The sequence below is a fragment of the Brachionichthys hirsutus genome, chromosome 3 (assembly GCF_040956055.1).
Source record: "Brachionichthys hirsutus isolate HB-005 chromosome 3, CSIRO-AGI_Bhir_v1, whole genome shotgun sequence".
NCBI lineage: Eukaryota > Metazoa > Chordata > Actinopteri > Lophiiformes > Brachionichthyidae > Brachionichthys > Brachionichthys hirsutus.
The window spans coordinates 4,754,139-4,866,679 of NC_090899.1; the positions used below are offsets into that span (position 1 = coordinate 4,754,139).

Consider the following 112,541-nt stretch of genomic DNA (forward strand, 5'->3'; position numbering starts at 1 on the left):
AAGGCATAATTTTGTCCTGCCAAATGCACTTCAATATCTTTACTTGCGCTTGCACGTACGTACACGCACACACATAAACATCTCTGTTGTATACAGTTAATATGCTTTACTACAGAGTGAATCCATGCAACAGGTCTGTAAAGTCTTACTGCGAGGACATTATGAGGATGTGACCTCCCATCCTCCACATCCTATGACTTAGTATCTTTTCATGTGTCACCCTCATGTACTGTCATTACACAAACCGCATACCCTGGGTGAATAACGCAGCCCATGACTTTATTTCATCATACTTTGAAGTGTCATCTGCTATGAAATGTCTACTATTGGGACTTCTGCTTTGTCGTTTGGCTCGTCCTGTCCGGGGTCGCCACAGCAAAATCAACTTTCTCCACTTCACCATCAGAGCCACTGTCTCTAAACCACGGGGACAATAAATGAAACGTCAAAGAAGAAGAACTATGTATTTTTTCTGTCTGTCAGTTATTATTAAAATTTTCACGCAGCTTCAGTCGCTCGACAGTCTGATCTCTCTGTTGGTGTATTTTGATGCTTCACTTTACCACATACTTGTGGGGTCAGGTGTGACCTGCAGACAGGAAAAGCTTGTCTTTGCTTAAGTGTGACTAAAGTATCTTAAAATGAATGTCTTTCCCGTTAACATTACAGTGCACTGACTCACGATGACGCCAACAGCTCGTCATGCACGGTATCCTTCAGTTGGGACAGCACGGATCTGCCTTTTGCAGTGTGTTGTGTAACCTGCCTGATTCATGTCTGTGAACAACAGGGAGTGGTCAGCAGGGTCTTTGATAGCCTATTGTCCCCCAAGGAATGTTTCTAGTCCCCCCCCCAGTAATACTGGGACAGCAAATCATCACTTTCCAGTCTGTCTGACTGGTAGTGGTGGTGGTGGGGGGGTGTAACAACACACTACAAACAGTGAAGTGAAGGTAGGAAATTTTGGAGCAGGCAGGGAGAAGGCAGCTCAAGGCCCAGCATAGAGGTGAGACAAAAAACAAAACAACACTGTCGGAATCAGAGCCAGACTGCCTGGAATGCAGCCAAACGGTGGAATGAACAGTTCCTCGCCCCCCCCTCCCTCTCTGCAGACCTGCACTTCTCTTTCCCCCGTTCTCTTTTTTCATGCTACATGTTTTCACCAGTTTTCACTCCGTCTGCGCACTGCACTTTTATTTCCCTTCATGTCTTTCTTTCCCATCCACCCTTATGTTTCAGCACTCTGAGTCAATATCCTGATATTGGATAATTATTAATTTGGATAGAGACATAGTCTCTCTCGCTCTCTCTCTGCATGCACAATTAGTAATCCTAAGATTTTCACACTGTTTTATGACACATCTTGACCATTTGGGCTCAGATATCATGTCATATATAATGAACACATCTTCCCCCAGATGGTATACACATGAAGGTGTGTATAAATGAAGGTGACAGCAGTGCACACAATGTGACATTTTATTTTATTCTAGGCATACTTTAGGCAGGACAAAAACCTACAGGAAAAATCTCTCTGCTACCAATCTGACTTCTTTTGAAAACCGTCGCGAGATTGCAGTCCCTACGTCCCCCAGCGGGTGTCAGGAAATACAATTGCAATAGAAAAAAAAATATTTGCAAACAAGACCATTTTTATCTATCAATATAATACTAATTGGTTTTCAAATCCCACTCCGGGTATGAGATGGGGCAGGGGAAGCAGGGCAAACCTAGGGCACACAGTTTTTGTGTCTGTTGGGAATGACTATGAATCACATCAAAAATCAAGAAGATTTTCCCAGAATTTAAAATAAAAGAATGTGGAAAGAGGAAAGTCCTATAAACAGAGACATAAACCACAGCCGAGGAGAATGGATGGAGGATTCACAAGGGACAAAAATTGCAAGAGCAAGTTGGAGTGTTTTAGATGTTGCAAGGGAGAATGTGAGGTGGTTGCAGGAGAGACAGAAAGAGAATTATAAATAATAAAGGAGAGTTGGAAACTCCTCATATACTCGTGATGTCGGCGTGTAAGTGCACAAAAAGATACACGCAGACATCCTAAGCACAAACCCATCTTAATGCCCCCCCCCCCCCCCCCCCCCCCACACACACACACATAAAAGACATCCCAAAAAATAGATCCCAGCTAGAAATATTGAACTGCCCAAAGCATCAAATAATGATGCACATGAACTCTGTCTCCCACTGGCTGAAGAAAAGCTTATCACATCATTAGAGAGCATCTTATGAGCAGCTCCAAGGCTTCTTTCCTCCTCCTCTTTGCCCGCCCCCCTTCTCTTTTTCTACTTCCTCTGTCCAGCAACCTTCACCTCTTTTTCTTTACTTACATTTTTCCTCTCCTTCCTATGTGAAATCCATTGCAGTGTAGCTGTCAGATTCTAAATGCCATGTCCCATGGCTGCATATGCTAACATGTGGTTCCAAATAACACATGAAATAACACACACTGGCAGCTCAGCAGAGGACAAAGTTACCGGTAATATATTTGGACAGCAGTGGGCTGCAATGAAGTAATGATATTTGGGAAAGGAAAAAGACTTATCACTTTAACTGTCTGAATTACATTGTGTTTTACAACCTTTAGAAGGACTTTATAAACAGGAATTTCAATTCATCAAGTCAGAACATCTTCAGCGTTCCAGGACAAGACAGCATAAAAGCTATAATTTATTATTCTTGAGGCGCACACCTTATATTACAGCCAGAAACCGTTGAGGATTGTGTGGATCATGGAAATAATACTAAACAGGGGCTGCATAATGTTTTCTTCAGTGCGGCGGCGTCACCCTACATGGAAAACATGAAACGGGCTGACAGGAACATGAACAGAGTTGTTTGAGTCATGTGCTGCAAGGCGGTTTCATGCTGCTGAAGATGCTTTGTTGGAAGACATTTGTGTTAAAGGGCGGGGAGAGGCGGTTGTCTTTGTCTTTACGTTATGAATGAGATTAGTGCCATGAATGTCTTCCCTCTGTGGTTGACCTTGTCTCACATTGACGGTCATTATCATAGATCACAATGTTGTCACAACTGCGTTGTATATAAAGCGAAATGTGTGTGTCTGTGTGTGTGACCGGGTAGCAACCAATCATTACTTTCAATATTGTGTATGTTCTCTGTTAATCTAAGAACTCAGAGAAGAATGAATTAAAATCTGATTTTCCAGAGATCGAGTTAATGTCCTAAACTGTCTTGTATTATTTGATCGACAGTCTAAATCCAATATCATTTTCATTTCACTGTTTTGTATGGAAGTAAAAGCAGCAAAGTCTCCTCAGCTCAGAGTGATTTGACCATCGGAACGCTGCACTTGCAGATTCATTTTCTCCCCGTCAAACTTTGCAGCTCTAGTGTGTGTGTGTGTGTGTGTTATTTCTCTGTGTTTGTGTGTGTAGCTCATTTTATACATCTTTCTTTTGCTATTGAAAACTGTGCAGAAAGAATGAGAATCAAATATGAGTCATACCTGCAAGGGACAACAGCTGGCGGAGGATGGCTACACCTACACCAATCAATAATTTCTGCAATGACACCACGAGACAAGACAGACTGGGAAAAGCATCATAGGGGACATTCAGACTTACAAAGGCCTGACGCAATGATTTGATTCCTGCCTGAGAGCAGATATCTGAGATAACTATAAGTACGTTGCACAATAAATGGAATCACGTTCATTCATCTGGATGGAATAGGAATGTCACATTTCCCCTGTTAACTTGTTGTTATTGTCTGCTTGATGAGGCACACATTTAACTCTACCTTGAATGAAGAGTTAAATGACCCTTTACTGCTTTATCTTTTATCACGTTTCGATAAGCATCGGCTGTCAGGAGGTGATTTACCTTACTTGCATCCTCTACCTCACCCTGTTCTCCAAACCGGGACAGACGGCCACAGCCACAGGTCCAGCCAGACTTTTGCCTGGGCTGATGAAAGTCTTTTCATGAGGTGCATTTGTATTATTACTTTGTTGTTACACGTAGACCATAATAGTGGGATAAAATTAACAGGAGAAAATTAAATCATTAATCATAGTTATTTATGTGACAATTAATCATCAGCTAAAATGTTCTAATCATGAAAGCCTTAGACTTGGAAAGTGCTGGGCGGAAGGAGGGAGGTGCTAAGAGCCATTGGGGGGTTGGGGGTGGGGGGGTGGGAGTGGGTGGGGGGTGGAAGACATAATAGTTAGTCTACGATTAGACATATCAGAGGGGAGCCATCCTTTTCATCTCCAACCAGATTCACGGTGGGAGCCCTGAGTGGAGCTGACCGCTGCAGCAGCCCATAGCCTCATTTCCTCTATTCCTGCGGGAACTGAACAGAGAGAGGGAACACACATCTATATATAAACTCACAGTGCAGGGATTGGCTGGATTACACATGAGATGCTAAATCTGGCAAGCCACGCCTCCCCTTTATAGACTTTGCTAAACCACCCCAAAGTCTCAACGTCTTCTTCTTTTTCTTCTCGTCTCTTTTTAATCATGACACCAAGGGATTGGATCATCTGCCTCCTCTTTCAGTTCTGGAGTTGCGATTTGAATTTCACACAGCATTGTCTCCACACCTCTCCCACACATGACTCAACTGCTCTCTGACTCTCCTTCCCATCACTCCCCTCCCATCTGCTCATTTTCTCATTGTTCTCGTCCGTCCATCTGTTGTGCTGTCTTCCTTTCTTACTTCTTCACCCCACACATGTCAGCAAAGCATCAGCGATTACACAGACACTCTTCACTGGCCAAACTGCTCCCTGCACCATTTTCTTGGCAAGCACTTTCAGGAACAGCAAACATAAATGTGTGTGTGGAACAGATGTGAGACACAGAGGGTGAAGGTGATGGTGGAGATGAACAAATCAAATAAAGGAGACAAATGTTTTTTTTTTCTCTCTCTCTCTCTAGGGAAGATGTGATGAGGGGGAATATATAGAGCAAAACACAAACACAGAGCGGACGGATGGAGGGGGCGATGGGATTCAGAGAGCAAGATTCAGGCTCGGAGATGACTAAAGGGGCGGATCGGTACAGAGAGACGACAGAGAAAGAGGTGGAGACTCAGTGCCAGCTTGGGTGTGAAGGAAAACCCTTGTCTCCCCCCCCCCCCAGGTTTGTTCAATGTTGGTCTTTGGGTGTGCATTTTGACAATTGGTGCGAGGACGGGTGACTGAGATGGAGATGGGAGAGGCAAACTGCTGCAGCACATTGTTAGGCTGAGTGCACACAGGAGAGGGAGACAGAGGAGAGAGAGAGAGAGAGAGAGTCCCCCATTTTAGCTCAACAATATTACAGCAGTGCAGAGACATCCACAACAATGGCAACGTGGCATGATCAGCGTTGTGCTATTGATCGTGTAGTGGCAACCCAATACACATTCACTATATCAAATGGTTGATTTAACCACTCATTGCAGGGGTGCATGCGGTTGTTCTACAAATCACCCAGTCATCAGTGTCCGTTCATGTAGCTCAGGTAAATGAGATAATGGCTGCAAATTGAATTGGATATCACAGGTAACATGTTTAGTGATATTGGCACTACAAAAAGACACAATACTGCTGATAATACATCACAATTTTGTTTGATCTAAACCCATTTTCCTCAGGCATACTGAATTACTAACCACATCTCTTCTAAGACACTGCACCGGAGCGAGGGAGGAGGAGGGGGGGAGGGAGAGAGAAAGAGAGGGATGGAGGTAGGGAGAGAGAGAGCGTATGTGTGTGTGTGTGTGTGTGTGTGAGTGATCAAGTGGGTGCAGGAGGGAGAGAGGAAAAGAGAGAGGACAGGAGAGCAAGAAAAAGAAGCTAGCGCCGAGAGAGAGCCGCAGGAGGAAGAGAGAGAATGCACGCTGTCTGGGCAACACTTCCACGCTTGTATCCAGGGCCTTTGTGAATACAACATGGGATGCATCGGCTCCAGGACACTGAGTAAGCACCGCTTCTCTTCCCCTTTGCATTGCGGGCTAGAGGTGGGTTAGGGGACGGGTGGGAGGATGTGGTTCTTTCAGGAGGAAGGGTTTGTGTGGAGACTGTGGACAGGCTCTGAATATATGTGTGTATGCTGTTTGCTTGTGTCACAGGGCTTGCATACACACTATACAGGCGTGATGTCAGAGACAATATGTGTTAAAATGTGTTACGGTGTGTGTGGTATCATCCCCCACCTCCACTCTCCCTTCCCTCCCTGCTACATCCCCTGATTTATGATGCTGTTTGGCAGTATGTATATGTGTGTGAGTAGGAGGCAGAGAGGGATGGAGAAGAGAGAGAGAGAGAGGTGGGAGAGAGAAAGGCTCTCATGGTGGTTATTTATGGGACAGTATGGGCTGGAGAAAGATATGAAAAAGAGAGAAAAGGGATGATATTATTGTCAAGGGCGTTTGTACACTTAGTTGTTATTTGCACAAATAATAGGAATAGAGAGAGATAAAGGAAAAAAGCAGAGGAGAGAAGATGGATGGGTGGCGATATGGAGAGGGGGAAAAGGGAAAGGCAAATATGTCCAGACGGGGTGGAGTGGGATTGATGAGCGTTCTCAGCTCAGGACCCTCCTGGATGAGCCCATAGGCATCAGGACAGGAGCCGAGGAGAGGAAGTCAAGGAGGGGTTGCAGAAATATTCATTCTTGGTAAACACTTATCTCTACGTTCATGGTTCAGATATATTTCAATGTAGCTTCAGCTGCTGCACCTATAGGTTAAAACAGAAACCCAGGCTTCCAGTGGCGTCAGACATTAATCAACAACTCAGCACATGAGGCTCTCGCGCATATTCACGGCGTCAGTCTGAGCACATATTCTACGTCACTGAAGAGTGCGTAACCTTTGCAGGCGTTGTGAATGTCACAGCTAGGTTGCAGACAGGATCTCCTCTGTGCTCGTCCAACATGTACCTCCCCCCCCCCCCCCCCACACACACACACATACACTTTTCCAAGTAAATGTATATTCTTGATGAAGAGAATTATAAAAATACCTTGAAAAAAAAGAGTGCCGCATGACACAGTTAGGAAAGCAGCTGTGAACTGAATACAGTAGAACGAGTGTGACACTGTCCAGACTCCAGACTATACGGTATCTGACAGATTGCAGAGCAGGAGAGGAGGTTTTGGATATTCTGTCAATACTTGGATCAAGACCGGAGCCTTGGTGATGGCAATAATGCGATTGAGGCATACATGAGGCTTTGGAAAGGTGTGAAGTTGCTCTAACTGTGAGCGACCTCAATACTGATCCTCAGCTTTATAAATCAAGTTTAGGAATTGATTACTTTTATTACGTGGTGTGGTGTCCCCACCCTTCACCCGTAGCCAGCGGAGATCGGCTCTAGCAGATCCGTGACCCGCGAGGTGGATGAGTGACTGTAAATTAGATGATTGCCATCGTGTCGTCTGCAAGACAATGGATGGAGGGCTGCTATAGTAATTTTCTAACAAGGTCCGGTGATGAAAAGCTTTGATAAAGGAGAATAAGAACACTGTTGTCAGTCTCACGTAGCAACCGCTGCACTTCTCCTTAATTTCTCTCTACGTTTTTTGATTTCTTATTTAGACACTCATGTGTAAACAGAGCAGCAGCGTGCACGAGTCTGCGATTCTTTTGTATGCAACAGAATCAGCATCATTCTTGTTGCTGTGGAGAAGCAGTCATGTTTATCCTGGGTGAGTAAGGCTATAGTGCATTCTATTGATTGGGCCTCATAACTGTAGTCCAGAGTACCAGGCAGAAATCAACAGGAAGGGCAGCAGGATCGGATCTGTCTCCTCAGTCTTGATGGGTCTGTCTGCTCGCTGGTAATAACATCTCTCCCAACTCCATCATATCTGGAAGCTTATTCTGTCATCAGGCTATGATACATGTCATTTTTTTTTCTTCTACAGGAAACGACGCAATTTGCGTGATTTTAGAGTTGTATTTAATACGACACTGATGAAACTAAAGCGACACGTTAATAGATGCGCTGTGGTGCCTTCGGGTTGCAAAAGAAGAAGAAAAAAACTAACGCAAAAGTAAAATGAACAAAATATATCTTTAATAACAGAGGTAGCAGATGGTCACACAAAAAGAACTGCAGGCAGCTAGAAGTCCGGGCAAATCACCGCAGCATCAGTAAATCAAACCCACCGACACCGAGACACAACAGGTGAAGAAAATGCATGACATGCAGATAGACTTGCAAAAAACTAAAATCCCAACCCATGACCAGTATTAATAGAAACCTTTTATCTCCAGCAGAGCTTGAGCCAAAATCACTCTTAGCATTAATGTCAGACACTGTTGGAGGTCCATTAGATACGCACTTGATATAAAAGATGTTTGGACACCGCTGCTGGAAGGGACATATAACTTAAGTATAGTGTGTGGCTGCATGGCTCAGTTGCGAAAATGAATTCCTTATCATAGCAGCAGTCACTCTATGCTGTATATTAACCATTATGCTGGATTATATTTTAAAGTGAGACTGTTAAAGGTACTTACCCCAACCATTTTAACCCCCCCCCCCCTCTGTATCCCAAATGCCCCTCCTCATCTTCTGGGTCAGGATGTGGGCAGACAGTGATGGACATGTCGATGCATCCATCACTGCTTCACAGAGCAAAGGCCTTGAGGAGCACGTGTCGTGAGGTGCACATTCTTCTTCACCTCATCAGTGACCCGTAATCCTATATGAACGAATCGGACAGGGAGCGAAGCCTACAGCTTCCAAACAGCGCAAGTAATTCTGTTACAGAATTGTAATTGTGCTAAAAGCTACATATCAGGACCCTTTTTCTGTAACCAGTTACCAGGCTATGCTTCCCAACAAAAGGGCCATGACATTAATCACTGTGTAATTTAGGTTATTATGTGCAGTTTGAAGGCATTTGCCATGAGTCACACTGCAGTGAGGAAATTATATCTATGAATGTAGGACATTACAACCACTCTCATCCGTTTGTGCGTCGACTCTCTGCAGACTCCTTCTCTTGCTACACTTTCCCCAAGTTAGTTTTGGTAAAGTGTTTCTGCTGACACACCACTTATTCAATCGGCACTAATAGCTGTGTGTGTGTCTGTGTGTGTTTGTGTGTGTAGGTGTGTGTGTTTGTTTGTAGTGCCTGCACACATTTATTCCGGTACTTACTGAAATTATTTCATATTGCAAGGGCTGGAAGCTGGAATTAAATGTAATGGTTGTTACAGACTTTTTTGTTTGTTGTTTGAGCCATTTGTATGTAAAATAGGTAAAGCTCCTGTAAAGCAACAATATGTAACATTTGAACATGAAGGAAGGGAGATTCTGATCATTTTGGTATTTATGGTTGGTGCAATAAATGTGTATTATGTTTAAACGTGTGCAGGGCCTTGTGCATGATTGTGTTCTTGCTGCTATATTTGCAGCCAGTGGGTCCATGTGGGTGTGAAAACAGCAGAGGCCTGACTCCTGCCTCAGCACATTGTCCCATCGGTCTTTCTTTGATACCGCGTTACAGAGAGGGATACCCTGGATTTAAAAAAAACAAAACAAAAGAAAAAACGCCCCCACTGCACCATTCCCTCAGTTAACCGATACTGCATCCCAGCATATGCCAGTTCAAAGTCTGCCTGTCAACTGGCAAATCTGGCCTGGCTTCAGTTTCAGTGGGGAAAGCCTTGTACACATGAATGCATTCAAGGTGAATGTCTCTTTGATGTAGTACCTCAGAGGCACGGTGGGATGTGATGAGCCCTACCTGTGTGAGATTGTATCAGCAGTGTGTGTATGCTTATACTCCAATGGAGCACATATGATGTCTTTACCTACAGATTGGTGTGTGTGTGTGTGTGTGTGTCTATGTTCTACTGTGTGTTATAATGGCTTGCATGTACTGGATGCTAGGTTATAAGCACGGATCATTGCTGGAATGGAATTTGTTTTAATGTGTGTGTGTGTGCGTGTATGTGTGAACCAGTGCTGATTGTGTCGGTGTTATCTGCAGCTACTAACGACTCAGCACCGATAAAGAAAAAAGGCTGCGCTCTCAAAGACGGAAAGTGTTTGAAAAGTAAGAGCGAAAAGCAAAGATTTCCTGGAGAGAACTTCTGCGTGTTCTCCTCTGGCCCTGCAGGTTTTCTACTCTTCATCTAAAGGCAATCTGTTAACAGAATGGTTTTTTTTAAGCAAACCATTTGGATGGTATGTAATGATCACATTTTATGGCAATGATCGTATTTATGATACAGCTGCACATGTGACTACAGTGCATCCGGGAAAGTTTCGGACGCTGCTGTCAGTGCAGCAATGACTGCTGTAACCTATTAACATTAACCCTGAGATCTTCCTAATCAGATTAATGAGGCATCTCACAAGGTCAGAGAGGACAGACTTCGATGGTTTGGACATGTCCAGAGGAGAGACAGGGACTATATCGGTAGAAGGATGCTGAGGATGGAGGTACCAGGGAACAGGACTAGAGGACGACCCAGGAGAAGATACATGGACGTAGTGAGGGAGGACATGAGAGTGGCTGGTGTTGGGGGAGGACAATGCAAAGGACAAGGTGAAGTGGAGAAAGCTGATTTGCTGTAACGACCCCTCACGGGACAAGCTGAAAGTACAGTAGTTAATAGTCCCACATGCCAATGTTCTAGATAAGTGAATGACACTGTGTTGTCAGAACTCCTGCTTGTGTGTGGATTACGATCCATCTGGGTTCTGTGTTCTTGCTGAATTCATGCGCCCGGTAACTCAGCATCCGCACATGTAGCTGCAAGAAGGCTGCCATCTATACTGGTTCCACATCACGGCAAACAGTCCCACTGCAGCTGCCATGGCAAACACACACAGAGTCCCATGGTTCTTTTTGCCATTGCTTTCCATCCCTGCTGCAGGGTATTGGAAGTAGGAAAGACGGATGAAGCTCAACTGCGTCCCATCGTCCCGCTATAGTCAAAGCTGGAGTTGACAGTGCAGCCGTTGCAGATCTTTGGGTGTTTGTTTCGCACGGCGGCACTGCTGCCCCCCCCCCTCTCTATCTCCCTAGCCTCCTTCACTTACTCCTCCTCACTTCTCCTCCTCTACTGAGCTATGCCTGACTCCCCTATGACCGCAGGGGGGGTTATCCAGTGCTGCACCACTGCGTATGCGGAGGGAGGGGGGGCAAAGAAAAGCTGGATCAGAGCTCTGGTTATGTGCTCTGTGTTTTTTTCCTCCAGGAGGGATCCTGCTCGGCTTCGCAAGAACAGAGGCCGAGAGGAGAATAAAACCACTAAGATGCTGGGCGACGACGACTGACCCATCAGAGATACTCTGAGAAGCGTAAAAGCCTCTCATGAATCACAGCATGATACGAACAAACTATGTATATCCAAACGCTTGTGGCTCACAATTAGCATATGCTTTGATGAAGCTCGTAAACACTCAGAAATATACATACATCTGCAAAGGAACACACACACACACAGTACTTAAGGATTCTGGTCCACTGCTGTGTAAAGGCTGGAGGGCTTCCCAATGGTAGTTTATACTGCCGCGGTCCAGAGGACTCCTGAGTCATACTGTGTTTCATATCAAGAGAGAGTGACTGCTAATCTCCTAATTGGCCAAATGATGCTGAGGGGCAGAGAGGGGAGAGATGGAGAGAACCAAAGAGATAGGGCGGAACAGAGGAAGAGGGGGAGCAGCGATGCGTGTCCCCGTGCCTCGTCCTCCATGCTGCTATATAGGCACGCCGGGCGTGGGTGTGCAGGTCCTGTGTGATCAGTTTGTGTTTGCAGGGCAGGGTTTTAACCCAGATGGGGACGCTCCTCCACAAAGGCAGAGAATGAGGAGTCTCTGTCTAACTGCTTTAAACCAATATGCAACGATCTCACACTTAAACCAAAAATCCACCGTGCTTGACTCATCTTTTTAAGGTCACGCAGAGTTCATTTCAAACAGCGAAATGGATATAAATGTTTGAATGCTACTGTCTCCATTCTTATGTATGCAAACTGCCATTTTCTTCTCCAGAAAGTTTTCTTCACCCACACATTTTTATCACGGCTTAATAAAAAATAGAAATGTTGTTTGATTTGCAGCAGAGAATGGGGGTGTTATCAACAGCTGCTGTTTGTGCTTAAATGTGGTTCATAATTACAGTAGATTATGTCGCCAAAGACAAGGAAGGAAGAAATACCTCCAGTCTAAATCGTGATGTTACGTTTCAATGTCTCACCCTGATCCAATCACAATCATTCACACCAGTGGGTGTTTATTTTCACCGCAGGGGTCACGGATGGAACTATGAATTCTCTAATAAGTGGACAACCATTCCAAATCCTAACTCTTTAAACATCAACTCAGCTTTATCATATATATTATTTTTTATTATCCAAAAATATCCAACACCTTTGGCAAAAACATAAAAATGATATACCATATCCTAACATTAATAAAGCACAATATTGCATACTATGAAGTGAAATCAAAGCTTCACAGTGTTCTGTATTTCTGTGATCTCCACACCTGAGCAGAAACACCTGTACGCTATTCTCCAGGCTATGTAGTACTTCCTGTGATAAAATAAAATGCATGGAGTGTCTAGTAAAGGTAAATATATTTTGGTGATGTACAAGCAAGCAGCTATTTTTACTAACAGTAACTGTTTGTACCTTCCATAATGATATCCAGGGGTATTTAGGGAAAGGCAAAGTGGGTTGAGGGAAACTGGGCCGACCGGACGAGAGTTAAATCACTCCTGGAAGTTGAAATGTAATTCAAGCTTATATACTTTTAATACATAATGATTGTTACAGAATTATACTCAAAAAATTGACAACAGGAGATCACTGAGAACATCCCAATTAATTGATGAAATTAAACAAGGCGATCCTGATTTGTAGCTGCTTCCTCGTATGAGTCAGCTTCTGGAATAAAACATGTCCCTCATCTGCTGCCCCATCAGTGATCTGATGACCAGATGAGGCTGGGAGAAAAGGGTAATATCCGAGAGCCCAGTAGAGCCAGGCTGGAGCTGATGTTTGTGAATCAGTGGGTCAGTGGGTCATCGACACCACTGGACACGCAGACAGCCAACAACTCTTTGTTTCTCCTGAGTCGTCTCCTGCGACTGCCAAAAACGGAGCTGTGAAAAATTTGATTGACTCAGCAACACACACACACACACACACACACACACACACACACACACAAAGTTGATGTAGGAGTGAGCCCCTAAGAGACTCCCCCATGCAGACCCTCTGATACAGAGCGCAGCCACCTCGAGACCAAAGCTGTGTTTAAACCCCATTACCAGCAGAGTCTCGCTAATTAAACCAGTGTTCTAATTAGGAACTGGGCAGCCAAGAAAGAGGACGAATAATAATGTTCATTCATCCGACAAAGTGTGTGCATGTCAGATGACTCCCCTCTACAGTGTGCTGGATGTATGATCTGTCACTCACTCTTCATGTCACTGCAGCAGGAACTGGAATGCAGGTGTGGTTTACGTGTAGTGGAATTTCAGTAGAGTCAGAGAAGCTCTATTCAATCGACTGATAAAAGAGATAAGCGCTGATGTTGGTGGAGGGAAGCTTGCATTTGGTTGAGTTTCCCAAATATCCTGCAGGGCATGATGCTGATGGAGAAATGATAGATGGTTCAATGATGGGTCTGCAGTAAAGCAGGAGGACTGATGTCAATAGAATTAGTCTGATTTCATTCACTTATACAAAAATGGGACGATGATCTTGATTTGTGTGGAGAGAGGGGAAAGAACATGTTTGCTAGCCGTCTTCATTTCTTTCAGACCGCTGGGGTTTGGAGTACTTTGGACTCCACAGAGAAAAATATACTCTATGAAACAAACAAACAAACAGATAAGTAATGCCAGTGGAAATAAAAACATGATTAACATAAAACAAAAACAAAAACTCGAATGAGTTTTAAAAACCTTTTGGTGCAAACTTGAATAAAAACAGCTGCTCAGAATTAGAGTAACTGATTATTTGTTTTGGTGTTTTGACTAAATGTTCATGCTCCACCTCTGTTTTAATGTTTAATGTGTTTACTCTACTGTCATGGCTATATTCTTATTATTACTAAGGTACCCTATGAAACGTCCTTTGGACGGTGAGAATAAATGTATTTTACATTTCCTTTGGTGATGGGAATTGTGAATTTAGTAAAATTATGTTTGAATTAATAGAATGATTATGAAATAAGAACATATGAGAAAAGATTTCCCATTTTAAACTTAAGAAATAATTTAAATCAAGGCTCTTTTAGCGATTTGAATGAGGATTAAATGCAAATAGTAAATCTGTATTTTCCTCCTCTCTCCACTTTTTCCTTCTCTCTCCCTTTACTCTGTTCCCAGCGGGGGATGGCGTGCCAGTCCAGAAGGACGGGGAGCAGGTAAGTCTTCAGCGATCCCTCCGGCGTGACTTCCTCCCACAATGGACTGTTGTGTCTCCGCCCGAGGAACCAACATGGACGGCTCATTTCAAACCTGCAGCCGTGTGATGAGCTGCATCAGCTCGCCAGTGCTCCGTGGTGCCTTCTAGGTGCCTGCGGCTATACTAGCAGATTAGTAAAGAAGCACACACCATCACATCAATGCCACAACTCTGCCATATGCAACAGGGGGTGGCGTGGTCGGATGACTGAACCGTCGCTGGTTGAGTTGGATCATTGCTGTTGCTTGATGTCTGTCTGACTCAGTCATAGCTCAGTGCTGGTTCAAAGCAGAACAGAGGCATCACTTTTGCTTTCTCCAACATAAACACCATCGTTATATCCTCCTTTCCTCCTCCCCCCCCCCTCTTCTCCCGCTGCTGTTGTACAGATCCCATCAAAACTGATCCCTCCGAGAGAGGATGCAAGCGAGGAAACCATTTTGGACTAAAACGCGGCGAACTCTGCTTTCTCACTAAATGCACTGCTGACCGATCCCATAATTTATTTATACATTGTGCCCTAAAACACCCTTTAGTCCCACAAACACACACACACACACACACACACACACACACATCAGCATTGTCAGGGCTATTGGAAGGAACATCGGAAAAGCTGCTTCAAGGAGCTCAGCTCAGGCGCTCAAGTGCGTTAAATCTCCCGTCACACCTATTTCTGAAGAGATAGAAGACGAAAGAGAGAGAGATGAACACAGAATCAAAGAGCGGGCATAGAATAGAATTACAAGAAAAAAGGTGTGACAAAGAGGCTGGGAAGAGGCAGATATCGATTAATAAAAACTGGATAAGTGCTGCATCAGGCTGATGGGGATGCTGAACGCAACCCTGATCCTCGCCCCCTCATTATGTCACTCAGCTGTACCTGTTTACGTTCAACATTACAGCATTACATTCAACATCATTCAAACGTTGTGCTTAAATGCAATTTCAAGCAATATCCCCTAATAAGTATTTAGAATTTATGCTATTTTACAGTCACATGTAGAAAAAATTCAAAGGAACTTATTTGGCACATTTTATGGCTTTCAATTCTTCATTAAAAAGGTACTTAAATTCTATATGGATTAAATAAACATACGCAAACAAATAAAGCATTAAAATGCGACTCACATTTTAATACAATACAGATGATAATTTAACACGATTAATACTTTTTGTTTAAATCCTTTAAGTCGGTTACATTTCTTTGATATACTTCAGTGAACTTTTGAAAGCAGGATTTACTACCTTATTGTGTTGTATTTATATTTGTCTCAAGTATTTGCACACCAGCAGCCGACTACAATCAGACTGCTATCAGTTCTATCTGCAATGTGAGAGGTTTAGATTTGAAGATGTCATGTACAATATAACCAGAAGGGCAGTCAGTGGAGTGCACAGCAAGAAGGTCATGGGTTCAAATCCCAGCAATACCAACAGGGCCTTTCTGTGTAGGGTTTGCATATTCTCCCCGTGTCTGAATGGGGTTTTCTCCGGGTACTCCAGTCCCCCCCCCCCCCGTCATTGGATAAAAAACATGTGTTAGGTTACGTTGGCCCATCGCTGTGGCGTGCTCAGCACTAATGCTCCACTCTCGCCTCATCATTTCATTGTACAATTTACATAATGACAAATAAAGATTCTTCTTCTTTGTATTTGGACTCACTCCACATTTTAATGGGTACCTCTTTGCTACACGCACAACCCTGCTAAAGGACATCAAACACACTTCCACTGTCTTTCATTGTGTTTGACAGCACCTGTAAGCAGAGAGGAGACTCCTTCATCTGTAGCGTATACACTCTTCTATACATAACGAAGCAAATATACTGATCCCCTGTTCAACCCCCTCCCTCCTCCCTGTCATCCTGGTCCTCGACTCTTGCCTTCGTCGTTCCTGGAAAATCCTCTGTACCTGTCTCCTCTTCTCCCTCTCCCATCTCCTTAATTTCATTCTCTTCCTCTGCATGTCTCATGTGCAACCCCCCCCCCCCCCTTTCTATTTGTCTTCTCCCATTTCCCCTCCCATGCATGTCAATCCTCTCTTACTCTTGCCCCATCCCTTTCTCCTCCTATTTCTCTTCCTCAGCATGGACGTTCAGAATTTTCATGGGAAGGAATCAATGTAAGTGTTGTGACACCATTCCTTCATCTACTACCTTTCTTTCTCCGTTTGTTCCGCTCACCTGTTTTGATTTAACTCACCCTTTAGCGTTCAGCTTCCCCCCACCTCTGCTTTCAATTTCAGTTTGTTGTAGTGATTCACAGTAGCGAGCACAATCAGAATCGCGTATTGGTGCAGAATGAGATTAAACAATGTGGACTTTTCTTTTCTTTTGTATTAACCCGACATCTCCCTCACCTCTCTTCCCCACTCACCCCTCTCTAACACATGCTGTCCCGATTGTGTCCTGTCACACTTTCCATACTATCCTTGCCGCCATTGCCCCCCCCCCCCCCTCCCCCCCTCCTCCATCTCTCTCTTGTCTTTCCCTCTAGCTGTCTATGGAAGACACCACGTCGATCCTGCCTCGGCTCAAGAGGAACTCAAATGCCTATGGCATCGGGGCTCTGGCTAAGTCTTCTCTGTCAGGTGTGTCAGGTGTGTGTCTGTGCTGTAAACTGGTAAACCGACCCCATGCTGGCTCCGTCACTCAGCAGGTGCTGGAGTCAGCATGGTACCTGAAATGGGTTCCCCCTATATCACTTCCTCTCCACGCTGTGATGACACTCATCAATGACACATCGATGAGTCATTGATGTGATTAATTCAAGCTGAAGCAACGCACGCACACAAACAGAGCACGCAGCTTTTTGTTCTAAGGAAAGGTGAGTGTGAAGTGTAGTTTTTGTTCTAAGTGGTTGTGAAGTTGTGCTGTCCTGAAGTATGTTTCTGGATGTTTCGAACTGTGTTGTGTTAAATAGAGTTAAGTGCAGTGTAGTGAAGTGCATTCTTGTAGTGCAGTGGTTTTGGTACAGTCCGGTTGTTTTGGTGCAGTGCAGTTTATAATTTGAGTGCAGTGAAATGTTTTGCAGTGCGGCTACATGCTGCACAGTGTGGTGTGATGCTGGCATGTCTTCTCGTTTACTCCTATAATTTATTCACAATTCTCACCTCCATGTGCCACCATCAGAGAGACGCTAACATTCAGGGATGTACAGTGTGTGTCATCATGTGTGGGTCACATGGACTATGGAGCACAGCCATTATGCAGATATCAGTTTGTTTTTCGCTTGGTAGCAGTCGAAATTAATTTAATCTTCAAAAAGATGTGTTTTGCAAAAGACAAGCTCCCAGACAGACTCAGAGGAGAAGGAAAACCGTTTTCTGCTTACCTATTGTCGCTTAGAAGAGGTTTGAAACATATTTTGTCCACAAGCCAACCGCTCATTGCTCGTGCCATCTCACCCCAGTTAACCTGTTCCATCCCATGATGCACGTTTGTCAGACAAAACACATCCCTTGCCTCCTCTCCTCCCTTCCTCCCTTTTGCCCGCAGAGGCAACGGCCTGGGTCTCATTAAACACATGAACGTGACCACCGCACCCCTCGTCATTTAGCTTTTCTCTTAATCCACGGTTATGAAGACACGCATTAAACTACAGACATTAGAGTAGCAGGAGTAGACGGATAAAGGTTGTCTTTACTGATCGTTGTTAAAGGTGATCATTTGAGCTAATATTCATTTTAAGTGCTGTGCCCCAGAGGTTATCAATCTATCTATCTATCTATCTATCTATCTATCTATCTATCTATCTATCTATCTATCTATCTATATATCTGTCTGTCTGTCTATCTATCTATCTATCTATCTATCTATCTATCTATCTATCTATCTATCTATCTATCTGTCTGTCTGTCTGTCTGTAAAATCCTAGACTCCCAGTTGTCAAAGCACTTTGTCAGTCTAATCCTGTGATTCATCCTTCATCATTCATCGCAGCCTCCACCACCAAACAGAAATGCACACTTGATAACATTTCTATCTTTGTGTCTCTCTCCTTTCTTTCTGTTTGTTCATCCTCCCTTCTTCATCTTTGCTCATACGGTTCATCCTGCTCCTCTCTTCCTCTCTAATCACCCCATATCAACGTCGACCCCCTTCCATATTCCTCCCATCTTTTCACTTCGCCTCCCTCTGCTTCGCCTTTCCTCCACCTGTAGGGGTGACCCGCACCATGAAGGAGAGAGTGACCAAGCCCACAGCCATGGCCCAGGGTCGTGTTGCTCACATGATCGAATGGCAGAACTGGGGCATGCAGACAGTGGGAGCCGGTGGCCCCCGCATCACAACCCAGGAGCGGGAAAAGGAGCGGCGGCTGGAGAACGATGCCTATAGTGACCTCAGTGACGGGGAGAAGGAGGCCCGTTTTGCTGCAGGTTGGCAATAGGAGCACAGAGCAGGGCTGGCACCCGCTGTCATCAGCAGAATGATGACCCATCAGCTCAGTCTGGGACTTACGCCAGTCGTTCAGCCAATAACGAATAAAGCAGGTTCTCACGGTCATCCTGACCTGCACTTTTACGTCTTATCCCAGGTATTCTGCAGCAGTTTGCAATCTCGCAGGCGACACTCCTAGCCTGGTCATCGATGGATGAAGAGAGCCCACGGTCAGGCTCCAACCAGGGCAGTGTGGCTCACCTGAGCGAGGTCAACCAAGAGAGCATCACCAGTCGAGGTAAAGCAGCACAAAGCACCACAAATATATACTCTAGTCTAGGGCGTAATACCAAACCTAACAGGCTTTACATGAAGGCGAGTAAAGCAAGGAGGCCCAAAGCCCCCACGGGAATATTATTTTAAACAATTAACATGCAACACAAAAAGAGTAAATTCACTCACAGATTTTTTTCATGCAGCAGAATGATTTCTGTCACTGTTATTACATTACATTTGATGTTTATTGCTGACTTTTTTATGGTTAATCTAATGATAATTGAATCTTCTTTATGCACCATTTAATACAGAACAAAAAAAATTATTTTATAACCTAATCATGCATTTTGATTTTGATCCTCTACTTGTAGAATGACTAAAATGATAAAATCAAGTAGGCAATACAATATACAATTTACAAATGAAGTTTAGCAGACAGAAAATCAGCGACTCGTCCAGGGTGTACCCAACTACTCACCCATAACCAGCTACATAACCCATGAGCCGTATTTTGGATAAGCGGCTGAAGACGAGATGATTACGATCAATGCAATATATTAACTGTAAGTCAATGTTCTTTCCCGCCACTGGAGTACATACCGTCTCTCCGAAAGTGAATTATGTATGTTATAATAGTGCACATTTAATTTACATTGTGAAAATCAATTAACATGACATGTATGACGAGAATCAAGCCAGCTTGCTGCAGGCTATATAGCAGCACGCCACTCCATAATGAGATCATACTGTTCCCCTCTCTCCAGGCTGGAGGGCTAGCTCATTATTAATTTCACATTTCCCTACTTGCACTGTTGGTAGGTAAATCCACTGCACCTGTAAAAATAGCATAGTTACTCCACAGCAATGTCTTCCCTGTGCAGACCCCCCCTACCTCCCATGAACTTAGAGGATATGATGATGCTTAGAATGATTGCTTTCATGTTGAGAGATAAGCCTCCTTAAGGAAATGATGCTTCAGTAATGCATCGGATTAACTTATAGTTTTTTATGAACTAATGTTTTAGAACAGATACAAAACTAACTGACTAACTTTATGCATTTCCTTTTGCACTATGCAATTCAGCAGCGTTAATAGCGAGGCAGTATTCAAATCGAATTCAATACATCAAGGAGAGTTTCTCTCATAATGTTTCAGTTACAGTTAATATACAGATTTCATTATTTATTTTGCTTTATTTAACTCCAAGCCAAATTATTCAGCAGCCCACCAGCAGTCAAACTGATATAATGCTTCAAATGTTCAATGTTATGTTGGCGATTCAGATCTTGTAAATCTTTGAATTGAAACAGTTGAGCAAAAGAAAATGAAAAAATAAAGCAAGAGAAGAACGACAGTAAAAGAAAAAAAGTCAAGACTTTTCTCATGAAGATGAATCAGTCTGTTGTGCCTTTTTTCCAGATCAGATATTGCACCACTCTTCAGCAGAGGTGTGGCCACACACGTATGTCTCCCAGGGCCACTACTGCCTCTCCTCCTCTGATGCCTGGGAGCCAATCAACGCCGATCCCTCTGGTGTGGCGTCTCCCGCTGCTGGCTCCTATGTCATGGGCTCTGATGGGTACGATGGGCAGGCTCACTTCTTGGCGCAGCAGCAGCAACAGCAACAGCAGCAGTTCACTTTGCAGCAGCATAGTCAACTCCAACAGCTGCAACAGATCCAGCAGATGCAGCACTACCAGCAACAGCAGCTCCTGCAGTATCAACAGCAACAGGTGGAGTCTGGGGGGGGGGGTAGAGAAAATCAATCACTCAGCTCAACTCTTGAACTCAGAAATAATTTGACAAAAGAAAGAAGAAACTTCCCTTTATTAAATCTGTGTGGGGAAATTATTTTTCCGCTTTTACCCACAAAAGACTCTTTGCTTTCTCATTTTTATCTCTTTTTTTATTAGTTTTGTTAAGTTTGCCTTGATTTTCTTCCAATAGCTGTGATAAAGCCATTTCTATGTCATTTTCTAACCGCTTATTCCGCTATCGGGCCACGGGCCAAGCTGGAGCCAATCCCAGCAGTCAATGGGCGAGAGGCAGGGGACACCCTGGACAAGCCGCCAGTTTGTCGCAGGGCAACACAGAGACAGACAACCAGCCACACACACACTCACACCTACGGGCAATTTAGTGCCACCAATCAGCCTAGGCTGCATGTCTTTGGAGGTGGGAGGAAGCCGGAGAACCCGGAGAGAACCCACGCAGACACGGGGAGAACATGCAAACTCCTCACAGAATGGCCACAAGTCGGAGACGAACCTGCGCCCATCTCGCTGTGAGGCAACAGTGCTTACCACTGCGTCACCGAGCCGCCTGCTGTGATAAAGCGGCAAATAAAAAACATGAAATCATACACATGTAAAATAAATTATGCACACAAATATTTGCCATATATTCATTGATGTCTTATGATATATTTCCACAGTGTAAAGTGAGGCTGCGTGTGTTTTGCCAGCTCTGACTCCTCTTCCTCACCCTGTCCATAGTCGCTAGAGCACAGACTGCACAGTACCAACCACTCTTTGCAAGCGACGCCAAACAGCACCATCCACAGTCTGGTCCATTCCGCTCACCCACCATTGGTAGATCTATGGAACACGGGGCAGATGGAGGCCTATCAGGCGGAGGCTGGTGGCTACATCGGTGTGTCAGCGGTGGTGGAGCCGAGCCTCTGCGTGCCCCCTGGAGACGAGATGGTGGGAACAGAACACTCCCCACTACTGGAGCAGCAGGAGGAGGAGGTCAAGGTGAGGTCAATGTAGGCAGGCTTAGATGATGTAAAACTACATCTTCAGTGCAAAGTGCTGAGTAGGTGAAGTAACATAACACACTGGTCAGCTTTATTTTCATTATCTATGAATCACACACTATTTTATTACCTCTACCGAAGAGGTTATGCTTTCGCCTGTGCTTGTTTGTTGGTCTGTTAGCAAGATCTCTCGAAAATGTCTGGATGGATCTTGATCAGTCGATGCTGGGAATCTTACCAGGAACAGTTGATTACATTTTGGTGATGATCCAATAGAGATCCTGGATTCTGGTTCACTTTGCAGTCACTTTTGCATTGCAGTCATGGAGCTTCAAAATTTGTTCCTCAATATTATTATTATTATTATTATTTTAATTATTCTGGAAATTAAAAATAATCGACATGCAATTATATAATCTTGAGGGAATTATTAAAAGTCTTGCCTGTGTGTTTAAAATCAATTAATTGGACAATAATTAAAATCTCACAATGAAGTCATCAATAGAGCAAAAGTCAGGATGTACAAATTTAAGTCTTTGCAAACTGAACATTTTGGGTTTGCTTCTGCACATGGTCTGAATAATGACTGAAGTGATGCGTGAATTAAACGCCTCTAATCGGATTCAAATTTCTGCGTTTGAATTTGTCTTCCTGCCACCATCAGGAGGAAGAGATGACACTGTGTATGGAGCCAGAGTCTGCCACGTTGACTCCGCCCACGCAACAAGGGGATGCCTCCGGTGGCAGTAGCCCGGGGCAACCACCAGCAGAGCCAATCACAGAGCGAAAGGCCTCCGATGTTACCTCCGGTCTTGTTCAGACACTAGAGGAGCAGGAAGAAGAGGGAACCACCGCTTCCAATGCAAACAACTGAACTCCCGGCTGTCAAGACTCCTTCTTACAAACTGACCTGGAATCAGCAAGGAATGAGCATAATAATACAATATATATCTATTAATATGTTCCTTTCAGGTATCAAAACCACAACTCTTTGGCTGCAAGGTGAATTCTTCGAAACGGTGAGCAAACAAATTTAGAAGTGGACTCCCAATGAGACAGTAGCCGATGCAACGAAGGACACCGATTTCTTTGAAAGCCTTACATCCCAAAGGAAACTGAAGAGTGAGGATGGAGAAACTGAAGAGGAAGAGGAGGAAGAGGAGGAGCATCACATGGCACATTTCTGTTAAGGAAATGATACCAAGTTGAGATGAAGGGGGGGGGGGAAACATGCATGCTTTTTATGAAGACAAACAACAACTCGACCCCATCTTTGTCTTATAATAATAATTATAATGGTAATAATTATAATGACAATAATGGAAATCTATCACAACAAAAACAATATAATAAGAATAATTTTATAACAATGCAAAGAATAAGACAAGAGAACAAACCGATGTATAGGTATATGATAAGATAAAACCGTTTTCTTCTGGGAGAACTACCGTACTCTGTTTACAGCTGTTACTCAACAAATTAGCGTTAAATCAAGTTACTTTCCCCGCCGCATCGAACACACGCCGCAAACTTGCCGATGCCGACCCAAACAATTTTTACTTGTTATTGAAGTAGCCTCAGAAATGTCGGCATTTGATTAAAATGCATATTGACCCTCTGAAATAGATTCTTCTCTGCCGTTGTGGAGCAGGATGCACCACCCAGGGACAGGCCCATCCTGCTGACTGCACACACTCAACTCTGCACAGATAAGGATTGTACTGTATGATAGCGTGCTTCCTACTCTGTCTCTCTGTATGCATGATTCTTCAAAGCACTATGGAGTACCTGTAACATACAGCACTGTATACTTTGCACTGAACCGCAGTAACCCTGGTTGTAGGCCACGGGGGGGTACCGACGGTGAGGCGAATAATAATAGAGCTGCGTAAGCGAGTCTCATTTGCACTGATGCGATCCAACAGACTGGGGGGGGGTTGCCTTCTGGACAGTCGACGCTAACCCAGTTTCCATTTTGAACGCTTGCAGCAGCACCAACAACCAAAACCGAGCCACTAACAACATGCACCCTTCGCTGCTTTCGCAGTAGACGTAGTCGTGATAGGTCGAGGTTGTTGCTAACCGCTATTTGAATGTGCCCGGAGAGCGATGGCAGTACATGAGTGTTGTTTTTGATGTCTCCTCACGGTCCACATGGGAATTAGAATCAAGTCATTTCTTAATGAAAACAACAACAACAATAAACAAGAAAGTCTTTCAAACTCGTGGGAAGGAGCTGCTGTAAAAAGATTCAGTGCTTGCTTACCTACTTCACCATTGCACACGCACACGCACACACACACACACACACACACACACACACACACACACACACAAATATCTAAATTGTAACCAGCAATAGGCAAGCAAAACACTGGCTCCCCAACCGAGCAGTGCCAGCTCTGTCGAATAGATGTAAATAGTCAAAGAGTATAAGAATCGCCGCTCACTCACAGTAACAACTGTTCTACTACAGTATGATTTCTTTATTTTTCTACACCTCTCTGTCCCACTTGGGATTGCTCTCAAGCTCACACTTAAGGCCTACATTTAGTTTTTTCCTCACGCGTATCGCCGCAGATACAAGGAAAAACGGATGCTTGTGTTGTAAATAAGAGCTGATCACTCAACCTTGGAGTGAGTTTTGTCCAACGAGTCCGCCAGTGGGGAAGCAGAGAACAGTGGTAGGTAGTTCTGTGTCCAATCAGCCAATCAGGGAATAGAACAGAAGACGAGGCCTGCAGACGACGGCCCGATAGATCAGTGTCTTCCTGTGAAGCAGCTGCCCGGCGTGTGATAGCGATTGCTGATGTTTGAGGAAGCATTTGTTTGTTGAAGTGCTTTTTTTTCTGTCCCCGGAGGAAGAATAAACGTCTTCCAGCGGGGAGGGTTTAGTCAAAGGAGAAGATGGTGGACTCTTTGTTGAACTTTACAACAACCCCAGCATTGTCATCCTTTCTCTGCTGGGGAGCTCCTAACGTTCTCGCTATGGGGATTGGGTGAGAAACTTTTCAAGATAGAAAATGGTTCATTGACTTGAATGAATTTATTTGCTGATTGCTTCTTTATGCAATGCTGGGGACAATGTTTATTTTTCTACTGACTTCTTGAAATCCCTTCCAGTAAGCGTTGGAATAGGTGTCATGATTGTAAAGCTGCGATTCAGTCTGGTTTTGAGCACTTTTGCACCAACAAAAACACGCCATGACACCTTGTTGAGGTATTAAAGGCAGATAGTTTTGCAGCTCTCGCTTTTTATTCTTTCATTTCACTCCAAGAACCCATGTTTCACGACGAATAAAAAAAACAAGAGGGCTCAAAACTGCAAGCAGAATGTCTTTACATGATGGCACATATTCATTTATTTATTTAAACGATTACTTGGTGGGGAGGAACGACGTGATCTGTACGTTAATGTCGGTACTAACCCTTGTGGGAACGGCACCTTTTTTCTTTATGAGTCTGTTGGATTTAAAGACATTATGTTTTTTTTTTTTCCTGTATCAAGATCTTAATGAATGAACTAATAACAAGAAACCAAATATATTTCTGTGGATGTTAAGGTTTACTGATCACAACCTGTCAACTGACTGATTTTACAAATGAGTTCTTTTTTTTTTTTGTACTGCCATCTTCCATGAGTTACAGTAATTTGTCTGCAGACATGATGCTCAACATCTGCTTCTGGTCCTCTGCGCTTCTCCTTCTCTCTCTTTGTATCTGCTCTGTGTATTCGTGTCTGTCTTATGTCTTGCTGTGTACAGTAAGTTGTCTGCTGTCTTGTTGGAAGAATCACTGCCTGGGAAAAAAAACTTTTCCACATTAACCAAAGGGGATTTGAGGCAATCAGACATGCATATAACATTTGGAAATGTGTGCAAGAAAAGCAGCTGCTGTAAAAAAAGAAAAAAGAAAAGGTTTGATGGCTTCTGTAAAACAAATCTGTATAAATTTGGCTTTAATTATTTAAACTGAGGCAGTGTGACTGATACCAGTGCACACTCATGACACTCACACCTATGCATGCTTGTTGGGCGGTTGTCACAGGATGGCTCTTCCACTTGGTCCCTCCTCTCTCTCCTCTTTTGTCGACAGCGCTCTATCTCTTCCCGTTTCTCCTTCTTTCCCTTCTTTTTCCTGCACGGCAGAACCTCCTATAACTCCCTCCAGCTCCTTTAACTGTCTCCTCTTCTTCTCCTCTGGTGGAGAAACAGCAAATAAACAAATCAACAAATGGCGTTTATTGCGGTTACGTGTGGATATCTTTTCAAGGGGTACTTTGATTCTCACTCGTTCTCTCTCAAGCATGACCATTCCACAGGCGTGGCCTCGGCTGGCCACGATAAACGGCCACTCCGGGAAGAAATCTTTTGGATCTTTCAATGCACCTCATGAAAAATGGGAGCAAAAAACTAAAGTGTTGCGTTTATTTTTATGTTCAGCGTGAGAGAGCTGCAAGCGTGTAGTTTTTGTAATCATCTTTTATTGTTGTAAATAATTCTAATAATCTATCAGACAACATGAATATGTATTGTCTTTAAAAATTACAGACTGGTATTAATGATTTGAAATGATAAAAGTTTACATTTAAAATATATCTAAATCTGTAAACTTTAAAAACGTTAAGGACAAAAATCATTAAGGCCAAAAATCATTAAGTGATGCCTTATTTCATTGTCATACAATTCTCATTGCTGTCAGTTTCTGTCTGATAAAATGAACTTAATAGATTAACTGATGTAAGGCTACAACATTTCAAATATGTGCACGAATGTTGAACAGTCAGGTCTGAACTTTTGTCAGTCTGCAATTCAGACGACACACGAAGGCACCTGAGATTATCAATGACAAAGTGAGACTGCTGTAAGAGTAGAAAAATATCCTGTTCTAAAGTTTCCAGAAGTTTGTGTGTGCACCAGCTGGCGCTGCTCGCTGAGAGCTGAATGTCTGTGGAGGCTGCAGGTCGAACCCGACGTCACCGCCCAGACAGCGGATCTGTCTCTGAGCCAAAATGTGCCAAACGTAAAAAGAAGCTAAAAGTCTTTTCTATTAAATCCAGACTATATTGGCTCATCTGAGTCCTCGCTGTCCCGCTCCTCCTGAAGGGATGACAGTGCGAGGACAGGGCTGGAGGGCGACACCGGCGAGGTGGGGGGTGAGGATGAGGTAGGGGCAGAGGTTGAGGGGGATGCTGCCTCCTGTGAAGCGCCATCAGCTCCTCCTGTCGAGGCCGAGCTGCAGCTCTCCCCGCCGCTGGGGGACGGGGAATCAGTTTCACATCGGGGAACTCCTCGGGAAGATGAAGCCTTCCCTCGAGAATCATCCTTGGACTCCTTCCTCACCGGCTCCCCCTCCTCCCACAAGTCATTGTCCCGAGTGGGTGAGGAAGGTATAGATGATGGAGGCTGGTGCTTCTTTGTTTTCCTGCTCGCATCTCTGAAGCTGGCCAGAGGGGGACGAAGCCTCACCCCACTGCGAGTTGAGCCCTCTATAGCTTTCTGTAACTGTTAGAAGGGGGGTGGGGGGGGATAAATTAGGGACAGTCTGTGGAATAACTCCACGAATGAATGCGTAAAACATGAAGCAACAGAACAACAGCTCATCACATAAGCACAGCAGCTGTACCTCTTTCAGCGCCACGACGCCCACCAGCTTTCCAATACTGGTGACATAAGCGTGGCTGAGACCCAGCAGAGAGAACAGAGTGTGGGTCTAACAAATGAAGGGAAGGACATGTTAAACGTACTGTGCTGTGACAGTATTCCGTTTGCATGGCTGCTCTGTTGCGTGTAAACAATTTCTATGCAAGAGAGAGAGCGAGCATGGCTTTGCTCCACGGCATGAAATTCAATATTCAGAAGTCAAAACCTGATGGTTTGCATGGAGAGAGAGAACACGGCGCAGTGAGCTGTGTGGTAAAATACCCAGTCCTCTGTGATAATCCATCCAAGACAATAAATTACCGCAGATAACACAAGAAATGTAGCAAACAGATATCCTCACGGTCCGGTTCGGACTGATAATCAGGAGATTCTGGCAGCAATATCAGAAAGACAATGACTGACTGGAGATTACACGCTCCTGGACTGTGAGGCAGCTGCAGGAATTGGTACCAATCTTAACAAAACAGTATCTCAATCCATGCAACGTAAAAAAAATTAAATGGTTGAAGAGCTGAAAAGTAGAAAAAGTGAATTAGAAAAGGTCAACGAGATGAAAAAACCTCCAGAATGGATCAAATATTCGTATTTATTATGGCTGTTTCTCAGCCTATATGTCAGATTTCTTTATGAAATTAATAAATGTGTGTGATGTAAATAAATAGGTAAATAACGTGTATGACTGGTGATTGCTCCATGACACCACCTGAACGCTGCCTCACAAGATCACATGTTATTCATGACTATAACTTAGCATTCTCCCCCCCAATGTCAAACATTTAATTTAATATCTGCGGCTAGAACTTTGAGATGGTAACTGTGCATGACTTATAACAGCACAATGAGTGTCTGCACACAATCCCTGCATGCGATGGCGTGTTGTGCTGCTGTGGCCACCTTGTGCAGGGACGTTCTTTCCACCAGTTGAAATGGAGAGGGGTCGATGCGTATCTGCTCCATATCGACTGCTCTATCCAACTCTTCCTCTTCCCAGGCCTTTATCTGCGTCAGCCAATCACAAAGCAGAGGCACGAACTCAGAGAGTACCGTGTTTCTAATTGTTCCTCTGGGTGGTTTGCTGACAGCGCTGAATTAATAAGGTACGCTACCTCCTCTGGGGACATGGTGTCTGTCAACGGAGGGGCTGGGGTCTCCTGAACAAAGAGGGGGGGGGGTTAGGCGCAGAAGCATGGACTGTCAGTCCGTTTGGAAAGCTATACGGATGATGAGAGGATGATCCGTGGTGGTTTTATGTCACCCCCCACTGCACACGTCAACACCCTTATGTACGCATCATGTCATGCCCCTCCCATCGCTTTAGAGTGACGGACTGCAGTGAACCTCGATCTGAGCTGCCAACTCGACGGCAGATCAGCGAAGCGCCCTGAAATGTCCGGGTCAAAGTGATGGACATACTAGTTTGATGCTGGTTTTGTACCTGAGCTTCAGCTTGGCCTGATGAGGATGAGGAGGAGAAGAGTCTCTGAAACGTCCGTCTGACAGATGCCAGGCTGCGCTTGTCTGAGGACGTGATATGGCAACGCATGTAAGAGGAGAGAGGAAGTGACGTGTGGATGGGTGGACGTGTGTGAATGAGCAGCGGGATGACGTGCTACCTGAGCCCGTGTGGTTGCTGGGCGACTCCTGAGGTTTTGGGGATGGCACCGGTCCGTTACACTCTTCATGGGCTGGCGCCGTCTGTAGGAAAAACACGACTGTTAAACGAGTCCTACATCTTTCATGTTAATCCACAAGCTTTACTGCAATTGCTTGTTTCTTCCACCTTGTCTGCATCCTCCTCTCCAGCCTCCTCATCGACGAAGGTGAAGGACTCCCAGCTCACTTTGGAGCTCTGACCTCTTTCAAAGACCCGCCTCTCTGGCGAGAGCCACCAATCAAAGACAGCCTGAAGTTCTGTCCGCTCAATGGAGCCCAGAAGTATCATAGATTCTGCAGGAAGAATTGTTCAACATTTTGGTGGAAATGCATATTTCACATCTTTCTGTTGGACCAATGAGAAGCTGCAGTTTAGCTTAGCTTAGCAGGAGAGCCATGATTTCTATTTATATCTTTATACTTAGGTTTGATACCCTTCTTCTGATTGCAGCTTCAGACGTACCAAAGAGGCACAAATGTAGAACGGATATGAATGAATCGCTCAACCTTTAGAGTCGACCAGAGGTATGGTTTTCAAAGATGTGGTCTCCAGCATGCGATTCAGTTCCCGATAGGTGGACTGAGACGACAGAAACTTCACTCTGCGCACCATGATGTCCTCCACAAATATGTTGTACTTGCTGTGAATGCAGAGAAACTAAAATAGAAACTGTTTGTCTTTTCATGTGTCTGAGAATCAAACACAATGTATTTATTTATTTGTACTTTACCTGACGTGCCCGAGGGCCAGCTCAGGCAGGTAGGGCAGCTTCTTCACCTGGATGATGGAGTCGTAGAGCGAAGGCTGCAGGCCTTGGGCCACCATGTTTGCCAGGATGACTGCCACCATCATGGGCAGGATGTGGGAGATTTGACCGGTCAGCTCAAAGCAAATTACTGCAGTGGAGACCGTGTGTGTGACAGCTCCCGTCATCGCTGCCGCACCTACAGAAGAGAAGGGGGGGAATGTGGTATGAGGGGGGGAAGAGTTTCCCCTCCAGCTGATGTGTCTGTTGATGAAAATGGCCCAATAACATTGTGAAATTTACTTTTGACAATGTAGTAAAATAGATTTATTAAAGGAAGATATTAATACTGTTTTAAGTCCTGGGGATGCAGAAATTAAAGAGTAAATGATTTAGTTTATTTTCTATTCCCATCACGTGAAGGGTCTTATTTCACTCTTATGGTGAGTTATTGCAGTAAGTGACAGATTTCCATGCCCTGTCTTCCCGTGATTCCGTCATTAACCCTCTTCCTGTTCCAGACTCCCTCCTTCCAGTTATCCCCCGCCTCTGTAATTGCCTCTCTGCCCTGATTGTCTTCACCTGATTGCCCCATCGCTTAGTGTATTTATTTTGTGTGCCCATACGCTCATGTGCCGGGGTGTGACGTTCTCGAGTGCCAGGGTTTTTCTGGTGTGTGTATTCTGGTTTTGCTCTGTGTTGTTTGCCCCTCTTTTTATCTACCATTTAACCAAATCAATCTTCATTAAAGGCTCACGCTTTTCTTGCAGGGCTTGCCTGTTAGAGTCAAACATGTGTGTCCTACTTCCTGTAGGTTCATAACATTTTAAACTTTCTATTTAAGAGGGTGTTATTTATTCTTTTGTTACGTACATGTCCTCAGTAAATGTTAAGGTCTATGGGAACCTGCTCACACGACAGAGATTAGTAGACTGACCAATGACAGCGTAGCCTCCAGGCAGGATGCGGTAGACTATTCCATCAAACAGGATTCCATTTGGGAAAAGAGTGGCCATGATCTCTCCGACGAGGCGACCGAAAGCGGCTCCTTGAGGAGACAGATAAGGCATGCTGTTAAAGACAAATTGAACTGAAACTCAGCAGAGAATCCTGTGCTTGCATTACTAAATCCTCTTACCTAGTATGAACACCGGCATAAAGGCACCTGAGGGGATAGGCATCGTGGTGGAAACTGCTGACATCCAGAACTGCAGCATAAAAACAGGACAAAGGTAGACTCCTGGCCAATCCCAGAGGCTTGTCACGCCATGCACTTCAAGGTATCGTAGCCAGGGAGAAGGACAAGTACCTTCATGACGAAGAAGAGTAGGAGGATGACAAAGACGCTGACGTGTGGATGGAGCCATGCAGATGAGCGACCCAGGCCGGGCGGAGCAGGAGAGCCTGAGATTTTGGTCCAGGTGAAGTTATCAAATAGGGAGTTAATGCATTCCCTGGGCATCAGCTGCCAGAAGGGAAGGATGCACAAAGAACAATTTCAGGCAATTCACAACACTTACCAAGTAAAAGGTAGGATAGGAGATGCAAGGACCACTGGAATGACGAAAGCAACCACCAGTATGACAAACGTTCAAATAACTGCAACCCGTTGAAGTCAGAAATTGTACAGTGATCATCTAAATTGCATGATTTCTTTCATTATTTAAAAAAAAGAGTCACATTTGTGTTTGTTTATTCTCCGAGTCTCTCCGATAAATCCTGTGTGATCAAAATGCCTTCTTGAATAATATGTGACTTCTCGTTTGAGAAGTCACATATTTCTCGTTACAGTAAAAAAAACAAATCCAAGATTGGTAAAGCAAAATTCAATGTGCAAATGGATGGATCTCACCTTTTATTTACATGTAGATTAAAATGATTGCAGCCATTTGAGATCACACTGGTGTACTTTTTCCAAAAAACATGAATATTCATGAAGTCGTGACTAAAAGAAGTCGGAGAGAGAACGATTCAGACTAACCTCTCCGGCCATAAACTGCCCAAATCCAGGAGGAAATGTGAGGGTGGCGATGATCAGAGTCACTGCGCCTGGATATATCAACCGACTGGGCATACACGGACGTGCACACACAGACACACACACACAGTGGCATTAAGAGGAATTACAGCATATTCTCAGAAACAGATCAGTGATGCTTGTAACAGAAGTGATGTCTCGGTCCGAGTGCGCACCCCCTCCGCTGGTTGTATCATCTCCCCTCTAATGGTGAATGCAAGCGGCTCATTAGGCTAAGGCAGCAGAGCACGCTTGATGCTGTTGTGTGTGTGTGTGTGTGTGTGTGTGTGTGTGCTTGTTGTGCATTGGGATCTCACTGTTTGGTTAGGAAGCGTGTGAGCGCCGTCGGTCTTCTCATGAAAAGAACCACCTGTCTGTTCAAGTAGACGAAGAACGCCCCCAGAAAGCCACACGAGATCCTGCAACATGAGAAACAACTTGTTCTTGCAACTCGCCCTTCATGTGGTGGTGTGAGAAACCTCATGATAAATGCATGGACAAATTATGGAACTATATAGGGACAGACGCGGGCAGACGGATGGACAGAGAGGCAGGCAATGTGACTTCTTGTCCCTCCAGGAAGTTGCGATATCTTTTTATTTTCTGCATTGATTCGTGTAAACGTAACCAGTCTTCTCACATTCTGCAAGATCTCCCTGCACATTTGACCTGTCTTTGTAGTTTCGTCCACGTTTGGCTAAAAGTCAAAGGCCTCCCTGGTGAGACGGCAACTTCCTGGAGCGATCGAGTAAAGCAGCCAGAAGTGCAGATAGATACAGTTGAAAAAAGTACAAAATGCTTAATTGAAATTATTGATTCAAATAAAATGTTGTGATTATTGGTTGTTTTTCCTTTTCATTTATACTTATTGTTTAGAAGCATACTGACGATGACTATGTACATTTGACTCAAAACAACAATGATATAGTTTCCTATTCGTGTCGCATGTCATAACCTTGATTATTCAAGGTAAAAAAAAAAGAAGAAGTCCATAATAAAAAATAAGCAGTTGTCACACATATTTATCTCAAGTGAGCTCTACTTTAAAATGAGTGTTGCTACAAAGCATAGCGTCATATAAATAAACACGCAGGAACACTTTCTCTCCATTGAGTGATTTTACTTTCACTAAGTTAACCGCTGCCCTTGCTTGCAACCCAGCAGTGTGGTGTCGGCACTTTTACTGCTATAAATCTGAATATTTCCTCCATCGTCATCGATGACAGATCAAAAGCAAATAGAACGGAGACAAGGCGTATGATCGCACAAACACGAGCACCCATGAATATCATCACCCTATTATTGCAAACGCAGGCAGTTCTTGCAGGTCGAAGGGGAAATCCATCCGGAAGTTGGTTTTGAAGAGAGCCGTGATTGTGACTGAGAGAAGAAAGAAACACGACAAGTTATAAACATAAAGTAAAGAATCTTGAACTTGTTTGTTTCTCATCTCATTCCCTGAGGGAAGTATCAAATTCTTTTTCCAGACAGATGTCACATGTTCACCAGCCAGACTCAGCTGTTTAAACCGAGGTGCAGTGCAGGCAATGCACCGCGGCTTTATCAGAGCTTTTTGGCTGCAAGCTGTGTCTGAATACGACCTTTCAAAATTTGACCATTGCTTTCAAGATATTTTGGAGGATGAATGTTAGCTGCCTGGTTGAGTGAGATAGGATTTGTGGGTATTTTTTTAAAGGTGCTGGCGGGTTGTGATGATTCTGCAGGCGATGACTCATAACATTTCTAGTTTATCCGATGATGAATAGATTACTCAGTTTGTTAGGGATAAAGTCTCTAACATTGTTGTATTAAATTTTAAACGCATCGAAATGAAGCAGGCAGAGGCACGGATGCTTTCTCTCTAGCGCAGCCAAGACCGGGTGGTCTGGCGCGCTCCTCAAAACCAACTCTGTTCCGCTGACCGGAACATGTTTATTTATCACCTTCGTAGCTCCACCTCTTGACCCAGTGACATCACAATACTTTTAGGGGGGGGCAAACATCGCTGCCCACCAGATGGGACTGTTCTACACCTAACAGTTACATTACATTGAAAATTAGCATATTAACCCTATCATTCCCTCCTGTATTTTCATTGTAAACTGTAACATTCTTCTGGTTTCTACAAAACATTCAGTGTTAACTAAACATGCTTGAACTAAACTATCAGAAAACAATCACAGGACAAAATCAATACCTGAGTTATTACATTCAAGATCTGAGTTCTTACATTCTAGATCTGACCTGAATCAGGGAGGAAGGCGAAAAACCCGTAGTTTGCAGATTCCATCTTCATATAGCATACATCTTTCAAACGGGAAAATTCCTTCCACAATCCAGCTGCACCTGCGATTATCTTAACGACCCCCAATTCAGGCATTTTAACAATCCTCCTAATACAATGTCAAACATCTCATTCATCATCAACAAGGAAAACAAACATGAAAAAACATAAATTCAAATCTGTACAAAAACAAACAACATTCATTTCCACAATCTAAATGTTGCTGTCAAACCCTTTATTCACAAATCCTACGTTAGAGCATTACCGATGTTTCTCCTAGTTTGAATTACTTTAATATTTTACCAGCATTATCTTTTCTATACTGTAATTTGAAAACAGTGACATGATTATTTTATCTTTATTGCTCCAAGTTTTAACACATCTGGAACATTCTGAACTCTAAATTAAATTATTACAATGTCTATCTATGGATGGATAATCCTAACAATCTTTTACTGTCTTATTAACTCAACTTGTCACTATAATTTAGCTACTTTTACTTACTCTAATGCTATCAAAAGTCATATGCTTATACACTTTTACGTTGTTGTAGACTTATTACTTCTATTTTAGTATAATTGTTAACCTATCTTTCTATTAATTTTATGCTTATTGGAATATCAACAAATAGCAATTGTTTAGTTAAATTTAGTTTCTGAATTTAAATCTACATCCTGCTCATTAGTGTTATTTGATCTATTTTAGGATTCTAATTGCACCGTACGCTTCTCCACTTAATCATAAATTACTGACAGTTGCAATTAATATAGTATAACGATACCAGGTGTTAGTTAACTACTCCTATGAAACTCTCCTAATCTGCATAAATTACTTTATGACGTTCTTCTAGTCACACATCTGTAGACAAACATTCAAACAGATTACACTTGGAATATGCAAACTGTTCTCGGTGTTAAGTCAGTCTGGTTGTTGTCGTTCCTTGTCCATCAGCAAATCTTCTTGCAAGTGATTCAGCTTCACTGTCAGTGTTCTTGTCCTGCGTTACACTGTGAGGGTCTCTTCCTCACGGATCTTAAAATGAGTGTGATTCAATCTCTCACCACCTCTCTCTGATCAGACTTCCTGTCTGCATCTCTGGATCAGTTTGGCAAGAGACGTTTCCTCCTGCAGTGCAACGGATGGATTCAGGAAGAACTCTGGATGTTCACGTCTCGTTGGTGTCGTCAGCATGACCCTGAGTGGTCCTCCGTTCCTCGGTCCGGACCGTCTGCTGCTTCCCGATGGTTTCCATGAAGACGCCGACACCAAACACGCTCTGTAGATTCGCCCTCCTGTCGGGACAAAGAAAAACTTCGGCAGATCATTTGCTCTCTGGACATCGTTCAGAAAGAGTGTGCTTCATCTTTTCACTCAACGCTTCCTCTTCACCAAATCGATGTACCGCATCCATGGCTTTTAGTTTCTTCCGTGCATTGGCCAAACCTCATTTTAGTCTTCTCTACACTAGCCTAGCGCTCTGATATACCGTGACATCTGATCTGCCTGTTGTTTCACATCTTACCACCTGATTCACAAAATCATTACCGTTATAACTAGTTATTATGGCTACTGGAACAGGATTTAGTGATTCTACACATATATACAGCAAACAAAATTTTTTTTAGTATTATTTTTATTCTTCCAGAGTAATTATTGATTTAATTACTGCTGTGCAATCCCTCCTGTTTGAACTATGAAAGTATTCCATGGTTCAAACTCGCTTCCATTAGTAAATCTAGTCTACTCTATCAGCATTAGTCTAACTTGTTTAATACAATGTCTCAAAATAATTCCTACTCTTACATCACATTCACAACATATTATATACATCACTCAATTTGGGATGAAATAAGTTCAAAAGAGTTTTCATGTGCCTCTCACCCTATGCTTGTCTGAGATGCTCCTATTGAGGGTGCCATGCGTTGGCTGGAAGGTTCATCGCCTCCAGTCCGTCAGGCTTCTCCTCTGCTGTTGTCTGAGATGTTCCTTCGACCGTACAGCGCTTCCGTTGGCTGTCGTTTCTGCATCACAGCTTAGCAGTCTCTCCTGGTGTTCCTGGAGCTGCTATCTGCATTTGCAACTCAGAACAAAACACATTTCTTTATTGACACACGATAAAATCTTTGAACCTCTTCCTTCCTTCATTTCACGTTTCACTATTGAGAACCCATATGTTGGCAGAGTTTATCTGCTCCCAGTCCAGTCCGGGATCCTCCTGCTATGGTAGAAAAAGCATTAAATTTACATGTTATATTCACAAATGTCAAGTTTTCAATTCACATCTGAATTGATTCAAGTCTGTCTCTAGTCGTCTCATCTTCCTTCAGTCTGAAGTCAGTCTCTAACCTCCTTATCTGTCTTGTACCGTACAGTCAAAAGTCTCTTTTACAGTGCGTGTGTTTGTGCAATTACCTGTCCGCCGTTGAATCAGCATCCATTATTTTAGATTTTATTTAGATCCTGAGATTACCTTAGTTTTTAATCTAATTAAACTGTCTGTCTTTGATGACTCCCTGTGGCTCGCATTCCACAGAGTCATAAAAGTTGGGGGAATGATCTGGTACATCCCCGTTCCTGTGTTTAGCTGAGCAAATGGTGGGGGACGAGTAGCCTCAAACGTGTCTCAAGACTGAGCGGACTTGAGAGGGCCCGTCTCATTTCCACTCAGCCATAAAAAGACAGGCATTCAGTCAGTCGTCCTCCTTGAACCCACCATTTTGTGATTTTACCTCCACTATGCTGATCTGGGGTTTTGTTAAAAGGCATTAGATATTTTATTTTTATTTATTTTTAATTCTGTGCAAACACTTTGATCTTGTCTTGGTCACCATCCTGGCGTCGTGGCCTGCCTGTGGTCTCCATGCAGCGTCATCCGATGCCATGTGGCATGTCTTTGTCTCTTGTCTGTCTTCACCATCCAGCATTCCTTTGTCTCCTCTTTTTTCTTCTCCTCAGCTTCATCTTCTTACATCTCCTCCAACCTTCTTTGTCTTCCAAAACTTTCAAACAAAAGGGTGTCTCCAGAAAGATTTGCATATAAATGGCTGTAGAGACTTGGTTCTGTCATGCTAATTTGGAATTCACAAAGACTTTTTCTGCTTAAACCTCCATTTTGTAGTTGTCCTGGTCTCCATCTTGGAGGTGCCATGTGGTCTCCTTCTCCATGCTGCTTCTTTGTCTCTTCTGAAACGCTCAGAACAATCTTTACACATCATATTTCTTACGTTACATTTCCAACACTTACCACATTCTGGTTTCTTTTCCTCAACTTAGCTGTTCTTCCACACATTCTCAATACTTTCCGTATACTCACCAGTTCCTGCGTCTTCCTCCTGACGTTCTTCTCCACTCCATCCAAGCGACCTTCTCAATCCTTCTTAAATCTCCTCCATCATTAAACATCCTCTTGTACTTTAATTACCAAAACATCACCTTTTCCTTCTTCTCTGCTAGAAATAATCTATGTACAAACAATCTACCTTCCTAGATGTTTATCTTCAACTGGGAAAGTTATCCCCCTCTTGCACGAATGTTCAGTCGAGGCCTGCAGAACTCACTGAGACATTCTGCAATCCAAGCTATCCTGTTGCTCACGATTTTTATTTTAGTTTTTTATAGCATGCTATTTTATGTTACAGTTCCCCATGTGCTCCTCTGCTTAGAACCATTCAAGCGTCCATACATACATACATACACACGTTACTTGTCGTTACACTCATTGCCAAATATTCAATCCACTCTCCGGATCAGTTTTAGAAATCTGGGATTTCAAGGCAATCAAATAAAATGAGTCCTATTTTACAGTCTGCTCTTCAGACCAGTTTTAAGAATCACTAGGATTCCAAGGCAATCACGAACAAAATGAGTCCTATTTTACAGTCTACTCCTCAGACCAGTTTTAAGAATCACAAGGATTCTAAGGCAATCACAAACAAAATGAGTCCTATCTTACATTCGGTCTGCTACTCCAAACCAGTTTTAGAAATCTCACAGGGATTTCAGGGCAAACATAAATAACACGAGTCCCGTTTTAGTACTTCCTTCCACAGATAACGTTTAAGACGAAACCCGTCTACGTAACCGACAAGCACGCGATGCGCGCGACCTCCATTCTCACTCATTCACACACATAAACATCTTAAATCCTACTTACCTTCGTCCATCGATGCGTATTTCCCGCTGTTCTTCCGTCACACGGATCTCCGGTCGGACCGAAACGTGAACGGGGCCTTCTCCGAGGACCCGCTGCGCTGCCGACTCACCATCGCCATGCCTGCGCAAAAACCGCGTGCGTCCGCGTTCCTGCCGCACGTTCCGGACCGTGGATTCACGTGATATTGGATTCGCGGCTCGAAGGACCAATAAATGTTAGGGATAAAGTCTCTAACATTGTTGTATTAAATTTTAAACGCATCGAAATGAAGCAGGCAGAGGCACGGATGCTTTCTCTCTAGCGCAGCCAAGACCGGGTGGTCTGGCGCGCTCCTCAAAACCAACTCTGTTCCGCTGACCGGAACATGTTTATTTATCACCTTCGTAGCTCCACCTCTTGACCCAGTGACATCACAATACTTTTAGGGGGGGGCAAACATCGCTGCCCACCAGATGGGACTGTTCTACACCTAACAGTTACATTACATTGAAAATTAGCATATTAACCCTATCACAGTTGTCATATTCAGCCAATTTGTGTGTGTGATCTCACCAGCATCCTTGTTCCACACAGAGAGCACCCTGAATATGAAGGCACTGAACGTGGCGGCGAAATATCCCCGCCAGTAATTCCTCACAGCAAAGTAGGTAGACGTGACCTCAATGCTGAACAACACCCCTGGTGGTGAGAGACAGAGGTAGAGAGGTAGAAGGGGGGGGGGGGGGGGCATTAAAGTGGAGAGGAAAAAAGAGAGGGCGGTGAGAGACATAGAGAAACATGGAAGAGCGGCTGTGATTATAAACAACAGGAGAACTGCAGGGAGTAAAATTACATTCACACAACCAACCACACACACATGAATAGAAGATGTTTCATTCTTTGGGCTGGGTTTGTGTTGTCGGTTTGTTTGGTACATTATATCACATTGATAGACATTCAAGTATAAACTTTATCCGATGAAATATGAACAGACATTTTCACAAAACGGAAGTTAACCCCTTCATGTTTCTCATTTTGTCCGACTGACAATCTGTTCCGAGCTGTTGACTCATTCTTTGCCCCCGGAAGTCTAATGATGATGATGTCAAGTCTGACATACACAGTATAGTATATGTACTGAGTATAAGTACAGTGTGATCCAGTACAAATGGATGCATGCAGTAGTTGTGACTGTAAAAGTAGTGTGAGAGTTGCCCAGTACCTCCTAGTGGAGTGCCGAAACAGCATCCCACTCCCACGGCACAGCCGACAGTCAGAATATCTGTGTAACCGTAAGGGTTCTACTGACACAGGAAACAGAGGGAGAGGAAAAAACAAGAGGGAAACGAAGGGATGAGAGCGACAACGAGGGACGAAAGGTGTGACATGAAATAAAGATGGAGAGAAATAGAGCATAGACAGACAGAAGAGAGGGATGAAGAGAGAATAAAAGATCAAGGTGGAGAGGATGTAATGGGGAACCATTGGGAGAGAATTGACAGAAAGGGAGCAAAATGGAATAAAGTGAATAAATAATGCTCACTGAAGTATGGGGGGGGCAAAGAGGGAGGGGGGGTCACATCAAGAGATTATAAAGCAGAGGATGCACATGCCAATAAGAGGAATCAGACTTGGCGAGAGCAATCAAGCAATCAGGAAACAGTGGTCACATTATCCTTGGAGACAAATCCCTGCAGATACAATTAAGAGGAACAGACACAAAACACCTCCATTGATTATTCATGACCTCGAACTGTGAGGCTCTAAAATCACATTTTAGTCTTTTCTGATCTAGTTGCGTTGCATTGTTGTTTTAGAAGAATAAACTCTCTTTTTTCCGTGACTTTGAAGCTCACTACTTTAGAAAAAGCCTAGCAGCAAATTCTTTAAAAAAAAAAAAATAATTCATAGGTGAACGTTGCCAGGTAAGATTCAATGGAATAGTGTGTTCCAGTTCCTTCTGTCTCTCTCCAATTACCGTGGACTTTGGTTAAACTGCGTGGAGCTTCTTGACAAATGAGATGAGATCTTTGAGAACTGGCCGATCACAGACGCTTGACTACAGATCTGCGTTTCTGTGCTTGGACTCCAGAGGCTTCGGTGAATTGCAGCGATCCATTTCCTTTAGCTCTCGGCAGCCCGTGAAATGATTGTAAAACTTCTCTTTCCCATTTTAGAGGTGTTTTTGTGTTCCCATTCACGCTAAATAGCAATGCTGCCACTCAGTAAGAACGTTCTGCCGCTCTAAGGGAATAATCTCACCAACCTCCACCTAGTGTGTCGTCACATTCATACCCTCTACTCTAAGATTGATAGACAAAGTGGAACTAAATTCCCACTGGTTCTGTCTAGATATTTTGCATATAGACATGTGGATGTATTGAAACATATCATCTTATTCTCAGTGGGAAAATGAATAACTGTATTTGCCAAAACGCTCAACTGTGCCTTTAAAGTTGAACTGTGGGTTACAGGCTTAGCAGTACAGAGGGGTTAATCTGTATCTTTATATATTCCATTTTCTTTATCCCTTGTAATAGAGGACATTGGTCTGAGGTCAAATTTAACCTCCACATGACTGTGCCTTAGCCAATTAGAGAGAAGTATGAGGCGGGACTTGCCTCCCACTGGGGCTGCAAAACAGGTGGCCACTCCCACGGCACACGCACACACCAACAGGTCCTGGTTATGGGTGCCGTTCTGGTGTCAAGGTTAAAGGTGGAGACAAATAAGGAGGGAGGCGTAGGGACACAGACGAGCAGGGATGGGTGAGAATACCAAGAGGAGGTGGAGATAGAGCGGGAGGGAGACAGGGATTGGGGGGGGGGGGGGTGTCACTGTTAATACTCATGCCAGACATTACCATCACACTATTAATACAATGAGACAGAAACACAGATGCAGCGCGACGGGTCGAGCCAAAACGAAAGCACAAAGGAAACAGGAAGGGGCGATTGTGAGCGGAGGAGGAGAGAGATGGACGGGAGGTGACAATTTCAGAGTTCAATACACGGAGCTTTAAATTAATTTAAAGGATTCAAAACACTTAATACAATGTAGCCGGGTCATTAATTCAAGTCAAGTGGTGACAGAAAAGAGGGGACGCATGCTGCCTCTCGCTGGTGTCGCTAATCAAAGCTAAAATATTTTCACGGAATTTGTTTTGGGAAAGAAACCCCAAAAAGATCCTAACATGCTGGTGTTCAGCAGGTATAATCTTTATCATGTCGAACTTTCTTGGCATGCAGTATTTATTCTTTTATAATCATTACTCGTGCAAAGTCATAATGGACTATTTTAAAGTTGTAAAGATTGTAAAGCACTAATAAATATGTGCATTGGTTGTGTCAGTTAGCACCCTCGCAACAATTAACAAAGATTGTCATCCTTTGAGTCTTGTCACTAGCATAATTAGAAATTAATTAAATGCGATTTCCTCGACTTAAAATTTTTAACAATCCAATTTCAGTCCTTTGGGAACGCTGGAATTATAGCATAGACAACAAGAAAAAGAGAGTTATGATGAAAGTACGACATTTAAATGAATGAAATATTCAATGTTATTTCTGCTTTATTCCTATCATACTATTTTGAGGGTACGCTGACAATGAGGACGTGAGGGTTATGGGTCGGTTCTGGTCAAGGCCTCGGCTCACCTCATAGGCTCCAGAGAAGATGGACATGAATCGACTCAGCACCGCAGCACAGATACTGGCGATGTGAACAAATGGACCCTGAAGGCGACAGGAGGAGAACACGTAACATGCAATGTTTTCTACACAAACACCGATCACACAAACAGGGATCCTAAACGAGGGCGTGTTGGAACAGAACAGATCAATCAGTGCATAATTGCTGGAAGTGACAGTTGCACTGCTAATCAGGAAAATGAATGCACTCCTTTCCTGAGGATTCGAATAATTTGCTTCAATCCCACGAGAGAAGGGAAAAAGTTAACTGATCGAGTGGAGGAGGGACAATATATATATATATATATATATATATATATAATTTTAATGATACTAGATCAACTAGAAAAGCACTCAGAGAGCACAGACCTCGCTTCAGTCTCCCTAAATTGTTATTTATACCAAAAAACATTGTCCTACATTTATTTTAACGATATTTTTAGATTCCTTAACGCTGAAAACAAACCTTTAGTAATTGTATTCACATTGATATCATTATTAGTTTAGAGGTTATTCACAAAAAGCACACTTTCAGTAATGGTTGTCCACTACAAATTCCACAGTGTCTTGGTAAAGACCAGCAAAAACAGAATCTCCTTGGTGGAGTTAATGATGGATAAAGAGATGTAAAGGGGAGGCTCATTACTTCCTTGCCCACTGGCATCCCGCTGCCCAGGCCTGCAGTCAGTCCAATGACCTTGGCTATAAACGCTTTGAGGGTCAGATATTCCTTCAGCACTACGCCTCTCAGGATGGTTTTCAGCTCTGGGATGCCAGAACCTGTAGAACATATAGAGCAAAGGAGGACATGAGGGTCACTCTAATCCTAAATCAGGCATCACGAGGTGGAAAAAAAGAAAGAACAGATGCTGAGAGAGCCGATAGGTGATGGCGTGCTTACCGATCGCCTGTGGGGAAACGAGGTGGCAGAAGAGCGAGGCGAACATGACAAGGATCATGGGATAGGTAACCCAGGCGAGGTACTGAAATGCCACGTTCCCCTTAAGCTCCCCGTGTATCCACTTATACGCTGAAAAATGGAATACCGAAACAAATACAAAGAGAGAAGAAACATGACACAGAGCGGCGTCTGCAGAACAAGTACAGCCCACACAACATGGAATCCTGCGCCGAGTCATGATCCTCTTGACCTTGACCTGCGTTACCTTGGAGGCTCTTGGCGCTGGTATAGTCCATGCTCCAGCTGACCAGAGCCATAGTCAGCCCCAGAAGAACCAGGAATATCCAGTCCTCCCCCATCCTGGTCACTATGTACCGCCGCGCACGAGCTAAACAATCTGGAACAGAGACACAACTTTAATGACACAACTGGAACCCATTTATCTTTTAATTACTGAAGATCACATGGTGTTGGCATGGCGATGATGCTACAGTGATGGGAACTTCAAGTTGCCAGAGTATCCATGGCAACATACCATAAATAATATTTTGTATGGCTCAAGCTCAGTCATGCTGAAATCTACACTTCACATAGTCCAACTCGCTTGTGTCTGTTACTGGACTATCTTGTCTATATTATGGCAGTCAAAATCTCCGACCGCGGTATATAATAAACGCCATCTGTTAAAACGTTGTGGTGTGGAGGCACAAGGCTTTGGATTGTCATTCTGAATGAGCAACAGAATGACTGAAGTGATATCGGCAATTTTCCTACAGCCCCCAAAGAGCAAAAGCAAATATTAGCTAACACCTGTCTGAGCTTTATTGTACTCCGTGTGATGGGCACACTGACTCTGTGAAATCATTGGAGTAGCCTTAAACTGCATTGCATCATAAACCTGTGCCAGTTTTTTTATTATTTTTATAATACATCATATTCAAAAAAGGTAATATGTCTCATATAATGTTGTTTTCTGATAGATAAGAGGAATAAATCAAGTATGGGGCGTAATATTTATTCTCTCTGACTTGCTCTGGTGTAAAGCTGAAAATGTAGGCGTCTTTTTCAAGCTGGGGACATTTCCCTTCTACAATTATTACACATACATGTTAGACATTTGATCTGTGTGTTGTGTGTTTTTAGTCACATTAGATAAAAACATCTTATCTTTTAAAGGCAGACAAAAAGGAGAAAAAATATTTTTTTCTTCTGCAAGATGGTAAACGGTTTTGAAACAACCCTGATGGCAATAAAATAAACCACAAGATATCAAAAACAAAGATTTACCTTCTCAACTTGCCCGTTCTTTGCAATAACGTTAGAAATATGTGCCCTTGAATAGAATAATTGGTCACCTTGGCACTTGGAGTAGGGATGAGGCTTCTTGGTAGAAGAGACATGGCTGTGATGCGACTCCAAGGTCATAGGGTGATGATGAAGATGCCGCCGGCCGTGCCCTTTGCGGCCGGTGGCTGTGGCGTTTTCCTCCGCCTGTCTCCTCCATTGTCTCTCTGTCAGCAAACGGGCAGCCTCTCGTCGGGCACAGTTTCCCAGCTGCTCCCTGTACTCCCCGTACAGCTGCAACCAAAGGGAAACGCTGACATTTACTGGGGGGGGAAACAAAAACTCGGATGAATCATCTATTTGGGACCTTTGAGGATTGTAGGGAATGGAAACAAGACGTCAGATAAGTGGAGAAGGGGAAAGACGAGAGTTAAGAGAGGAAGAACTACTTCTGATAACTGAGACGTGGGAGAAGGATAAAACTAGATCCAGCACGAAGAGACTTAAGATAACGAGAAAGCGATGGGGGAATGTGCAGCGTGTGTAAGGGATACACACCAACCTGAATACCCTGGCAGACAGAAATAGAAAAAACGGACATAGAGATCGGAAAAACCCCTCCCTGAGAAGAGCCAGTGGCTGGAGAGGAGCCAGAGGAAGAGGTCCTGGAAGAGAGGGCATTCCACATCTTCCCCTTGTGACTAAGTGTGCACTTTACACCTGCAAAGCACATGTACACACACACACACACTTGGTAAGAAAACACGAAAGCCTGTAATCCCATGCGATCGGTTTGCACTGCTCTCATTAAAAATCTTGCAGATCCAGGTGCAGCAACAATGTGCAACTGAAACCTACAGATCACATGCATCCGACCACACGGTAAAGAAGAAGCTAAATCATGAGCAGAGCTGCCTGCCGTGCGTTTCGTCTCATGTTTACACAGGAAAGGAGAGCTGAGGCCCAGGACCAGAGGAACACAGCAAAATCTAGAGCAAATGATCCCTAATTATGTCCACAAAGTACATTACATAACTTTGGTCTTGGTCCTCCATAGACTTCAGGTTCTGAACGATAAATGTAGTTTTCAGTTCTATACAAATATATAAAAGAAGATGGCAACAGGTTATAAAAAGAAAAAAAAAGTCTTATCTTGTTAGGTAATGTGTGCAACATGAAATAAACTACCGTGTAGTTCAAATCAATTAAAAATAATTTAACAGGAATTTCATTTTGCCCACTACATTTGTCTAAATATCCTATTTGAGTGAATTTCATAGCAAAATAGCGCGTATTAAAAAACAAATAAGCCACTGGAACCATAACCATAAAGAGAAACTGACCATCAATCAAGTATAACAACAGACACACCAGTTACGGTGCTTAAAGTAAAAAGATACAGAAGAAGAGAGGACTGCGTCTTCGTCCGGTCCGTCCGTCTTTACCTGTTCCTCATCAGCTGTCTGCACCATGATGTGGCAGCCGTTGAAAAGTTGTCCATAAGTGTGTGAAAGTTACAGCGATGCCCTATTTGTCCCTGCGTTCCAAGGGAACAAGGCTCAACGCTGACACAAAGGTAAACACAAGGGTGAGCGATGGAAGCTGTAAAGTCACCTGGCCTGAATAAATCACAGCTTCCAGTGTCTCTCTCACGCTGTCAGAAGTTTCATACGACGACATTTCATTGCTATTCACCGTCACAAGGAAAGTAAACAATCCAATATTATTAGAATTCCCAAGAGATGAATGTGACGTTGTTTTGCCCAAACATCCACCCAAAGACAATATGAAATAGAGAGCAGCAGGTTATTGATGTTTTTTTATGTTTCATATTGTGTGTTAAAATTAAACATTAACATTAAAATTTTGCAATAAATGCATGTTTAATTAATTTATACGATATAAAGCACAGAACCCAGGGAATGGTACTCACTAAATGATGTCATCATGATGCTGTTGCATCAATTGGATAAAGTACGCCAAATTAAGTATTGCTATCTAGTAATGCTGTAGTAGAAGTAGAATCTAATTCTTTGACCCTGGAAGCAGTTTTATCTTCATTTTTTTGAGCAATCTGATCTGCATCTATTCTTCTGCTCTCATCTTACACAGATGCATGAAATCCATTTGAATGATTCTGAATCTGCATGAACTCTGTTGCATATTGATGTCTCTATATCTCTGTTCCTGTTCTACGAGTCAATACATATTGACCTGCTCATTTATATTGGAATCACTTAAATCCACATAAAAATCTGAATAGACCTGCTGTTAATTTATTCCCAGGAAAATATTCCTTCGCCTACTGCGTTGCCTCTTCTCCTGAACTTTCCTCTCTCTACGACAAATAAAAGTAGTTTTTCTTTCTTTCCTGAGCTCGACTGTAAGAACTTAAGCCTCTAATGTTGTGCATTTTGCATCCTAATAGATGAAGAAAGTGTAAAATGTAAACTCTCTTGGCTTAACACAGATAGCACATGTTAAATTATGCCGGTGAGCTTTCATGGGCTTTATTCGTGGATCTGCACTTTATGAGCCGCCTGAAACAAGGCGAAGCTACTGACCCCCCCCCCCCCCCCCCCCCCCAAAAAAAACGTAATAAAATAAAATGAAGAGGCAGCAAGCAGCAAAAACAGAGAGAAACCAACAGAGGCAGAGAGAGAGAGGAGAGAGAGAGAGAGAGAGAGCGAAAACGCTCCACTCACAGTGAGTGCTGTGAATAGATGCTGAGGTTGAAGGGCAGTGTGACATTGAGAGTTAATTAAAAAAATAATAGCACATTCCGCTATCCCTCATGAGTCACAGCACTGCATATTCATATCTGTGTGTCATTGAGTCGGTGCTTTTGCATGCCAAATTTGTGTGTGTGCATCTATCAGTAGGCTAGAAGTGTGTGTGTGTATTGAGGCCTTAAAACAATATAGTCTTGTTCCACAGCACAAGGTTAATGATAAAATCTGACCCTCTTGCTGACAGATAGATCAGGAGATAACACTCTCTCTCTCTCACACACACACACGCACACACACACACACACAAACACACACCCTCCCAAGCAAGACACACACACATTCAAGTCACCATACAAATACACTAATTAACCAGTACAATAAAATCACCATGCCTGGTCTGAGCACTGTTCAAGGCAGCAGGTTCTAATTAAGGCTTGACTGCAGAGCAGGAAGTGATCAAGTAAAGCAAACTGTAAACGTCCTGTGTTACATATGAGCCAACTGTATATAATATATATATATATATATATATATATATATATATATATATAAACTGTATATATATGATCTGTATAACAGGAAGAAAGAAAGAAACGACCTGCTGTGGAGGCCTGTTCCTGTGAAGCTGCCTTGCAACTAATAAATACATGAACAAAAATTACAATTAAAATAAATAGAGGAGTGCAATTGATATTTGAGCCACAAATGCAACAAAACATCGACACAACTTGAAGATAACCTTGAATCCTTGAATCCTTACCAGAAACTGATCTATATTCAAAACGGTTTCAAAGGTGTTGATTCGCTCCCTCATCCTCTCAGCTGTTCCTCCTGCTGCTGCTTGTCGAGTGTCTTTAGTGTGCTGAAGACCCAGTCCCTCTCTAGATATCTCACATCTGTCCTTCAGACAGACTGTACCTGCTACCTGCTTGAAAGGTGAGGTTGGTGCGGCACGCACACACACACACACACACACACACAGAGGTTAACACAGCCACTTGAGGCTCGACAATAAATTGTCAGCAGCTCTTAATTCAGAGGGGTTGATTCTCAGTCAGGAGGTTATTAAAATAATACCCGTTGATGGAGTAGAAACCGTAACCATATTAACTTTGTGTGGGATAATACTGAAGTGTACTTTAAGTGCCTTCAGCATAGATGACATGCTTTGATAAATCCCAACTGTGCTCTGGCTCTGCTGCTTTTCTTTTTGCACACAAATGACTATGTGAATGCTCACATTTGATGAGAAAGATGAGTTTTAATCCTGAGTTTTCTCATGTCGAGTCGTTTTGGCAGATCCCACCAGCATTCTGTTCTCTGAAGGAAGAGATAGGTGCACAATGTGAGGAGATCAATTGTTAGAACCTTGCACCCGAGACATAATAAACACCATGATGATGATTACCCATCACAGGTAAGAAATTATAACTAACTGCTTTATCTCAGATTTAATGCAGAATACCGACTGCTGATCATACAGAATATTCCAATCTCTCTAGATTATTACCTGCATCTGGATCAAATTTGGGTAAAGTGGTGGAACATTGGGAGCTGTCCTTTATTTTGATTGGTCTATTTATTTTTTACACCTGTAAGTTTTTATGGAGTTTTCCTTCACCTGGTGTTTGGGTCTAAGCGTCGAGTTCATACCAGGTCGCGGGTCGTGCTGGAGCCTATCCCAGCAGTCAACGGGCGAGAGGCGGGGTACACCCTGGACAAGCCGCCAGTTCAGACAGACAATCATTCACACACACACACACACACACACATGGGTTCTTCTGTTGGTGGGCGGACGCCGGGGAGAACCCACGCAGACACGGGGAGAACACGCGAAGGCTGGAGAATCGGCTTCAAACCTGTGAGGCAACAGTGCTTACCACAAAATAATTTCGACTTCTGAGATATTTCACTGATTTGATAAATATTAAAACACATTTATTAGGCTATTGTGAGCCTCAAACCCAGACAGCATTTACTGGTGCCCACATGCTTTATCTTAAAATAAAATAAGGGTACAATAAAATGCTAGGATAACGTTTTTATGGTAGCACCTTAATATTGAAACGTTTTAACGGTTACACTTTGCCGTTTTAGACAGGAAAGCACAGATGCAGACCAGGTTTCGGCTTTTCTCTTCTCACTTTTACCATCTCACCTCTGACTAAACTTGTGTGTGCAGCCGTTCACCTTTCTCCCTCACTCTTCTTGCCATTCAACCCCCACCCCTGAGATGAAACCTTACTCGTGGATAAAAATAGCAGCAGTGTGACCCAATGTTCACCGACACACATCTCCACACCTCTACCTCTCTCTCTCACACGGTTTGTCTCTCTTTCGGCCCATCTCTCCCAGGAGGCCCGTTGTACAGACAGATGGGAGGGCTTAACCTTTACGCAAAAAACAATGACAGGCTATTGACACTATCTGACAATGTCAACACGGGATTTCATCTTGTCACTAATGATGTAACTTGTAATAGTTTAATCATCAAACTATTGCCACCGCTGTAATTAAATAGGCACGCCAAGCGACTGCAATATCATATGAAATTTAATGGCTTAATCGTCTACAACCCCGTCATTCCAGTCCGAGACATTTGGGAGGTGAACATTATCCCTTTTAGTAGCCTGTCGCATCTGACACTTATGAGATCTATTTCACTGCTGTTGACATTTTCTCAAATCAAGGCTTGTCTCCTCACACAACCTGCTTTTCAACCATATCCCTCAAATACATTGAGAATTCTATCAACGCATGCACACACACACAGCTACCTGTTCGTGTCACCCTGCTGAGGGCGTCTGTTACTGTACAAGCCCACAGAGGGTGCATCCTCTTAGTTAAGGTCAAGGGTCAGCAACAGCTGTGTGACTTGGAAGTAATGAACTCAACCAGACAAACCGAGAGTAAGCAATAATGTGTTGATTTGCAGGAATCAAGACGGCTAAAATATAATATTTTAACACTATGGAAATGTCCATTGTAAGGTAAAAAAAATGGAGTGAACGAACATGTTGAATTCTCAAGCAGAAAGCTTATTAGCAACGATTTAGAATAGTTTGTGGGGAAAAAAAGGCAATTAGAGGCACTGGTAAATGTACATTTAGTGGATTACAATTACTTTTCATCCATGCACGGGGGCTCACTTCTCTACAGGCTATAAACACAGAACTTCAATAATGAGTAATTGGATAGAGTAAATGGATATTTTCATGCAAGACAGCCTTCTGATTAGTATTTTAATTACTGCAAAATTAATTTGAGTTTTCAGGGAAACTAACCAAAAAAAACTAGGAAGGAAATCACAATCAAAAAATAAATTGTTCTATTAGGATTTTTCCTAATTTGTTCTACTTCTTTATTTTATTTAACTATCTAAATAAAAAGTTTAAAAATATATACATTTTTATATATCAATAGATAATTTAATTTATTTACTTATTTATGCAATCACATTTAATTATGCAACCTTGACAAGTATTAAGAAATAGAAAATGATTTAATAAAGTTAAACTTTTAAGCACATTTAAAAGGATATTATATTTCAGTGTGACGCTGGTCCTTAAAGAAAAATATAGCTCTTTAAATAAAATCTAGCATCTAAATCTGTTTCAGTTTATAACAAGTGCTGCCCAGTTTAAAACCAAACAATTAGGAACCTCATAACACAGACGCCGTTTGTACCCCCACAGCATCAGCGCATTTAGCCAGCTAAAGCATCGACCTGAAAATACACACTACTGCATCCCGCTGCTTAACAATAAACAAATCAGGATGATCTATTAACAGCTCTATGCATAAACTCCTCCAATCCTCCAAGGCTCTGGTTTCCTCTCTCGCAGCGTTCACACCTGGGCGATGTGAAACTCCACAGAGACATTACGCCCGTAAATAGTGTGGTTAATTGAGATTCCTGCTTTATATCTGAGCAGCGGGAAGCCCAAGGGTTGCTACGACAGCAGGGCTACTCCACTGTCACCTTATAAGAGACGGAAAATATACTGAAACGCCTCAGTTTCTCCCGTATCCAGCGCTCTCTTATAGTTCACAAATCTTTTGGGTTTAAAACCGAGGGGTGAGAACGACCGTTGGATGGTGTGCGCCATTTTAAAAGGAGGTGTGATTGGATGGAGACAGCGAGAAGAGGATGGCAGATCTGCAAGGAGGAATGGAACCATCGCTCTGCATCAGCATTTAAACACACGAACCAGAGGATACGGTGACATGACTTCATCTCAACACGTGCGTCTCAACCTGTCCGCTCAGGTTTCCGATATAAAGGTATTTATATCTACCAAAAAACCCAATGACTTAACAAGACTTCCTTTTGAGGAGCAGTACATTAAAGGCACAACTAGTCATTGGGGTTAATAACATAAAACAAATGTGCTCATTGTACGAGATCTTTCATAGTAACTTACAACATGTTTCCATGGAAACAACACAAAACAATGTTTATAAAAATGGAAGGCACAAATATGTATTATGTTTGATATGTGTGTCGAGTTTGGTGAAGCAGATCTGTGTCGTTTGCCATGAAAACGAGCACGTTTCAAACTGGTTTCCATGGAAATAACAAAAAGTAAACATTTGTAGAGCATTCAAAATACTCAAAGGAACAACTGCTTATGTGTTCAGTTTGGTGAACTTAGTATCAATAGTTTGTAATACAAAAAAAATTAATTACGGCTGAACAAATGGACAGACCAACCAATGGCTGTGTATCCCTCCATCATTTTACCAGCAAGGGATGATAAACTTTACATTAAGTTACACAAATCTTCTTCAAGGAGCAAAGAGAAGAGAAGACGCATCCATCAGGGAACAAAAGGCAAAAGATGAACTCAAACGACCGGGTGTGGGAGCGAAGGAAGGAAGGCGATGAAAGACGGGGAAGGACGGCTGCGACTGACAAACAGGCAGGTGGGTAGACGGAGGGGTGAAGCAGAGCGCAGCGATAGAAGGGACAGCAGCAGGTAAAAGACTTGGCAGAGACCTACCAGGGTCTGTTGGTACCTCAGAGCCTTCCTTTGCGACGCATCTGCAGCCATTGACACGCTGTCACTGATCCAGAAATAACCACGCCGGACACCCCAGCATTTCCAATGGTGTGGGCAACACCATACACACACAAACACACACACACACACACACACACACACACACACTCTTTTATATGTGCACACTTCTCAGCAGGTTAAAGACACACGCAAACGTCCCACTTTCCTACCAGCTCAGTGTCCAAAACACAATCATTACAGACAGAAACGTCACAAAAGACAGAGGACTTCGTTCCCAAAATGTCTCCAGATGGTCCAAAGGCTGCGAGCCGTCCAGCTCCACTGCAGACCTGACAGACGCACAGACGGAAATCAGACAGGCGGACAAAGCAGAGCAAAGCCATGCCTGACGAGGCAGTGAAGGACGCAGCACTTTCCTTTATTAGAACTGCAGACACCTAATAACACACGCGCACACACACACACACACACACACACACACACATACGTTGCCCTTAGCAGCACACTCCCTGCCAGCCCTCCATTAGGTGTGTGTGTGTGTGTTTTGATGGACTGTTCTTGTTTGGACGGAGGGGTGGGGGTTACAAGGGCACCCCCGTAGGGCTGCCCCTGCAACGTGAGCAGGAAGGCGCACATGACACCCCTATGACAGGTTGCACCTATTCAGCCAATGATGCGAGGCAATCCCCGGAACGCTCACATGCTATGGTGGTCCTCTCTAAGGGACAAAAAAACAAAACAAAGCGTCCTATCGCTGTTACTGACGCCTGCCCTAAAACCTGCCTTCAGGACCCTGGAGAGCAGGATCAAATCATTTTCATGTTCCTTAAACTCTCCCGCGGCTTCATTCATCCAGATCTAATACAGGAACTTTGTGCGTTCCGAACATTAACTACCTGAAAAGCTCGGAGGCCGAAGCCGAACTGCATTCCTGGACAGACATCCCAATCAGACAAGATAAACATCCCAAACTCCTCCTCTTGTTCCTTTTGTCATGCCGAGAGATGATACAGGCAGCCATTATGACCACCACAATGACACACACTGATCCCCCTAAAACCCGCCCCTGCTTTGTGGTCCACACGCCAGCGCATAACAGCGTAATCTCACCGCTACACCAGAGGCCAACGAGAAATGTGTTATTCGGACCGCCGGCGTGTGTGTGTGTGTGTGTGTGTGTGTATGTGCGTCAAGGGAGAATGACTGTGGACAGCTGGCCGGGCCTCTATCTGATACACCAAGAACATTATCACTGGGCGGCGGGCAGAGTGAGAGATACGCTGGACGCTGGTCCCAGTCGCAGCGGAATAGAGGCAAGCCAGTTACACTACACCTGAGCACGGAGAGGCCAGGCCCCACACCGGGAGCAACATGCACAAACACAGCAAACAAGGAGGATCTGACAAAATCGGTGCAGGGGAGTCGCACTCACTGCAAGATTCACGATAAACCCAGCAGGACAGCAGAAAGGGGATCCGCTCGCATGCGCACGCGCACGGCTGCAAGAAGGCAACAAAAGCTCGTTTTGTTTGAACAGCATAGCCAGTTTATTGAATCGACCCTTTGGCAGTCACTGATGTTGACAGAAATAAAATATCCCCCCCCCCCCCCGCCCCCAAACTGCACCTCAGAGTTTGGCAGCTATTATAACCTTCAGAGCCTTCACCCTGAAGGAAAGCTGCAGCACTCCGGCGTTTTAGATTCTACTTCCCCCAACCGAAGACCAAAGGAAAGCAAGTGAGCACCTCCCAGACCGGTGTAAATCTAGCTGAACACTTCCTACACAGCATCTTCATTTACCTACGATCAACAATCAACACTGTTCCGTCACACGTTCCGTTTCCCTTGCAACACTGCCGGTCAGAGACTTTCTGGGAGACGCGTTGATTTATCTTTCTGAAGCAGCACAATATACTGGAGAAGCTCCACTTTCATAACTTCACCAGAGCAACACATGGCACAGGATGCTGTAGAAAATTGCATATCGTTTATGGAAGATGTAAAACATATATGTTTTAGCTGTACTGTATCCTATACAGTAAAATACCACAAATATTTTAGGGCGGGGGGGGGGGGCTGCGAATTAAATTTGCAACTCCCACCTAAGGAAAAGTGCTATGAGCCGAGTTTACCGAAAGGTCAAAGTTCATACATGAGGTGTATGACCCTATAAGTAGCACCACATCCCCGGACAGTCCACTACGCTGGCAGGGACAGATATACAGACACAAAGTCATAAGTTCTTAAACTCTTGGTTTTGTGATTTAAAAAATGTTTTAAAAAATGCAACAAATGTTTTGTTCTGAAGTTGAACTGTAGGAATTGTTTTCCCTCATCAACAAAACTTCTAAAATAAAAATCTGTAAAGACTTTATCATTTAATCCTCTTTCTTACTGACTAAGAGCTTTGAAGAGAAAGACAATCTTATGCATTTGTCTTTGCTGCGCTGCCCCCTAGCGGCCAACGCAATAAAAACAAGAAATGGTCATGATTCATCAAGATGATACGCACATAGAGAATAGAGAATAGATCTAAAAGTCCTTCTAAAAACAATTTCATATAAAATAAAGCCACAAAAATAGATCTCTGTACAAAAGACATTGTCATAAGAGAGCGAAACCTCAAAGTCGCTATAAAGAAAGAACAAAAAAATAAAAATCTGGAATAAAAAGGTTAAACTCCTGACACAGATACATGAGGAAATGACATGCAAACACATTGGCCATTTAAGAATACATGCTGATTAGCATTAGCTATTTCCTTATTCATTTTCATTATTAAAGTTTGCATGAACTTGTATGCGAATGTCTAAGTCTGAGGAGATAGAATTTACACATTAAAAGATATATGAATATAGCCTCTGTTTGGATATTAAGTTTGAACAGGGAATGTGTGTGTGTGTGTGTGTGTGTGTGGCAGTGATTAGCACTGAACAAATAGTTGCCTTTCAATAAGAGACTTGAATTCAGGGAATGGTTTGTGTGTGTTAACAGAGGCTCGAGTCAACCTGTGAGAACTGCAGGTCATTCACATAAAGCTTCAGCTCAGTTTTGTCTCAGTCCTGATATTTTTCCTACACAAAGCATACGTCTGGTTGTGGGTGGGGTTAGGGCGATTGATTAGGCCCTCATAATGGTTTCAGTTTGTGTGGGTGTTTAAAAAAAAAGGCCATGACCTGTTCATCGCTTGCGTGTGTGCATATCTGCATATCAATACGGGGCCTGGTACTTGGGGAAAAGGAAAAGGTCTTTGCACAATGAGCTGGTGAACTCTGACATCTCTTTGCAGCAATGGTAGGCGGTGCCAGGAGCATTAGCCTCCCGCTTCTTAATACTACAGTTGACCTAAACAAAGAGAGGGAGAGATATATTACAGTCATGTCTTCATGAATTTAACGCAATAAGAAATGAATAGAATGAAGTCGACTGTGAATGCAGCGCGTGAATCACCTGCACTAGAATGTCTGCAAGGTGTGTGTCCCTGGCGTGAAGACGGAGCGCGGTGTTAAGTTCCTGGATAAACCAGGATCCTTTCCTGGTGTTCCGCATGGCTGCTGTGCCTAGATGGAAAAAGAGATGGACCGATAAAGGTTTTCTACAGAAGGAGGATGAAGGTTTTTAAATAGTTTAAATGCAAAACTGTGAGAACGATAGTAAAGAGTTGGTCCAAATGCACAAAAAAGGGGGCGGGCCTAGCTGAAAATTAACCTCCTTAACCAGCATGCACCTGACACCTGCAGTCTTTGAGATAGATTTAACATAGCATCACTATAAGATCACGACGAATAAAACATGAGGTGACGTCTCCATTCAGAATGCGATTGAGGATAAGAACATTTCCAACACGGTGGATGAAATTCAAAAGGTAACCTAAAAATCAGAAACGTTGTGTTGCTCCATTCAGATATAAGCAGATTCTCACGCTTGAATAGTTACACCAGCAACAAATGCCCCGGTGCACATACTGCAATGCTCTGAGTAATTATTTCAGACACGCTGGACACATTACTGATAGAAATAAATAAAAACATCCCTTCTGCTGCATTTCTGGGCACACAAGCAGCCTTTCATTTGCAAATCCACCAAAGAATAGCAAAAAGACAAACTTACAACTTGTCTGACCTTTGAGAGATGCAAAGCCACAGATCATGTCTGACCGTTGGGGAAGTTTATTTCTGGGCCTTCCATCTCCCCCTCCATTTCTGGAGTCTGTATCACCCTCGCCTTCCCTCCCAGCATCCCGCTGCTCGCAGCTCGGCGAGCAGGTCCTCGCCGGCCCATCGATCTGTTCCACTCCACAGTCCATCTCATCTGGAAGACAAAATGGTTTGAAACTAAGCTCAACCTGGTGCAGAAACAGAGATGAAGATTTCTGTCCGACTGCAAATGAAAAGGAATAAGAATTCAGAATGTTCCCAACGGATTAATGAAGTTATTAGACTGCGTGTCGGTGACGATACGGGGCAGCAGACAGCGTTACCTCCTCTGCATGCCTGTATGAAAAACATCTTTGGCTTGTTCTGTAGCAGGGGGCAGTGTGAGTTGTCAAAGGCCTCAAACACCCAGTCGAGCTGAAAGGGAATCGACATACATGTTAAACAATCATCTTCGCCGCTGAATGGCATCTTCACATCGATACTACGAATCAAACGCACCTGCAGTAGCTCCCCATCTGTGCCGTATATCGCTCCTTCTACGCCATGGGAGAGTAGACACACCACACAGCTGTCCACTGCCCGGTGGCCTGGCAGCTGGCAGAAGTTCTCAATACACTTCCTTATACTCTACGAAGACATCAGGAATCAAAAACGATTGCCGTTAACAGAGATGAGCGCCACAAATGAGTGGTTCAACATCAGAAGGGTGTACTTCTCCTCTACAACTTTACTCTTTTAATTAAATAAGATGATTTCAGGTTCAAATGGAGGCCTGTAAATACAAGGTGGACGAGCACGTGTGTGTGTGTGTGCGTGGATCACCTGAGCGCTGAGGTCTCTGTGGACGGTCACCACGTAGTCGAGCTCTGTGAAGACCTTCCTGAGGACCTCGTCATCCACCTCGCCTCCTTTCCTTGGGCCAAGGTCAGGGGCAGCACAAGGGTCAAAGGTCACGTTGCTAATCACTAAAGCAAAGCCACGTGGTGACGAAATCATTCTGTAGGACTGGAGAGTTGGAAGCAACGCAGAAAAGTAAAGATGAAGATACGGATCAATGAGTCAAAACAACTTTCGTTACTTAACACAATATATAGTCACTACATTTTATACATCTTTAAATTCTATATTGACTCCTATCAGGGTCGGCGCTGAAGACAAGCATTTCTCTAAAGGCCAAAATAAATTGTAAATATTACCTGCTGGCAGTCGGAGTGGGAGAGGTAAAAATCCAGAGAGCACGGGAGCACAGGAGTGTTGATGGGACTGTCTGAATCCAAACTAAACTCCATGGATTCTGCCACACACACACACACACACACACACACAGAGAGACTTAAATATCAAGCTTTCGCATTATTTCGTATTCCGGCCAGCATTTATGTGAGAGCAACCTTTGTCGATAACAGTGAGTCATACTTGAGGTGCGGCTCCTGTCGGTCCAGGCAGCGGCTAAATAATGTGACAAACTGCACTCCCACACTCATCTCAGTGATGCAATTAAACAATAAACACTAAACTCACTCGGGCTGCTGAAGGTTCATTCAATTACCCCACTGCTCAAACTGGACAACAGATAAATAACTCCCCTGACAGTGCCCACTTGTCTCCACGGAAACCAAATAATATTGACAACAAGAGAAACCTATATCATTCTGTAATGCCTCTCACCGTGCATCCTTGCTCTTTTGGCAGCATGTCCTTCTTGGGTGGGAAGTTGAAATGAGGAGCTCCCAAACCTCTGAAAGTCAGAGTTGTGCATGACGTGTTAAAGACAATAGATAAATAACGTATGACAATAGCATTTTGCCTGTAGTGGGAATATGACAGCGTGAATCATAACTATTTCGCTGCTTGGCAAAAGGTTTGTGCTTCTCGCATCTCTCTTATCTTTCAACTGAACTATTCCTCTTCTCTCCGTCCTTTTATCCTTTTTCTTTCAGTCTTACTCTCTGACTCTTGCTAACCGTCAAACTGATGAGTCTCACATGCAGCTACCTGAGGTGAGGTGATGAGGATGGTAGCAGATGTAAATTAGAGCTTCTGTCGAGCTGGCATTCATGAAACCGCCTCACAATCACATACTCGCAGATTAAACGGTCTCGATGCATCATCTTTTATTCTAAAATGCGAACAGAGAGAATGGCTTCGATGATGCTGGCTTAGGGGTCCGAAGCACTCGGCTTACCTCTCTATCTAGCTGCCCTACCCCTCCCTCTGCCTCCTCTTCAGGTTGAATGGTCTGCGAGCGGAAAACAGGCCGAGATCAGCGATTGATCTGGTCTGTGTAATGCTGATGTTTGTACAAGTTCACACTCGCCTCTACATATGTCCCTTTTCCGTCTTTTTCTGATGATTGGATGAGAAGGTCGCACAAATGTTGCTGTTCGGTTTCTTTCAGAGCTGAACAGAAGCTGCTAAAAGCTCTGGGCCCACGCTTCGGTAAGAGCAGCAGCAATCTCCAGCTTCGCTTCTGAGATGTTGCCTCAGCCTAAGGAATGGAATTGATCAGACAAGCTCATTAATAAAGGCGAAATATAATTTAAATGCAAGTGAGAGTTCACTGCTGTTAAACAACAATAATAACAACATAAATTCGTAGCTGAAGCTGCCCTGAATCAGTTTGGTGTCAAATACACCAGAAAACTGACATTAGCGAAATGCAGTTTTTCTTTAATAAACGGCAAAGTGCTAATGATGCTAATGTAATTCAAGATTTTGGAGGTAGCCTTTCATGGCAAGGCTTTTCCTTTTAGGATTTCCTCTTTCTTGATAGAAGAATCCATCTTACCTTCCCAACCCTTTCTAGCGCCTGAGGAAGTAAAACAGCTCCAGAACACTACTGTACTAATCCACCATCATGCCTCAATTACTTCAAGTATTCCTATGCAAACTGGATATTGCAAACCTAATCCTAATAAAGTATGGGAGTTTAATAAATTTTGCTTCCGACTGTTTACTCATTCTTGAAAATCAGATTCTTTATCACACGTTCTCCTTTAAAAAGGCATCGATATGATCAGTGTCCACGTACTATGATGCTCTCTGCCATGTTCTCTGTTAGGATGTCGTCTGCCTGCAGCGACTGAATGAGCAGCTCGTCCACCACCAGCTGTTTGCAGAGGATAGCAGATTGCCTCCGAAGAGCCCGACTGTCCCGCAGCAGCATGCCGCACTCCAGCATTTTTGCTTCGACAGCCTGAGGCACAAAGACAGGAAACAGGACGCATTTGTGCGTTTGGGGTTTACGTCAACCAAAAAAACATAACGAAGTGACTGACAGTCTTACTACAGCACATGCCGTCCACGTCCACGAGATCATATCCGCATACACTCCTCTATTGCGAGGCTTGTCGGTGTCACTACGTAGTTATAAATGCACGTTATAACTTAAACCAGTCACTGTCATTAAAAAAAAGAATTCATGAATATAAATATTTTTGCAACCCACTACAGCAAAATCATCGGCGCTAGCTAAACAATACAAAAATAATGCCACTATTGCGTTTCCGAAGGCAATAACTGAATGTTCAGCTTCATGTTATGATGTTAAACAAACGTCACGATGAAAGAGTCTTAAATTAAATTAAGTATTCACTGCAGCTAAACATTGGCAGCTAACAAATCAAGCTATCGATGCTAAAAAAAAAAAGCTAACTAGCTCCCTGTCATTGCCCTTTTTTCTTTCACGTCGGTCAGCGAAATATAATTACATTTAAACCTACTTATTAGAGCGCCTTTGTTTCTGCAACAAAATACCGAACTGCTCAAAAAACTATTAAAAAAATGTCGACTTGTGTCACACTACCACGTAAACTAAAAGCATCTTGTTTTGTCGAGACAAACTTCCGCGGGGTAGCCGCTGTAGTACGTAATAATTAACACGGGGTGTAGCTGAACTCATCGCTGTGGTGGATTTTGACCAATGAGAGACAAACAATATTTGACTGGCGTTTTAAGTCACCAATCACCGTGGCTGTTTTCAGACGAACGTCCAATAAGAAACTACCGCAAAGACGGATGGTCCAAGTCTCAACAGCGTTTTGAATTTTGAATGTGTTTATATACTGAAAGGACGCTAAAGTGGCACCACATTTATAGATATTTACTAATTTCTGCTCTTTTACAGTTTTCATACAAAGTTACACTGTCAGGCTGCAGTGCAAGATATAAATAGGAACAGAATACAACGAGTACTCACAGGAGGACTTTCTCCACCTCTAACAAAAGGCTTGTTTTAGGTGTAACAAGTGATTTATTTTTACATTAGACACCATTTAATGTCCGGGTCGCGAATCATGCTGAAGGCTATCCCAGCAGTCAACGGGCAAAAGGCGGTCTACACCCTGGACAAGCCGCCAGTTCATCACAGGGCCACACAAAGACAAGCAATCATTCACAGCCATGGACAATTTATTAATTTATTCCTCTCTCTCTCTCTCTCTCTTTCTCTCTCTCTGCCTTTACCTATCCTGAGGCCTTCACCCTCCCCTGTCGTCTTTTTTCTCACTCTCACTGTGGGTGCTCTCAATAATTAATGATCCTCCCTGACTCAAAGGGTAACAGGTCCTGGAGAAAATGTCTCATCCTTTTCTTTACCTTATTTACAAGCCTATCTTTAAGTTCAGTCAGTCTAGGAAACCACCACAAGTGTAAAATTCATGAGCGGGGATGAAGTAGCTTGACCGTGCCGGGTCTGCAGTTTGCAGTAGATGTTGCATCTGTGACCGTGAGTGGGTTAATGCTGCCTGTCTGGCTGACAGCAGGACAGAGGAAGGAAAGGGAAGCTTAAATGAGTGAGAGGCAGGCAGGGGGGCAGAGAGAAGGAGGAGTGACAGAATGATACAGTGAATTAATTCAACCGTAGCCAGCCCTGATTGCAAACAGGCATGTGCAAACATTCAGAGTGACACCAAAGCCATGGAGAGAGACAAGAGGAATGACTTGTCTTCCTCTCGCAAGAGAAGTTTTACTTTTGGGGCATACGGAAGGTGAGTAAAAACAATGCTTGACTCATTTTATGACTGATATTTCCACTAAATGTCAATCGAGCCGCTCCATACACTGAACAAATGACTCTATTTTTAGAGACTCGTAATTCGGTCTATGATTCGTGTTGATTTCACTTCTTTGTTTACAGTGTGGACAGATTCACATGTGGGGATGAGACCAGGTCAGGTTTTATTTACAATTTCATGACAGCAGCTGTATTAGCGGTCGAGCGGTGTTGTATAAAGTAACAGCTGAGTGAGACGGGATGTTGTCTTCTTGTTTACATGAACCTGTTGCTGCAGAACTGAATCTGCAGAGAGCAACATACTGGACATCCTGGACTCTCCTGACAGTGAGAGGAAGCCGTTCCTCTCTGCCAGCAGCAGCAGCCAGAGGGTGATATCAGCGTCATATTCAGCTTCCATAGAATTAAATATAATAGATTTAAAAAAAATCTTATGTCTGAGAAGTCCAGTGTGTCATCTTCCTCCCCGTGTGTGTCTCCTTCCCTTTCTCCTCGTCTGCAATTTCTGCCTAACTTGCGCTGCCTGTTGTTCATCTCAGGACACCGAGCTGTTTGAAATCATTGAAAAGCTGCAGGTGAGTTAAAGCAGGATTGATCTTGTGCACTGTGTCGTGTGTGAGCAGCACAAGTTTCTCATCGTCAGTGCTCCCTCTTGTTCATCAGGGCAGCAGGATCGATGAGCAGAGGTGTGAATTCCCTCTTCCTCTGAAGGTTAGTCTTAAATCTGAGAATCCATGTCTGGATTTGTGTGTGTGCTTTTGCACTGGCCATTCTATGAATACAATGATGATCGTTTCCATGGAAATGGCAGGCCCTTGTAATTACCCTGCCTAATACTAATTTGCCTTTTTTTAGTCTCAGTTTTCAACATTAGGCGGAGATCTGCCGCTCGTCCTTCCTTCAAAGTTAGGAGGCTACTGGATAGACCCCCCTCTGGAGAAACCTGTAGATGTGAGTCCCACTTCTTCCCACTATGGCTTTGATCCAGAGAGTTATGACATCATGGAGAGAGATAAAGAGGCCAAAATCTACCATGAGTTCTTTCGCTCACGAGTGAGTGGAACTGATGTTAAATTTCAAAGAATATCAGATCTTTCCATGACTGGTATTGTAGTGCCATCTTTTTTCTCTTTAGTACCATCACTCGTTCACAGCAGTGGATCCATCTCTTGGGCCTCTGGTTCTCTCTGTGTGTTTGGAGGATGAGGAGAACAAGCTACGGGTGATACTACGGTTGTATATTTTTAACGGAATCCCCAATCAAACAAAACAAATATTGATTTATAACAAAAAATATTTCTCTCTATCCTTACTTATGAATGGGCCTATGTGGAGATCATGCCCTATGCCTAGAGCTATTTGCATTTTGCACACCAGTGTAGTTAAACTTTTGCTTTCAGTCAGGCTTTTGGGATATAAAAAAATCAACAAGGTAGATGCAATAATTCAATTTGACAGTATTTGAATGTTGTCATTATCAATTAGTACCTATCAATGAGTGTTTCGGCAGCACGTCCACTGACCGCCTTCCCTTTCTTACAGGATGAAGGAATGCTCTCTGCATGGAGTTTTCTCAGTCTCTCTTTTCCCAAACATTCCATCTGCTGTTGAATTAGCAAAGGTATCAAACTACTTTATCTATTTGATGAATTATTAAAATCTGATACAAGATAAAAGTGGCATTGTCATACTGTAAGAATATTCTTACATTCCTATATGATACAGGAGTACTATTTAAAAAAAGATGGTCAATTCTATGTTTCTCAGTGTTTTTGATTTATTAATTACATTTCTGCATTATTTTTATTGATGTATTTATTATTATTATTATTATTTTAAACAGTTATAGGTGACAAAAATGGAGCTCATTTAATTTATTTAATCTCATTTCTGTTAGTAAGCTCAAGTCATCCCTTTTTACAAACTGATTTAATGTTTTAATATGTACAATTTGTATGAAAAGAAAATGTGCAATGTAACTAATATTAAACATAAATATAATGGTTCCCTTGAATGCCTCGCTGATATCTGTGCAATCTCATGTTCTCACTAGATGCTTTGTGACAGAGTGACTGTCTCAAATTTTGATGTGGTCTGCTACCTCAAGGTAATTCACCAAAACCAGCAGGGACTGAAAAAAGAAGACCCTCTCCTTTCAGAAAAACCTTCTCAAACTTCTCTTCCATTCATTCCTCAGGCGCCTGAACTCATAACAGCATTTGATGAACACAGAGTCTCTCCAAATTTCAAGTTTGGCATTTTGTGGCAAAAGGATGGGCAGGTAAATAAATGTGCTTTAATTAAGCAGGAAAAAATTCCTGCAGTAAAAATGAAAGCGGGCACTATATTACAACCACTCCTCCAATAACATCCGTGTCTCTAGTTCACCGAGGAGGACATACTTAGTAACAATGAGGAAACTGAAGAGTTTAAAGAGTTCCTTTCTATTCTGGGAGACACCATTCAACTGCAAGGCTTTACCGGGTAAAGCGCATAATTGTTGTCTGTTTCATTGTTTACTGGCACATGCAATGTTTAAAATGATTTTTAAACTCCCTATCACCTTCTCACAGGTTCAGAGGAGGGCTGGATGTCTGTCATGGTCAAACAGGAAATGAGGCAGTCTTCACTTCCTTTCAAGGGAGACAAATCATGTTCCACGTTGCGACTAAACTGCCTTTTACAGACGGTGACCCACAGCAGGTTAGTTATTGTTTCATCTTCCACTCACCGATTGGAAAACACTTTTTCTTGAACACATTTTGACACACTTTTTTTTAATCTCCACCACACAGTTACAAAGAAAAAGACATATTGGTAACGACATTGTAGCGTTGGTCTACCAGGAGGGTCGACCCCCTTTCCTGTCTGATGTTGTCAAGTCTCACTTTCTCCACTGTTTCCTGGTGGTCCGGCGGATTCAGACAGGAGAGGAGAAAGGTGAAACTTCATACCAGGTGAGTGAAGCGACTGGCAGGTTAACTGCCAAAAGGCATCAACAACTCAAAATGTTATGTGTAATGCTGGAATGTTGATTCTTATATCTTCCGATATTGCTATTTTAGAGTTAAAATAAACAAAAATGTCTGCTGATATTGATTGAGTTATTGGTACAAACATACAGACCTGTGATCAGCTAATGCCAGCCAATCATTTCAGAGAGGCTATTTATCTTTCACACTGTTTACAGGTGTCTGTCACAGCCAGAGAGGATGTCCCTCCCTTTGGTCCGGCCCTTCCTGATCCTCCCATCTTTGCAGAGGTACACAACAATTTCAAGCGCTACCCCATGACCCTTGCCTTGATTTGATGCTCTGCCCCCATAAACTTTATTACGCCTCCTTTGAGCAACATGAATCACTTTACATTCAAAGTCATATTGAGCTGCTTCATGCCTTGGTTTCCCCTGTCTTGTATTTCAGCGTTCACTCCTGAGAGACTTCCTTCTGACCAAACTCATCAATGCGGAGATTTCCTGCTATAAGGCTCAACAGTTCAGCAGACTAGAGGTAGTGGTGAAAAGGGCTCATTTTATATACAAGTGAATATCCGGGCTTGTGCTCTGATTTCTCCCCGCTCGGGTGCGTTTGTCCCTTCTCTCTTACAAAGCTGCGCACTCGTTCATCACTCCTAGAGAGCTTGCAGGCTGAACTCTCCACCCGTTCCCAGTGCATGATGGGACATCCATCGCTGTCTGGCGTCTCATCTTCTGAAGGTGCTCGTGGGGCATCTGAGGGGAGTGGAGGATTCATTGAAAACTTTAAGGTATTGTTTTGGCTTCCATCATATTAACTGTTGATTTTACTATTTTCTTTTCATTTTTTTTTATTGAATCTCTGTCATTAGAGAGCCATAAGAGTGCGAAGCCATTCCTTTGAAAGTCTTGGGGTACCCAGAAAGATTGGTGGCAGTGCAGCACAAAAGTCTAAGGTAAAAACATTACCAAACATGTTTGACCAAATTAATCTTCACCGAAAAGGTTGAAACTAATACTTTTGTTTATAATTCCTTTAACAGACAGAAAAAGATGGAGACAGGTAATATTTATGCAATCTGTGAAAATGTATTTGTTCTATTTATCTAAGTTTTCAATAGAGATAATTGTTTTCTCTGCTTTACAGTGACAAATCGCCGGGACTTCTACCTGCACTCTCTGACAGTCTGTGCACAACTGAACTCAGGGATCAAGCAAGTCCTCAAGAAGTCACATAAAAGGAAATATATATTAAAATGTACTCATTAATATACTTATAGACATTTGCTAGCCTGTATGGTTACTTCTATATTATCCTGGTGGATGGTTCTTATGTAAATAGAATGTAAAGGTAAATGCGATTCCTGCAAATATAACTATTTTACCATCATGGAAGTAATGTTCTACATTAATGAAGATATTATTTGTGTTTCAGTGATTTGCTTAAAATATAAATCTGCCAGGAAAGGCTAACATTTTTGGACAGAGGGAAACCTTATGTTTGTAAGAAAACACTCAAGAGAAGAAGAAAAATGATATGGTGCCCTGCATAAGATGTAAATGTGCTGCAGACATTAAATAAGAAATCTGATTCCTTCCTGGGAAGTAGTTTGAGATTATATTTGATAACACTGGGGATACTAAACTGTGCTATGAAAATGACATGAACCCCCTAATTAATGTGACGCTATTTCATTATCAGTACAGTAGGTGGAGCCATTTTATACTTGGAATAGAAGAATGAAAGTAAGCGGTTGGTCCAAAAGAGAAGACAGCAAACTCTTTCCTACTGTTAGCCATTATATTTATAATAATATGATGAGGAAAGGCCAAACTAACTTAATTATGACGTGACGAAGCATAGTCAACGTCATCACGCGTCAAACCAATCACAAGCAGAGTAGGAAAGGTCATCGGAAGGTCATCGGAATCTCGACGTCAATATTATTTAATTTACTTCCGGGTTGCTTGTTTGTTTACCTCAGCGCGACCCGTAGCTACCCCACAAACTAAAAACTACATTTAATATAACAAGCCACCTTTTCAAGTTTATTATGTGGCGACACGTTTTTTAACATATATTTCTGTTAAATCATTTCTGCATTGATTTGAGCAAGCCATTTTATTTTTTTATTTTATGTCTACGTCAGATTTAGTTGAACTTCGGTCCACTTTGCTGCTTCTTGAGACGCGCTCCAGGTTTTTTTTCCCCCATTTACAACTAGAGCTTCAGAAAATAAACGTGACGCTGAACTGAAGAGATGTCGTCCCGGAAAGTGATTGAATTGTTCTACGATGTTGTTTCTCCGTACTCTTGGTTAGGCTTTGAGGTTTGTTCCTTCCTTATCGACACCCAGCTAAAAATAACAAACCAATGATCGGAATGAAAATGACGCAGCTTGTTTACACGGATGTGTTTCACAGATCATGTGCCGCTACAGACATGTTTGGAACATGGAGCTCAAACTGCGTCCTGCTTTTCTGGGCGGCATCATGCACGGATCAGGTACACAGACGAGTGGTGGAAAGCAACCACGCACATCTACACACGAGTGATTTTGAGGCATATCTGTATGCATTCTTCTGGGGTATTTCTATTGTCAGCTTCTTTATACTTGCTTTATATTTCCCTGCATTATAAATATTTTCCACATGTACCGGTAAACTAATTAAGAACATTTTGGATATTTTATGGGCATTGTTTGCACTGTTACATTTCATACACAATTTATCTTTCCTGATAGGCAACAAGCCCCCTGGTCTGGTTCCAAACAAATTCCTGTACATGACCAAGGACATAAACCGCTTAACAGAGTATTTTGGCGTTCCCCTGCAGGCTCCATCTGATCCCTTTGAGGTTATGTTCAACAAAGGTACTACAAACAGGATCCACCATGTAATGTATTGATTAGATCATGACTGGATCAAATCTGCTGAGCCTCTATTAACTTTCATTCCACCTCTTTCTGTTCATTGTGTAGATTATTCCTGGCTCCTTTTTTGTGTGGATTGTTTTCTATGTAAAGCAATTACATGCAATATATAAAAAAGGAGGGATTACATTTCATCTGTTCTATTTTCTTCTCCTATAGGCTCCTTGTCCGCAATGCGATTTATAACAGCAGTACAAGAGAGGGAGGAGGGTGGAGACAAGCTGGCGGAGCAGGTGTCACGGGCGCTGTGGAGAAGGATCTGGAGTGAGGACAAAGACATCACTGAACCTGCATCACTGTCCGAGGTTCTGATTTGTTCTGCATCCCAATGGTGTCCCGGATATAAAATGAAGGGTTGATATTGTCACCAGTATGTCCGTCCGAAATAATGTTTCTTAAGCGCATACGTTTATTTATGTGTTTGTTACAGGCAGCGGTGAAAGCAGGATTGTCTGTCAATGAGACTAAAGAATTACTGGAGCTGTCCACCTCAAAGCAGGTCAAAGACAAGCTGAAAAAAACAACGCAGGATGCACTTGATTATGGGGTCAGTGTTACGTGTTACTACGGCAGCAGGAAAGGTGCCCATTAAAAACAGGCCGTTTGGCGTGGGCTGATGCTCGGCCCCTTCTATTACTGCTTACAGTATTATCGAGAACTGGCTTATCCTAATATCTTCACCCTCGACTCCAATGTTATCGTTAAAACTGAAATTAGTTGACACCAATCTTTAGATTTAGGCATAATGTAAAATAGATTAGTCAATGTTTTTCTCTGTTATTCACTCACTGGTTTAACTCAAGCCTTGCGGGTCCACTGCTATACAGAGTTCTAATCACTTAGAACTATTGATAATGAAAGTGTCATAGGTTCAAATTGAACCTGTCTCAGTGTCACCAGTAACACCAAATGTTGAATGTGCAGATTGGATAAAGGCTTCTCGAGATATTCAAAGGACATGCAGACAGTGGAGGACTCCTTACTTTATAGTTAGGTGAACAAAATCTTTCCTACCCCTCTCCAGGCATTCGGCTTCCCCTTGATGGTGTGCCATTTAAATGGAAAGCCAGAGATCTTTTTTGGCAATGACAGATATGAGGTCATGGCCCACATCATTGGTGAGAAAACAAATTGCGAATGATGTAATTTCTCTGGCGTGTAAAGGTCTCAGTTTCTCATTTTGTTTTCTGTTACAGGAGAGAAGTGGCTGGGACCTCATCCTGATCAAGCATCGGCCAAACTGTGAGAACAACAAGCTGCCTTCGAATGCTGTTGTTGTTGCTCACCACTTTTGACTTTCTAATCATTTTGCCTAATTTTTCAAAAATGCACCTTTTCTGTTTTCTCAGAATCGGTTTAGTGCCATTGTCAATGAGGTGCAATCGTACAACATGTAACATAAGGGCTGCCTTCTGAATCAATGTAGGAGTTTCCAATAGATGCTCATAACAAGTAATGGTGTAAAAACTGTAACCTGTATTAAAATGAGAATGAATGCAGTAAAACACATCAGGATAAAGCGTATTATTGTTTCATCCTCCTGGCATATAATGCATGGTTTGTCGATTGGTTCCTCTCATCCATCCATCCACCTTCCATAGCTTATGGCAACAGTCTCATCAGGGATTTCCAGACTTCCCTGTCCCCAGACACCTCCTCCAGCTCTTCCAGGGGTTTGCGTTCCCAGGCCAGCCGAGAGACATAGTCTCTCCAGCGCGTCCTTGGTCTTTCCCAAAGCCTCCTCCTGTTGGGACATTCCCAGAACCCCTCCCCTGGGATGCATCTGAAATAAATGTGATTTATAGGCACGTTAAAGACATTTACAGCCTCTCATGGGCATCCTATTCCAACCACATAAAGAAAGAAAATCATGTAAGGCCCTGACTGTGTCTCCCTCTGACCCATTTCTTTGTTCAACATTACGTATATTTAGTTTCTTCTGATGAAGACATTTTAGAGTCTAAACCCAGTTGGAACGGAGGCTTTTCTGTTCATATTTAAATAAACGAAGGTGAGGTGAAATATGAGCCGAACTGTCCAGGTGTTATTGTCAGTATGTGAATGTCTTCGTGTTTGCTTAGTATTTGACCGCTGAGGTATTCAGGGTGTAACCCTCCTCTTTCCAAGTGTGAACTGATATATGTATCCTCTGTTTAACAGGCTAAACAGGATCTGGATGTAAGTGATCCTTAGCCAATCATCCATACATGTTTCACTAGGGCGTTTTCTTCACCTCATCTAACTGCTGATCCGCTTTTCAGATGGTTTTTTATTTTTATTTTATTATCATCTGTTAGAATTTCAGTACTATGGAATTTTATTCATTATTATTTTTATTTAGCTGTGCATAGCTTTCCCAAACATTGTTACACCTGTCCCAACAATATTCAAATTCAGAATAAACATATATTTACACTGCCACTAAAGTCGCGGGTGATGTAGGAACCATTCCATCCGTCAGTAATGTTTTGTTTTTTTCAGAACTTTATTCAACACCTTCTACATAGATATTGTTGGGAAAAATCTTTGGACACACATCAATCATGACATGAAGTGGGGCCTTTTGCTCTTAAATGTTTTTGATGCTTTGTTTTTTGTTTCCATGGTTACAATTGTTTCCAGTGCAGATCACACAACATGCTGCACACATCATCTAACTCAAGATGTGCCTTTTGTTGCTTAGGAATTTGTGTCTCTTATTTCGCTCTGAATTTTGTCTCAATGTTTCCATCTCCCATTTTATCAGATATGGACAAATTAAATTAACTTAATTAAAAGGAACAAAAATAGGTTATTTTCATTTGATCTAATCATGAAAATCTGTGAATAAACACAGTTATGTGGTCTTAAAATCATTGTTAATATTACATCAATAAATTAAAAAAGGTTTAAATCTATTGATGTGAAAAGAAGCAATCTAGTTCATCCCCTTAATGAATAATTTTTCAGCTCTTTATGAGTAATATTTGTTAAGACTTAAGACAAAACAAATCAGAGAAAGGATTTAAAGATAAAAATATGTAGAAATGTGTTTCTTTTCCATTGAATTTAGAAACCGAGCTTTACTTTTGAAACCAATGGAATTAAACTATCCAGACTATAAAAAATGTTAAACTACACCAACAGTAAATTAACATTCCTGCTCATATTTTATTAGAAAGCTCACAAAACAATAAACAATCAGGATGACTGTTTCACTTTCGATACTTTTATATATTTTGTGCAGAAAGCTCATGAAGGTTCTTCAGATTTGTTATAAAATTAGTTTATATGTATTCTTCCATTGTAATAATGTATTAATATGACACACACATATATATAATATAATTATATTATTATTATTATTATTTTTTTTCATTCCTTTCTGCATTGTCACCAAGGCTTGTTATACTAGTTCCTTTGCTACAAAAGCAATCAAGGCGCGGCAGTACCAGTTTCCCTAAACAAAGAAAGGAGAGGTTGGACCAAATGTGCGCTTCAGATAGTGAGCGAATCACCAAACAAACCCGAAGAGAGGCGGCCCAAGAATGGATGAACATGCACCTGACATCAGTGCGACACATCTCATCTTGAACTGAGGAGCCAGACAGGAAGGAGGAAGGAGGAAGCGGTGAACGCAAGAAAAGGGGATGAAGTATAGGTGAGGAGGGTGGAGTTAAAAAAGCCTCTGCGTGTAGATAAACAGAAAGCAGTGCATTGATCCCCTGAGCCTGACAAACCACCTGAGATAAATCATAAACAATGAAGCTCTGAAAGGCATCGCTGAACCCAGACTCCACATTCAGAGGAGAGGATGACTGGGAAGCGCCTGACTGCCTGAAGAGAGGAGAGGGGCTCGGACCTTTTCTTTGGGATATAAGACACGACTGAAGGGAGAAGAGGTAAGGCTTCTAAATGTGACATGTTTTCCATTACGCTGTCATTGCAGGCACGGATTATTACGGCCTCTCTGAGCTTCCTGTGAAGATGATGACGTCTTTGTGTGAGCTGAGCTGGTCTGTTTGGCCATTTGTGTTTGCCCTTTGGGTGCGTAGTTCAACAGGTGGCGTTAAAATGCAGATAAACAGGATGTTTCATGTGACGCATAAAGATCTTTCAGGGCTGACGTGTATTTGTTCCCGTACACTGTATTTAGAGCAACTATGAATTCAGACATGATCGAAATCTGTACTCTTTCTTATTTAGTTCACAGTTTCATGTTAGGAAAAATGGAGAAAGCAAAGCATCAACATGTTTCCTGCCTCTTCGCCGGTGTGTTAGCGTCTGAAGTTCTTGGTCTCAGTTACATGTTTGCTGAGACACCTTCTACAAGCGTCATGTTACTATTCACCCATTCAGCCCTACACACAAAACAGGTTTCATGCTGTCATTGATTCTCTTATTTTTATTCATGTGCACATTTCTGTTTGCCCACAACAACAAAATTTCAGTTCCTTTTTGTCAGCAGAAAGTGTCCTGAAACTACAGTCGTGTGTAAATACTAGAGTTTTATATTCGTCTCTGTGAAGAGTGTGTGAAAAATTGACCAAAAAGTTAATGGAACATCATGATAATCTGTTCTTTTGCATGTGATAGAATGTCTTCAGGCTCAAATCCAGGCTCCCAGTGCAGTCAGGGGGATTCTCTCTGTGGTAAGTTTTTAATCAGCAGAGGCAGAACTAAAGATGTTTATCCATTTAAATAATCTGGTCGTCCGTGTTCACTTGACACGGACGACTTGCTTCGTGATTACTCACGCCGTCTCGCTGAAGGATAAGGAATGTGTCTGATCCTGTTTGCAGAGATCCGGGTGTATGAGCAGGAGGTGATCATTGTGCCCACGTTGCTGCTGGCCAGCTTCCTGGTCACTCTGGTCTTCATCCTTCTGCTGCGCTACTGTCCAGAGAAAGTCGACCGCATTCGCCCAAAGTCCTCCAAGTCAGGCGTCAGGAGAGTGCTCCATGGCATCGACGGTAAGACCCTGGGATGGGCATACGTTTGATTGGATTTCAATGAATGGAATCAAATCACAGAGGTTGAATCGGAGTCTAATATAGAAAGTACTGGGTATGTTTCTCGTTCTTTGCATCACCGTGTTTTTTCTGCTTAATCATTTCCTATTCCTAAACACCATTAGGAATCTCCTTACGCAGATACTATCCTTATTTTCAGCACGCACTTCATTTTGTCTCTTTAGCCAAGTATAAAGCAGCCATGAAGGCTAACGCACCTATAAATATACACATCATTACTGGCCATTGTTATTATAGAATAATTAAGTCTGTTAAAAAAAATAAATTGTTTAGGAAATTGATTTGCACAAATGCAACATAAAATAACTCTAATAGTTTACATATATCTTGACTATAATTTAAATAATGTTTGTCTTTTTCTGGCTGTAAATTGTTGACTGCATTCATAGGATTTACTTTGTCACATTTTCCATAGATGTTAGTTCCATCGTTTTGCCCGTAGCACACGAACACATAGATCCTACGCTCATGTGAATCCCTGCATGGAATCTCAAAGGGTAATTATTCTCTTCCTCACTTCCTGTCCACAGCTCCGCCGGGCATCAATGTCCTGGAGCATGAAAGCATCGCTCTGGGTGTACCCAGTTCCTACTCCACCTTCAACCCCCCAAACAATTATCTATCCAAAAACCTCTCGGACTCTGTGGACACAGCGTCTTTCCTGCGCAGCCCACCACCACCACAGGCCTTCACGCCCACTTTCACCCCCATAGTTCAGCCCAGAGAGTTGCCCCGCCAGAGGCTACCCGAGTCCTTCAACCTGGTTTCCCCACTTACCACAGCTTTCTCCCTGCGCTCCACCCCTGTGTCCCTCTTCAGGGCACGTATGGAAAACAGGAATGTGGTTTTACGAGTCTTAAATGGTGAGAAACTTCAAATGAATGGACGTTTATAGCTGTTGAGTTGTGCTCCAGGCGACAAAGTTTCAGTATATCCACAATGATCCTTCAATGCTCACTGCTTCCGGCCCTTTGCAGACTCTGCTGATGACACAGAAAGACACAACTTCCTGGGATTTGCGTCCTTCCTGGCCGAGCTGGGACCACATCCCTTCCTGCCAGAGCTTCTCGGTGTGGTCTCACTTCGAGCTCCTCTGGTTACAATCATGGAGGAGCTGGAGAACAAAGACCTGCTCAGCTTCCTGTGGCGATGCAGACAGGTAGTCAATGCTGTATTTTCACAGGGCGTAGACTTAACCATGCATTAACACACTATAAACATTAGAGCTTATATTAAAAGCCCGATCAAATAAACCAGAAGAATATTGTGTCGTCCTCCAAAAGGAAAATAATGTATCCGGATGTTTGTTTTTCCCCAGGAAAACGTGAATCCTCCATGTGAGATTACTGAAAGACGAATATTTACCATGGCCAAGCAGGTGGCCTCTGCACTGGTTAGTAGAGATAGATAGTCATCCTCTTGGATTCAGCATCAATTCAGCTGTATTATTACTAGCATTGTGAGTTATTACCTCTGCCAAGGAGGTTACGTTAAAATATTCAGGAAGTGTTGGGAATGTCACTTTTACATTTTTTGTTAACATTGCAGTCACTGGAGCTTCAAAATGTGTTACTCATTATCTCAGTTGATTATTGACTGATGTTTTTGGAATTTTACACACCTCTTACTTACCACTGAATTTCCTCTGGATCGGCTCCAGAATGAGGTCAGGAAAAAAATGATTACATTTTAACATTGAAAACTACATTTATAGATTCAAAAATCAATCACTTTTACTTTTCATGGTTGGTGTATAAAGATACCAAAAACAATTTAGAACCTTTCAGTGATGATCCGGATCACCATGTGGACGGCGTAAATCTAAATGCGAGGGGAATGAGCAGCTTGGTGGAGGTCTGCGCTTCTCTAGTATTACAACTGCAATTTCTGTCACAATAGTCACAATCTGATTCTTGTTTTGCATCTCTTTTACTGTCATGTCAGCTTAAAGGAATGAACTGAAATCAGCTTAATGGGCATTTCTAATCCTCAGAAACCATTTTTTTGTTTCCATAATCAGGAGTTCATGCACAGCAAAGATCTTCTCCACGGAAACATTCGTGCCCACAGCGTGCTCATCACCAAGGATCTCACAGCCAAGCTTTGGGGCCTGCATGGAGTCCATGCAAGGAAAAATAAGGAAACCACCCAGAAGGATGATCCCAGCATGAAGAAGTGGCAGGCGCCAGAGATTTTAGCGAAGAGACCTGCTGGCCAGAGCAGCGACATGTGAGTTTCCTCCTAATTATCTTCTCTAAATATATTTAGAATTTACTGAACTGATGAATTAACATAGTGCATGTGTTCCTCTAGCTGGTCATTTGGCATCTTACTATATGAAATGGCGACAATGGGTAAGTAGAATGTTATCATTTGTCAACACGAGACATAAATAATGGCTAAGAAGTACAATATTTGATGCATGTTAACACAATAACACAATATTTGATGCATGTTAACACAATAACACAATATTTGAGGCATGTTAACACAATAACACAAAGCATGTTGTTATTGTGTTGAAATATATCTACAATGCTCAAGGGTTTTTTTTCTCACATCCCTCCTACATGACAAACCCTTCTCTCTCCAGGTGATGCCCCACTTGCAGAAATCCCAAGTAATGAACTTCTTCAGTTTCATCAAAGAGGGAAAAGTCTGAAAAAGCCTTCCAACTGTTCCAGCATGCTGTAAGTATCCGCTGCAATTCTCTGGAACTCACAGAACCCAACCTGAAGCAGTCCGTGTGTGTGTGTGAGGTGTGACACTCTCTTTTGTCTCTTCCTTAGTCACTCCGTCATTAAGGGTTGTTGTCAGTGGAAGGATCAAGATCGACTCTCTCTGGCTGAGCTGAGCCGCAAGCTCCTCTCAGGAGAGAAAAGTGCTTCGGACAAAGTCTTGAAGGCATCGGGGAATATCAACATCGAGCAATACCTGCAGGAGGCAGGATATGGGGAAATTAACAGCTACACTATTTTCTGAAAGCTTTCTATCATCAATGGAATGAATTGGACTGATGGGACCCCAAAACCAAACCGCTGTCTTTCAGGTGCAATAAAAAAAACTTACAAGTTCTATGTATGACAGGTCTGGGAAATGAAATCACTTAAAAGGTTTATTATGATCCTTGGATAAATGACTGTATGAATAAAGTAACTTTGGGACGCATTAAATTTTTTTTTCTTTCTAAAACCTAATCTATTTACTATATCTACATGTGTATAATCAGTTCCGTTGGGTGTTTACAACCATTTTGTTTTGGTGGTAAACAGCTGTAAACTTGATCATGTACAGCTGCTACATCATTATTACCGTCTACTATATGATGGTTTACAATTCTTGTTTAGAATATATGAAGAAAATAGATGGATTTCGGTGTAATATATTTTTTTATTTTATTTTGTGATTCCATATTCGGAAAAAATCGAGGAAATGAATGATCCATGAATGTAAATATTAAAGTTCAGCTCGTGTGTAGAGCTGAAACTGTTTAAATGTAATTTTTGTTTTCTTAGGTTCAATAACAGAACACGTATCAATGAACAGGTACTGTTTATTTGTAGTACTGTATACATGTACACTGTGGGACAACCACTGAGCCCTTGAGAGCAAAGCACCTCCTAAAAGTAGCAATTCTCTCATCATTAAAAGCTAAGACTATATATTTATGAAAAAATAACTTTGATCGCATTACAAAAACAAAAAAGGTATAAAACTATTTTTTTAATAACTGGTAAAATAAAAACAAACCAGGCTTTATGACTGTCCTTCGCTTGGTGTGATTGAAGCCAGGATGAATCTATGGTCAAATAATGCAGGTAGACTTTTAAATCATTTAAAAGAGGACAAATCATATAGCACTAAAATTAAAGCACCATTGGAAATACAGCAACAAGGCAACATGTTTCATCTTTTTTTTTTTTTTGCCTAACAGGTTAAACGTCCTAGCTAGCAGTTTAATAGGAGTACAAGTACAAAAGGCCTCTACTTACAGCGACAATGGAAACACTACTGACATGTATACTTAAGACATGCTCACCTCAAACACATAACAAGTATGCATACGTGTTTTTTTGCACATTCAAAGTCCAGAAAGTAAACTATCACTGATCCACCATCCTCGCTGTCCCCATTGAGATGACTCAGTGATGAATAGACCCAGGTATTGATTCAAGTGAGGAGTCATCAATGACAAAATGACCCTTGCTGTCCCTCTGTAGAAGCCGCCGCATCACTCGCGCAGGGTGTTGATGGAGGCACAGATCTTGAGGGCGGGACCCAGCTTGATATTCATGGTGGAGATGAGATGGTCTTCTCGCAGAAGCATCAGAGCCTGGCCGTCGATTTCCTGTGACAAAAACTGGGCGGCCAACTCTTCACAACCTGGACACACACACACACACACACACACACACACACACACACACACACACAAAATAAGATGTAGAAGAAAAGAAAACGCAGGACAAGGCTGAGAGCTATGAAACTGTTATGTGATCATCGAACACAAACCTTGAAGTGAAGAGATAAACCTGAAGACTTCTTCTACGCTCCACTGAGCAGGAGTTGCTGAGAGAAAGTTGGCCCCCTCTAGTGGGAGGCTGCCAGGGGCCGAGCTGTCAGACAGCGGGGCGCAGTGTCCGGCTCTGGAGCAGGAGTTTGAAGAGCCAGGGGACAGTGAAGGAGACTCGTCGTCCTCCTCTCCCTCCCCATCACTGGACACATCCTCCGAATGGCTGGACTCTGAGTGACACTACACCGAAACAGTGGAGGTTCAGTCCCAAAAGCAACGGCGACGCGTTGGAGATCAAGTACAAGATACATAAAGCAAAGGCAATTATTTATCTCCAAAGATGTAACTCGTTATTAGGACAGATCACAAGTACACATTTGTATTTTGAAAAAGGAGCATGTGGTCTCCAAGAACACCAATTCAACAGGAGTATGATATATTTGTACATTTTTGAGTATCAGCAGCCCCGTCCTTTAAACCATAACTCCTACCTTGACAGGCAGATGCCTGGTTGATACTTTATTAGAGGTGTTGTTAGAACTGCTCCTGCGAGAGGGTCCCCTTCGCCTAGCAGTGGTCTCAGTGGGTGCTGGGGGCGGAGCCTGGCCTGCAGCACTTCTTCCTCTGCTCGACTTGAAGTGTTGACTGCAGCTCACATTATACCTGCGGACCAAAGAGCACGTTCGCTACAATGGAGACATGCTCCAGTTGTTTTTTGCTAATCAGATCTAATCAGTCCTGCTACAGACTTTGTTGTGAAACGAATGGGAGTCGCTGGGTCTGACCCGCCCTTTCTGGAAAGAGCCTTAAGAGAACTTTCATTGTGATTCTGTGCTCTTCACTGACTTGACACTCTCAATACAGCATAACAAACATCATGTAAATATAAAACAAATCATACCTCTTAGCACAGGTATTGGTACAAAACCTCTTTGATCCTCTGAACTGGCTGGCGGGGGCAAGGCTTCCACAGTACTCACACTTTAACACTTAAAAGGAAAATAAAATAAGAAAAGTAATGCATTCAGGGAATGTTGACAACACACAGATTAGTAGCATCGAAAAAAAAAGAAAAAAAAAGAAGACATTTCCAATCACTTACATCCAGGTCCGTTCTCTGAGCGGCCAGCCAAGGCAAAATCTCTGTCTTTGAGGAGTCCAGCCACCTGTCACATAAATTATAATACAAGTCAACCAAACCAGTCAGGAAAGGTTTGATGAGGGACAGGGACATGTTTGATGTGACATCATTGTTGTCAGCAGAGGATACTCACAGGGAAGGGCTCAGCTCCTTCCTGGATTACAAAGCCCTCTATGAGGTGGGTGAGGACTTGAGGTTTGACCACTGCGTGAGGGACAGGCGGTCTGTCTTTGTCCCCAAGACCGATTCTTGACAAGGGCAGAGGCAAAGATAGGGTAGGAGGAGATGGGAAGGCAGCAGCTGCAGAAGGAGCTTGTGGTAATCAATGGAAAAATGGAAAAAAACAGCAAGATTTTTATGACACAAATAATACTGATAATAATATATGCTTGATTTAGAAACTGGAACTTTACATACCCAAATCCTTTGTCGGGGCCGGAGACAAAGGAGGAGCAGAATCTTTCATTGGTGCAGAGTCTGAAGCCTCTGTTACCATCTCATTTGGAGTATCGCTGTCCGATTTTCTCTTCAGAGAGCCAATGGTAGGCTTTATCTAATGTTATGTGGGGGGGGGGGGGGGGACAGCAGGGAAAAACTTCAGCAGTCCTTGTACGGTGATACTTATAATTACACCTAAATAAAAGCTTGACTGTGCACTGTAAATGATTGTAAGTGGTTGCTCTTACCATAGCACCGTTGCTGGAGACTGTGTTAAGATTCCCAGCAACTGTACTTTCCTGGCCTGTGCCGCTTCGTACCTGTGCCAGGGCCACAGCCTGTGTATTTCCTGCCGAGCCCTGCCTGGCTCCCACAAGCTGCACAGGGATGTGCGGTGTGTTGTTGCTGGGTGGCGCTGGAAGAATTGGAGGTGGGTGTCGAGGGGACATCTGCGCAGGTAAACGGTGTCCTTGAGCCGTCTTGGGCTGTATCGGCACAGGACCTTTGTCTGCATTGGTGCTGGCCTGTTGTAAGGGCTGCACTACCAGAGTCTGGGTGTTAACGTTGGCTTTTGTGGTCACGGATCCAATAGGGTAGCCCTGGGTGGTGGTCGGGACATTTGAGGTGGGCACCAGGATCATCGGGGCGGTGGATGAGGACAGGAGAAGCTGTGAGAGAGGAACTCCTGTGGAGGAGGTGGAGGATGGAGCGATAGACGCTGCGGGAGCGACGTTCATGGGAGCTTGGTTTCCAGTCTTTACAGCCATAGTGTTGGCTGTTGACTGCTGGGGAAAGTTCGTTTTGGTCATTTGTTGTTGCCGTTGTTGTTGCTGCTGCTGCTGACCAACAGGAAAACTGGCTCCATCTTTCCTCTCTGGAAGCTCAGACTTGACTGCAACCGGTCTGGGGGCACAGTGTAAGGCGAGATTCTGCACCTTTAACATTAAGAGAAGAGGTTTAAGTGTTAGTTTGTTTTAAATACTGTTTAGTATTGTGCTGAGCGTGTTTGTTAGAATCAAACAGCGCCCCCATGACAGCAATGTCTCTGAAATTCATGTATATACGTCCTCTGTAGTGGGCATTTTGTCCACTACAGAGGACGCATGTCAACGGGCTGGGTCTCAGGAGGATATTATTCATTAGCTTTCAAGTTATAGAAAGTTAATAGTCCTCAAACCTGATCATTGTCAGACTGGGCACTGGCAGGAGCAACTTCATGCTGCTGCTGCTGCTGCTGGTGCTGCTGTTGTTGTTGTTGTTGTGTCTGGGCAACTGTTGCTACGGTAGCAGTTGCCGTACCACCAGGCATGAAGATGAGCTGAGAGGCAAGGGGCGCTCTGAGAGAGCGGTTGACCTACACGAGGAGCAAATCATTATTCACAGCAAATAACTATATACATCAACTCCTGAACAAAGCCAAGCTCATTATTATCAACACTATTGGCAATCACTGTTAGGCTGAAAAATGTTAAATAAGTTTGAATTTTGTGTGTGTGTGGGGGGGGGGGGGGGGGGGGACTTTGTTCTTACAGATGTATAATGTCTGATTCTAGTTCTGAGTAGCACAAGCTACAAGCATAAAAAATATATAAGACTTCACAAGCAGAATATAGCGTCACGTTTGCTGACACAGAAAATGTAAGCATTTCTGGAGGTTGGTTACAAGCGTGATCGTTTTAACTCACCCTGAGATACATCTGTCCCTGTCCTGTAGAGTTTCCACCCAACAACACTGACTGATTGAGAGCTGCTGTTGTTGCAGACGCGGCTGGGCCATGAGGTCGGGGATTAGTCACGGTACCTCCTGTAGACGTGGTGCTTATGTTGACCTGCAAGTATGTTTAGTATTCAGTATTCAACAACTAGATTGATATTGTAATTCAAACAATAGTTAACATAAATACTTACAGTGGTGGGTGCCTGGGGCATGCTGTTACTCGGAGTATTGGACTGCCGACTTGCTGCAAGTGTGGCCTGGTTAACGGAGTGAAATGTGAAGGTTGGGTTGCTGGGCTCTTTCTTTTGTACTGCGTGGATTTTCACATCATAATTCTCGTTACCTGTTGCACCGCGGCCAGATTGTGGAGTTGAGCACTGCTGATCTGCTGCTGCAGCATGAGTTGCTGGAAGTACTGAGCTGCATTTGGTTGTCTTTGCAGCGCTTGGAGAGCCTTTACAAACGAACCCACACACAAATATAGTTTCAAGACAAATGCAAAAGTATTTGTATGTTATCATCTGTTTACAAATTGTTTTTCATCAAATGCCATTGCATGACACACACACCTGTACAGCCTGTCTCTCATACAGAGACATGTGCGCTATCTGCGGCGCCCGAGAGTTCCCACTCGTCTGAGGATTTCCATTGGTGGTGCCGGCGTTTTGGTCTTCACCTCCCTCCATGTTTGCCACTACAGAAACAGAAGCCATTATTAAAAAGAATGGTCATTTTTCTTTACACAATGAACATGAATAAAAATAATAATAAAATCCCATCAAACCAAATGTATCAAGTCAGCATTAGTAAGAATTCACCCTTAAAATGTTCAAGATTTGGATTGCTTTCAAAACACTTTTACACTCTTAATATGTAAACACAAAACACACACGTTAAGTACACTTTAATTTACCAGTGATTAACACAGTATAGCTAAATTAAACAATCCTAGCAAGCAGGAGCAGTTTCGGTACCTTCTCCAGCTAACTAGATGTCAAAATCAAAATCTTTGATCAAAGTCAACACAAGAACAACATGGAGGAAAGCTCAAGACAAGTCAAACAGCAGCTAGCCAATTGTGACCAACTACAATGGACTTGGCTAGTTAGCTAAGCTTTCGCTCATGCATAAAAAAAACACACATTAACATTTGAAAGTGGTACAAGAAAAAAGCCGAATATAAATGCTATAATTTCATAGACAATTGAGGAGGTCTTTACTTTAGTAGCAACACCAAAATAAAGTGTGTGGCGCTAGTTACGTATTAGCAACAAGGGCTAACTAACTAGCTGTACTAAGTGACCATTGCAGACAGAACGCTATAAACTGACTAGCTATATAATGTGCAAAAATACACTATTTAATGCTATTCGGTGTGCTTCTGTGATTACCTTCCTTTGTTATCTGCCCGCTCAACAACTCGATACAATTTAAAATAAGAGTTTGGCTTGGACTACAAACGAAGATACCCTGTCTCTTTTATTTTTTACCTCCAAACAAAACCCCTCCCCTACCGGGGCTTTTCTTCTTCCTTGGTGTTGGCAGTTATCAAACAATGTTAATAAACTATAGCGCCCCCTACTGTATTTGCACGTACACCCCCGAATTACTGTATACTGTATCTACCTTACACAGAATACAACAGTATTACTGTATATATTTCTACACACTACATTGAGTACATATTTCACTTGACATTTGCACTTGTTCAGAATAAAATTAGTGGCAAAGGCTTCCAATTGTGATTAAGGATTTTGGTCAATAAATTACACAAATAATTTGGAGTACATTTGTACAGCAAAAATAAAGTGTATTAAATTATTCCTATGATGTTTCTTTTATAGTTCAAGCCATTATTTTAACGTTTTTTTAAGTAAAATTTGCTGCTAGCCTTTTGGTTTATCAGGTATAACCGTTCTTTTTCCTGTAGCATTTACCAAGAAGTCAAAAACACTTCAACCATTATGTTAGCTTAAATATAAATTCATAAAATGTTTCATCCTTTCAATGTTTAAACATTGGTGATTGCACTTGGGTGTGTATGTAACCCGTCTGTGTTTGTTCCCTCTGCGTTGTGTTCTTGTTCTGCATCTGCTACATTTACTGATTTCACTATTAAAATGAGCATACACGAAGTTCCTTTATATTTTATTTTTCATGTAACCGTAATACAAAAGTTTCACGCCTTGAAATCACCCTTGAACCAGAAGCTGTTGCATTAATCTAGCAGGCGATGATATTCCTTTGCCAAGTCCTGTTCATTATAACCACTCACCAAACTTGGCAAAGGAATGTCAACTGAAACACAAAAAGAAAGTGATAGAAACACACACTGAAGGAAAAGCCTTCATAGCGTCAAAGGGTCATTTGTTTCACAACTTAAACTTAATATACATTTTTATTCAGTGTCAGAATTCCTGTCTCAATCCATCACGTTAATAATAAAAAAGAAAAACCTCATTAATGATATGCTCCGGGCTGTAACACCACCTTTGTAACCATATAGAAAATTAACAATTTTCATAGCTACTCTTTATTCCTACAGACGCGATGCAGCAGCTGAGAGATGGCCTAAATATCTGATCAGGGAAACGTACCATCTAGTCCTGCCTCGCAGCACAGCTGGTGTCCCAATTATGTAGTTTTGTAATTATGAATGCTGGATGTTACTCTGAATTTTGTTTTATGCACTATGGATTCCAATAATTTAGAAATAAATTATGAATAGGCTTGTTATAAATAGCTTGCTTTCTGATGTGTAGCAGCACTTACTAGCATCTACCGGTAGTCGCTGAACAGCCATTAAATTATACTTTTATTTTAAATAGATACAAAATGTGTAGGCTAAGAACATAAATTTGATATAAACTTTCAGCTGGTTAGCAACAACGGTCTAGTTGGTAATAAGCTGGAGATGACCCTGGATGTCAAAGCTTTACTGGAATGTTAAAGGAGAATATTCAACAAAATATTAAATTCAATGGTGTTTTTGCAGCAATTTCTATTTGTGAAAAGAAGCTGTAAGGCCCATCACAGTGTTTTAAATTAATCATTTACATTCTCATGTAACAAATCAGATTTCCAAAGAGTTTGATGAAAGCAAAATGAGACAAAGAAACTTCTGAAATCTGTCAGTACAAAACAAAAACAGGACAAACAACTTGCTGCACTCTGCGCCGACCATCATTACTTACGCAGAGAATATACCAATATCTTAAGTTTTATTTATGCATAAATCTCACCTCTTAAAACTTCCTTTGATGACATAGTTCCGCATTATTCTCTGTTTTCAATTTGTAAGTCTGAATAAATCATTCACTATTTTTTGACATCAAATGCATAGGGAGAAGTGAGTTAACCATCAGCCCTATCTATAACCTGCCTTCACAAGGTCATCGCACAACAGTTGCCAGGCAACAGGGCAGGTTCTAACCTAAATCAGCACAAGAAAAACAAGACTTGTGTCTAACAGCAACTTCACAAAACATGTGAAAGAAGAAACTGTGTCACACAGTGAAACCTTCCGTGCATTTTCCAACATGCTGAGGTCACATCGGTAGTAAGTGGTCATCCCTCTCATCTGGCTCTTCTTCTAAAGGCTCTGTAACGACTCCTCTGTATGGTGAGGCTTCGTCACGATTCCCTGCCCGGCACACAAAGTCACATCCATCCTGTGTCGGGTGGGGATAGCAGAGTCAACCAAACGGACACGGTGAAAAAGATAAATGCTAAATGATCAGAACAAGTATTCTTTAACAAATTCATGAACCAAATATTTTGGATTCCATTATTCGACTGCTCTTACCGCCAACCGGTTTCCAACCTCCACCCAGAAAGCATAGTTTGGGAACTGCTCCATTCCTTTGGCTCCGACAATGAATCGCTGGTATAAGAAGCCTCCAATGAGGTAAAGAATGAATAGACTGAAGACACTGAAAGAACAGATGGGCTTATGTTCACTGACCGAACATCATGACATTCACTACGTTGACGTTTTATTTTGTATTATTACACACATGATGAGTATTATGGAGCCGGTGCCGAGCTGAGACTGAACAACTGGGCATACTCCACTGCAGTCCAGCTCAAACAGGTAGAAGCAGTCCTGCTCCCTCTCCCTGTCCTCCAGCACCACCTCCAGTCGGCCCTGGGATTGGGATGGAGACAGAAAGAGCTCATGACCGGGGGAAATGGATAAAAGGCGAGAGCGCACAAGATGACAAGTCACACAGGAAACACGTGCTCAAACCTACGATCGCATTATGAGCGCAGTGCAAATTCACATCAGCCAAACGCATCCGACGTCATCCCGAGAAACGAATGAACACCACACAGATCGCACGCAAATTACAGATTACTCAGTTACATGAACGGGGATTTTCCTTCTCAAAAAAACAAAACTGCTTAAGAACAAAAACCCCACAACATAACGGACCAAATCTTGTGTCACCTCTCATACCATAAACAAGTGTGCAGTATTCGTGGATGTTACTCAAAGACACTCGTTGATTGCCTGGTCGCCACAGCAGAATAACCCAAATAAATACAGCCCATTGCATTTATAATAAATAAATAAAAAGTGGTATTTTGGGATGAACACACATCGTCACATTTAAATGTTCAAATCTACTCTTACCACATCTATGTCCCTGTTGCAAGAGATCATAATAATGGCTTTCCTCTTCTCCTTGGAACAGTGTCCATCGTATGTGTCACCATTTCTGTAAATCAACATCACCCAGTCACCTAGAAAAAGACAATGGTTAAAATTTACACAACATGCAAACGTTTGAGATTATTAGGTTTTTCAGGCACTTACTTCCTCCAATGGCCTGTGTTGAATTATACATGCCAATCACCGTTGGCTTAGTTTCCTTTTTCTTGCTGTCCACCTGAATAACTCCAGCTCCTGCAACACCCCCGGCATCCCCACACAACTGAAATGTGTAAGAGTAGCTATCGTCTCCAATCTTGACCTCGGATGTAAAGCTGCCAACAAGAAAAAAAAAAAAAATCCACAAAATAAATAACAAGACATTGTCAAAAAACAACATTTGTCATGTTGTTGTGGCTACGCTGCATACCAAAAGAAGACATGTACGGTATATGGCATGTCATTTCTTACTTCTTATGGGCAAGTGACTCGAGTCGATTGAGGACATTCAGTTCTGATTTAGACTCGGAGAACAGTTTGCAGTTCTTGGTGCCGTTGGCAGTGAACACCCCTCTCCCACACAGGACAAGCTGAATAGCAAGGGTCCACACCAAGATGGACTCCACTCCGTGTCTGTTGGCCATCTAGCAAAAAAGATGGATATTTCATTTATCGACACAAATGATTTTCAAGCATATTTACTACTCATTTGAAATCGGGGTTAGACAAGATACACACAAGGGATTCAAAATTGTTCCACAATAAAATGTCTGCACATCACGGAGTCAGACGAAAAAGGACAGACTGCTTATAGCAGGTCAAACATGTGGAACGACTGAGAATCAGGATAAACATTTCTCCATGTTTCATCTCAAACAAATTCTGACATTCCCCTCTAAAGAAGAGGAATAGGTCTGTACAAGACAGAATATTTACACATATTATGTGAAGCAAAATAACTGGGTTTTAGAATGCCGTCACCTTACGTGCTGTGAAATATTAATGGACATCTTTCACTATTTTATCTTAACATTTCTTCAAATTCAAATGCATTTTGAATCAATACGCTAAACCATTTTGATCGAGCACTGATTAAATTCACTAACCTTTCTGATTTAATCTTTAGTACCTTCTATAGAATACACTGCACTAATCTACTACATAGTCCAAGAGCACGAAGGGACCTGTGAGCAACTTCATTTCCTGCTTACTACCTGCAAATTCAGTGGCATTAATATAAATTACTAATCACTTTGTCCAATTCTTGTAAATCAGGTCAACTGCCACTTGGTAATGCCTTTGGAGAATTGTGCAACCACGTTTTCAAGCGTTGTGTACTTGCAAAATATCTACTCAAGAGGCAAAAAGTTTTCATCAGGAAACAGATGGGTGGATATTACCCCTCTAAAAATGTAACAGTAACATTAGTCTACATCATGCACGTACCTTCGCGGCTTCTTCTACTGTAAATGAGTTGGAAAAGCTTTTTGTTAGTTAGATTAACACACAAACTGACAGGACTTTGACGTTTAGCTAGTTGGCGATGAAAGTGAGCTTCCTCGCGCTAACTCCGCTTCCTGTTTTACTCAACGTACAAACATGTTCTATAAGGCAGAAAGAAAATATTAAATTATCATGTACGCTGGAGTTTTGAATCAACTATAGCAGCAAGTATTCCTGCCGTGGATAATAAACGCGTTTTCCCACAAAGCGTGTAAAGTGGCTAACCAAGAAACTAACAAGCTACAAGACAGTAGCGAATTGCGGAAGTGAAAACAAACGCACACGTGACCTCCCGGAAGAAGCGCGACCAATGAGCAGGAGCTGAATTCCCACGCGCCCGCGTCAGCTGACGCGTCAGCTGAGGTTTAACATAACTGCGTTTGAAATGTTATCTACCCCTGTTACGTCTATTATTTCATCATTTAATGCACTTTCAAATTAGGAAAGACTCTTTCTATACAATATCGCTGAATTTAAACACGAAAGATTTTAATAATAATAATTGCATGGGAAAACATATTCTCTGTTTTAAATCTGTTGTACGTAATAATTTTATAAAACTGATACTTATTTGATTTTGTGGAAAAGTTGTCTGTTAGGAATTGAATGTTAAGCTGGTGCATATTAAACCTTATGAAACAGAGTAATCAATCGATCAATCAAATCTTTATCGGCCTGAGGGCATCAAAGCAAACTTGGAGCACAGGATGTGGTCATTTTGGGAAATGATTATTTTGCCTTTATTGACCACCTGTTTCTTTCATTAAGATCGCAGATCTCTCTGCTGAACTCCGATTATTTTGGAGCAGATTTTAACTAAGTTATATAAACTGTTTTTTTGTCAAACCAACAAACAAAAGAATCAAGAATCTTAAGTACAAGACAGCTTTTGCAAAGTGTTTGATTGATCAATTTAATCTAAAACTGTCTCATCTACTAATCATGACATGGCTTGAAAACTTCAGACAGAACAGTTTAAAGTGAGTAGATTAAAGTTGATGAGTTCACTCAGTGAATTTAGGCACTGTGTTTTATCTACTCAAGAATGCACTGTCTTACTTGGTCATATTAAATAGAGAACTCTTGTTCATGTGGACAAAACCATTCAAAGGTATTTTTGGGGGGGATTTACTTTGCAACCTTTGGATATCACCACGCTTGCTGTACTTGTACTCTAACATTCTATCTAATAAATATATTCATCATCATCACCCCCCTTGGGTTCCTCCTCTTCGATTATTATTATTAAATATTGCTTTTTAAACAACGTGGTGAGTTTTCATTTCTTGTTTCATTCCTCCAAAACTATTGGAGGGGGAATTTGGGAAGAAGTTGTAGGCCTCAGTGATCTTTAACCTGTGCGCTCTTACTCTCCCCTCCCCCAACTCTCCATTGTGATGCGTCACAGCCTTTCGCTTACCTGGCTGTTTCTGTTGCGCAGACACACCCAGTTACTCCATATCAACCAATCAGTGAACCGAACAGAGTCACAGAGGAGGTGTTACTTCCTGTCTTTTTGCAAGAGAGAGGAATGGGGCTGGAGAGGGCAGTGAGTTTTGTTTGTCCACTCAGGTAAGCTAAGAAGGACTGAGCGGTAGGCAGACATTGATTTAGATTTGTTTGAGATGTCTCTGATCAGCAACAGCGACTGAGACAGCGAGAAGGAGGAGGGGAAAGAGAAGTGCCAATCTGTTGAGACTTGTTTGGGAATTTCAGGAAGCACAGGGGGAGGTGGGGAAATGCCGAGAGAGAGAGGGGGGCAGGTAGAAGAAGAAAAAAAGCAAGGAGAACTCAGGCGTAAACATTAGGGGGTTTCTCAATAGTTGACATTTTGAGAGGGAAACAATAAGGGTTGATTTAGTGGGAGAAAAGGAGGGCATTTGTTACCTGGGCAATTTTAGAACAGGAATTAATTCTTGCTGTGCTACCCCATGCATTTGAGGTGAGCTGCTCTGGGGAGGGGGGAGAGACCACAGATCTCCCCAGGATTCAAAGTTCAGGTGAGCTCCTTTGCCATTAAATAAATATATATATATATATTAAGGTAAAGTGCCCTGTAAATGGTAAATTTCTCTGGACACAGATTTAGTTGACGCTTGTCTGTGGTGAACATGTTACATGCCGTGTCTATGTGTCACAGGCCTTGCTTGCTGAACGAAGCCTTTTGGTATGTGGCGCTTTGCAGGTTTGTGCTGCATTCTTAGAGAACTGCACGAGGGGGTCACCTTTTATTTGACCTGGCTGCATATTCCCTAGTCTGTAATGTACATTTACCAGACACCCTTGTTTGTTTTCAAGTGTTTCATAACGTTCAGCTCCAAGTTGCAGTTATTAGACTTTATTGCAAAACATCAGAACAGCATACCGACCTGAACACAGGATTTTGAATGGCTGCCACTTCGGAGATAGAGAGATAGCATTCATGGTCTTTGTCAGTTGACCTGCAGATAAATGATTTGTCCGTTAAAATAACTTAACTATCAATGTTTAATTCCTTAACTGACTTGTGGGGCCTTAATGTCTTTTAGGTTTTGTAAATGATGTTATAATGGGGACCAAAAAACCCAGCAGCACCCTCTACAGCAACAACAAAACATCTGACCGCAAGCTTCAGCCAGGCGGAAGAGTTTCTCGAGATCCAAGTCCGAGGCCGGCGGCTGCGCAGTCGGAGCGGGAGAGAGATGGAAGCCGAGAGGAAGACAGGAGGAGAGAGAGGGATGCAGAGAAAATGAAGGACAAGACAAGATACAGAGATATGGACCCACGGGAAAGATACTATGAAAGAGAACGCGCTCCTGTACCCAGGCCGAGAGAGGGGGGGAGAGAGAGGAGGCAAGAAGATGGCCAGAGCAAAAATGGGAGGCCGTTGTCAAATGTGGAGAGAGAGAGTGAGAGAGAAGAAGCAGTAAGGGGGACGAGAAAAGGGGACACATTTCCCAGAATGAGAAGAGGCAGTGGAGAACACGGCAAAAGGATGACTACCGCAGAGCTAGAAGGAGAGGAAGGTGACAGGAGGCAGAGAGAGAGAACAAAACGACTCCAGACAGATGGGTGGCAGAGAGAGAGGGAAGCAGATGAGCTCAGAAGCAGGGCAAAGGAAGAGGGACGAAACCCTGGACGAAGACCCGCAGAAGACGACAAATCACGACAGAAGGAAAGGTATCTGGAGTCTGGTGCTGGTTTCCAAGACAGGAGAAGAGAACTTGATTCTTGGGATAGACGAGAGAGGGATGGAGATAGAAAGAGAGGAAATCCAAGAAATGACATGGGAAGAAGAGAGGCCAGGATTTCGTCTCCACACAGAAGACATGAGAGGGACAATGACACAGATAGGAAGGAGAGGGAAAAAGCTCAACGAAAAGAGGGATGGCGGAACTCCAGAAGCGAAGGAGATAGTGAAGAGAGAGAAATGTGCAGGGAGAGAGACAGGGACAGACGGAGGGAGGAGTCATATCAACACAGCCAGAGTGAGGGGGAGAACACAGTTAAAACAAAGGGAGAGAAAGAGAGAGATTGGCAAGGGTACAGGGCAGAGGACAGGCAGAGATACCGAGACGGGGAAAGAGAAGGTGATCAATCCAGACGGAGGGGAGCGGAGAAAGATAGGGCGAGGTACAGAGAGTGTGACAGGAGAGCACCAAGGGAGGCGGAAGAGGAAGATAGATGTAAGGAAAGTATAAGAGACATGAACGACGACAGCAGAGAGGACGAAAGATTCAGAGAGTATAAGCAGAGGAGGTGGAAGGAACTCAATGAGAGAGCGCCAGATCCTAAATGGCAGGATTCAACAGACAGAAGCAGTAGATCCCTGAATGAGAACGTGCCAAGGGTGCCACGAGGCCAGAGCAGTGGAGAATGGAGCAATCCTGAAAGTGACAAAGATGTAGAAGAGCGTATAAATTCAAAGACGGCTGTTGAAAGAAGTAAAAATGAGAAAATAAGATGTGATAGAGAGGCAGTAGAGACGACAGGCAGCAGAGCAGAGCCGAGAAGGATGTGGTTGGAGCCACAGAGGGGCAAGACTAGTAAAGGGGAATTTGTCGACAGAGAAAGATATGTAAGAGAGAGGAGTAAGGAGTCGCAGGATGATGGGCAGACATTAAAAGAGCAACCATGTGGCCGATACTTGGACCACGGCAGTGCACAGAATGAAGGGAGACACAAGTACAGGGGGGACTTAGAATGGCAGACAGGGGGTGTAAATGTAGATGGAGAAGAGATGGGTGAAGTCAGCAAAGAGGTGGATAAGGGAGGGAAGGGACATCGGTCTGACAGTGATGGAAGGATAGCGGGACACTGGCAGAGGGAGGCAGAGGGGGAGAACGTGACCGATAACACAGAGGAGAGTGACAGAGAGGAAGAAGGTGGCAGCGATTACTGGATCCGCTCTGAGAGCGATGGAGGAAGTGAAACGGAGGCGACGCAAGACAGACACAGAATGCTGTCAGGAGAGGACGGTTTTGTGACTGTGTCCAGTGGCGGAGATGAAGGGGATGAGAGAGGGGAGGAGGATGAAGAGGAAGAATTTGAGGACTGTCAAGAGTTCTTGGACCTGGGTTATGAAGGCCCCTCAGCGTCTTCTTTAAAGGAGAATGAGAGAGAAGATGGTAAACAGGAGTTGGTTGATAAAGATGAGCATGGTAAGGAAAAACAGCCAAAGTACATCTTCTGTGTGATTGGGCAGACGTTGCCCAAGGCAACATCCGGCGAGAAGTCACTGTCACAAGTTGATCAAGTTCAGGAAGTGGAAAGTGACAACCCAGTTTTGAAAAGTCATCGTCATTACAGTCAAGACGACACGCAGAAAGCTCAGGATGACCGGCATGCGACACTGACTAGAAATGAAGACCCGATCATCAACGACCCAGACAAAGAGGACAAGAGCGAGTTAAATATACCGAGGGAGGAAAGGGCCGAAGCAACGGAGGTGGATATCAGATGCAGAGTGTTGCCAGAGCCTGAAACCACAAAGACTGAGGAGGGAATGAAGCAAGAAAAGGAGCACCCATACGCTGAAATCGGGCAGATCAACAGAGACTCACTGACTGACAGACTCCTCATAGAATGGAGAGAGAGAAATAAAGAAACAGGAAGAGAAAGGGATCAACCTTCTCCACTGAGTAATTCCTTTGACAACAAGCAAATCCAACCCCTCTTGGATGTCATTAACTCTGGAGCAATGAGCCCAGAAGAGATGGAGGCTATTCGCATCCGATTGAGTGGGGCTTGGAGTATGTCAGAGGAGCCCAAGCGACATTCCCAAGCCCCCCACCTCAAATGGGCCAAAGACGTTGTACGTGAGATTCTAGGGCGTTCAGAGGACCAGACTTTGGATGAGTCTGATGCAGAGGTGCTTGGAGAGAAGGGGGTCAACCGGCCTGAGACAGCGATCAGGGATGAAAAGCGACACGCGGGTGCTGAGGAGACTGGAGAAATGTCCGTTTTTAAGACAGGACTGGGCGGACAGCACTCAGAGCCACAGCTGGAGGAAGGACTGAGAGGTATGGGGCACAACCAAGCTGGCATGCATGTTGACCAGTTCACAGCTATGCATGGTGACACGCCTACACATGCTCATGCTGACACACTGATAGACACAGACGAGAAGGATCACACGATGGACAAAGAGCCCGAGTCCTCTAGTCAAGTTCATTTAGAAAAAGCTGATTTGGGCGCGGAAACGAGTGAGGAGGCAGGTGATGAAGCTGAATTGTCAGAAATACAAAGAGAGGCAAGGAGAGAGAAGGAAGTGGAGATGTACTTATCTGTGAGCAACACACTTTACAAGCCCAACAGCTGCCCAATTCTTAATTACGAAACTGAGTCTGGCCCCCATATTCCCTCAACCGATGATGAGGAGCAGGAGCTGGAAGAGCAAGAGGGTGAAGGTGCAAGAGAAATTCAGGGAGAGGAGGCTGAAGAGGCTTTTGTTGCAGAGGAGTTCGGAAGGATGAGGGAAGGAGAGGTGACGGATGAGACGGGCGGCAGGCAGGTATTGACGGAAGAGAAGAAAGTAAAAGAAAAGCTTCTCACAAGCTGCAGTTTCCGAGATTTGGGTCCCGAGGCCCGGTTACGAAGAAGGGGAATCCGTAAAACCACTGAAAGAAGAAATGGAGAGAGAGAGGAGGAGGAAGAAGAAGAAGGTGTTGGAAGGGACCGCAGGACCAGAATATTCTCTGTAACAGGTAACGAGCATGATGCGCTGCCACGCTGGTGTCTGTGCTGAGCTGTCAGAAACCCTCAAATGACTTCTTGCTTGGATTTCATTGTTGATTTCTGTCTAGTTTCTTTTGAGATCTCCGAATCGGCTTGACGTGTTTCGGAGTCAAACTTTAGATGAGTAAATTACAGATAATTTGTCTTGTCATTTCCTCGGTTTCTTTTTCATCGTTTTGCCATTACGTCAAACATAGAATCCCCCCGACATCCTAGACATTACCGGCGCAGACATGAACACGATCGCATTGACTTTATCTGCAAACTGCGTCATAGTGTTGTGGTTCCAGAAGGTGGGCGGAGACGAGCAGAGGTGGAGAAAGCAAGTGGAAACCAGACCTGGCAGCTTAAAGGCTGGGCTTTTTTTTTTTTTCTCTCATGCTGTGAGACACAAAACTAGAAGCAGAGACATTCAGATCTTATTTTATGCAGTGTTTCTAAGTTGAGAGCTATCTCATTTATCGTTTTTATATATTTATTTAAACCGCTTTCTATTTTTGTTTCATTTAAACTGTTCTCTGTTGCTCAAAGCGACTCAATCCAAACGCAGTGCACTGGTATGCTGTTATATAGTTCTTCCAAAAATACATACTTTTTCCTTCCAGATGACGAGGATGATAAGTGCAAAAGCTGGGGCGAAGTAGAGCTGAGGTGAGTGGAACTTTCACACGCACATATTTGCCGGTGATGTATACATACAGTAGTAGTAGTAGTGGTACAGTATGTATTTGAGTGATCTTCCCTGAAAACTGTCGAGGTTTAGCACTGTTTCTCTTTGTTTTCTGGAGGGTTACGGTGTTTTACATTTTCTTTTATCTATTTTAGTTGAATGTGAATTTGGCCGTTTCAGTCATTATTTTACTGTTTTTGACAAATTGTCTTTCTTTACACTTCAGGAATGTTTTGGACACAATTGAAAAACGGAAAAGGAACTCGAGGTTCTTCAGTGAGTATTTCTGTTCACCTTTTAATTATGATGCCTGTTTTCAGAATGTGTACTTTTTTTTTTAAACATATTTTCTTGGTGTGAATCTTGCTGGATGGATTGCTAGAAAATTCCATGTCACACAGTTCAGCACATAACTTTTTATTTGTTGATGGGGGGGAAAGGATGACATATTTGGGTGTTTCCCTTGTATGTGGGATTCTTCCCTCCGTGATCTAAGACCTACGGACTTTCCAAAATGAAAGGAAATATGTTTAATTTTCCTCATTCCATTTAAAGATGATCTTGTAAACAACCTTGGCGGAGTGTGTTTAACGTATGATCCGCATGGATCGGACAGGAAATGGGGCGGGGTGTGTGAGTGCGTGCTTGCGTAAGCGACAGGTTTCTACAAGCATTCGGAGCTGCTAACCGAATAGCACCCCCTCTTTAACTTTGCATTCCAACAAGTTTGTTGAAGGAATGTCAAATACAAGCAAGTCTCCTCTGCTAACATGTTTCCCGTCTGTTTCTCTTCTTTCTTTTGCTTTTCCTGTACCTCCCTTCTCTCCTCTGCCATCTCTCTTTGCCTTTTGCGCCTCCTTTCTCTCTCCCAGATGCCGCGCAGCTCTACCAGCAGTACAGCGAGGCCGCTCAGAACTTCGAGATCCTGCGCCAAGCTCGTTCCGATGCCATCTCGCTGTCCGAGGACGTTACCCGATCGCCTGCCCCTTCACCTCCTCCTGCTCGCAGACCCCTTCCTCCCCTTCCAACTATCCAGCACCCCCACTCCTTGTCCCACACAGGTTCTGTCACCAGTGTCCAAAGCTTGCCTCTCCCTGAGCCCCCCAAGAGGGAAGGCAGGCCTCCCTCTCCACGTCTATCAGTCTCTCTCACACAGTCTTCCACGCTGTGGCGGGACCTGCCGGGGGTCAGGCACAGTACTGAGCTGGAGGTTCTCACAGAGGATCAGAGGCGATTGCAGGAGGTAATTATTGAGGTTCAGTAACTGAAGTGCAAAACATTTCACTCTGAGTGAGCTTTTTTTTTTTTTTAAACCATCCAAAGCCATTAATTTACATGAAACTTTAAGGATTTTATGGCAGAATATTCCAACCTCAGTGAAAGTTTAAATAATTCTCCTGTTTATTCAATCCCGTGTGGTGATCTTACTTTTTCATCTGTATTGTTTAGCAGAATCATGCAAACAGCGGCTCAGCTCACTCTTTTCTTTCAGCTGAACTTTTTTAATGAGCATCCAACTGATTTTCTGTAATGTAAAACAGATCAAATGCAGTTTTAGTGATTCACCTCCTCCTGGGTGATTATTTACCGCTTCACTGTTTTAGATTTCTTTTCACAGCATCGGCTTCTTTGTACTGGGAAATGCCGTGATTTATATGAATCAGTATTTCAGTGCAATTACGTCACACTTCAAACCAATAAAATCACATGAAATGTTCCAACTTGCCACATCTCAGAGTTACCCAGTTATTAATCCACCTTATTTATTTTTTCTCAGAAGTGTGTCTTGCGTAATCGTCTATTTCTCTGGAAACTACGGTCTTTCCTTGTAAACACTGTCTGCTGGGATACGTATTGTGAAATCTTCCCTCTTACTCATGATCTTGTAAATTCCCCGGCCTGTAGACAGTTGCCGAGCCTTCACTTAGTTGCTAGATGTTTCCGTGCAGATCTTCCTTATCTAGTTTCTCTTTTAATGCGTTTCTTATTTAACCCTTCGCTTTTTGCTCTTCCAGGTGAGATTTGAGGTGGTGACCTCAGAGGCCTCCTACTGCCGTAGCTTGGACATAGTTGTTGAACACTTTGTGAAATCCAAACAGCTAGGGGCCTTATTGACGACTCAGGACAGGAGCTGGCTCTTTTCCCGGCTGGCGGACGTTCGAGCCATCAGCCACAGGTCAGAAATGTTACACGTGATTTAGCGTTAATCCTCTGAATGAGACTAAATGTTATCTTTAACATCTGACGTGAGATACTCACAAAGTGGTTATCATAGCCGTTTGCCTTACAAATCTGTGGAAGGGAAATGTACGAGAGATTTTGTTGTGGGTTTTGTGCAGTTTCTTATCAAAACTGGAGGAGCGGGTGGAAACGGACGTCATATCCTTCACCATGTGCGATATCATTGCCCGACACTGCCCGCGCTTCAAAATGGTTTACGTGCCCTACCTCACCAATCAGTCGTACCAAGACGCCACCTACCAAAGACTAATGTAAGCCGTTCAGTTGCACTTTTGTGTTTTCTCCGATACATCTCTTTTATTGGGACATTTCGTAATAGAGCCAGCAAGAAGCGCGTGCCACATTCTCTCGCTGAAACCCTCAGCTTCTCTTAAATCTAAACATTGAAACTCTTTCTTTCTGTTAGGAATGAGAATCAAGGGTTCAGACGGATTGTGGAAAAGTTAGAGAGGAGTCCAGTTTGCCAGAGGCTTCCTCTTCGTTCCTTCCTTGTCCTTCCTTTCCAGAGGATAACAAGAATTAAGCTGCTTGTCCAGGTGTGTGTGTGTGTGTGTGTGTGTGAGTGGGTGGGTGTGGTGGCAAACGACAAATTACAACAATGACATTTTTAATCCTGTTCCTTCTATCTCAGTTAAATATAGTCAAACTATTTATTTCCAGAACATCGTGAAGAGAACATCTCCTGGTACTGCTGAGGCGACTCAGGCCATTAAAGCTTTGAAACTCCTGGAGAAGGTAGCTGCATCTGTTTTCTCTGTATGTGTGTGTGTGTGTGTGTGTGTGTGTGTGTGTGTGTGTGTATATATACACGTCTCCTTGGTGACACAAGTCTCTTTCATTGCTTTTCTCTCAGCTGATTCAAGAGAGCAACGACAGCATCACACAGATGAAGAGCATCGAGTCTCTGGTCTGCCTCAGTGCTAAAGTGGACTTTGAATGCAGAGTAAGTGAAGACGATAAAGAACGAACATCACGAGGATTGTATTGTAATGATGTGATAGCATGTTGTCATTTTAAGAATATTTATTGTATCAGGACATTGATTTCAGCTATCAATTTCAGCACTGAGTAAATTTCCCAGTGATCTCTAGGAATTTTATTGTAGAGACTACAAAACCTTGTAAATGGCGCTTGAATTTGATCAAATGTTAAAGATTATAACGTGCTAACATCCTTCTGGTCTTTGTTTCTTCTCTGTGTGTTGCACAGACTCTTCCTCTGATCAGTCAGTCTCGGAGGCTGGTGAGAGAGGGGCCAGTCACCGAACTGATGGACTTCTCCCGAAAAGAGACGGAAAGGAATATTTATTTGCACCTATTCAATGACTACTTGCTCCTTTCACTACAAAAAGAGTAAGTCAACAAGCATTTAATGCTAGAATAATCCATTCCAGCTGTGCTCATCCTTATGATCGTCTACATCCGGCTTTCCTTCATCTGCAGTCTCTTTTCCTCGCCTTAATCTCCTCATTTCTTTCTCGTCGTTCCAGAGGAGGAAGGTTCACGGTCATTGACCATTCTCCTGTATCAGAACTGCGAGTGGAGAACTGCCGTGTTAAACTCCACTCCCTCCAGAAGAACCTGTTCCGACTGCACATGTCCCACAGAGCCCCGCTGCTACGGACTGACACACAGTAAGACACGGGGATGAGGACATGAGAAAGCCTTTGTTGCCTGAAACACATTACAGAAGATAAAAACCATCTCCCCCCCCCCCCAGGAGTGATAAGCTACGATGGATATCTGCTCTTTCTCGGCCACATCCTGAAATAGATTTTTCTGCTGCACAAGGTAAAGACTGTTTTTTTGGTCTAAAATCTTTGCATCTTTTACTCTACCTCTAAATTAATATTGCATAATCCATCCTTACCCACAGATTTAATGAATGCAAATGAGGTGGAAAAAATAGTATTGTGGGATGTTTCCCCAAAACAGGGATACAATTTGGTGAAACTGGATTTGTGGTTAATTGTTACATTTTGTATGTACGCATTAAGGCTAACATGAAATGAGGGAGAATATTTAGAAAAGAAGAATAGAGCTGATGGAATAAATTCACATACTATAGTGGAAATATTAGCGGCTTAATAATGAAAGAGCATTGCATTATTTGCAATGTTGACCTATTGTTTTTTTGGCAGTGGCTCTGACCTCTCTTCTTTTTTTACACAGATTTTACACAGATGCAGTGTATCCGAGCATTTGTTGCCCAGCAGCCCGATGAGCTGTCATTAGAAAAAGCGGATATTATTCTTGTTCACCAAAAAAGCAGTGACCGTAAGACTACCGCGTTACCTGTCCTATCATTCCTTTACAGAAATTGCTCTCACACATTCATTTCTTTGGTGACAGAATTGACCTGAGCCTAGAATTATCACGCAATGCCATCAGATGCTTTATCTTGGACTCTTACATCTTTCCAGATTGGGTAGAGGGGACCAGAGTTTCTGACCGGCATCGTGGATGGGTGACCAATTCCCATTTGGAAACCATAACCAACTCCAGAGTCCGGCAACGCAACCTGGCGGATGCCCTCAAGCTGACGACGGCCACAGCTGCTGTGTGATCCGAATGTACATACAGTGGGACAAAGAGGGAACATACTGGATGCACCGAGAAGAACGAGACTCAGCCCACCTGCTTTAAACCATTAACAAGAGTTTTATGGACCTCAAGTACTATGATGTAAAGCTGCTCACAGACATGCAGCAACTGACATGCTGGAGGAACGCATTTTTTACCTGTTTCACTCGGTCAAACAATGTATTGTCATAAAGTGTCTGAACTGCTGAGGACCTCCTAAAAGACATTAAGGACTATGCGACTCCATTAACTGAAATCTACGGTACATTACAGGCATGGCGTGTGATAAAAGGCATCAATAACCGGTGTGTCGAAAGGAGGCTTTAAAGGGAAATCACATTCCCAGATCATTTTGGGGGGGGGGGGAAAATAATGTTGAACAAAATCTTTGAGTTGAGTGACCGATTAATGCCTATTGATGAATTGACCCCAGCATGTGCAGGAGAGGTGTCGCAAATCATGCCTAAATGTACGAGTTAATTCAAAGATGCGCAGACCTTACACACCGAGTACGATTTGTGCTGGTAGAATAAAATTATTCATGCCTTGGCCTTAGTGAATTGTGGTTTATTTCCTTTAGCATAGAACTTCTCTTGCTCTTTCATGGATATTATTGCGACAAAGGTTCACGGCGAGCCTTTACTTTGAGCTCTACGTTTGTAAACACAAGCGACTGCGTCTGCGTCTGCGTGACTTGTTGACAGAACAGCGCAGTCCCCACGTCACGCACGTCGCCTGTCTGACTCGTAGCCCTGACGCTGCGTCATCATGTCCTGATATACCGAGAACTGCCGTTGGTTACATGAACCATCACTCAAACGAGAAGGGGCGGTAACCATTTAAGATCGACATCAGTCCTCAACCAATGACTGCAGTCGCAGCCCTGCCTCTCCCCCCCGCCTCTGTTGTTCACGAATATCTTTGTCTGTGATTGGTCAGATATACGGTGGGCGGGTGCTGCAAGTGTTTGTTGTTTTCGTTCAGCAGACAAGTCGACATCTTTGACACTGTTATGTTTGTGTTTTGAGTTAATAATTTCAACCCCGACTTTTCTTTTTGAGAAATTTGACGACACAAGGATTACTGGAGGGTACACAGTTTTGTTCTGCTGCGTGGAATTTTGTTGTTGTTGTAATTTTCGAAGGTACGTGGACACTAAGATCTTGTCAACGTTAGATGTAGCTGTTGTCACGCTCATAGTCAAGAAGAACCACGAACAGCTGGTGTTAGAACAGTCAGTAAAGCCACTCTTTGCATATTATATAGTTGTACAGGATTTCCAGGTGACGGCCAATGGGTTAAAGATAGTGTTTATTTTTTGTGGTTGTATCTGGATATGGAAGCTAGCTCGAGAAAGGGCGACGTGTCTTTTACCCTCTCCACTGTGGATCCAGAAACTCGTGATTACAACAATCCATACAAAAAGCCACGATGATGATGATGATGTGTTGTTTAGCAGGGTGTTATTAATTGCATTCCTGTCACAGCTTTTGGTCACTGACTGAGATCTACATCTCAAACAACCAGACTGGATTGTTTTGGGACCATTTTGTTTTTGTTTTTGTTTTACTTTGGATTATATTGGGGTTGTAAATAATTAGCATTTTCGTTTCTAAATAGTTTTTTCTCTTTACATATGTTACTTTTAGTTAAAAAAAAAAATCCCCTTCAAAATGTTTTTTATTTTATTTACATTGAAATATAATAAAAGTGAAGAGTTGAATACTGATTCTTTACTACAGTTGGCTAATAAAGATTACATGTGTTAGTTCTTTCAAAGAAATGATTTAAAAAGTACAGTATATCATCCATTGGATGGCAAAAGCTTATAATAGTAAAAATGCTATAAAGCAGTTTTAAGCAGTAATTTGTTAAAATCATCTGTTTAATCAATTCAGCAATTTGAATTCATAATCTTTCCATACCACCACCCAGAAATTGGCATCTACAAAATATTTGACGAAAAGATGACTCAGCCGTGACTCTAAATCCATGAAGTCATCTGGTGTCGATTCTCCTTTGTCTTCTTCGTAAATAATGCCATTGTGAGTGAATTCACGTCTTCTGGTCTTGTTTGGTTCCTTGTGTTGCCTCCAGATGGGCAGTCAGTACCAGCGCTCAGTCGCACTGGAGGTGAGGCGAGCAGAGGGAGAGAGAGTTCGAGCCAAACACCCTGACAAGATACCGGTGAGTGGAGCTCTGGTGATTTACTATTACTGATAGTTAATTCACCATGACAACAAGTTATGAAAACATACCTTTTTCTAAAGCCATTTTGATCTATGAGTTTCTAAACCTATTTAAACTATGAATTTACTGATTTTTAATTTTAGGCACATGAACTCATTCTTTCTCTGTGGCGATGACTGATTATTAATTTTTTTTTTTTAAACAGATCATTGTGGAGAGGGCTTTGAGGTCACGGGCCCCTGAACTGGACAAGAAGAAATACCTAGTGCCCTCAGATTTAACAGGTGAAATTCACAAACTTGTGATCTCCTCAGTATTCTAAGAAGAATATTCCAAAAAAAGATGAATAAAAACAAATCTGAGAATAGAAGAAAAGCGATTTAAACAGTTCAATTTACTAATTAGTGTTTCACTTCAGCCAAAACCCTTTCAGTCATTGTTCTGTTGTTTCTTTTTTGATTTGAGTTAATCATGTCTGAGTTAAGATACTGACTGAAATACAATGACTACTAAAACTGCAGTTTTATGATGGTTGTTATAGCACAACCACTTTATTCTTATGTTTTTTAATCTTTTGTTTTGGAACAACAATTTGTAAACTGTATTCTTTCTTTGAAAACATATACTTGTATACCAGGAATAATGATTATAATAATATAGAAAGGTCATCCTCTAGCCCTGTTCCCTGGCAGTTCCATCCTCAGCATCCTTCTACCGATATAGTCCCCGTCTCTCCTCTGGACATGTCCAAACCACCAAAGTCTGTCCTCTCTGACCTTGTCTCCAAAACGTCTAACCTTCACTGTCCCTCTTATTGTCTCATTTCTAATCCTCTCCAACCTGCTCACTCCCAAGGAGAACCTCAGCATCTTCATCTCCTCCACTTCTAGCTCCGCCTCCAGTCTTTTCCTCAGAGCCACTGTCTCTAAGCCGTCCATCATAGCTGTCCTCACCACTGTCTCTAAGCCGTCCATCATAGCTGTCCTCACCACTGTCTCTAAGCCGTCCATCATGGCTGTCCTCACCACTGTCTCTAAGCCGTCCATCATGGCTGTCCTCACCACTGTCTTGTAGACCTTTCCCTTCATCCTATCACTCTTGTTGACCCGAGGTACCTGAAGTCCTCTAACTTCTTTACGTCTACTCCTGGTAACTTCACTGTTCCCCCTGGGACCTTCTCAGTTACACACACATACTCTGTTTTACTCCTGCTCACCTTCATTCCTCTCTTTTCTAGAGCAGACCTTCACTTCTCTAGATTCTCCTCTACCTGCCCTCTGCTCTCACTGCAGATCACAATGTCATCTGCAAACATCATATTCCTAGGGGCTTCCTGTCTCACCTCATCTGTTAGTCTATCCATCACCATGGCAAACAAAAGGGCTCAGAGCTGATCCCTGGTGCATCCCACCTCTACACTAACCTTGAACCTTGAACCATGGGAACCTAAATCCCGTGAGGAGCTCCTCATGCAAAATGAAACTTAGTGTGACTCCTGCTGACCATCTTACTTTCTTTTCGCTCCGTTGATTTTTTAGTGGGCCAGTTGTGCTTCCTCATTCGCCAGCGTGTGTCTTTGAGACCAGAAGAGGCGCTCTTCTTCTTCGTCAACAATTCCCTTCCCCCGTCCAGCTCCCCTCTTTCTGCTGTATATGAGGTAACCTCAGCCCTCCACCCATGTTCACAGGTGGACACACACACACACAAGTATAAATTTATCTATGACACTATTGCCCACTTTCAAAGCATTTTGTCTTTCCTGCCTTAGTACATCAGACCCAGTCAACCTAAATAGATGTGCTTAGATGGCAATGTTACTTCTCTTTTCTTGATCCCAAACTTTCCTTCCAGTAACTCATGAACATTTAAATAAATAAATGCAAACTCGGTCGCTGAACATTACTGTTTGAGCAAGAAGTTATAGAGTCTGGATCCTCAGACTCTATAACTCAACACTCATCATGCTGAATTATGCTTTACTCTGTTTTGTTAGGAGCACCACGAAGAGGACTTGTTTCTCTACATGACTTACAGTAATGAGAGCGTGTACGGCGCCTGAGGGAGGAGGAAAGACTCAAAACGACAGAGATGCAGAAGAATTGAGAAGAGACAAAGTCAGACTGCCTGAAGAAAAAGGATTCAAAGTGTTTTGTAGAGTTTGTCAAGGCTGAGGGATCTGCTACATTTACGTTAGTCTATTTTTTGGGTTTAGCGAAAACATTTGAGTGCTTCAAAATATCTTTACTTGGTGAAAGGGGAAGGATGAAAAGAAAGAAAGAATGCTTTGCAAATGGAGGCTGACAAACTGTTGTGGAGGGCGCGCCTGTTGTCTTTCTCAGTCTGGTGTGGTATTTAAAGCAAAAAGTATTTTTTTGTAAGTTAATATCATAAACCTTTGTGGAAAATAAAGATGAAAATGCAAACATTTCTGATTCCGTCTTTTGATAGGAACATTTTTATGTGTGTGTGCTTTCATCTGCTACATCTGTGAGTTTATATTTTTATGAAAAAGTCATAAAGAGTTAATCAACGGTCAGCATGTTGAGATGATGAGATACAAGCAGGTTTGCTGTAGTCATGTGGTTTAGGGGAGGACAGAGATGAGGAATCTCAATGAGGAAGTGACTTGACTCCAGAGGAGGATCACACTCACTGGACACTTGCATAGGAAACATTTATTTTGTAATCAGCAGTTCCATCCATTTGCATATCAAAAGTTACTTCCTATAGACTTCAGATCAAAACGAAAGTGAAGCAGGAGAAGAGCCATGGAGATGCATGCGATCGCCACAAAGGAAGAAAGAAAAAATAAAGCTGTGGAAGAAAGTGGACTTCTGGAAGAGGCCAAAATTAAAGGTACATAAAATAAAATTGTATCAGAAAAGGCTGATGATAAGTGTGAAAAACACATCCTTCTACTGTGATCACAAAAATTTGGTGTGTCGTTAGACAGAAATGCTTTAAAAGATTGTGCTCAAAGAAGATGTTTATCTTTATATTGTTCTTTTTAAAATTTGGAAGACCATTCCAGATGTTGATGTTTCTGTTGAAATATGTCTGTCTGTATTTTTGTCCAGCTTTAGAGGAAGCAGAACCAGACAACTATTGCAAGTTACGAAGTCCGTGTGAGGATATCTATTCAGAAACTCTGTACGACACTCCGGTTAAAAGAAAAGCAGGTACGGTTTGGTGTAAAATGTGTGTTTTGTGTACAACTGGAATGTTGACATGACATTTCAGAAAGTCTTACAGCTTGTCCGACTCCATCTGTGAATCAAGTTAGAACTGCATCATATTTCACTGGATATTTGGATGAATAAAATTGACTTTTTTGTACATACAAGTTCGGCAACAACTGGAGACCATTTGATCATTGATACATTTCAATATTTTCCGTACATTGCCGTATTTGCATGTTTTCTGTAAACATGGGAGAAAAATAAGTTTGGTTATTCTAGTAACCAAACTCTCATCTCCACTATTAATGAATGAAAGCTGAAAATATGGAGCTCAGCATGTCACAGTAGAAACCGTGGGTGTATTCAATGAAGCCGCTGATTTCTTCATTCCATTTAGATACAGTACTTCACTTTCAGAGCGATTACATATTACATCATAAAGACTGACTGAATTGAATTGAACAGATCTACTATTGCCAATCTATAAATGTTTGTTAGGCTCACTGTTCTTCTTCTTATTGGGACAAGCTGAAGTTCCTGGTATTAAAAAAAAACATGAACTTTGTATATAACATAACTTAAATTTGTTTGGTTTGCAGCAGCTATAAAAGAACGTGATATTTTTGAAGCTCAAATGGAAATAAGAATGACTTGTGTCATGAGCAAGGTCGTGTTTGATGACCCACTAAGTCCTAATCAGTCTGCATCTGACTTGAGTTTTTGTCTCTGATATGAGTTTAACACGCTTTTCTGAAACATCCACAAGAGCGTCTATCTGATGTTTTGGAGTCTCTTGACATACTTAATCGGTCTCTCCCATACACATCACATTCCTGCAGAAAGACACAACCCCCCAAAAAAAGATCTGAGGAACAGGTCGAGCACTGTGCTCCTTCGTAATTCAGCAAATGTCCCGTTGCTAGGGTGACAAGAAAAGGGAGGGCATATATTTAAGCAGCACTCTTGCAGGCAGACAGAGCAGGACAAGCTCAAAAGCTCCATCACAAAAAATGTTTTCACCATGTATATAAAATTTTGTCACCGCTCTGCTCGGGATGAAAAAGCGAAAATCAGCATAAATCTGTCAGCTGAGTAAAAGTTGTCTGTTGAGCTGGAGGGAGAAAACGGTAGGTCAAGACATTCCTTTAGTCTTGATGGCGGTTTGTGGAGCGCTCGCTGTATTTCCTCACTCACATTCAGCTGATGTCTTTATCCTCAGGCAAACAGACTGAGGGCAAGACGCGTCTGTACCGTGCTGCATGCATATCCCTCACAATACTGTGCCTGGTCCTGCTGCTGATTATCATTATCCTCTATGTGCTAAGTGAGTATACCTGCAGCCATGGATCTGAGTAGTTATAAAGCATTGCAGTTCTTCCACAAGCAGTTCAGAAAGACGAAATCGGTATCATGTCGCCTTTCTGCTCTTGTGTTGTTTGCAATCGGCAGCTCGATTTCCTTACAGCTTTGCTGCAGCCTTTAGGCATTATTCTTCTCCCTTACAGTTCCTCCCACTGTACTCTAATTTGTAGTCCAACCTGGATCCACAGTCTGCCCAGGGAGAGTGGAAACTGCAGCAGAAGACACAAAGCTTGACTTGCCGCCTACTTGCAGCCCAGAAGAGTGCCGGGCTCATTTCCCCATCCCTACATCCCAACGTGAGTGTGAAGCCTGGTGACAGTTTTGTCTAGAAAGACTTAGACACCCGCAAAGCAAATGGTGCACTCTCAATAACTGTGTTTTATTCATATAAGTGCTGCTTTAATTTTTTCCTGGTCTCAGAGGAGGCTGAATTAGAGTTAGGGTTAGGCTTATTTAAATCGGCATCCAGTTGATCCAGTCTAATAGTATCCTCTTCATTTGAGATTGCTATGTGGTCACACACAGATACACATACATTAACATTAATTACAGCAGTAAAGAAAAAAAGATTCTATAATCTTAAATCTGCTTAATGAAACTTCAATGTTGGAGGACATTTGAAGCATGTTTTATTTATTATGCTTCATCATCTACTTTTGCACTCGAGTCCATATTTTGCAGATTGACAAAAAAGTAGGCTTCCTTGATGAAGAATTCAATAGATTGATCCTTCTCTGTTTCCAGGCTGGCAGTGTGAGCATTGCCCTGACGGATGGCTGAAGTTTGGCCAATGGTGTTTCTTCCTTTCCACCTTCAGGCTGAGCTGGGATGAGAGCTGGAGGAACTGCAGCACTAAAGGAGGATCTCTGGCTGTTATCGGCAGCAGAACAGTTCAGGTGGATCCGATGGGACTTCATTGGCCTGGCGTTTCTCATGCGCTTAATAAAATGGTACAAAGTTGCAACCGTATTTGACCGAAATGACAATGGTTCTCTGTCTTGTAGGACTTCCTGACTAACAAGGGGTCAGTGAATTACTGGACCGGTCTGAGACGGAACGGAGACATGTGGACCTGGCCTGGCAACATTGTGCTTAAAACAAGGTGATTTATGGTTCGAGTTAAATTGGGTGTCAGTTTAACGTATTTGTCGAAAAGTATTCTGGATTGGACACTGATACAATTCAATGCAGGCCAACAGCACAGCCCTGCCATAAATAAAGTCTTACATAATCTTTAGCTTTTGGTGACATGCGTATAAACTGAGGTGGATACTTGACTGCATCAGTTTCTTGCCTTTGGGAAATCAACTCTAAAACACCTGAATGGATCATTCCACAGGTAAATACTTTAGCTATAGCAGCACACTGTTTGGAGTCAAGACTGAAGCATCATCTCTGCCCTCTATAAAACTTGTCATTAAATCTTCTTTTTTTTTTTTTTTTACACGTATGTTCTAAGAGGCTTTACTTGTGCTGTAATGATCAGTATTCTTTTAACTTGTTTGCAGTTATTGGGCAGACGCTCCATTAAATGGTGATTGCGTGATCCTCAGAGGTGGAAACTCACCTGAGAAGAACTGGATCAGAGCTCCCTGCCAAGCCTACACATACTTCATCTGTCAGCTGCAGCTGTAACAGCATCGGCCCTGTCTTTAAATAGACTAATAATCAACAAGCAAAGACGCTTCAACATTCTATCTAATTAATATATTCATCATCATCAATCATATATCTCTTACTATTTCAATCAGTAGAAACTCACTAAGGCGACCTATCTTCCTAGGTAATAGTGTTAAATCAAAAATAACTTTCTTTTTTACTACATTTTTTTTGTAGTACTGTTTTTGCTGAAATTAATTGTAATACTTCAGGTATGGCCATAAACTATAATCATGGCATCTTGATATTATACGCTGTGTGGTTCTTTACTGCTGTACGACAAATAAAAGCCAGTTAAACTGTTTCGGCAAGTTTTTATTATCATATAAAAATGTTCACGCGGCTTTCTTTATAAGTTGTACATCAATGTTTTTGCTAGCTTAGCATATATCATCGCTATACCTATTTTTCATATTGCTAAAACAAATGACACACTCTATAGCATAATACTGCAGGAGTAATTGCACCGTTGACTACAGGTATAGATTAAGCAAGCTGAGTCCCCATCTAACATCTCATCATCATTGTGTGTTCTGGACTTTGAGATGACGGAAGGTTTCAATTCCCTTCAGGTACTGAGCAAATTGTTTCTCACACATATTGTATGTCCTGGTCCTCCGTCAGCTCCTCCTGACCCATCTCCAAACCCAAAGCGCTGTGGCGAATCATCTGCCACCCAGTCAGAGACCTCCTGTTGTTAAAAACTCCTCTGTTTTTGGGTCTGAGCTCGGGGGTCCCTGAGATCGACTCCTTCATCGCGTCGAGCTTCTCTTCTTTTTCGTCATCTTTGGAGAAAGCTTTGATGTAGCGCCTCATCTTTTGAAACATCGGGTCATTTCTGTCCTCGACTCTGCAGAGGTAACAGAGAAAATGACTAGTATCAAATGATAAAAAAAATTACTCTCACTATAAAAAGCATTATTGCAAAGTTGAAAGGGGTCCTTCTTTATTTTCCTTTCCTGAAGGATAAACCAAGACGTCTCGATGTTTGAACGTAAGTGGGGAGTGGGGGGGTCAAACTACGGAGAAGTTTGAATCTAAATGTTCTTCCTGGTTTGCTGGTTTATTGTTATTATTCATCTAAAGATGCTATTGAATTAAAATGAAAGTATTGAACAAACCAACATGTTACCAACATCTGTTGAAAGTACAACCTAAGAAATATATTTTATGAGGAAAATATCGATGTGTTCTAGACTTATTTTAACCGCTGTATATTTCTCACATTCAGTAATGAATATTTGCCATTATAGAAAACTTCCCTGGGGGGGTCACTGACGGATGAATCTGAAGTAACTGGACTCCCACTTAGGATCTGAAGATATTTAACCTCTCGTCCAAGAAACCTCTTCATTCAAACTTCAAGGATTTCCATTCTACTCCCCACTCCATCATAAAATCCTCCGTTTCTGCTCCTGTGCTCTTTGTGTCACCTGAGATACCAGTTCTCCCGCAGACCATAGTTGAGGCCACACACCCCAAGTCGAGGCCACAGGCAGCGGGGCAGCCTCCTCTCCAGCATCAAAGTTGTAGCTACCACCTGAACACAACCATTTCACAGTGACCATGGGAAAAGATGAGACATGTCTTCAAGACCATGTATATTATACCTGAGTCCTCCAGAGCTCGTCTCTCTCCTGGGCCACTCTCCAGTGGGTGTCACTCATCATGGCTATCAGTAGATTTAGCAGAAGGATGTACGAGACCACCGAGAAGGCGCAGTGCAGCACATGGACGATCGGGGGCGTAGCGACAGTGTGGTCCACGGGCAGATCGATCAGCCCCACGCTGAGCTCGAACTGGGAGAAGAGGGTGATGGGAAAGGAGCGATACGAAGGAATGGACTCCGGCTCCTGGGTCATATAGACCATCCACAGGGCTGGTAAAGACAAACGCGAGAGTAACAGCAAGTCGGAATCCACTCATTTCTCATTTTACGAGCTGCAGAGGGTTTCAAGATGTGTTTGCTCATAACCACCCAGAATATACTCACAGGTGGAAAAACCGATGAGCACAATGAAACTCAGCCACATAAACTTTGTCAGGTCTCCAAATATGATCTAGACAGAAATGAGAAACATGTCACTGACAGTCCCGCAAACGCAAACCACAGACGCCAAGAGAACAATGCATGCATCTACCACGAGAAAGACATCGAGACAGGTGTGTGTCGGAGGAGCTACAGGTGGAGCATGACTCAGGACAACCGAGCTGAATCCTGTACCTTCTGTATCATGATGACATAAGGGCCCAGCATTTCAAAACCTCGGGCGAAGAACATCACGTTGCTCCAGCCAAGGACTAAGCACAGCGCCATCACCACAGCTTCCCCCTGCACCTCGCTGGCTCTGAACACGCACAGCAGCACCACCAAGCAGGCGTAGCTGATGCTGCTTGAAAACACCACAGCGATTAGGACATATGTCAGAACTCTCGTCTTCATGTTGCTGCGCATAAACGCCTCTGTTCTGCTGCTCACAGAATAACATGGAAGGGGCCTCCCAGTGCTGTCTGTCCAAAGTAGCGCTTTGCCCCCACCCTCAGTATATCAGGGATCTGTTGGGGGAGGGGGGGGGGGGGGGGGGGGTTAATAGTGATAAATGCTCTACAGGTGGGAAGATGAGGCAGCTTCTTAATATTTACCTCCAGCAACAGGATGATCAAAGCTCCCAGGACACTAATGATCTCGCCTGCCAGTCGTAGGTTGTCCTCATATGTCACATAACTTTCCTGAGGGAGGAAATGCAGGTCTATTATTATTAAAAGTACATTAAAAAAACATGCACTTCTTGAATGCAACAGAGCCCACATTTATAACTTTAACTTACATCAAGAGTTTTCTGAACTCGGATGGTTTTGTCCATGTCTGACTTTGTGTAGTTCTCCGGCGCGTCCTTCAGGGGGCGATATGCACAGCACAGTGTGAAGGTTCCAATATAAAGAAGGTAAAATACCAACAGCAGCCTGATGCCAGAGAGAGAGAGAGAGAGAGAGAGAGAGAGAGAACAACACTTGTTAAATGAGGCTGAACGGAGAACAGTTCCGGTGCTTTACTTCAGATCCTGGTGTCACTTTACCTGAAGTAATGTTTTCCATACAGGTTCCACTTCAGACTCACCAGCTGCCTCACCGGGGTCACTTCAAGTATCCCTCTGGCCTGAAATCCAAATTATAATTATGTCCAGTCTCTTTTCATCACAACACCAAGTATGATGTGAATGAATAATGCACAATGTGAAGCGTCTTTGGGTGCCTAGAAAAGCACTATATAAAACCAACGCATTATTATTATTAACACAGACATTCTAATTGTAATTATATTGCACCTCTCTCTGTGGACTGCCCACGATGAGCTCCAGCACTGACGTGCTGTCGGCCCATGAATCGATCTCCGTCAGGTCGTAGAGGTAAGAGGTCAAAGGTCCCAGACTCCACTGGACTAAACGCCTTTTATTAACTAAATGCTGGAATGCCTGAGAGAGACGGAGGGGATCACAGCAGTGAGGATCAAATTAGTGAAATAATCTGCCCCACCCCATCACCCACCCACCGCCACCTGGCTGCACTCACAACGATGTTTCCCTCTTTGGCAGCGAGTTTAAAAGGTGTAAGGCCTCGGGAGTTGGCCACCATGTCGAGTGGAACTGACTGGTCGAGCTCGGCATCACGTGCCATTATCAGGTCAATGGCCTGACATGCAATTGTCTTGTTGGGTTGCAGTACCAAAATGTGAAGCACCGTGTTACCTATAGCGAAGAGGGAATATACAATGAAGGAGATGACGTAAGAGACCGGTGTTAAAATGAATTTTAATATCACGCTGATGCAAAGTTGTCTGAGGAGAGGAAGTTTCATACCACGGTAATCCTGGACCCTGGTGCTGGCCCCCGCGTCCATTACCATGGAAATAATGTCCTCATTCCCGGCACATGCAGCAAAAGAAAGGACGTGCTCACCTGCTCAACAGAAACACATTTAAAAAAGCCAAATATTCGTCACAAAACACAAAAGAATCCACATTTAATGAGCAAATGCACTGGTGGTGAAATGAGGAGCTATCTGGGTTCACTGTAGCCATGGTGACAAGATAATGTCATTTTTACCAGTATGATTATGGTTTGAGAAAACTGTGAGCTATCTGAACTAACTAATGAACCAGCCAACTAACTAACTATTTGAATACTTTTCTTACTTTTGTGATCAAAACATTTATCGGAGCCTCGACTTTGGGGCTGCTGTGTAAACAAATGTTAAATAATAAATGCACGGCTTCTGATCAACCATGGCTTAAATCAATTATTTATAGCTAAATTCTCCCAGTTCCATTTCAAGCTCTGCCCAGTCTGGTAATGAATGAGGATAACGATTATTTACATGGTTGAAGATGCAATAATATAGTCCCTCATCCCTTCTTACCATAATACACGAGTCCTCCTATTCTTTTCTTGAAGTACAGCCCAGTGACTCGAGGTGTAGCCACGTCACCACCGCGACCAATCAGATGATGAACCAGATTGATGTTCTGATTCACCACGGCGATGTGGAGAGGAGTCACGCCTGAGACAGATAAAGGACATCAGTGAATGAGCTGCTTTTAACGGGACGGGTTTCACCTGCTGTGTAAGTCAGACAAGTAAAGCTCATGTTGCTAACAGTGTGAGTTTAGCTGTATGGCGTATAAATTAATATCCAGCACTTCTTTATATGTAAAAGTACAATATGACATTATTAATATACTCCATTACAAGCTTTTTATTTCTAACTTCATGGATAATGGCCATTTTTGCACAAAAAAAAGAAAGAATGGCATCCCCATAAGATGCGCCACACATCACAGTCTGATCTGCAGCCCAGTAATAAAATATAACTCAAAACTATATTTTAAAATGTTCAGCACAAGAGCCCACTATTAGTGAAATGTAATTTTTCGTGACTAAACATCAAACCAAAAATGAAACCGATGTGATTCCAGCTTTTCCTGGGACTGTTGTGTTTATGTGCAACGACACAACATTCAGAATTGTAATAACTGCATTTTATGAAAGTTTTAGTTAGTGAATCCATATATTACACATACGTGCATACACACACACACACACACAACTTTATCAATTTAATTAAAAACAAACGTATGTCTGTGTCACGCACAAACCTTGGAAGAGCTCGGAGGTCATGGGTTCGTTTATAAGTTCCGGGGCTCCGTCCATCAGAGCTACAGCAGCTTCCAGGTTATCATTCATCACTGCTACGTGAAGCGCCGTCTCACCAAGGCCACCTGAGTGAAGGGAGCACAATGTCATAGCTGAGAACGGCACTGAACAGATTAATACACTTGTATTAAATGAAATTAAGATGAAATAAAAATTAGCCTTACCTCGCTCAAAGATGTTAGTGGATGCACAACTTAGGAGCTTCTTGATGCAGTCTGCATTGTTCCTCTTAGCCGCATAGAATAGGGGAATGTCATTTATGCTGAGTGGAAAAAACGAGTTGCTTTAATGCATCTTAGCTTTGCTTCTGTATGCATCATTTATGTATACAGTATTTTTACTGATGAAAAAGGGGGACTAGAGTAGTTTTTTTTATTTCTTACTGTTTGGTGTAGAACAGAAATGTCTCATCCAACATCTCGTTCCATCCTTTCTTATTTTGAAGGCGAAACCTCAGCTGGCTCCACCAATGGTTGAGCTCGCTCGGAGCGGATCTGGCACGAGACGGCGACATTTACACCTGGTGTGATGTCCATGTAGAAAAGGGACGGATTAAGGTTTATTAAACACAATAAAGAAAATATATACATTGAATTTTGATTACTTTTAAAACATTTAAAACATTTAAACATAAATGAACCTATAGAGTCAATAACCCCCCCCCTAAAATAAAATACCAAAAATAAAATCAAACTTACCCTTAAATTACAAAAATGCCACTTCTTCACTGTTGTCGATCCACAGTCATAACAGTCGGTCGAAAGAGACGACACCTAAATATGTCCCTGTGGAGAAGTGAACTCTTTATGGCATTGCCATTATATATGACCCAGGCATGAGGGAGGAGACACATGGAGGCACTGAGAATGAATGGGTGGAGAGGGAGGATGACCAGTGTACAGGTGAGACAGAGAGAGCGAGGCTTTAATGAGCTGGTCGGATTTCACCGCAGGCCGAGAGTCCCAAAGAGAAAGTTTGGCTTTAAGATTCAACTCACAGGTGGACCGGGAAATCCTTTATCATGCTGAGTTTAGTTTACTGTCACCACCTTAGAAATCAAGTGACCATGGTCCAGTCCTTAATCCTTGTATATGTCCATCATGCCATCACCATGCACGTCTGCTTTCAATGAACTGCTGCCAATCAGTGACCATTCAGGATCATCACGACAGGCAGCACATTGCAGCTATTGTTTCAAGTGAATCTGAGT

The 112,541-nt window shown here is 42.8% G+C and overlaps 12 protein-coding genes across 15 annotated transcripts; 7 read left to right on the forward strand and 5 right to left on the reverse strand.

Moving 5' to 3' along the window:
• Positions 1–14,356: 14,356 nt before the first annotated feature.
• On the forward strand, positions 14,357–22,715 carry fam131bb (family with sequence similarity 131 member Bb). The gene is made up of 7 exons (XM_068757917.1): positions 14,357–14,383; positions 16,924–17,026; positions 18,590–18,805; positions 18,964–19,104; positions 20,503–20,816; positions 21,579–21,839; positions 22,506–22,715. Exons 2-7 carry the CDS (start codon positions 16,930–16,932, stop codon positions 22,713–22,715), a joined length of 1,239 nt encoding a protein of 412 aa, XP_068614018.1. The 5' UTR covers positions 14,357–14,383; positions 16,924–16,929.
• Positions 22,716–26,200: 3,485 nt separating this feature from the next.
• On the reverse strand, positions 26,201–52,349 carry clcn1b (chloride channel, voltage-sensitive 1b). The gene is made up of 24 exons (XM_068755278.1): positions 52,177–52,349; positions 51,946–52,030; positions 44,282–44,504; positions 43,192–43,323; positions 42,927–43,055; positions 42,672–42,805; positions 41,993–42,070; positions 39,559–39,637; positions 38,910–39,035; positions 33,216–33,300; positions 32,238–32,339; positions 31,885–31,969; positions 31,213–31,368; positions 31,042–31,111; positions 30,841–30,951; positions 29,889–30,102; positions 29,665–29,798; positions 29,285–29,451; positions 29,118–29,199; positions 28,940–29,022; positions 28,611–28,655; positions 28,399–28,503; positions 27,467–27,553; positions 26,201–27,345 (listed from the first exon to the last, which is right to left on the reverse strand). Exons 1-24 carry the CDS (start codon positions 52,347–52,349, stop codon positions 26,902–26,904), a joined length of 3,129 nt encoding a protein of 1,042 aa, XP_068611379.1. The 3' UTR covers positions 26,201–26,901.
• A 2,761-nt stretch (positions 52,350–55,110) lies between these two features.
• casp2 (caspase 2, apoptosis-related cysteine peptidase) lies at positions 55,111–59,304 on the reverse strand. Its single transcript, XM_068760043.1, has 11 exons — positions 59,155–59,304; positions 58,441–58,611; positions 58,309–58,362; positions 57,792–57,861; positions 57,320–57,417; positions 56,946–57,128; positions 56,622–56,750; positions 56,447–56,537; positions 56,077–56,277; positions 55,417–55,526; positions 55,111–55,311 (listed from the first exon to the last, which is right to left on the reverse strand). Exons 1-11 carry the CDS (start codon positions 59,302–59,304, stop codon positions 55,177–55,179), a joined length of 1,392 nt encoding a protein of 463 aa, XP_068616144.1. The 3' UTR covers positions 55,111–55,176.
• A 1,587-nt stretch (positions 59,305–60,891) lies between these two features.
• On the forward strand, positions 60,892–65,709 carry rap1gapl (RAP1 GTPase activating protein-like). 2 transcript variants are annotated; one of them, XM_068754611.1, is made up of 19 exons: positions 60,892–61,111; positions 61,261–61,293; positions 61,415–61,508; positions 61,677–61,712; positions 61,801–61,848; positions 61,993–62,190; positions 62,273–62,370; positions 62,680–62,758; positions 63,191–63,244; positions 63,335–63,418; positions 63,521–63,621; positions 63,711–63,840; positions 63,933–64,094; positions 64,328–64,399; positions 64,560–64,646; positions 64,747–64,902; positions 64,984–65,067; positions 65,155–65,174; positions 65,259–65,709. In XM_068754611.1, exons 1-19 carry the CDS (start codon positions 61,041–61,043, stop codon positions 65,347–65,349), a joined length of 1,698 nt encoding a protein of 565 aa, XP_068610712.1. In that variant the 5' UTR covers positions 60,892–61,040; the 3' UTR covers positions 65,350–65,709. The 2 variants fall into 2 exon arrangements, with proteins under 2 accessions (XP_068610712.1, XP_068610720.1); XM_068754619.1 differs by having other exon boundaries at positions 61,993–62,088.
• A 236-nt stretch (positions 65,710–65,945) lies between these two features.
• Positions 65,946–68,551, forward strand: gstk1 (glutathione S-transferase kappa 1). The gene is made up of 7 exons (XM_068754629.1): positions 65,946–66,441; positions 66,536–66,617; positions 66,856–66,984; positions 67,204–67,349; positions 67,475–67,591; positions 68,069–68,162; positions 68,241–68,551. The coding sequence occupies exons 1-7, from the start codon at positions 66,373–66,375 to the stop codon at positions 68,288–68,290; spliced, it is 687 nt and encodes a 228-aa protein (XP_068610730.1). The 5' UTR covers positions 65,946–66,372; the 3' UTR covers positions 68,291–68,551.
• Positions 68,552–70,643: 2,092 nt separating this feature from the next.
• On the forward strand, positions 70,644–75,040 carry styk1b (serine/threonine/tyrosine kinase 1b). Its single transcript, XM_068756038.1, has 10 exons — positions 70,644–70,925; positions 71,620–71,675; positions 71,826–71,996; positions 72,587–72,919; positions 73,034–73,215; positions 73,375–73,449; positions 74,077–74,285; positions 74,370–74,410; positions 74,650–74,746; positions 74,846–75,040. Exons 2-10 carry the CDS (start codon positions 71,621–71,623, stop codon positions 75,036–75,038), a joined length of 1,356 nt encoding a protein of 451 aa, XP_068612139.1. The 5' UTR covers positions 70,644–70,925; position 71,620; the 3' UTR covers positions 75,039–75,040.
• Positions 75,041–76,263: 1,223 nt separating this feature from the next.
• Positions 76,264–80,551, reverse strand: phc1 (polyhomeotic homolog 1). The gene is made up of 13 exons (XM_068756030.1): positions 80,435–80,551; positions 80,209–80,319; positions 80,057–80,122; positions 79,834–79,977; positions 79,326–79,502; positions 78,397–79,083; positions 78,128–78,263; positions 77,844–78,022; positions 77,672–77,735; positions 77,471–77,558; positions 77,061–77,232; positions 76,569–76,809; positions 76,264–76,439 (listed from the first exon to the last, which is right to left on the reverse strand). The coding sequence occupies exons 1-13, from the start codon at positions 80,549–80,551 to the stop codon at positions 76,288–76,290; spliced, it is 2,334 nt and encodes a 777-aa protein (XP_068612131.1). The 3' UTR covers positions 76,264–76,287.
• Positions 80,552–82,006: 1,455 nt separating this feature from the next.
• Positions 82,007–86,218, reverse strand: m6pr (mannose-6-phosphate receptor (cation dependent)). Its single transcript, XM_068759325.1, has 7 exons — positions 85,966–86,218; positions 84,991–85,163; positions 84,685–84,854; positions 84,502–84,611; positions 83,882–84,012; positions 83,671–83,797; positions 82,007–83,536 (listed from the first exon to the last, which is right to left on the reverse strand). Exons 2-7 carry the CDS (start codon positions 85,161–85,163, stop codon positions 83,414–83,416), a joined length of 834 nt encoding a protein of 277 aa, XP_068615426.1. The 5' UTR covers positions 85,966–86,218; the 3' UTR covers positions 82,007–83,413.
• Positions 86,219–87,873: 1,655 nt separating this feature from the next.
• arhgef5 (Rho guanine nucleotide exchange factor (GEF) 5) lies at positions 87,874–98,282 on the forward strand. 3 transcript variants are annotated; one of them, XM_068760145.1, is made up of 15 exons: positions 87,874–88,022; positions 88,551–92,207; positions 92,844–92,889; positions 93,135–93,184; positions 93,781–94,151; positions 94,924–95,084; positions 95,248–95,400; positions 95,556–95,685; positions 95,810–95,884; positions 95,979–96,092; positions 96,359–96,501; positions 96,639–96,782; positions 96,869–96,939; positions 97,321–97,425; positions 97,572–98,282. In XM_068760145.1, exons 2-15 carry the CDS (start codon positions 88,571–88,573, stop codon positions 97,712–97,714), a joined length of 5,343 nt encoding a protein of 1,780 aa, XP_068616246.1. In that variant the 5' UTR covers positions 87,874–88,022; positions 88,551–88,570; the 3' UTR covers positions 97,715–98,282. The 3 variants fall into 3 exon arrangements, with proteins under 3 accessions (XP_068616246.1, XP_068616254.1, XP_068616261.1); XM_068760153.1 differs by having other exon boundaries at positions 96,003–96,092; XM_068760160.1 differs by having other exon boundaries at positions 88,551–91,523.
• A 393-nt stretch (positions 98,283–98,675) lies between these two features.
• zgc:92606 (uncharacterized protein LOC100000242 homolog) lies at positions 98,676–102,346 on the forward strand. Its single transcript, XM_068756310.1, has 5 exons — positions 98,676–98,875; positions 99,829–99,918; positions 100,127–100,205; positions 101,460–101,578; positions 101,915–102,346. Exons 2-5 carry the CDS (start codon positions 99,829–99,831, stop codon positions 101,978–101,980), a joined length of 354 nt encoding a protein of 117 aa, XP_068612411.1. The 5' UTR covers positions 98,676–98,875; the 3' UTR covers positions 101,981–102,346.
• A 349-nt stretch (positions 102,347–102,695) lies between these two features.
• Positions 102,696–106,216, forward strand: si:dkey-26c10.5 (uncharacterized protein LOC563797 homolog). Its single transcript, XM_068757928.1, has 7 exons — positions 102,696–102,777; positions 102,999–103,100; positions 104,320–104,424; positions 104,633–104,758; positions 105,207–105,358; positions 105,467–105,564; positions 105,971–106,216. Exons 1-7 carry the CDS (start codon positions 102,696–102,698, stop codon positions 106,095–106,097), a joined length of 792 nt encoding a protein of 263 aa, XP_068614029.1. The 3' UTR covers positions 106,098–106,216.
• A 496-nt stretch (positions 106,217–106,712) lies between these two features.
• trpv6 (transient receptor potential cation channel, subfamily V, member 6) lies at positions 106,713–111,848 on the reverse strand. The gene is made up of 16 exons (XM_068758127.1): positions 111,715–111,848; positions 111,496–111,593; positions 111,274–111,396; positions 110,538–110,678; positions 109,979–110,077; positions 109,692–109,867; positions 109,448–109,594; positions 109,199–109,278; positions 108,950–109,085; positions 108,765–108,851; positions 108,601–108,677; positions 108,346–108,511; positions 108,115–108,181; positions 107,732–108,000; positions 107,555–107,661; positions 106,713–106,971 (listed from the first exon to the last, which is right to left on the reverse strand). The coding sequence occupies exons 1-16, from the start codon at positions 111,843–111,845 to the stop codon at positions 106,713–106,715; spliced, it is 2,163 nt and encodes a 720-aa protein (XP_068614228.1). The 5' UTR covers positions 111,846–111,848.
• Positions 111,849–112,541: the final 693 nt, after the last annotated feature.

Bases quoted from the DNA above. Each gene is read 5' to 3' on its own strand.
- m6pr (XM_068759325.1), bottom strand. From the start codon at position 85,163: ATGGCCAACAGACACGGAGTGGAGTCCATCTTGGTGTGGACCCTTGCT. The intron at 84,855-84,990 runs GTAAGAAATGAC...TCTTGTTGGCAG, and splicing joins GAGTCACTTGCCCATAAGAA to CTTTACATCCGAGGTCAAGA. The intron at 83,537-83,670 runs GTAAGAGCAGTC...CACCCGACACAG, and splicing joins AGGTTGGAAACCGGTTGGCG to GATGGATGTGACTTTGTGTG.
- arhgef5 (XM_068760145.1), top strand. From the start codon at position 88,571: ATGGGGACCAAAAAACCCAGCAGCACCCTCTACAGCAACAACAAAACA. The intron at 92,208-92,843 runs GTAACGAGCATG...TTTTCCTTCCAG, and splicing joins CAGAATATTCTCTGTAACAG to ATGACGAGGATGATAAGTGC. The intron at 97,426-97,571 runs GTAAGACTACCG...ACATCTTTCCAG, and splicing joins TCACCAAAAAAGCAGTGACC to ATTGGGTAGAGGGGACCAGA.
- trpv6 (XM_068758127.1), bottom strand. From the start codon at position 111,845: ATGTCGCCGTCTCGTGCCAGATCCGCTCCGAGCGAGCTCAACCATTGG. The intron at 110,679-111,273 runs GTTTGTGCGTGA...TATCTGTCTCAG, and splicing joins GACCTCCGAGCTCTTCCAAG to GCGTGACTCCTCTCCACATC. The intron at 109,279-109,447 runs GTGCAATATAAT...TTTGGATTTCAG, and splicing joins TGGGCAGTCCACAGAGAGAG to GCCAGAGGGATACTTGAAGT.
- gstk1 (XM_068754629.1), top strand. From the start codon at position 66,373: ATGTCGTCCCGGAAAGTGATTGAATTGTTCTACGATGTTGTTTCTCCG. The intron at 66,442-66,535 runs GTTTGTTCCTTC...TGTGTTTCACAG, and splicing joins ACTCTTGGTTAGGCTTTGAG to ATCATGTGCCGCTACAGACA. The intron at 68,163-68,240 runs GTGAGAAAACAA...TTTCTGTTACAG, and splicing joins GGTCATGGCCCACATCATTG to GAGAGAAGTGGCTGGGACCT.
- styk1b (XM_068756038.1), top strand. From the start codon at position 71,621: ATGTCTTCAGGCTCAAATCCAGGCTCCCAGTGCAGTCAGGGGGATTCT. The intron at 71,676-71,825 runs GTAAGTTTTTAA...TCCTGTTTGCAG, and splicing joins TCAGGGGGATTCTCTCTGTG to AGATCCGGGTGTATGAGCAG. The intron at 74,411-74,649 runs GTAAGTAGAATG...TTCTCTCTCCAG, and splicing joins ATATGAAATGGCGACAATGG to GTGATGCCCCACTTGCAGAA.
- clcn1b (XM_068755278.1), bottom strand. From the start codon at position 52,349: ATGGCTTTGCTCTGCTTTGTCCGCCTGTCTGATTTCCGTCTGTGCGTC. The intron at 44,505-51,945 runs GTAGGTCTCTGC...CTTTGGTTGCAG, and splicing joins TGAGGTACCAACAGACCCTG to CTGTACGGGGAGTACAGGGA. The intron at 30,952-31,041 runs GTAAGAGGATTT...TGTCTCCTCAAG, and splicing joins TATGCCGGTGTTCATACTAG to GAGCCGCTTTCGGTCGCCTC.
- casp2 (XM_068760043.1), bottom strand. From the start codon at position 59,304: ATGCTGGAGTGCGGCATGCTGCTGCGGGACAGTCGGGCTCTTCGGAGG. The intron at 56,538-56,621 runs GTGCGTTTGATT...ATTCCCTTTCAG, and splicing joins CAGATGGGGAGCTACTGCAG to CTCGACTGGGTGTTTGAGGC. The intron at 55,312-55,416 runs GTGATTCACGCG...CTCTTTGTTTAG, and splicing joins TTGCAGACATTCTAGTGCAG to GTCAACTGTAGTATTAAGAA.
- fam131bb (XM_068757917.1), top strand. From the start codon at position 16,930: ATGGAAGACACCACGTCGATCCTGCCTCGGCTCAAGAGGAACTCAAAT. The intron at 17,027-18,589 runs GTGTGTGTCTGT...CTCCACCTGTAG, and splicing joins TTCTCTGTCAGGTGTGTCAG to GGGTGACCCGCACCATGAAG. The intron at 18,806-18,963 runs GTTGGCAATAGG...GTCTTATCCCAG, and splicing joins GGAGGCCCGTTTTGCTGCAG to GTATTCTGCAGCAGTTTGCA.
- zgc:92606 (XM_068756310.1), top strand. From the start codon at position 99,829: ATGGGCAGTCAGTACCAGCGCTCAGTCGCACTGGAGGTGAGGCGAGCA. The intron at 99,919-100,126 runs GTGAGTGGAGCT...TTTTTTAAACAG, and splicing joins AACACCCTGACAAGATACCG to ATCATTGTGGAGAGGGCTTT. The intron at 100,206-101,459 runs GTGAAATTCACA...TTGATTTTTTAG, and splicing joins AGTGCCCTCAGATTTAACAG to TGGGCCAGTTGTGCTTCCTC.
- rap1gapl (XM_068754611.1), top strand. From the start codon at position 61,041: ATGGAGAGAGACAAGAGGAATGACTTGTCTTCCTCTCGCAAGAGAAGT. The intron at 62,759-63,190 runs GTATCAAACTAC...TGTTCTCACTAG, and splicing joins CTGCTGTTGAATTAGCAAAG to ATGCTTTGTGACAGAGTGAC. The intron at 64,903-64,983 runs GTATTGTTTTGG...CTCTGTCATTAG, and splicing joins GATTCATTGAAAACTTTAAG to AGAGCCATAAGAGTGCGAAG.
- phc1 (XM_068756030.1), bottom strand. From the start codon at position 80,551: ATGGAGGGAGGTGAAGACCAAAACGCCGGCACCACCAATGGAAATCCT. The intron at 79,084-79,325 runs GTTTGAGGACTA...TTAATGTTAAAG, and splicing joins CCCAGTCTGACAATGATCAG to GTGCAGAATCTCGCCTTACA. The intron at 77,559-77,671 runs GTAAGTGATTGG...TTTCCTTTTAAG, and splicing joins CTCAGAGAACGGACCTGGAT to TGTTAAAGTGTGAGTACTGT.
- si:dkey-26c10.5 (XM_068757928.1), top strand. From the start codon at position 102,696: ATGCATGCGATCGCCACAAAGGAAGAAAGAAAAAATAAAGCTGTGGAA. The intron at 104,425-104,632 runs GTGAGTATACCT...TCTAATTTGTAG, and splicing joins CATTATCCTCTATGTGCTAA to TCCAACCTGGATCCACAGTC. The intron at 105,565-105,970 runs GTGATTTATGGT...ACTTGTTTGCAG, and splicing joins AACATTGTGCTTAAAACAAG to TTATTGGGCAGACGCTCCAT.